A 144,179-nucleotide genomic window follows, 5' to 3' on the forward strand; every position below is an offset into this window, starting at 1 on the left:
TGAGGACTCCAGCATCTCCTCCCAGTCCTCCTCCTGAGGCCGGCTTCACACTTGCGAGTTTTACGGACGTAAGAGCGCAGAAACTACGTCCGTAAAACTCGCAAAAAATACGGCACAATTATTCTCTATGCCCCTGCTCCTATCTGCCGTATTTTACTGATCAGTATTATACGGCTTTCTACGGCCGTACAAAATCGCAGCATGCTGCGTTTGTCACCGTACTGCGCAAGAAATACGCCAATGAAAGTCTATGGAAGCGTGAAAAATACGGATTTCACACGGACAAGCAGTGTGACTTGCGAGAAATACGCAGCGGTGTTAGAGAGAAAAGCCGGTAATTCAGTGCGGTGTACAGTAAAATCACACTGACAGCTTACAGTCCAATAGGTAGAATAAATGTGTACACATAGAATAGGTATATATATATATATATATGTCAGTGAGACACATATATGTATATATATTACTATTTATTCCAGCGCTATACAGCTTGAAAGCCGGTAATTCAATTACCGGCTTTTTCTTTCTCCTTCCTAAAACCCGACATGATTTGAGACATGGTTTACATACAGTAAACCATGTCTTCTCTCCATTTTTTTTGCAGATTCCACACTACTAATGTCAGTAGTGTGTATCTGCAAAATTTGGCCGTTCTAGCTCTTAAAATAAAGGTTTAAATGGCGTAAAAAATTGGCGTGGGCTCCCGTGCAATTTTCTCCGCCAGAGTAGTAAAGCCAGTGACTGAGGGCAGATATTAATAGCCTGGAGAGGGTCCATGGTTATTGGCCCCCCCCTGGCTAAAAATATCTGCCCCCAGCCACCCCAGAACAGGCACATCTGGAAGATGCGCCTATTCTGGCACTTGGCCACTCTCTTCCCATTCCCGTGTAGCGGTGGGATATGGGGTAATGAAGGGTTAATGCCACCTTGCTATTGTAAGGTGACATTAAGCCTAATTAATAATGGAGAGGCGTCAATTATGACACCTATCCATTATTAATCCAATTGAATGAAAGGGTTAAATAAAACACAAACACATTATTTAAAATTATTTTAATGATATAAAAACAATGGTTGTTGGAGTATTTTATTCTACGCCCAATCCAATCACTGAAGACCCTCGTTCTGTGAAAGAAAAAACATAATAAACCAACAATATACTTACCCTCCGCAGATCTGTAACGTCCAACGATGTAAATCCTTCTGAAGGGGTTAAAACATTTTGCAGCAAGGAGCTTTGCTAATGCAGGCTGCTCCTCGCTGCAAAACCCCGGGGAATGAGTCTAAATATAGATCAATGAGCTATATTTAGCTTCATTTGCGGTGAGGCGCCCTCTGCTGGATGTTCATAGATCGTGGGAAATTTCCTAGAAAGCTCCCAGGCTTTCTAGGCAAGTTCCCACGATCTATAAACAGCCAGCAGAGGGCGCCTCACCGCAAATGAAGCTAAATATAGCTCATTGATCTATATTTAGACTCATTCCCCGGGGTTTTGCAGCGAGGAGCAGCCTGCATTAGCAAAGCTCCTTGCTGCAAAATGTTTTAACCCCTTCAGAAGGATTTACATCGTTGGACGTTACAGATCTGCGGAGGGTAAGTATATTGTTGGTTTATTATGTTTTTTCTTTCACAGAACGAGGGTCTTCAGTGACTGGATTGGGCGTAGAATAAAATACTCCAACAACCATTGTTTTTATTTCATTAAAATAATTTTAAATAATGTGTTTGTGTTTTATTTAACCCTTTCATTCAATTGGATTAATAATGGATAGGTGTCATAATTGACGCCTCTCCATTATTAATTAGGCTTAATGTCACCTTACAATAGCAAGGTGGCATTAACCCTTCATTACCCCATATCCCACCGCTACACGGGAATGGGAAGAGAGTGGCCAAGTGCCAGAATAGGTGCATCTTCCAGATGTGCCTTTTCTGGGGTGGCTGGGGGCAGATATTTTTAGCCAGGGGGGGGGCCAATAACCGTGGACCCTCTCCAGGCTATTAATATCTGCCCTCAGTCACTGGCTTTACTACTCTGGCGGAGAAAATTGCGCGGGAGCCCACGCCAATTTTTTCCGCCATTTAACCCTTTATTTTAAGAGCTAGAACGGCCAAATTTTGCAGATACACACTACTGACATTAGTAGTGTGGAATCTGCAAAAAAATGGAGAGAAGACATGGTTTACTGTATGTAAACCATGTCTCAAATCATGTCGGGTTTTAAGAAGGAGAAAGAAAAAGCCGGTAATTGAATTACCGGCTTTCAAGCTGTATAGCACTGGAATAAATATTAAAATATATACATATATGTCTCTAATGACATATATATATATATATATATATATATATATATATATATATATAGACAGTATATATATATATTTTTTTCTTTTTGGGACACATGGATCATTTCTATAGCGGTATGTTGGTTTTGCAAGCCTGCGAGAAAACCACGCAGTACGGATGCCATACGGATTACATACGGAGGATGCCATGCGCAAAAAACGCTGACACACCCTGCCTACGGAGGAGCTACGGACCACTATTTTCGGGACATTTCAGCGTATTACGGCCGTAATATACGGACCGTATTTTCATACGCTGAGTGTGAAGCCGGCCTGAATGTTAGGAATCAAAAGCTGCCATTTTCCCTTAACTTCCAAAGGCATAGAGTCCATGATTGCTGATAGTAGATAGGTGTATAGAGTGGAGATAAAGCCTTGTGGTCCCTGTGATTTAAGTATGTCACTCAGCAGGAGAGAAGATATCTGCATGCCTGTACCTATATAGCAAAAACAGAAAACCCGCAGTAATTAGTCCAAAGGGAAAAAAATGTGCTAAAACATTTATTTTTATTGTATCACAAAAAGGCACATAGATTTACAAAAATATTATAACAATAATAGTTAAATGCAGAGAGGGATTGAAAAACAAAATTGGTGCCATATACATATAAACATATATATACATTATGGTATATAATGGTGCCATATATATAAATAAAACACCACAGCCTATCCCATATGCTCTTACCCATAGTCCCTCGCTAAGACACCACAGCCGTAGCCCCTGTGACGTCTTAGCGAGGGACTATGGGTAAGAGCATTTTGATACCTATGGGATAGGCTGTGGTGTTTTCTTTATATTAGTATATGGCACCTTATGGATTCTGTTTACCAGTGATTGTTCACAATTAACATGGTACCATAAAAAATCTTTAAATATGCACCTTTCTATCCCAGCACTAGCACTTTATATACCTTGATGAATGTTCTACCCACCTCATGATAGAACTTTTGAGAGCCATATCTTTTTGTTTTCCAATCCCTCTCTGCATTTAACTATTGTTGTTATAATATTTTTGTAAATCTATGTGCCTTTTTGTGATACAATAAAAATAAATGTTTTAGTACATTTTTTTCCTTTTGGACTAATTACTCCGGGTTTTCTGTTTTTGCTATATACATGAGGAGTGTCAATGTGGGTACTACCCAGGTCCCAATTTTTTAGGCAAGGGACTATATTTAGGATGGTATGATTCTGTTCTGAATCCCCTGGTGCCTGTACCTATGTGGGATTGGATCGCTGACCTAAGTTGTAGGTACCTAAAGAATTGAGCTCTTGGGACTGCGTACTGAGTTTGTGTTGTGAATTCTGTTGTCGAACTCCCTCCTGTGGTCGTGAATGGTACTTCGGCGAGTTCTGTCTATGGGCTCCCTCTGGTGGCTATGAGTGAAGCTGCTGCTTCTGAGGTTCCTTACACAGGTGACGTGGTTTATCCTTTGGTTGGCTGCTCTATTTAAATCCTCTCAGATCGTTACTCCATGCCAGCTGTCAATGTTTTTGCATTGGTTCAGTTCGCTCCTGGATCTCTCTGGTGACCTGCCTTCTCCTGCAGAAGCTAAGTTCCTGATAGTCATTATTTGTTCACTGTTTTCTTGTCCAGCTGGTTATCATGATTTTGTCTTGCTAGCTGGAAGCTCTGGGATGCAGAGTGGCCCCTCCGCACCGTGAGTCGGTGCGGAGGAATTTTTTGCACACTCATAGTAACATAGTAACATAGTTAGTAAGGCCGAAAAAAGACATTTGTCCATCCAGTTCAGCCTATATTCCATCATAATAAATCCCCAGAGTTACGTCCTTCTACAGAACCTAATAATTGTATGATACAATATTGTTCTGCTCCAGGAAGACATCCAGGCCTCTCTTGAACCCCTCGACTGAGTTCGCCATCACCACCTCCTCAGGCAAGCAATTCCAGATTCTCACTGCCCTAACAGTAAAGAATCCTCTTCTATGTTGGTGGAAAAACCTTTTCTCCTCCAGACGCAAAGAATGCCCCCTTGTGCCTGTCACCTTCCTTGGTATAAACAGATCCTCAGCGAGATATTTGTATTGTCCCCTTATATACTTATACATGGTTATTAGATCGCCCCTCAGTCGTCTTTTTTCTAGACTAAATAATCCTAATTTCGCTAATCTATCTCGGTATTGTAGTTCTCCCATCCCCTTTATTAATTTTGTTGCCCTCCTTTGTACTCTCTCTAGTTCCATGATATCCTTCCTGAGCACCGGTGCCCAAAACTGGACACAGTACTCCATGTGCGGTCTAACTAGCGATTTGTACAGAGGCAGTATAATGCTCTCATCATGTGTATCCAGACCTCTTTTAATGCACCCCATGATCCTGTTTGCCTTGGCAGCTGCTGCGTTGTCTTTTGTAGGTTTTTGTGCTGATCGCAAAGTTACCTTTCCTATCCTCTGTCTATTTAGTAAGTCTGGCCTCCCTTTGCTGAAACCTGTTTCATTTCTGCGTTTGTGACTTTCATCTTTACTCACAGTCAATATATGTGGGGGGCTTCCTTTACCTTTGGGGAATTTCTCTGAGGCAAGGTAAGCTTTATTTTCTATCTCTAGGGCTAGATAGCTCTTAGGCTGTGACGAGGCGCCTAGGTCTGGTCAGGAGCGCTCCACGGCTATTTCTAGTGTGTGTGATAGGATTAGGGCTTGCGGTCAGCAGAGCTCCCACATCCCAGAGCTCGTCCTGTATGAGGTTTAACTATCAGGTCATTCCGGGTGCTCCTAACCACCAGGTCATAACAGTACAGCTGGCCCAAAGTATTAATGCATCTCAATAGAGGGATAAGAGAACTTCTGAGACCATTATTTTTTCTTTGCACTGTGTTTTGTCTTTCTTTTCCCCTAGACCTTTGGGTGGTTCAGGACACAGGTGTAGATATGGACATTCAAGGTCTGTCCTCTTGTGTGGATCATCTCACTGCAAGGGTACAAAACATTCAAGATTTTGTGGTTCAGAATCCTATGTTAGAGCCTAAAATTCCTATTCCTGACTTATTTTCTGGGGATAGATCTAGGTTCTTGAATTTCAAAAATAATTGTAAACTGTTTCTAGCTTTGAAACCCCGCTCCTCTGGTGACCCCGTTCAACAGGTAAAAATCATTATTTCTTTGTTGCGTGGTCACCCTCAAGACTGGGCATTTTCCCTTGCGCCAGGAGATCCGGCATTGCGTGATGTTGATGCGTTTTTTCTGGCGCTTGGATTGCTTTATGATGAACCAAATTCAGTGGATCAGGCAGAGAAAATCTTGCTGGCTTTGTGTCAGGGTCAGGATGAAGCGGAGGTGTACTGTCAGAAGTTTAGAAAGTGGTCTGTGCTTACTCAGTGGAATGAATGTGCCCTGGCGGCAATTTTCAGAAAGGGCCTTTCTGAAGCCCTTAAGGATGTCATGGTGGGATTTCCCACGCCTGCTGGTCTGAATGAGTCTATGTCTCTGGCCATTCAGATCGATCGGCGCATGCGTGAGCGGAAAGCTGTGCACCATCTGGCGGTATTCTCTGAGCATAGGCCTAAGCCTATGCAGTGTAATAGGACTTTGACCAGAGCTGAACGGCAAGAAGACAGACGTCGGAATGGGCTGTGTTTTTACTGTGGTGAATCCACTCATGCTATCTCCGATTGTCCTAAGCGCACTAAGCGGTTCGCTAGGTCTGCTACCATTGGTACGGTACAGTCTAAATTTCTTTTGTCCGTTACTCTGATTTGCTCTCTGTCGTCCTATTTTGTAATGGCATTTGTGGATTCAGGCGCTGCCCTGAATTTGATGGACTTGGAGTTTGCCAGGCGCTGTGGCTTTTTCTTGGAGCCCTTGCAGTATCCTATTCCATTGAGAGGAATTGATGCTACGCCTTTGGCCAAGAATAAGCCTCAGTACTGGACTCAATTGACCATGTGCATGGCTCCTGCACATCAGGAGGATATTCGCTTTTTGGTGTTGCATAATCTGCATGATGTGGTCGTTTTGGGGTTGCCATGGTTTCAGGTCCATAATCCAGTGTTGGATTGGAAATCTATGTCTGTGTCCAGTTGGGGTTGTCAGGGGGTACATGGTGATGTTCCATTGTTGTCTATTTCGCCTTCCACTCCTTCTGAAGTCCCTGAGTTTTTATCAGATTACCGGGATGTATTTGAAGAGCCCAAATCTGGTGCCCTACCTCCTCATAGGGATTGCGACTGTGCTATTAATTTGATTCCTGGTAGTAAGTTTCCTAAGGACCGTCTGTTTAATTTATCTGTGCCAGAGCACGCCGCTATGCGGAGTTATATAAAGGAATCCTTGGAGAAGGGTCATATTCGTCCGTCGTCGTCACCATTGGGAGCAGGGTTCTTTTTTGTGGCCACGAAGGATGGTTCTTTGAGACCTTGTATTGATTACCGCCTTCTTAATAAGATCACAGTCAAATTTCAGTATCCTTTGCCGCTGCTGTCTGATTTATTTGCTCGGATTAAGGGGGCTAGTTGGTTCACCAAGATAGATCTTCGTGGAAAACGGCATTTAATACGCCCGAGGGCCATTTTGAGTACCTGGTTATGCCATTCGGGCTTTCTAATGCTCCATCTGTGTTTCAGTCCTTTATCCATGACATCTTCCGAGAGTACCTGGATAGATTCATGATTGTATATTTGGATGATTGGTCTTTTCGGATGATTGGAAGTCTCATGTGAAGCAGGTCAGAATGGTGTTCCAGGTCCTTTGTGCAAATTCCTTGTTTGTGAAGGGGTCAAAGTGTCTCTTTGGAGTTCAGAAGGTTTCATTTTTGGGTTTCATTTTTTCCCCTTCTACTATCAAGATGGACCCTGTTAAAGTTCAGGCCATTTACGATTGGACTCAGCCGACATCTGTGAAGAGCTTGCAGAAGTTCCTGGGCTTTGCTAATTTTTATCGTCGCTTCATTGCTAACTTTTCCAGTATTGCTAAACCGTTGACTGATTTGACCAAGAAAGGTGCTGATGTTGTCAATTGGTCCTCTGCGGCTGTAGAGGCTTTTCAGGAGTTGAAGCGTCATTTTGTTTCTGCCCCTGTGTTGTGCCAGCCAGATGTTTCGCTCCCTTTTCAGGTGGAGGTTGATGCTTCTGAAATTGGAGCAGAGCCTGTTTTGTCGCAAAGAAGTTCTGATGGCTAGGTGATGAAACCATGTGCCTTCTTTTCTAGAAAATTCTCGCCTGCTGAGCGCAATTATGATGTGGGCAATCGGGAGTTGTTGGCCATGAAGTGGGCATTCGAGGAGTGGCGATATTGGCTTGAAGGAGCTAAACATCGCGTGGTGGTCTTGACGGATCACAAGAATTTGACTTATCTCGAGTCTGCCAAACGGTTGAATCCTAGACAGGCTTGATGGTTGCTCTTTTTCTCCCGTTTTGATTTTGTGGTTTCATACCTTCCGGGATCTAAGAATGTGAAGGCTGACGCCCTGTCAAGGAGTTTTGTGCCTGACTCTCTGGGTGTTCCGGAGCCGGCGGGTATTCTTAAAGAAGGGGTAATTTTGTCTGCCATTTCCCCTGATTTGCGGCGTGTGCTGCAAAAGTTTCAGGCTGATAGACCTGATCGTTGTCCTACGGAGAAACTGTTTGTCCCTGATAGATGGACTAGTAGAGTTATCTCGGAGATTCATTGTTCAGTGTTGGCTGGTCATCCTGGAATCTTTGGTACCAGAGATTTGGTGGCTAGATCCTTTTGGTGGCCTTCTTTGTCACGGGATGTGCGTTCTTTTGTGCAGTCCTGTGGGATTTGTGCTCGGGCTAAGCCCTGCTGTTCTCGTGCCAGTGGGTTGCTTTTGCCCTTGCCGATCCCGAAGAGGCCCTGGATGCATATTTCCATGGATTTTATTTCTGATCTCCCTGTTTCTCAAAAGATGTCGGTCATTTGGGTGGTTTGTGATCGCTTCTCTATGATGGTCCATTTGGTACCCTTATCTAAACTGCCTTCCTCCTCTGATTTGGTGCCATTGTTTTTCCAGCATGTGGTTCTTTTGCATGGCATTCCAGAGAACATCATCTCGGACAGAGGTTCCCAGTTTGTTTCGAGGTTTTGGCGGTCCTTTTGCGCTAAGATGGGCATTGATTTGTCTTTTTCTTCGGCTTTCCATCCTCAGACAAATGGCCAAACCGAACGAACTAATCAGACTTTGGAGACATATCTGAGATGCTTTGTTTCTGCTGATCAGGATGATTGGGTGTCCTTCTTGCCTTTGGCTGAGTTCGCCCTTAATAATCGGGCCAGCTCGGCTACTTTAGTTTCTCCTTTTTTCTGTAATTCTGGTTTCCATCCTCGTTTCTCTTCAGGGCAGGTTGAGCCTTCGGATTGTCATGGTGTGGATGCGGTGGTGGACAGGTTGCAGCAGATTTGGACTCATGTGGTGGACAATTTGACATTGTCCCAGGAGAAGGCTCAACGTTTCGCTAACCGCCGGCGTTGTGTTGGTCCCCGACTTCGTGTTGGGGATTTGGTTTGGTTGTCATCTCGTCACGTTCCTATGAAGGTTTCCTCTCCTAAGTTTAAGCCTCGTTTCATTGGACCATTTAAGATTTCTGAAGTTCTTAATCCTGTGTCATTTCGTTTGGACCTTCCACCTTCTTTTGCCATCCATAATGTGTTCCATAGGTCGTTGTTGCGGAGATATGTGGCGCCTATGGTTCCCTCCGTTGATCCTCCTGCCCCGGTGTTGGTCGAGGGGGAGTTGGAGTATGTGGTGGAGAAGATTTTGGATTCTCGTGTTTCGAGACGGAAACTCCAGTACCTGGTCAAGTGGAAGGGTTATGGTCAGGAAGATAATTCCTGGGTTTTTGCCTCTGATGTTCATGCTGCCGATCTTGTTCGTCCCTTTCATTTGGCTCATCCTGATCGGCCTGGGGGCTCTGGTGAGGGTTCGGTGACCCCTCCTCAAGGGGGGGGTACTGTTGTGAATTCTGTTGTCGAACTCCCTCCTGTGGTCGTGAATGGTACTTCGGCGAGTTCTGTCCATGGACTCCCTCTGGTGGCTGTGAGTGAAGCTGCTGCTTCTGAGGTTCTTTACACAGGTGACGTGGTTTATCCTTTGGTTGGCTGCTCTATTTAAATCCTCTCAGATCATTACTCCATGCCAGCTGTCAATGTTTTTGCATTGGTACAGTTCGCTCCTGGATCTCTCTGGTGACCTGCCTTCTCCTGCAGAAGCTAAGTTCCTGATAGTCATTATTTGTTCACTGTTTTCTTGTCCAGCTGGTTATCATGATTTTGTCTTGCTAGCTGGAAGCTCTGGGATGCAGAGTGGCCCCTCCGCACCGTGAGTCGGTGCGGAGGTCTTTTTTGCACACTCTGCGTGGTCTTTTGTAGGTTTTTGTGCTGATCGCAAAGTTACCTTTCCTATCCTCTGTCTATTTAGTAAGTCTGGCCTCCCTTTGCTGAAACCTGTTTCATTTCTGCGTTTGTGACTTTCATCTTTACTTACAGTCAATACAGTATATGTGGGGGGCTTCCTTTACCTTTGGGGAATTTCTCTGAGGCAAGGTAGGCTTTATTTTCTATCTCTAGGGCTAGATAGCTCTTAGGCTGTGACGAGGCGCCTAGGTCTGGTCAGGAGTGCTCCACGGCTATTTCTAGTGTGTGTGATAGGATTAGGGATTGCGGTCAGCAGAGCTCCCACATCCCAGAGCTCGTCCTGTATGAGGTTTAACTATCAGGTCATTCCAGGTGCTCCTAACCACCAGGTCATAACAGTTTGTATCTGTTCAAAAGACATTAGAATATTTTTATTATATAAGTCTTTTACTGTCACTACATTTCTGGAGCTTCAGAAAGCAGAGGACGGATGTTCTTGTAGAGAAGGGAAGTATGTGTTGGGCCAAAGTTTCATTTCTGCCACAACCTCAGTGAAATCAACTACTCTTTTAACTTGTCTCCAGATTGTGTGGGCAAGCTTAAGGTACCGTCACATTAAGCAACTTACCAACAAGAACGACAGCGATCTGTGACGTTGCAGCGTCCTGGATAGCAGTCTTGTTGTGTTTGACATGCAGCAGCGATCAGGATCCCGCTGTGACTTCGCTGGTCGTCGCTGAAAGTCCGGAACTTTATTTGGTTGTCAGGTCGGCGTGTTTTTCGTCATGTTTTACAGCAAATGCAACGATGCCTGCAATGTTTCTTCATGGAGCGAACAACCAGCGTTCTGCTGTTGCCGGTGTCTGACGTCTCCTAGCGACCTAAACAGCGACACTGCAGCGATCGGCTCGTTGTCTATATCGCTGCAGCGTCGCTTAATGTGACGGTACCTTTAAAGAGAGGTAACATCCTAGGAATGTTTGGTTTATCTGTCTCCAGAAATTATTATTATTATTATTATTTATTGTTATAATAATCCCAATAAACAGTTCATCCCCATCACTTGTGGCAAGTGATTCTCCGAGTTAGGCAGAGGAGTACCTGGCATCCACGAGTCAGTTACCCAAAGCTGTCCCGCTAGGTAGTATAAAAAGAAGTCCTGGTAGCGCAACCCTGCCTTGCTTTTTGGGCCTTTGTAGGGTAGACAGTTTAAGTTTAGGTGTAGAGTCTCCCTAGATAAATCCTGTGATAAATTAGATAAGAGTTGAAAAAAAGGACTTAGGTATGGGTACCCCACTATGTTGAAATATATAGCTAAGTTTAGGGAGTAAAACCATTTAACTAATCCAGTAACTGAAAGTTGTAATTTGCTCCATTGTGTGAATTTAAGTTTAGCGTGGTCAAGCAGGGTTAGATGGGAACTCATTTTGCTATCTTTCTGTATGATAATGCCCAGGTATTTAAATTGAGACACAGTTGGGAGCCTCTGGAGATAGCCGCTTCAAATGGACCCCTGATGAATGTTGGCGAGACATTGGTGCTGACTTATCCCAATTTATGTAGAGTCCAGAATATTTGCTAAATATGTCTATAGTGGATATGACCTGTGGTAAGGTTTCTTCAACCTTGTCCATAAATATTACCATATCGTTCGCATATAGACCAATAGTATCAGTTTGATCTGCTATGGTAAAGCCCATAATTGTTGTTGTGGAACGTATTCTTACTGCTAAAGCTTCTATGGCTAAAGCAAATAAGGCAGGGGATAAAAGGCAGCTCTACCTCATCTCCCTTCCAAGGGGGAAGGGATCAGATGAAATTTATTAATTATTAATTGAGATGTAAGGGTTGCATACATGTGGACCCATTTGATGAATTTACAAACAAATGTGAATTTCTGGAAGCATGCAGGCAAGAAAGGGCCACTCTACAGAGTCAAAAGCCTTAGCTGCATCAAGTGAAGTCAGAGACCTGTGTGTCGTAACCAGTGCCTTCCCCCCTCCCATCAATCCCGTAATGAAACACACACAGTCCTAGGTGGCTTGAACAGGTCGGTCACAGTTTATTAATTAAATAAGCAGAGAAAGGCAATTACATATCGTAACGGGCGGCTCACACCGAGCTCCTGTCTGTGATCGACAGGGGAATTGGCCCAACGAGCGGTTGCGACCTTTGCCCTCCTCTGCTTCTTCCGCCACAGAGGATCCCGTGTATTACCTATGCAGGACTCCGACCCCACCCATCAATGTTCAACCCCATCCTGTAAACCCGACAAAAAAAAATCGAGGCCAATGTCCGTTAGGTGAACTCCGTCCGGTCTTAATTGTGGCGTGTTATCCCCTTGTAGCTGGTGGTGACGAATCACGATACCGCCTCTTCCTCTCATATTTTCCAATCCGAGCATTGAATTTACCCGATGTCTGCTCTATGGTTTTTTTATCTCTTGCTCCTTGCCAAACGGCCCTTGTTTTTATATCCGACCACACCAGTATTATGTTCCTGAAAAGACAGCTGATCCATATCCGTTGTCACCCATTTGTACAATTCGGCCACCTTTTGTTTGCCTAGGTCATTGCCACCCGCGTGTAACACCACTATCACCGGGTGTTCCGCCATCCTTGCTATGCCAACCATCTCCTTGAACACCTGTTTCCACTGGAGGCCTCTGATACCCCTCCAGTTAACTTTTATGCCCGGGAGGTAAAGATTTCTTCCTCCTGGCCGCAGTTTGGCCCTCTCTTCAGCCCAGTATATGTAGGAATCTCCTACAACCCAAACTTCAACCCCTGTAAGAGACAACACATGTTAATTAACAAAAACTGTAGAAAAAAGTGGGCACTCACCATCTGCTAATATTCAGTCTTTATTGTGCCACATGCCAAATGCAGAAATAGCAGGGAGAAATGTGAAATAAAAAGACGACGATCGTTTCGCGCTGCAGCGCTTTCTCGGGTCTGATCGAACAATTCCCATAGGGCTGGGTCTTTCCCCCACTTTGCTGACATCCATTGCTCCGGCCAATCAGATTTGCACCATTGGTTTTTATAAATTGCTGCGAAACCCTCTTTTTTGTTCCACCCTATTGTCAGCCCTAATTCCTTGATTGCGATCTCTCTAGCCATGACTCACGTGTGACCATTGTACGATTGTAAGAATGTCTGCCATACTAGCATGTCTGCTTTTAGCGAACGAGTGAGCCTAATTCTATGGCCGGGCTGAGAAGCGCCTTTTGTTGCCAGAGATAGTCTGCGCGAGAATTCTCTGCCGACCGGCATTACGCGGCAGGCGAACGTCAGTAGGCCCATTAATGCCTGCATTTGCTGTAGGGTTACCTTGTTAACTTCGCGAAAGCCTTTCAACATTTGCTGGGTTTTTAGTAATTTATCCTTTAGTAAGCGGAAAACCATCGAGTTGGTATCTATTTCAATGCCCAAAAAGGGCAATACGTTGCATGGTCCCTCCGTTTTCTCCAGTGACAATGGCACGCCGAATTTGTGTGAGATAGATTTGAATTTTTCTAGTAGATTGGAGCAGAGTTTAGAATTTCTGGGCCCAACGAACAGGAAATCATCGAGGTAGTGGATTAGGGATTTGCTGCCCGTCTCGTATCGAACTACACAATCTAGGAAGGTGCTGAATAGCTCAAAATAGTGACATGAGATGGAACATCCCATCAGAAGGCACATATCAAAGTAGTAATACTGGTCCACTTTGCAGCCCAGAAGGTGGAAACATTCGGGGTGCATGGGTAGTAAAAGGAATGCCGATTCAATGTCGGATTTGGCTAGCAGGGCGCCGTGTCCGGCTGCCCGGACTAATTCTACAGCCTTATCGAAAGACGCGTATGTGACGGAAGCTTCTTCTGGGGAAATTGCGTCGTTAACCGAATCACCCTTTGGGTGAGATAAATGATGGATTAGACAGTATTTACCGGGTTCCTTTTTTGGAATAATGCCTAACGGTGATATTTTAATGTTTTTGAAGGGGAGCGACTGAAAGGGGCCTGCTATTCTACCCAATTCTACCTCCTTTTCTATTTTTTGTCTAAGTATTTCAGGGAATTCGCGAGCAGATTTTAGGTTATCCTATAGGGTTGGCGTTCTAGTAAACCTGAAGGGGATAAAAATCCCGTCGGAGAATCCCGCCTGCAGCTGCTGAGCCGCTTTCTTATTGGAGTAGAGATTTAGCCAGGGAGCCATCGCTGTTACGCTCACTGGGGTTCTGCCTTGTAGGCGCTTTGGATGGCTGACGAGTGCACCTTGACGCTGGGTGTCCTCCCCCACAAGCGGAGCAATCGTGTCTGAATTTGCATAACGCGTGGAAACAGCAGTTTCCCTCGTTGAATAACCAGCAGGTCCCCGGGTTTTCGCACGACCACTGAGTTATGCCCTGCAGCTGCGGAGTAATTAGTGGTCGTGGCTGAAAAGGGGGGCTGCTTTTGGGACAGCATCAGTCGCAACCACACGTCCGTTGCTTTTACTCCCCAGCCTAGATCGGGCTGTAGGGCCGGGCGCCTGTGGAACTCCTCGTCGTACCGTCGCCAGGCTGAACCGCCATGCGACTTGTACGAACTATATATCATGTCCTGATATATAAACAATTCGGAGCAGCATTCCGGATGTTTCTGGCCCATAATACAGCCCAATACTGTGAAGGCCTGGAGCCAATTATTCATGGTTAAAGCGATTCTTGATCTACCCCTACCCCTAGCTTTATCCACTGTTTGTTGGTGCGGCGATAACAGCGACCATATGTCAATATAATCGTTGCTCCAGATTTGTCGTTTCCTGATCTATATGAGCGCCTAGCGGGCTGATCCCGCAGAAGAAGGCATCTTTGTGTAGATTAGCGGACTGTGGTGTTGTCTTGTTCACCACTTTTACGCTCGGATGTGATAGTTGTAGGATTAACTCCTTTATCGCTGAGGTTAGCTCCATTTCCTTTAAGTTAACCCCGTAGCTTAACATTTCCTCGCTACCCTTGGAACACTCACCGCTGTATGACTCTGAACGAGTGTACTCAGATCCTGGAGGAACCCCTGCAGATGTTGATGGGGTGATGGCACAGGACGGGGGAAACTCTGGCTCCCGCTACAGCGAGGGACTGGCCGATGTGCAGGCTGATGCACTGAGCATCGTGCGTTGGAGCCTGATTACAACCATGTAGTGGCGGATTAATGGCTCTGTCTTCAGCGACTGCATGGCAGTTGTTGTGGCTAGAAGCCGCGGGGGATTGTTCACCCCGGCCGATAGCCCTAGCCTGTGCACGTGATTTAGAGGGTTTGTCACGTACCCGATAACTCAGCGATACTTTGGATCCCCGGATGTTGCTGATGACAGCCATCCTGAGGCCCTAGATCTGCGGCGGCTTCTAAGGGAGCTGCGTGTGCGTCGGTGACGGGAGGGCCGTTTAGAGGGGTAGCGTGAATGGCGATGGGAGTTGTCCGAGGAGGATTGGGAAGACGTTTGGCGTCTACGCCTTCGCCCGCTGTTACTAAGCGGTGTAATGGGGGGATTCTAACATTATTCTGAGGGGGATTATTGGCAGTATACGGTCCCGTAGTGCTACTTAGAAGGGGGGGCGTTAGGAGGTAACTAATCAATCCCATTGCTAGGATTTGACGGGACAGCGGTTAACGGATAATTTTTATTAGGAATTTGGGCAGTGGGGGAGGTGTAAATGTATCAGTGTTTGGTGCGTTTACTGATATTTCACAGTGATTCACGCTGTGCAGCTGTTGAGCGCCTTGCTCGGTCCTATGGGACCGAACAATGCGCTCTACAGCTGCACTGTAATCTCTACGGCCTAACCCCTGATACCCCCATGTAGGCATTAGTGCTTCGTCTGCCGGGGGTAGGCTGGAAATCAGGCTGGGTGAGAACTCAGCGCGCTGCTCGATCGGGCTTGACCGATCAGTGCGCTCTGGGGACCGTGTGGCGTTAGTGCCAGCCTCCAGGTTACCCCCTGCGGGCGGCATATAAGTGCCCGCAGGGAAGGTAATGGAGGACTGGCTAGCGTTGTTTTCAGCGCTGGAATGCGGTGACCGGAAGTGGGTGGGCGGAGCTTTACCAGAGCGCCGGACCGAGCCCGAGGGAGCCGGAAGTCGCCGGCAGCTACGAGGCGGCGAGGCCGCCCCCTCCCCGACGTAGAGCCGCTCCGGGGCGCAGGGTAAGCTGGCAGACCACCTTCCCCCCGCGCAGATGGGAGATTCGCCGAAGCTGCCAGGGAAGGGGGCGATGCCTCGCGCCGCCAGCTGGCTCACCGCAAGCAACTGGAGCTGCGGGGGGAGGAGGCGACGCTGCCCGCTGCTCGGCACGGCCCGATCCCTCATCGACATTATTGTATTATTATGTTTCTCCGGTGTGTGCGGCGCCTGGCCCTCCCCCGCCGCCTCCGGGAGGCCATCTTAGCGTCCACGGCTGGGAGACCCTCGGCCCGCTGCATGGCAGAGAGGGGCAGCACCGATCCAACCTCCGGACTGCAAGGACGCTGCACGGAACGCCCTCCAGCTGGCGAGCAGGTCAGCATCAGAGGTGAGCTGGCCACAAGGGGCCCCAGGGGCGCGGGCGTGAGGGAGGACAAGGCTGACCCGACCAGATAAGGGGGGTGTTAGCAGGGGTTGGGAGAGGGCACAGAAAGCTGAGCCCTGATGCCGGTGAAAAGGGCCTGAAACCAATGCTCACCTTTCTGTGTTCTCCTCTCTAGGGCCTCAACCAGGGGGTCCGACATCACTACTGCAGGGACAAAAGCTTCCAGGTGTCCGCCGGAAGGAAAAGAGGAAGTTCCTGGCCGGACACCTGGATTTAAACCCTGTAGGAGTGGCCGTAGGACCCCTCCCCTCAAGTGACTACTGGCCTGCTGAGGGTCTCCTAATTAGTGCCTCACTAAGGGAGGAGTGATGCTAGGGGGGGCTACAGTATTTTCGTATTTGCTGTATAACTCAATGGGAAAACCATCTGGGCCCGATGCCTTTCCTTTAGCCAGTTCTTTAATAGCTGTAATTATCTCATCTAAAATCTGCCTCCAGGATGGATTGCTGAGAATGGGTCACTTCTGGGAATTGCAAGTCTGCCAGGTATGAGAGGCAGTGTGGTGTTATAGTTGCTTTTGGACTGATATATTGATTTATAGTCATCATGAAATTGATGTCTTCAGAAGAGGTGGCGATAGTGCAATCTGGCCTCCTAATTTGAAGTATGGTGTTAGATGCATTATGTTGATGAGCCATGTAAGCCTCCACCTCTCGTGTCTCCCCTTTTCCCCATAGTTTGTAAGCTTGCGAGCAGGGCCCTCATTCCTCCTGGTATCTGTTTTGAACTGTATTTCTGTTATGCTGTAATGTCTATTGTCTGTACAAGTCCCCTCTATAATTTGTAAAGCGCTGCGGAATATGTTGGCGCTATATAAATAAAAATTATTATATAAAAATTATTATTATAAGCCAATAACTTGCTAGATTGGTTACACGATTCAAAGTAGGATTGCCTTGTGAAGAATAATTTCCGTTTGTACACACAACACCTAGAAGCTAAATCCAATCTGAGAGCAGAGCCATTCTGACATGTTGCCACTCGAGGGCTCTACAACATATTTCATTTCAGATTCTTTTAATTTAACCTCTATTTCTGCATCTTCCCTAGATGTGACTCTCTTAATGAATGAGATTGTAGATGAGAGACAGCCCCTTACATAAGCTTTCAATGAGTCCCAGAATAAGTTGACACTACAGGGTTCAGTATGTGTTGATAGAACAATTGCACAACTAGACTGTTTTATGTCATATGGGCCAATTAGTTTAAGCCAGAATGAATTTAATTTCCATAATGGTCTGCGAGTGATACAGCCAAACTTAACAAGAGTTAAAGGGACTCTGTCACCTGAATTTGGCGGGACTGGTTTTGGGTCATATGGGTGGAGTTTTCAGGTGTTTGATTCACCCTTTCCTTACCCGCTGGCTGCATGCTGGCTGCAATATTGGATTGAAGTTAATTCTCTGTCCTCCATAGTACACGCCTGCGCAAAGCAATCTTGCCTTGCTCAGGCGTGTACTATGGAGGACAGAGAATGAACTTCAATCCAATATTGCAGCCAGCATGCAGCCAGCGGGTAAGGAAAGGGTGAATCAAACAACCGAAAACTCATATGACCCAAAACCAGTCCTGCCAAATTCAGGTGACAGGTTCCCTTTAACACCAACAGGCTGTGGTCTGACACTCCTCTGCCTCTATGTTCTACTTTATCTACCCATAACGCCAAATTACTAGAGCCAAATACATAATCCAGATGCGACAAGGTGCGTCTAGTAGAGAAGTGAGAGGTGTTTCGGTTTCACATCCAGAAATTGGGCGTTGTTTCTGTAGGTCCACTGAGAAGTCATGAAATATTGAGATTGTGGCGTTATCATGTTTGATAGGGCCTTTTTGTCTGGCCAAACGTAGGGCGATATCTCTGTCCTTACAATTCAGAATACGTGCAAGCAATGGACGTGGAGGGGCACCGGGTGGGAGAGGTCTGGTCGGGACTATGCGCTCTTTCTACCACACTGTTGAAAACTCGTCCCCGAGTGTTCTTGAGCCACTCCTTCAGAAAACTCTCAGGTTGCTGCCCCTGCCCTTCTGAGCGCTCTGGTAGTCCGATGATACGCAAATTATTGCAGTGCAGATGATTTTCCAAGTCATCCACTTTTTTACGCCAGGTGTTTATTGATTCCCGCCACTTTTGTTAGTTTCATGGCCATCGTTTCCACCCTGTCCTCCAAGATCGACACCCTATTTTCGGCCTCTGTTATACGGCCTCTCAGGGCCTGTTCATCTTGCCGGAGAAGCCCCACTTCAGAATGTACCTCCTCAATCTTCCCCGATAGCTTATGGAGTAAAACGTCCCTAGTTTGAAAATAAACTGAACCCAAACAGAGGGGCTAAAGCACTAGATCATTAACATGTTTCTTGACAAATAGCAAGCTTTAATTTTGCAATACCTTTACATAAAGACGAGTTATTTATTTAATTTGCTTCATCATGTTCACAATAATAAACATTTAACATCATTCATACATTATATAAAATAACTTAAGTGTTTCCATAATTACAAAATATTATGCCAACAGGGTAAATATAGTGTTACAAACACATTATTAATGGGAATCAGTCTCCGAGTTGGGAGTGTCAATTTTTTACCTTTGTGGGTCATTTTTATTGAAGTTCCTAGAGGTAGGACCAACACAAGTATTTAAAGACAGGGATACCAAGTGGCAAAGGGTGTTTCAATTGTCTTCAAAAGCAGTCTGCAAAAAGTGGTTAAACTTTATTTTCAGGGATGGACTGTGAATATTTTAAAAGCATATATTCAATATAATGAAATGGAAGTATTGCGGTCTTGATGCTTTTCCAAACATGGCTAAAAAGGACAAGACTTACTGCATGTTTTTTATATAAAACAGAAACAATAATATGCAACTGGTCAAAAATGCCTGCCCAAGTTATAAGGCACTTGTAAATGTACCATCTTGCAAGCCATAATCAAGAAAAATTAAGATAGAAATTAAAGAAACCATAAAATGGGAGCAAATTCATTGTAAAAAAAAAAAAGAAAAGTTAGCAGGAGTTCTATTATCAAGTCAAAATGTGGGAACTGGAGCTTTGGGAAATAGTATACATTTATAATAGTATTTCATCAGTGCATATTTACCCGTAAAGTAAAACTTATATTTTGGCATTAAACATGTCCTATTAGATACACTTTGGGCCCAAACTATGAAGGTGTTTTAGGACAGAATTCAACACCTATAAATGATGTTATTCAAATATTTTGCAACCTTCAGCATTTTGACTCACAGTTTTGACCAATTCCTCCATAGTGGACCAGCTGTGACAAAGTCTGCCCAATGAAGGAAAAACAAACAAACATTTACATATACTGTCAATACACCTATGTGAGTAAAGCTTGAATTGGATCTGTTGCCAAATTTCACAATACAGACCACATACATTTGTATGTGTTTCCATCCAAGCACAGCTAGAGACAGCCAGAGCTTCAGTTTTTCCATGAACTTTGCTCAATCACCTACCATTTTTCCTAACTGACAAAGTTCTTTTAGCGTTCCTCCTCAGCTGTTCAAGTCTCACATCGAAAAGTAAGTGGGTTGGGTTAGTAGAAAACAAACCAGTTAATCATTACAAAACCTTCTTGCAACTCTCACTTCTCATCAGTGGGTGTGGGTGAGAAATACTGTAATAGGAATGGGATAGTGGGTTTTCTCAGCACTTCAGTAAAAGGATCCACAAACCAGAATTCAAAGTGGTACAATGTCTTCTTCCTCAGGACAACCTGCTATATTCTTCAACTCCACTTGTAATCACAGTTAATTCCAGCAGTGAGCTCAAAGAGGATAGCAGGGCTGTGTGTTACTACAGGTCTTATCCTCAGACAAGGTCAGACCCAGCTTTCTTTGGGTATTTTTTTTCTCCACTTCTTGCACGACCCTTCCTTCTTATAACTGGTCAAGGTCATGCAGGGGGAAAAAGCACACACCATTATTTAGGCTACGTTCACATTTGCGTTGCGTCGGGCGCAACCGCGGCAACGCATGCGTCATGCGCCCCTATATTTAACATGGGGGCGCATGGACATGCGTTGTGCTGCGTTTTGCGACGCAAGCGTTTTTTTGCCGCAAGCGTGGGGCGCAGAGAACGCAGCAAGTTGCATTTTTTTTTGCGTCCAAAAATCGGCAAAAAAGGACGCTTGCGTCGCAAAACGCTGCGTTTTGTTTTGCGTTGTGCGTTGCGTCTCGGACGCAACATCGCACAACGCAAATGTGAACGTAGCCTTAATGAGGTGGCCAATCAAACATGCTAAACCTCGTGAAACATCCTCTTTAAACTTAATCTCTGACCACACAGCCAGACAGTAAAATGCAGTTTCTTCTCCCTCTAGCACAGTAAGCTTCTTAGAGCTTGAGTTTACAGGTGCTTCTCACAAATTTAAATATCAAAAAGTTACTTTATTTTAGTTTTTCAATACAAAAAGTGAAACTCATTATATGGAGTTATTGGCAACAGAGTGATCTATTTCACTTGATTATTTCGGTTGATGTTGATGATTATGGCTTACAGCAAATGAAAACCCAAAAGTCATTCTCTCAGTAAATTAGAATTAAAAAACAAGTGCAAAGGCTTCCTAAGCGTTTAAAAAGGTCCCTTAGTCTGTTTCAGTAGGCTCCACAATCATGGGGAAGACTACTGACTTGACAGATGTCCAGAAGGCAGTTATTGTCACACTTCACAAAAGGTCATTGCTAAAGAAGCTGGCTGTTCAGAGTACTGTATCCAATCATATTAATGAAAAGTTGAGTGGAAGGGAAAAAAAAGTGTGGTAAAAAAAGTGCACAAGCAACTGGGATAATCGCAGCCTTGAAAGGATTGTTAAGAAAAGGCCATTCAAAAATTTGGGAGAGATTCACAAGGAGTGGACTGCTGCTGGAGTCATTGCTTCAAAGAGCCACCACACAGACGTATCCAGTACATGGGCTCCAAGTGTCACATTCCTTGTGTCAAGCCACTCATGACCAATAGACAACACCAGAAACGTCTTACCTGGGCCAAGGATAAAAAGAATTGGACTGTTGCTCAGTGGTCCAAGGTGTTTTCAGATGAAAGCAAATTTTGTATTTCATTTGGAAATCAAGGTCCCAGAGTCTGGAGGAAGAGTGGAAAGGCACACAAACTAAGCTGCTTGAGGTCTAGTGTGGTTTTCACAATCCGTGATGGTTTGGGGAGCCATGTCATCTGCTGATGTAGGTCCACTGTGTTTTATCAAGACCAAAGTCAGCGCAACCATCTACCAGAAAATTTTAGAGCACTTGATGTTTCCCTCTGCTGACAAGCTCTTTGGAGATGGAAATTTCATTTTCCAGCAGGACTTGGCAACTGTCCACACTGCCAAAAGTACCAATACCTGGTTTAAAAACAACAGCATCAGGGTGCTTTGATTGGCCAGCAAACTCGCCTGACCTTAACCCCATGGAGAATCTATTGGGTATTGTCAAGAGGAAGATGAGAGACACCAGATCCAACAACGCAGACGTGCTAAAGGCTGCCAACAAAGCAACCTGGGCTTCCATAACACCTCAGCAGTGCCACAGGCTGATCGCCTCCATGCCACGCCACATTGATGCAGTAATTGATGAAAAAGGAGCCCCGACCAAGCATTGACCGCATTTAATGAACATACATTATTTAGGATTTTAAAATCATTTTTCAAGCTGGTGTTTTAAAGTATTCTAATTTACTGAGGTAATGACTTTTGGGTTTTCAATGGCTATAAGCCATAGTCATCAACATTAACAGAAATAAACACTTGAAATAGATCACTGTTTGTAATGACGCTATGAAGTATACGAGCTTCACTATTTGTATTCAAGAACTGAAATAAAGTAACTCAATGATGATATTCTAATTTTGTGAGAAGCACCTGTAGTTTATGAATGCACTAAGACTCATGAGCTCTGGCAAAGTTTAGCTGGGCTTGAGTAGGAAAATGTTTTAAAATACAGGTCAGAATGAATGTATGACTTTTAAAAAGTAAAAAAAAGCCTCATCAGGACCAATATTTATTCAATAAATAAAAAATCTAACGTAAAAAAAATAAAACTTATTGAAAAGGTGGCAATAAATACTGTAGGCTGCGCATGCATGGCTTTAGCCATTTAGCCATTAGGTACCATACAATCAGATTCTGTTAAATTGAAGCAGGAAAAGTTTCTATTTCCTTTAAAATAACATCCACTTCTATTACTTAGCAATGCAGCTGGAACTCAGACAGCAACTATAGCAATGTAAATGTAGCTCACGTTTCATTGCACAGTTAGCAATTTAGATTTGTTTGTTACGATTAAAAGTAAACAAGGATTTCCTTTGTGGAGAAGAAAAAGTGCATTCTTCCTTTGGCTGTGATCTGTCCATGTTTTAAAAAGAACAAACATAACCCTATACATGTTTCTGCAGATTTATCTTAGAGGATATTAAATAGGAACTCCATATTTTGCCCCATATAAAATTGTGTATGCAGATAAGCCTACTATACAGTATATATTTTCACATACAAACTTCCACACTGCATTATCATATAAGTAAATACATGAAGACAACAGATTTTTTTTTAAATAAAACATTATTAAATTGGCTGCAGATAAAGAAATGCTGAAGATCTTTGACAGGTGGAGGATTCTGTGCTCTTCCCATCCATGTTCAGACTGCTTTCAAAGCAAATAAGGTTTATGCAGTCACATCCCTTAATGATGCCCTTTTGTACTGATTATATCCACTTGTCCAGCCATGCACAACCTGTAACAAAAGGGAATTTAAGCAAAGATTAATTTCCATTTATAACAATTGTTTTCTGCTTATTTACAACTTTTCAAATATCTCATTTAGGCATATTATATATGATATCAGTCAAGGCAGTAGACCCCATAATCCCACATTGAACCCCATATTCAATGCTGCCACGTCCCATCACAAAAATATGACACACACACAGTGGACAGTTTTTTAGTTCTGTCAGGTTTCCTGATATGTCCGAGTAAAGGGAAATGCTAATCTAAATGCCCCATAGACATTACACGAGGTACCCACACCCGGCAAAGTTAATGGGATCAGCTGTTTATCTAATGTGTATTGGGAGGTGGGGGACAGGACGGGACACATGTTGATCAGACTTCATATTGCTTACTTTGTTCAGTGCATAGGATGTCTTAACCATGACCAGCTTATTTATATCTGTGTCATAAAGGTATGCTTGATCCCAATCCCATTTTAAGAAAAGGTGTTCTTTTTGATAGCAGCTACGTCACCAGACAAGGCCAGTGGAGTGGTGGCTGTGCTTATTTTTTATATTTGTGCTGCCATAGAAGTGAATGGAGAGCTGCATTAGACCACAACACCACCAAATAAATAACAGTGCAGAACTTAAAAATAAATAAATAAATGCTGGAGCTTTTAATTGCAGAGCTGGAACGGTACTGATAAAGCAAGGCCCCTGCCCTTAGTCTTATACTTACCATCTGCCACCTTTTGCTGTTATCGGAGCCTCTACAGTCAGTTTTCAACAGTTTGTGACCTGCTGGATCACAGGTGTTTGTTGGTATGATCCACAGGTCACAACTCAATGCAAGTCAGAGCCTTGTTCTGGCTCTCAGACTTGCACAGAGAGCTTGTGACGATTACCTCCGACTTCTAGTCTGTAATAAATTGAGGCCACGATATGACAGCGTGGGACCAGAGTGGCATTGGGAACAGTTGAAAAGGGCTGGTGGCAGGTTTATTAGGTGCAGGTATTTTACGTTCATAGCATAACTGCAGCACATTTTAAAAAAAAAGCCACTGGGGTGGAGCTTTAAGGAAGTGTTTAACTTGTTACACTGTTCTCTTTATCCAAGAAGTATTGTTTCTCCTTGTGGAGATTGATATGCTAAGCATGCTGAGATGAGGAGACTTAAAGCCGCAATGCTCCTCTGGGAAATATGCTAATTATGCAAATTGTCTCTTCAGAGAGGAAGAGAACTAGAACTCTAGTGCCATCTATTGGAAGTAGCAGTCCTACAAGAATCTACAGAGCTGTGTTTTTCCCCCACAGACCCCCCTCTTCACACTGCCTAGAAAGCTCTCTTTCTCACTTGCCTGCATGTAATTCTAAACCACGCATCCCCCTCTCCCACCTGATACCAGCTATAACTGGTACAGCAACTTTCAAACCGTATGGGCTTTCCCTTTGTTCTCTTAAACTGGAATATAATCGTGCAGCTTAGGTCTGGAAGCAGGACAGATACATTTCTGGCCTCTGCATTGGCCGGGCCATCACCCAGTGCGTTTTCCAATTTCCTGTACCCTTGGTATCCGAGAAACAAATTACTGTTTACTCGCAGTGCATAGCCAGGTCATGTTTGGTCTTAAAAGAATGCTAATTGCAAAACAAGGTCAATGGTAATACCATCATCGCTATATGAGGTTGCATCCTGGAGCTACAGTGGATATAAATGTTCCATAAGTCTGAGTCCCTCTGAGAAAGGAGGAGTGCATTCCATAGCTCCGCCCACTCTGATGTCATGACCAGAGGGCATATCATAACCCTGCTGAGCAATGAGGGAGTCTTTGCCCAGGAAAAGCGCAAACAGCAGTTCTGCAAGCTGCTTCAGTGCATTCTGATGTCTGCCCCTGCCATATGGTTTGTCATGATCTGAAATGATAGAAGACTAAGTGGTTTTTTTTTTCAACTTTAGTCCCTTTTTATTTGTAATTGTTTGTACATGCAATACTTGTCTTTTATAATATCCTTTTACCCTTCTGTAAACACTGCCTACCTTTTTGGAGTAAAATATAAAAAATTACAAGCTTCGTTTCTCCTTGCTCTATAATGTAATGTCACATCCTCTGAAGTGAATTACGCTACTAATTTGGGTTGGCTCCGGCCCAGTTAAATAAGAAATCAGAGCTGGTGACAGTGGATTTGTCCTGTGCGTTTGGAAAACCTGGTAGCGACGGACAGCGTTAATTATTGTTCCCGCCTGAGTGGGAGTAGTTATATCACATATACCTCGCAGAAGTGTGCCCATTAGCCAGTACAAAGTACGGCAGCCTTTCTGGCGACTAATTATCCTGGGTGCAGTACCCGGTCTGACCTGAGGGTAAGGGGGGCACCAGAGAGCTGGAAGTGCCAAACCGGAAGTGGGATATAGGTTACATAGTTATTAAGGTTGAAGGAAGACTAAGTCCATCTAGTTCAACCCATATATAAATCGGAGAACAAAAGGAGCATGAAGTAAGAATATTTTGTAATAAACAAATGTCTTTATTGGTACAAAAAATAGCTAAAAAACAGTAATACAGTCCAATAGGAGGTGTGCCCAAACAAGCACAGGAAAGGGGACCACCCCCCCGTAACCCCCATACAGATACTCAATGAATACCAGAGGGAAAACAAGAGAAAAACCCCCACATCTCATCACATGATGAGTAAACCCAAATATCCCTCAGCTAATATAACAGGGTGACCAAGTAACAAGCTATGTAGGTAATAATGGCAAGACAGAGCTGAAGGGTAGGCTTACCAATGGAGGGCACAGGAGGGGGTCCCACCGGACAAGAGAAAACGCCCCGACGCGCGTTTCGCGGCTAGAAAGCGCCCCCCCCTCCTGTGCCCTCCATTGGTAAGCCTACCCTTCAGCTCTGTCTTGCCATTATTACCTACATAGCTTGTTACTTGGTCACCCTGTTATATTAGCTGAGGGATATTTGGGTTTACTCATCATGTGATGAGATGTGGGGGTTTTTCTCTTGTTTTCCCTCTGGTATTCATTGAGTATCTGTATGGGGGTTACGGGGGGGTGGTCCCCTTTCCTGTGCTTGTTTGGGCACACCTCCTATTGGACTGTATTACTGTTTTTTAGCTATTTTTTGTACCAATAAAGACATTTGTTTATTACAAAATATTCTTACTTCATGCTCCTTTTGTTCTCCGATTTATACATGTATTCTATGGAGTTTCTTTGATCTGTCTGGGGGCACAGAAAAATTTCTTTTGTGTGCCGGTTCAGACTAGCGCTATGAGATTGGGATTTTTGTTAATATAGTTCAACCCATAGCCTAACCTAACACGCCCTAAAATGTTGATCCAGAGGAAGGCAGAAATAAAAACCATGTGGCAAAGTGTAAGCTCTACATTGGGGAGAAAAATTCCTTCCAGACTCCACATACGGCAATCAGACTAGTTCCCTGGATCAACGCCCTATCAAGGAATCTAGTATATATACCCTGTAACATTATACTTTTCCAGAAAGGTATCCAGTCCCCTCTTATATTTAAGTAACGAATCACTCATTACATCATACGGTAGAGAGTTCCATAGTCTCACTGCTCTTACAGTAAAGTATCCGCGTCTTGTTGTTATGCTTAAACCTTCTTTCCTCCAGACGTAGAGGATGTCCCCTTATCCCTGTCTCAGGTCTATGATTAAAAAGATAATCAGAAAGGTCTTTGTACTGTCCCCTCATATATTTATACATTAAAATAAGATCACCCCTTAGTCTTCGTTTTTCCAAACTAAATAGCCCCAAGTGTAATAACCTATCTTGGTATTGCAGACCCCCCAGTCCTCTAATAACCTTGGTCGCTCTTCTCTGCACCCGCTCTAGTTCAGCTATGTTTTTCTTATACACCGGAGACCAGAACTGTGCACAGTATTCTAAGTGTGGTCGAACAAGTGACTTATATAGAGGTAAAATTATGTTCTCATGAGCATCTACGCCTCTTTTAATGCATCCCATTATTTTATTTGCCTTAGTAGCAGCTGCCTGACACTGGCCACTGAATATGAGTTTGTCATCCACCCATACACCCAGGTCTTTTTCATTGACGGTTTTGCCCAGAGTTCTAGAATTAAGCACATAGTTATACATCTTATTACTTCTACCCAAGTGCATGACCTTACATTTATCCCCATTAAAGCTCATTTGCCATTTATCAGCCCAAGCTTCTAGTTTACATAAATCATCCTGTAATATAAACTTGTCCTCCCCTGTATTGATTACCCTGCAGAGTTTAGTGTCATCTGCAAATATTGAAATTCTACTCTGAATGCCCCCTACAAGGCCATTAATAAATATTAAAAAGAAGAGGGCCCAATACTGCCCCCTGTGATACCCCACTGCTAACCGCGACCCAGTCCGAGTGTGTTCCATTAATAACCACCCTTTGTTTCCTATCCCTGAGCCAGCTCTCAACCCACTTACACATATTTTCCCCTATCCCCATTATTCTCATTTTATGTATCAATCTTTTGTGTGGCACCGTATCAAAAGCTTTTGAAAAGTCCGTACACACTACATCCACTGGGTTCCCTTGGTCCAGCCCGGAACTTACCTCTTCATAGAAGCTGATCAAATTAGTCTGATATGAACGGTCCCTAGTAAACCCGTGCTGCTACTGGGTCATGAGGTTATTCCTCTTCAGATACTCCAGCATAGCATCCCTTAGAATGCCCTCCAGGATTTTACCCACAGTAGAGGTTAAGCTTACTGGCCTATAATTACCGAGTTCAGTTTTTGTCCCCTTTTTGAATATTGGCACATTTGCTATATGCCAGTCCTGTGGCACAGACCCTGTTATTATGGACTCTTTGAAGATTAAAAATAATGGTCTATCAATGACTGTACTTAATTCCTGCAGTACTCGGGGGTGTATCCCATCCGGGCCCGGAGATTTGTCAATTTTAGTGATTTTTAGACGCCGATGTACTTCCTGCTGGGTTAAGCAGGTGACACTTAATGTGGAATTTTTGTTATCACTGATCATATTGTCTGCCATGGGATTTTCTTTTGTAAATACTGATGAAAAAAAAAAAATCATTTAGCATATTGGCTTTTTCCTCATCCACCATTTCACCCAGACTATTTTTAAGTAAATCTCCTTAAGAAAGAACTGGGGCAACCAAACAACCCCGGTTCATTATATTAGTGTGAGCGGTGTGGATAAAGATATCCTTCCTGTGATTCGTGACACGTAGATTCATGTTCTCTTTTATACCCACAGACTAGAGTCAGCCAAGAAACATAATATCCAAACAGCATGGAGCTGTTTGGTGACAAATCACCAAACAAATTTAAAAATATTAGACAAAACATAACACAAAATTGAGTTTTTAAATAAAGTTCTTTATTATTAAAAGAAATCCAAACCTACAGGGATTGACCCCTAAACCTTTTAAGGTCATGCCACGGCATCTGAACCAGATTAAGGTCAGGTCTTTGACAAAGGCCACTCCATAGTCTTAAATTTAATTTTCTTAAGACATTCAAAGGTGGACTTGGTGTGTCTTGGATTATTGTCCTGATGCTTAATCCAAGTGTGCTTCAGCTTGAGGTCACAAACAAATGGCTGGACATTCTCCTTCAGGGTTTTTTTTCTTTTCTTTTGGTAGACAGCAGAATTCATGGTTCCATTTACTACAGCAGGTCTTCCAGTTACTGAAGAAACACAGTCCCAGACATCACACCACCACCACCACATTTTATTGTTGGTATGATGTTCCTTTTCTGAAATGCTGCGTTACTTCTATGCCAGATGTAATGGAACATGCAAGACAAAAGTTTAAACTTTTTAGATGTTGTCAGTCCACAGAATATTCTCCCAAAAGTCTTGGGGATCATCAAGATGTTTTTGGCCTTTAGGTTTTTATTGCTCAGAAGTGGTTTTCATCTTGGAACTCGGTCATGTAGGCCATTTGTTGCCCAGTCTTTCCTATGGGAGTCATGAATACTGACCTTAACTGAAGCAAGTGAGGCCTGTAGTTCTTTCTATGTCATTGTGGGGTCTTTTGTGACCTCTTGGATCAGTCTTTGCTGTGCTCTTTGGTTAATTTTGGTTGGCCAGTCACTCCTGTTAAGGTCCACCATGGTTCATCTTTTCGCCATTTGTTGATAATGGCTCTTACTGAGGTTCACTGGTATCCCAAAGCTGGACAAATGGCTTTATAACCCTTTCCAGACTGATAGATCGCAATTACTTTGTTTCTCATTTGTTCCAGAATTTCTTTGGATCACAGCACGATGTCTAGCTTGTGGTCCGCTTCACTTTGTCAGGCAGATACTACAACCCTGGCAAAAATTATGTAGTCACTGGCCTCGGAGGATATTCGTTCCGTTGTTTAATTTTGTATAAATAAAAAAAAAAAAAAAAAAATCACCACAGACATGGCACAAACTAAAGTAATTTCAAATGGCAACTTTCTGGCTTTAAAAAAAAAAAAACACTAAAAAATCAAGTACAAAAATGTGGTAGTCAGTAATGGTTACTTTTTTTTTTTTTTTTTAACCAAGCATAGGCTTAGAAATTATGGAGTCACTCAATTATGAGGGAAAAAAATTCTGGAATCATGAAAAAAAACAAAAAGCCCCCCCTTCCCCCCCCCCCCCCCCAAAAAAAAAAAATACTCCACACGTCACTAGTATTTTTTTGCACCACCTCTGGCTTTTATAACAACTCACAGTCTCTGAGGAATTGACTTAATGAGTGTCAAACAGTACTCTGTATCAATCTGGCTCCAACTTTCTCTGATTACTGTTGCCAGATCAGCTTTGCAGGTTGGAGCCTTATCATGTACCATTTTCTTCAACTTCCACCAAAGATTTTCAATTGGATTGAGATCCGGACTATTTGCTGGCTATGACATTGACCTTATGTGTCTTTTTTCAAGGAATGTTTTCATAGTTTTTGCTCTATGGCAGGATGCGTTATCATCTTGAAAAATGATTTCATCATCCCCAAACATCATTTCAATTGATGGGAAAAGAAAAGTGTCCAAAATATCAACATAAACTTGTGCATTTATTGAAGATGTAATGACAGCCATCTCCCCAGTGCCTTTACCTGACTTGCAGCTCCATATCATCAATGACTGTGGAAATTTGCATGTTCTCTCCATGCAGTCATCTTTATAAATCTTATTGGAACGGCACCAAACAAAGTTCCAGCATCATCACCTTGCCCAATGCAGATTCGTGATTCATCACTGAATATGACTCCTCCAGTCATCCACAGTCCACGATTGCTTTTACTTAACCATTGTAACCTTGTTTTTTTCTGTTTAGGTGTTAATGATGGCTTTAGTTTAGCTTTTCTGTATGTAAATCTCATTTCCTTTAGGCGGTTTCCTACAGTTCAATCACAGATGTTAACAAATGAGGAATGAATGGGTGGAAACTGGAGTTTTGTTGTGCATTTCCTGTTTTGGAGACATATTGCTTTAAGTTTCCGGTCTTGACACTTTGATGTCTTCCTTGGTCTACCAGTATGTTTGGCTTTAACAACCTTCCCAGGTTGTTTGTATTTGGTCCAGATTTTAGACACAGCTGACTGAACAACTAACATCTTTTGCAACATTACATGATGATTTACCCTCTTTTAAGAGTTTGATAATCCTCTCCTTTGTTTTAATTGACATCTCTCGTGTTGGAGCCAGGATTCATGTCAGTCCACTTGGTGCAACAGCTCTCCAAGGTGTGATCACTCTTTTTCAGATGCAGACTAATGATCAGATCTAAAATTTGATGCAGGTGTTAGTTTTGGGAATATAAATTTACAGGGCGATTCCATAATTTTTTTTCCCTCAATTGAGTGGCTCCCTAATTTTTACCCTATGCTTGGTTGAAAAAAACGGTAATTAATCTTACCAATAATTGTATTTCCAGGAATCCATCCTGACAGCACCATGGAGGACGCCCTTCTTATCCACAGTGGGACAGGAAACCACGAGAGTTTAAAAGGACGCTCCCCCTTCCACCCTTCAGTGATTTTCCAAAGTAACACATCTGGATGGATGCAAACAGAGAATTTATTTTGAACATAAGATTAATACAAATGTTACTTCACATAAGTATAACACATATTTGCCTTAGGGGGGGAACTATCCGTGCTGTCAGGATGGATTCCTGGAAATACAATTATCGGTAAGATTAATTACCGTTTTCCAGGTCACCACCTGACAGCACCATGGAGAAGTATCAAAGGAGACTTCCTGGTTTAGGGTGGGACTACCGCTTGAAGCACCTTCCTGCCAAAAGCTAATTGGGAAGAGACTACATCTAATTTGTAGTGTTTTGAAAAGGTGCTACTGTTAGACCAAGATGCTGCCTTGCAAATTTGATGTATAGAGGCCCCCCTTTTTCTGCCCAAGACGCGGCCATAGCCCTAGATGAGTGAGCTTTAAGGCTATCTGGAGGATCTTTTCCCTGTGCCTGGTAAGCTAGGCTAATAGTGGATCTAATCCATCTGGCAATCGTGGATTTTGATGCTTTCATCCCCTTATTAGGACCCCCGTACAAGACAAAGAGATTATTATCCTGTCTCCAGGCCCTAGTCATGTCCAAGTATTTAAGTTCCGTCTCCCTGCCATCTAAGTTATGGAAGAAAGATTCTTTTTGATTTCTAGGGAACTGGCAAAAAGACGGAAGAACAACTTCTTGGTTAATATTTGAAACTGAAGCTACCTTGGGAAGAAACCCTGGGTCAAGCCTTAAAACCAACCTATCATCAAATATCTGTAGATAAGGGTTCTGGATGGATAGGGCCTGAAGTTCCCCCAATCTCTTGGCTGATGTAATGGCCACTAAAAAAAAATTGCTTTTAGGGAAAGATTAGCAATATTTATCTCCTTCTCTATATCAAAGGGCTCTTTACACAATTCATTAAGGACTAAATTAAGGTCCCAAGGAGGGACAGTCTTCCTGATTAGAGGTCTCAGCCTCATAACTGCTCTAGAAAACCGAGTGATCCAAGGGTGAGCAGCAAGGGAAGAGTCGTAAAATACGCTGAGGGCTGCTATCTGAACCCTCAAAGTACTCGGTCTGAGCCCCTTCTTAAACCCCTGTTGTAGGAAAATCAAGAATCCTAGGTATGTTAGGGTGATCAACATTGATTGTTGTGTCTCCACAAAAACTGCAGAATTTCTTCCAGATTTTGAGGTATATTGTCGAAGTCACCGGCTTTCTACTTGCTTGTAGAATGGAAATCACTCCTTCTGAAAGGCCTCTTGCCCTTAGGATCTGCCGTTCAGGATCCACGCTGCTAATCGCAGCTTCTCTGGGTTCTGATGAAGGATCGGACCCTGAGAAAGTAAGTCCCTTCTGACTGGAAGATGGTAAGGACTGTCCACTGCCAGCTTCCTTAGAAGGGGAAACCAGCTCCTTCCGGCCCAGAAAGGGACCACCAAGATCACCCAAGCTCTGTCCTCGCAAATCTTCCTGAGTTCCCTTGTTACTAATGCCAGAGGGGGAAAAGCATATAGCAGACCCGTGCTCCATGACAGAGAAGGCATCTACCCCTGCCGGATTCTCCTGAGGATTTAGTGAGAAAAAGGTTCTTATTTTTGCATTTCTTCTGGTTGCGAATAGGTCCACAGTCGGGGTTCCCCAGCGCTGACACAGGGTATCGAAAATTTTGCTGTTCAGTTCCCACTCTATGGGTGATAGTTTTTCTCTGCTCAGAAAATCCGCAACCTGGTTTCTTGAGCCTTCTAAGTGAACCGCTGAAATCGAAAGTACCAATCTTTCTGCCCATGCGAAAATCTGATCCACCAGATGTTGTAGCTTCGGATGCCTTGGGCACCCCTGATGGCGAAGGAAAGCTACCGCCGTCGTGTTGTCCGATAAGATCTTTAGATGTTTGTTCTTTAATAGGGTCCGGGCTGAACACAAAACCTTCCAATCCGCCTGTAGCTCTCTGTGGTTTGAGGAATTGTTGCTCTCTTCCGAATTCCATTGTCCCTGGTAGTATCTTCCGAGTACCTGGCCGCCCCAACCTTGTTGACTTGCGTCCGTGGTTACCGTGACTGCTGGGGTCTGGATCTATGGGACCCCCACCTGAAGGTTCTCTGACACCGTCCACCATCGCAAGGATTTCCTGACTCGATAGGATAGGACAAACTGTCTGTCCAACGAAGACTGTCTTCTGTCCCATGTTGTTAGAACCGCTCTCTGTAATTGACGGGAATGGAATTGGCTCCAGCTGACGCATGGGATACAGGCTGTCATTAGGCCTAAGATCTTCATTACATCTCTTATTGTTACCCGAGTTCTTGCAAACTGTCGAACCCTCTTTATCAGGTCTGACCGTCTTTTTTCCGGAAGAAAAGATTTCCTGATCTTCGAGTCTAGTATTACACCTAGAAACTGTCTCTTTGATCTTGGAGTTAGGTGTGATTTTTCCCAGTTCAACACCCATCCTAGTTTCTGCAGTGAGGAGATCACCAACTGAGAATGGATCTTGAGTTGCCCCACCGAGTCTGCCACTAACAGGAAATAGTCCAGATAGGGTATTATAATGATATCGCGCTTCCTTAGATAAGATACGATCTCTGTGATGAGTTTTGTAAAAACTCTTGGAGCCGACGCCAGTCCGAATGGAAGGCAACGAAATTGATAATGGAAGATTGAACCCTCCTTTTCTATTGCAAATCTTAGGTATTTTTGATGGTGTGAAAAAATTGGCACGTGATAATATGCACTTTTTAAGTCCAAAGTGCGCATTACCACGTCCTTTCCTAATAGGGGAATTGTGGAACGAATGGACTCCATCTTGAACTTTTTGTACAACAGCCATCTGTTTAGCGGCTTGAGATTTATAATGGTTCGGGATTCTCCTGACGGTTTTATTATAGAAAAGAGACCCGAAAAGTGACCTGTACCTATTTGTTGAGGAGGTACGGGAGATATTGCCTCCATCCGGAGGAGATCCTGAATGTTTGACCACATAGGTGAGATCGAAGAGAGAGACGGGCGTTGGAAATGACATATCTTTCTGGGGGAAGGGAGTCTAACTCTATCCTGTACCCCTGAGATATAACCTGAAGGACCCATGGACTTGAAGTAATTTTCCTCCACTCCCCCAGGTAATTCAACAACCGGCCCCCTATCCTGGTGGCGTCATTTCCTCCGGAACTCAGAACTCAGACCTGGATCTCTATTTCGGTTCCTATTTTCTCCCCCTTTCTGATAACTCCATCTCCCTTGTTTACCCTTACCCCTATAGTCTGATCTCTGACTGTAATAGGGTCTACGAAAGGGCTGGAATTTTTTCTTTTTCTCTTCTGGAAACCCCTTTTCATCAGAAGCTTTTTCTGCCCCCTGAAAAGGGAATGGAACATAATTTTGTTCTTAGAAGGAACATCTCCCGACCAGCTCTTTAACCATATGGCCCTACGGGCTGCATTTGATAGTGATTGACCTCTAGCTGTGAAACTGACAGATTCAGCAGTAGCATCTGAAAGAAAACCCGTAGCTAGTTTTAGTAAAGGGATAGCATTGATAATAGTCTCCCTAGAAGTTTTGGCTAACAATTGATCTTTTAAGTCGTCAACCCATAAATGCATTGCTCTCGCCACAGATGTCGCCGCTATATTTGTGCGGATCACTGCGGCCGAACTTTCCCAAGCTTTCTTTAGGAGACCATCTGCCTTTCTGTCCATAGGCTCCTTTAAATTCGAGGAGTCCTCAAATGGTATGGCAGTTCTTTTAGACACCTTCGCTAGTGGGATGTCAATTTTCGGTATATCTTCCCAGTCTTTAACCTCCTCATGGTTAAAGGGAAAACGGAGCCTAAAGTCTCTCGGAATCGATATCCTCTTCTCTGCCTCCTCCCACTCTTCCAAAATCATTGAGCTGCGGGAAGAGGTGAAGAAGGGGTTAACGGCTGCAAACTATGAGCAAAGCCGAGACTGAACTCGGACTCACCGAATGTGGGCATTAACCGGAAAGACCTTTGAAGTCTGCGAACGCAGCCCCCCAAACATCTCATCTTGGATAGACTGAAAGGTCGAAGGTTCTTCAATTTGCATAGTTTTTCTGACCGCACCCAGCAGCTCATCGATATCGCTGGAAGAAAACAAATACTTTTTCCCCTTATGAGGAGGGTCTCTACACACTTCCTCCTCTTCCTCCATATCAGATTCGGACAGACTGTCTTCAGATCTGACTCCCTCTGTCTTTTCCTAGACCTGGGAGGATCACGGAACTCAGACTGGATCGGCTGGGAGGCAGATAAGTTAGATATTGAAGCCTGCACTTCTTCTCAAACCATAGCTATCATGCTTGTTATTAGGGAGGCCTGTTCCTCTCCTACAATACGAGCGGTGCAGGACTCGCAAAGAGGCTTTTGCCATGAGACATTAAGCTTTGTGGCACAGATAGGACACCTCTTAGTCCTGCCCGTCTTCTTATCCCCAGATGAAGGACGCCCCTGGAATAGACAAAAAGACAGCTGAAGGTACCTTTAATAGGGCTATAGAGAATCGCACCACTTAGTGGGGACTCACATGAGCCAGGGAATACTGCTTCCCCGGGACCTCCGTGCTGACTGCAGGTATAGAGCTTTGTTCCTCCATCCTAACTCTGCTGCTGCGGTGCCTAGTGCATACTACATAGCCCCCACATACCTTTTATCCTTTGCTCTGTGTCCCAGAACTCCCACAGGAGCGAAGAAGATGACCGCCCCTTGCTGCCGACCGCGACCCGGAAGTGACGCGGCAGCGGTGAATCGGAAGTTCATTGCACCCATGCTTGCCGCCGAAATACCTGATGTCCAGCGTTCTCTCTAGCGCTCTGCTAAACCGGCTTCCTCCTGGCACCGGAACACCTGCGAAGGGTGCACCCTTGCAGGGACAATAGGCAGGTACGTCTGGGCCGTCATCCAAGGTCGAGAGCCCCCCCAGGGTGAAGCGACCTTACTCACCAGGAGCAGCGCTGCACTGGTGCTGCTGAGGGACCCGATTACTAGGGTGTCAGCAACACAGAGGACATCCAGTGGGAAGGAAGAGGCCGAGCCCCCCCGATCCACACACTCTGCAGGGACAGCGAATCTCTCATCGTTCCCATCCACAGTGGGACAGGAAAAACACTGAAGGGTGAAAGGGGGAGGGTCGTTTTAAACTCTCGTGGTTTCCTGTCCCACTGTGGATAAGAAGGACGTTCTCCATGGTGCTGTCAGATGGTGACCTGGAAAAAAAGTAACCATTACCGACTACCACATTTTTTATTCTGGATTTCTTTTAGTGTTTCTTAAAGACAGAAAGTTGCCATTTGAAAAGACTTTAGTTTTGTGCCATATCTGTGATCTGCTTTTTATTTATTATTTTATTTATACAAAATTAAACTGAATGAACATCCTCCAAGGCCGGTGATTACATAATTTTTGCCAGGTGTTTTATACAAGTGATTTCTTGATCGAGAACGGATGTAGTAGTAATCAGGCCTGTGGGTGGCTAGTGAATTTGAACTCCACTTCCAAAAGATGTCAAACAATGTTTTAACCCCTTTCTGACATCAGGCGTAATAATACGCTGATGTCGGACATCCTCCCTTTGATGTGGGACATGTGCCCGCAACAGCTGTGGTTAGAATCGCGAGCCACCCGCCGCTGTTAACCCGTTAAATGCAGCTGTCAACCCGATAAATGCAGCTGTCAAACTCTTGACAGCAGCATCTAACATGTGCTTCTGGCAAGCATGCCAGAAATCCAGCCCATCAGCTCCTGTGGGACATGACCGCGGTTGTCACTGCCGGATTGCTATGAGTGCCACCTGGTGGTCGGCACTCATAGCAAGTCAGCAATTCTGCTACACACAGGCAATCTGACAATCTCTATAAGTTCAAATCACCGCCTTTTGCCCCATACAAAAAACAAAACGCAAACGTGTTCAGCATTGCCACGTTCAGAATCGCCTGGTCGATCAATAAAAAAAAAAAAAAAAAAAAAAAAAAGAATTGACACCCGCTCGTAAACGCTGCCACCACTCACCGAACACACGGGCGAGCAGTCCCGGAAATAATAATACTAATAAAAATATGTCTATCACTCATAAGGCTCACACACCTTAGGCTATGGATACTTTTAGAACATTCAAGGTTCAACTTGTTACAGTCTTATACTTTAATAACAAAAGGTTCAATGCTTACAATAAGAAAAAGGTATAAAAATATGATAAAAAGACATACAACTTATGCAAACAGTATCAAAATAAACAGGAGAAACTTACAGAAATTATCTAACTGGTAGTTGCTTTCTGCTCCCTGAGGGTAGGACGATGTAGATTGGATCACACAAGCTTCTCAGGCTGCCCCCACCATGTGAACACAATTATCTGTCTGCAGCCTAAATTTATAACTTTGGTCTGGAGGTCAGGTTTCTGGACCGGCCCCTCAGGTCAATATCATAACTGCTGCCTGTTTGATTGGGCCACGGCCCCAATGAATATATTTTCTCTTGTGAAAAGGTTCTCAGGAATAGATTCCCTCAGGCCACAATTAGCATCTCCCCTCCAAGACCTAGGAGGTTCCAAATGTTACTTTTCTTCTTGGCCCTAGCTAGACCTCCTGGTGAGATATGGAGACAATATCTACTAGTCCCAAGGAAGTACCTATTAACACCTAGGTGCGACTTGCCTTCAGGACAGATATTACATTATCACTAGTCACACATATAACCCGACATATGTCACCACACACATATTTCACACACACACACACACACATACATATTTCACCACACTCACCTTCTGGCACCATTCCCGCTCCTCGCTACGCTCCGGGCCATGCATTGCGGTCTCGCGAAATGATGACATAGCGGTCTCGCGACCGCAATGCATTCTTGGGACCGGAGTGTCGCGAGGAGCATCGCTAAACGCCTCACCTGGATCCAGGAGCCGCCGGAAGGTGAGTATATAACTTTTTTTTTTTTTTTTTAACAGGGATATGGTGCCCACATTGCTATATAACACGTGGGCTGTGTTATATACTGCATCTTTGTGCTATATACTACGTGGGCTGTGCAATATATTATGTGGCTGGGCAATATACTACGTGGCCTGTGCTTTATGCTACGTGGTCTGTGCTATATTTCTCTGCTGTATCTGTGCACCATGAATCGTGGTATGTGTTAAAGAGGGGGCCCACAGACTTTCGCCCAGGGCGCTCAAAAACCTGGAGCCGGCCCTGGCTTCACTGATTATTCGTAGCCGGCCACGAATAATCGGCCGCGAATTGGCGCAGAATTTGAACCACACTTCGCTAAATGGTCGCGCCCAGCCAGCCGAATCCTGTGTATAAATTGCATTATTCTGAAAGCTTTATAAATAAAACTACATACATATTTTAGAATACCCGATGCGTTAGAATCGGGCCACTATCTATACACACACACACACATTAGGGAACATGAAAGGCCGCTCTGAACAAATGTGTTTTGAGGGAGCACCTAAACTGTGCAAGTTGTGGCTGGTCCCAATTTCTTGGGGTAGAACATTCCAGAGGATTGGCACAACGTGGGAGAAGTCTTGGAGTCAGGAGGTACGGATTAGTGCAGAAGTTCGTCAAAAGTCGTTTGCAGAGCACAGCGATTGGCTAGGCAGATAGACAAATGAGGGAAGAGATTTGAGCCTCCAGCTCAAAAATATCTCCAGGATCCGTCCTTTCCTCAACCCCCAATCTACTAAAATGCTTGTGCATGCCCTCATCATTTCCCGCCTTGACTACTGCAACATCCTTTTCTGTGGCCTCCCTGCTAACACCCTTGCACCTCTCCAGTCCATCCTTAACTCTGCTGCCCGACTAATCCATCTCTCTCCTCGCTACTCCTCCGCTTCCCCCCTCTGCAAATCTCTTCACTGGCTCCCATTCCCTCAGCGTATCCAGTTCAAATTGCTAATACTGACCTACAAAGCCATCCACAACCTGTCTCCTCCATATATCTCTGAACTAATCTTTCGATATCTTCCCTCACGTGATCTCCGGTCCTCCCAAGACCTCCTTCTCTCCTCCACACTTATTTGCTCCTCATCCAATCGCCTCCAAGACTTCTCCCGAATATCCTCCATCCTCTGGAACTCTCTGCCCCAACACGTCCGACTATCAACCACAGTTGGATCCTTCAGACGGAACCTGAAAACTCATCTCTTCAGGAAAGCCTACAGCCTGCACTGACACCGCTGCTGCCTCATCACTATCGAAGCTACCGCCTCACCAACACCGGAGCTCCTGCAACCCTCAACCTACTGTCTCCTTCCCCATAATCCTGTAGAATGTAAGCCCGCAAGGGCAGGGTCCTCGCCCCTCTGTATCAGTCCATCATTGTTAGTTTGTTTACTGTATGTGATATTTGTAAGTTGTATGTAACCCCTTCTCATGTACAGCACCATGGAATCAATGGTGCTATATAAATAAATAATAATAATAATAATAATAATAATAATAATAAAGGGGTGTTGCACGGTGGAGAGCTTTGTAGGTGAGAACAAGTAGTTTGAATTGGATCCTATAATGAATGGGCAGCCAGTGTAACGACTGGCAAAGAGCAGACGTATCCGAGTACAGATTAGCCAGATGGACGATCCTGGCTGCTGCATTAAGAATAGACTGGAGAGGGGAAAGTCGGGTAAGGGGGAGGCCAATTAATAGAGCGTTACAGTAGTCCAGGTGAGAGCAGATCAGGGCAACAGTGAGGGTTTTTGTCGTTTCCATGGTGAGAAAAGGGCGGATGTTCTTTAGGTGTAAGCGGCAAGAGTGGGCAACATAACACTCAGAAAGCGCACCTGCTACAGGGATGTTATTATGGTGCTACCCACAGAGAGGGAAATGTCAGATTTAGGGACGTTAATAGACAGCAGGAGCAGAAGTTTAGTTTTGGAAAGGTTGAGTTTCAGATAGAGAACGGACATGGTGTTGGAGACTGCGGACAGAGTCACAGGCATTCTGTAGTAGACCAGGGGTAAGTTCAGGGGATGACATGTGTAACATAGTAACATTTATTAAGGTTGGAGGAAGACTAAGTCCATCTAGTTCAGCCCATAGACTAACATAACATACCCTAACATGCTGATCCAGAGGAAAGCAAAAAAAAAAAAAAAACCTCATGTGGCAAAGAGTAAGCTCCACATTGGTGAAAAAAAAAATTCCTTTCCGACTCCACATACGGCAATCAGACTAGTTCCCTGGATCAACGCCCCATCAAAGAATCTTGTATATATAACCTGTAACATTATACTTTTCAAGAAAGGCATCCATTCCCCTCTTAAATTTTAGTAGGGCATCACTTATTATAACATCATACAGCAGAGAGTTCCATAGTCTCGCTGCTTTTACAGAAAAGAATCCACGTCCGATTATGCTTAAACCTTCTACGTCTGGAGGAAAGAAGATGTCCCCTTGTTCCTGTCTCAGGTCTAGGAGTAAAAAGATCATTAGAAAGTTCTTTGTACTGTAATGGAAACACCTAACCTTTTGGCATCATAATCTTCGAACATGTGATAAACATGCAAACTGACATACGGTAATGTTTTGTAGTTGATTATTTGTGTTATGTGATATGTGTATGTAAATTAACTTAGTTTTGCATAATTGTAAGAACATTGATGAAAACCTGATACCAATGGCAGACCTCTCGGATTTTCAGAGGTCAAATTGTTGGTGCTCGTATGGCAGGCGCTAGCGTAACAGAAAGTGCCTGAATGCTTGGCGCATCAAGAGGTACTGTCTCCAAAGTAATGACTGCAGTTGAAAGAGAAGAAAAAACGTCTGCAGCAAAGCACAGGTCTGGCCGCAAGTAAAAGTTGACAGAGACCGTCGGACTCTAAAGCGAATTGTAAGAGAGGATCGCAAGACCACGGCCCAGAAAATCACTGCTGAGCTCAATGAACACCTACAGAACCCAGTTTCCACAAAAACTGTTCGTCAGGAGCTGCATAAATCTGGATTCCACGGAAGAGCTGCAATTAGAAAACCGCTGCTCTCAATGAGAAATGTTTCCAAGCGTTTAGAGTGGTGTAGAAACCTCCAGAATTGGTCCCTCGAGCAGTGGAAACATGTGATATTCTCAGACGAATCATCGTTTACCCTATTTTCGACCTCCGGCCGAGTGTAGGTTTGGAGACAGCCGAAAGAAGCATTCCATCCAGACGGCCTTCTCCCAACCGTAAAACATGGTGGACGTTCTGTGATGATCTGGGGTGCTATTTCGTGGAGACCTGCCGGGCCAATGATATCCCTTCATGGAAGAATTAACAGCAGAGATTATTTAGGCATTTTGGGCGACCAAGTGCATCCAATGGTTCAAGCACTGTTCCCGGAGGGGAACGCCATCTTTCAGGAGGATAATGCACCAATTCATACAGCCAAAAATCGTTAAAGGATGGCACGAGGAACATTCTAATGAAGTTGAGCAGCTCATCTGGCCCCACAATCCCCAGACCTCAACATTATTGAGCATTTAAAGTCAATTTTAGAGATTCAAGTTAGACGTCGATTTCCGCCGCCATCGTCGCTCAAAGAACTGGAGGGTGTTATTTGCAGAATGGGCTAAAATTCCTTTGGAAACAATTCACACCTTGTATGAATCCATACCTTGGAGATTTGAGGCTGTAATCATCGCAAAAGGTGGACATACACCATATTAAACTAACTTTTGTTGATGTTTCCAGGTGTTTCCATTATTTTGTCCAACCCCTGTATTTATACATTAAAATAAGATCACCCCTTAGGCCTTCGTTTTTCCAAACTAAAAAGCCCCAAGTGTAATAACCTGTCTTGGTATTGCAGTCCCCCCAATCCTCTAATAACCTTGGTAGCTCTTCTCTGCACCCGCTCTAGTTCAGCTATGTCTTTCTTATACACTGTACACCGTATTCTAAGTGTGGACGAACTAGTGACTTGTATAGAGGCCACTAAATGTGAGTTTGTCGTCACCCATACACCCAGGTCTTTCATTGACGGTTTTGCCCAGTGTTACAATTGTGCAATTAAGCACATAATGACTGTACATACACTCGAGTATAAGCCGACCCGAGTATAAGCCGAGACCCCTAATTTTAACACAAAAAACTGAAAACTCAATGACTTGAGTATAAGCCTAGGGTGGATAATGCAGCAGCTACCGGTAAATTTCAAAAATAAAAATAGGTACCAATAAAAGTAAAATTACTTGAGGTATCAGTAGGTTAAGTGTTTTTGAATATCCATATTGAATCAGGAGCCCCATATAATGCTCCATATAGTTCATGATGGGTCCCATAAGATGCTTCATACAATATACGCCCCATATAGTTCATGATGGGCCCCATTGATGCTCCATATTAAAATATGCCCCATAAACGTTGATTATTGCCCCATAAGATGCTCCATGGAAAATTTTCCCCATATAATGCTGCACAAAAGTATATTATGGCCCCATAAAATGCAGTTTATGCTGATATTATTAACTGTACAGTATATCTACTGCTGCAAGAAAAAAAAAAAATTACATATATATATATATATATATATATATATATATATATATATATATACACACACACATTATTTATATATATATATATATATATATATATATATATATATATGTGTGTGTGTGTGTGTGTGTGTGTGTATATATATACATTATATACACACACACACATATATATATATATATATATATATATATATATATATATATATATATATATATATATATATATATATATATATATACACACACACATACATATGTATATACATACACACACATACCTACCTCTCGTTGCTGCTCCTCAGCGTCCTCCGCAGTGACTATTCAGGCAGAGGGCAGCGCGCACACTAACACGTCATCGCTCCCTCTGACCTGAACGTCACAGACCGAGGACGCAGAAGGCGGAACGAGGACAGGTGAATCTTGCGCAATGCCCCCGTTATACTCACCTGCTCCTGGTGCGGTCAGCTTCTTCCTGTTTTCAGCGGTCACCGATACCGCTCATTACAGTAATGAATATGCGGCTCCACCACTATGGGAGTGGAGTCGCGTCCATATTCATTACTGTAATGAGCGGTACCTCGTGACCGCTCAACACAGGAAGAAGCTGTCAGCGCCTGGAGAACCAGGGACCGTGCCAGGAGCAGGTGCCGCTCCCCCTCCTCTGCAGACCCCTGGGAATGACTAGAGTATAAGCCGAGAGGAGCAATTTCAGCCTAAAAAAAAAGCCTGAAATTCTCGGCTTATACTCGAGTATATAAGGTATACATCTTATTTGCTCTACCGAAGTGCGTGACCTTACATTTATCCCCATTAAAGCTCATATGCCCCCTACAAGGTCATTAATATGTTAAAAAGAAGCAGGCCTAATACTGACCCCTGTGGTACCCCACTGCTAACCGTGACCCAGTCCGAGTGTGCTCCATTAATATCCACCCTTTGTTTCCTATCCCTGAGCCAGCTCTTATCCCACTTACATAAAATGAGAACAATGGGGATAGGGGAAAATATGTGTATCAACCTTTTATGTGGCACCGTATCAAAAGCGTTTGAAAAGTCCATATACGCCAAGTCCACTGCGTTCCCTTGGTCCAGTCCAGAACTTACCTCTTCATAGAAACTGATCAGATTAGTCTGACAGGAAGGGCCCCTAGTAAACCCATGTTGATATTGGGTCATGAGGTTATTCCTCTTCAGATACTCCAGCATAGCATCTCTTAGAATACCCTCCACGATTTTACCCACAGTAGAGGTTAAGATTACTGACCTATAATTTCCAGGTTCAGTTTTTGTCCCCTTTTCGAATATTGGCAACACATTTGCTATACACCATTCCTGTGGTACAGACCATGTTACTATGGAGTCTTCAGCATAAAGATGGTACTGAAAGTCAAATCTGCTGATGGTCTGACCAATTGGGGCCGTGTAGAGAGAGAAGAGTAGGGGGCCCAAGGACTGAGCCCTGAAGTACCCCAGCAGTGAGAGTAAGAGGAGATTAAGTGGAACCAGTGAACAAAACACTGAAGGAGCGGTCTGAAAGATAGGAAGAGAACCAGGAGAGAGCACTGTCCTTAATGCCTAGTGACTGGAGCCTAGAGAGTAGTAGATGGTGCTCAAGTGTTTAATGCTGCAGAAAGATCGAGAAGAATGAGCAGAGAGTGGTCACCGTTATATTTTAATTTCAGAAGGTCATTGGTCACTTTGATGAGTGCAGTTTCTGTCGAATGTAAGCGACAGAAGCCAGACTGTGAAGGGTCTAGGAGGGAATGAGTGGAGAGGTAATGGGGTAAGGCGGAAATAGACCAGGCACTCCAAGAGTTTAAACATAAAGGGGAGATTGGAGACTGGTCTGTAGTTTGTGCAGGATGGGTCGAGTGCGGTTTTCTTTAATAATGGAGTAATTATAGAGTATTTGAAGGCGGAAGGGGAAAATGCCCAAGGAAAGGGAGATATTAAAGATTGTGGTTAGGTGAGTTGTGGCGACTGGAGGAGATGTGAGGGAATGGGGTCAGTAGTGAATGCAAACTAGTAGTGTGTACAACTCGTCCCACAAAAAAATAAAACCCTCACATGGCCATATTGACCTACAAAACAAAACAAAAGAAAATGGGGGGAGTCTTTGTTACTTACCTGTAGCTGTATTTTTTGGAGCCCATGTCAGCACCACGAGAAATGATCCGCCCTTCAAGGACAGGAAACCTACAGATACAAAAGGGTGGCACCTCTCCCACACATCAGTTGGATTTCAGAGCCCTAGAGGACCAATTATGGTTAATGGAAAACAAAAAAAAAAAAAAAAACACAAAACTTCACAATACTCTAACCCGAACAATTTCACACACTTATAAAGGGGGAGAAGTGTACACCCACACGTGAAGGGAGGAATATAAGGGTGCTGTCATGGGCTCTGAAAAATACAGCTACCAGTAAGTAACAGACTTTATTCGGTCCCCCATGACAGCACCACTAGAGAATTACAGAGAGGTAATAACTGCCTTAGGGAGGAATCACAGCCTACAGCACCCTTATACTGAAGGTGAGATCTGAGGAAGCACCTATATCCAAACTATAATGATTATAAAAGGTGGAAGGAGAAGACCATCTCTCTGCCCATGAGGTTGCCATGGCTCGAGTGGAATGCGCCCTTAGCCCCTCCGGTGTCGGCCTGCCACTATGTATATGCTAAAAAAAAATAAAAATGGCCTCCCTAATCCACCTAAAGTACTCTGACACACTCAACCCTTCCTGGAACCCTGGAAGGATATAAACAAGGCATTGTTCTTCTTCCAAGGATTAGTGACCGATATGAACTCTAGCAGGCATCTCCTAACGTCTAAAGTATGGAGATTCCTTTCTTTCTGGTTAGCAGGATTGGGGAGGAATCATTTATCCCTCAGTAATGACCTTTCAAATTCCATGCAGTCAGGGGAACCCCAACCACTTGTGGATGGTAAACTGGACCTTGGGAGAGGAGATCCGGATTTTCCGGTAGCACCCATGGATAGCAGAAAGACATGGTCCTTAGCCATGAGAACCAAGCCCTCCTGGGCCAAAAGGGGGCAATTATTATAATCCTTGCCCTGTCTTCCCTGATCTTCCTCACCACTAGAGGCAAAAGGGCTAAGGGGGAAAAGGCATAACTCAGGTTGAAGTCCCACTTTATCAAGAACGCTTTCACCACCAGAGGACTCTCAGGGGGTCGAGAGAACAGAACCGTTTCACTTTTCTGTTTTTATCCTGGTGGCAAAGAGGTCTACACCCGGCTGACCCCACATCCGCACAATCTGGTCGAAGATGGCACTTTCCACCGTCCATTCTCCCTGCGTTAGTAAGTTGCGGCTCAAAAAGTTTGCCCTGATATTGTCCTTTCCTTTTATGTGCAGTGCTGTCAAAGATAGAAAATGCTCCTTTGCTATTTAAAACAGCCGCTCTGTAACTTCAATCTGGATCGAGTTCCACCTTGGTGGTTGATGTAGGCCACTGCCACCCGATTGTTGGAGAGGATCCTTACGTGATGAACCTGCAGGTATATAAGGAGTCCTTTAACTGACAGTTCTACTGCTGTTAGCTCCTTCAGGATAGATGAACTCTCTACCTGTTGATTCCATAGGCCCTGGACTTCGACCTCCCCATGCCCCCAACCAGTAGGGCTAGTGTCCGTGGTGATCACTCGGGTTATGCGATTTTTCCAGGGAACCCCCCTGGACAGGTTACCATGGCCTAGGCACCACCTAAGCGAACGTATAGAAGCCGGAGACAAGGTCAGGAGTCCCTGCAGGTACCCCCCAAGGGCCCGATCACCAACACGTCCCTTCGTAAGATTCTTGTATAAAATTGCACCCATCGGACCACCAGGATGCAGGAGGTTAGATAACCCAATAGGGACAGAGCGAGATTGTTTAATGCTCTCAAAACTTGGTGTCGAAGGTTAATCAAATTGTCAGGAGGTTGAGGACGCCCCTGCCTCTCAGTCCAGAATGAGCCCCAGAAACTGCTGCACATTTAATGGTTGTAGCCAAGATTTTTTTAATGTTCAGTAGCCACCCCAAGCACTCCAGACTGGACATTGTCCTCTATACCTTAACTAAACAATGATCTGCCAACAATAAGAAAGTCGCCCAAGTAGGGAACAATCAGGACATCGGTCTCACGATGGTGGGCCATGACCAACTACCTTTGTAGAAACGAGGAGCAACTGCAAGGTCACAGGGCAGAGCTCTAAACTGGAAATGTCTAATTGCACCCCCCATGACTACCACCACCCCGAGGAACTGCTGATGCTCTGCCTGAATAGGCACATGGCAGTATGCTTCCATTAGATCCAACACTGCCATAAATATGGGGGGGGAGGGGAGGGTTTGAGGTGAATACTAGAATCATCTACCCCTCGCCGACCCCAGAACCTCCTTATGACATAGTGTTCCAGGACCTCCACCTCTAGGGCGGCCTGCTCTGAGGGGAATGACCGGGAAGGGGTTTGTTGTGAATTCTGTGGCTGAATTCACTCCTGTGGTCACAAGTGGTACTGCAGCTTCTGAGCTTCCTCCCTCAGGTGTTCTGGTGAGCTCGTTAACTGCTTCATTACTTAACTCCGCCTGATGCTGCTATCCTTGCTCCTTGTCAATGTTTCAGTGTTGGATCTGAGCTTCTCCTGATTGTTCCTGTGACCTGCTGCTCTGTATAGCTAAGTGCTTTTTGCTTTTTTGTTGCTTTTTTTCTGTGCAGCTTGTCTTTTGTTTTGCTGGAAGCTCTGAGACGCAAAGGGTGTACCGCCGTGCCGTTAGTTCGGCACGGTGGGGTTTTTTTGCCCCCTTTGCGTGGTTTTGCTTTAGGGTTTTTTGTAGACTGCAAAGTTCGCTTTACTGTCCTCGCTCTGTCCTAGAATATCGGGCCCCACTTTGCTGAATCTATTTCATCCCTACGTTTTGTCTTTTCATCTTACTCACAGTCATTATATGTGGGGGGCTGCCTTTTCCTTTGGGGAATATCTCTGGGGCAAGTCAGGCCTATTTTTCTATCTTCAGGCTAGCTAGTTTCTTAGGCTGTGCCGAGTTGCCTAGGTAGTTGTTAGGCGCAATCCACAGCCGCTTTTAGTTGTGTTTAGGATAGGATCAGGTGTGCAGTCTACAGAGTTTCCACGTCTCAGAGCTCGTTCTTGTATTTTTGGGTATTTGTCAGATCACTGTGTGCGCTCTGATCGCTAAGCACACTGTGTTTCTGGATTGCCTTCATAACACCTGTCATTAGCAAACATAACAGGGGTTACCAAGAACTTATCCCGTGGAACAGAAGGAAATTCTAATCTCAGTCCTGATGATATTAGACTATGCACCCAGTCACTGTTGGTAATCTGTGACCAGGCAGGGTAGAAAGAAGACAAGTCTACCCCCACAGGGACTTCCAGTCATTGGGAAGGTTTCTTACGCTCTCATGATGAGCCTCCAATCAGGAACCCCATACCTCTTTTCTTCCTCATCCCAATTGGCTCGGTCCCTGGAAGGCTTCCCATGACTCAACTTTCTGCTGAAGGAACAACTGTAGGAAGGGGTCGAGAAGCTGGGTAATTTTTTTTTTGTTATCCCCTGCCTTCTCTAGAAGTTCATCCAGGACCAGACCAAAGAGGTACTCCCCCTCACATGGGATGGAACAAAGTCTGGACCTGCCCTGAACATCCCCTGGCCAGCACTTCAGCCATAACACTCTCTGAGCTGCGTTAGAAAGGCCCGCTGCTCTAGCCGCCATCCTGACTGAATCTGCCAATCACCGGTTAGGTGCTTGGGATAGTCTCACGAGAGCCCCCCCCTTCAACTGAGTCTCTAGTTGGTCCAGCCAGACCATCATTGACCTGGCCATACAAGTGGATGACACTGCTTGGATCACCCATTCCCCCTTAAGGAATGTGTCAACCTTCCTATCCAGAGGGTCCTTCAGGGTCTTCAAAAGGCAATGAGGACTTTGAGGTCTTAGCCTCTTCCATTCCCGCTGTACCAGACTCTGAATTTTCTAATTTAAGGGAAAAGACCCTTCCTCTGATCTGTGCAGGAAGTCATCTTTGGGGGACTAGAACGGTCCGGCTTGGACTACCACCCCCATAGTGCCTCTGACCACCTTCACTAATTTGTCCACGCGGTCTAAAGGGAAGCCGAAGAAGCCGGAGTCCTCTTCTGAAGAGGAGGACGATGAAGGAGATGAGCTGGAGGATGAAGGAGGAGATGAGCCGGAGGAGTCCGCATTCCTCATATAGTCAATAGAGGAGTCCGAATCTTTCCCCTTCCCTTTGGAACCCTCTCCCTGGGATAGGAACTTCATGGACTCCCTCACTTCCGCTATAAAATAATCTCCTTCAGGCTTTCGGCAAAGTTGGGCGCCTCATCCGCTACCTGTGGAGGGGGGCGGGGTGGGTTGTAAGCATGAGGTAATGTAACTTACCCTAGCAGCTGATGGCTCTTCTCTTGTCTTGACTTCCCTGTACATTTCTTTCCCTGACAGGACAGGAAAAATAAGGGGAAGACTGCCTCCCCGAGTGAACATTCACGAAGATCACTTACCAGTGTTGCAGGAAGTAGGTACCGGAGGGGGGGCATATCTCAGCCAATGCTGCTGACTAGGGTTGAGCGACCTTGACCTTTTTAGAGTCGATCCGTGTTTCGCGAAACCCGACTATCTTAGAAGTCGAGTCGAGTGGAATCGGCCGATTATCGCGAAAAGTCAGGTATCGACCGAAACACGAAACCCAATGCAAGTCAACGGGGGAGCATAGTCGGCAGTGAGTGGAGGCCAGGAAAACACCTACACTGCCCATTTTAATGGCAAAAACATCCATTCTTGTTACAGAAGCTTGTCAATTGTAATTTAGCTTATAATAATTGGAAGGCATTTGAAATTGGGGGTCATTTGGCTAAAGTTGTGGGGGGTAGGGCTGGTTCAAGTAATTAGTGGGCCCAGTAAATCTGGACCACGTCACGGCAGTGGAGCAGGGAGAGGTAAGTATTTCAACTTTGCAAGTGCTGTGATCCTGAGCAAGCAGGGGGGGCCCACTCGTTGGCATTGGCACTGGCACAGGGCCCCTCAAAGTACAGCGGTGTGTTTGCACGGCGGGGGCGCCTCCCACTGGCAGCAACACTTTTGCGTACTATGAGAGGCCCTGTGCCAGTGACGTCGCCAACTAGTATTCCTCCCCCCACCTGATGAAGGAACCTGCACTTTCATCTGCACCTTCCTCTTTGTCCCCGTGTAAGGTGGTATGGTATGCGGGAAGAGGAACCTGACTTTCAGCAGGGTCACAATCTTGCTGTGTAGCGTGCACGGGGAATGTTGCGTTATGGGTCAATGTACCAGCAGACTCATCTATCACTGGCTGGGCAATGGGCAGGATGAGGAGGAAACACAGATATAGGCCCAAAGAATAAAGTGGGCTAAATGCAGTTCAAAATTGGTAACAGGACTAACCAGGGGGCATTGCAGTGGAGGACAACTGGAATGAGAGGCTGAGACAGAGAGTAGGCCCAAATCAGTAAGTAGTCGAAATGCAGTTCAAAATTGGCAACAGTAGTAAACAGGCGGCACAGCTTTGTTCAGTGGAGGAGAACAGCAAGGAGTGGCAGACACCGATAGTAGGCCCCAACCCAACTAGTAGGCCAAATGCAGTCTAACATTAACAACTACTTAACGAGAGCCTGAAAATGGAATTTCAGGACAGGAAACCAGGAGAACAGCAAGGAGCGGCAGACACTGTTAGTAGGCCCCAAACCAACTAGTACGCCAAATGCAGTTGTTCCATTTAACCACTATTTAACAAGAGCCTGAAGATAGAAGCTCAGGAAAGGCAACCTGGAGAACACCTTGGAGCGGAAGACACCGTCTCTACACCCCATACCCAATTTGTAGGCCTAATGCAGTGTAGTTTCCAACAACTACTAAACGAGAGTCGGAAGACCGAAGCAATGGCGAGGAAACCTGGGGAACACCTTGGAGTGTAACACAGTCTCTCCACCCCATACCAAATTTGTAGGCCTAATGCAGTGTAGTTTGCAACAACTACTAAACGAGAGTAGGAACATCGAAGCAATGTGGACAAAACCTGGGGCACACCTTGGGGCGGCAGACACCGTTAGTAGGCCCTACCAAAGTTGTAGCCCCAATGCAGTTTTAAAATTCCTACAGGCTGAAAACAAAACTATTGACGCTCAGCATTTTTCAAAAGAACACAGCTGTATTGAGTGGCGCAGACAGGTACAGGTAGTAGGCCTTAAACCAAAAATGTGGCTCACTGCAGTTTAAAAAAAGGTTACAGGGGTACACAGGCAGCATTGCTCTGGGCAGTGGAGGACAATTTCAATAGTGGACCGCAGACAGACTTTGTACACCTACTATTAAAAAAAGGATGCTCTATGCAATTAAAAATAGGTTCCAGGGGTCCACGGGTAGCAGTAGACTGGTCAGTGTAGGAGTAGTAGAAAGAACGGGCCGCAGACAGGCTTCGAAGGCCTAACATAATAAAATATTGGGCTGTAGGCACTTTTAAATAGGTTCCAGGGGTACACGGGCAGCAGTGGTCTGGTCAGTGTAGGAGTAGTAGAAAGAACGGGCCGCAGACAGGCTTCGAAGGCCTAACATTAAAAAAATATTGGGCTGTAGGCACTTTAACATTGGTTCCAGGGGTACACGGGCAGCAGTGGTCTGGTCAGTGTAGGAGTAGTAGAAAGAACGGGCCGCAGACAGGCTTCGAAGGCCTAACATAATAACATATGGCTGTAGGCACTTTATAATTGGTTCCAGGGGTACACGGGCAGCAGTGGTCTGGTCAGTGGAGGCCTAGTGGAAGGAGGGACCACAGACAGGCTTCGAAGGCCTAACATAATAAAATTGGACTGGCTGTAGGCACTTTATAATTGGTTCCAGGGGTACACGGGCAGCAGTAGACAGGTCAGTGGAGGCCTAGTGGAAGGAGGGACCGCAGACAGGCTTCGAAGGCCTAACATAATAAAATTGGGCTGGCTGTAGGCAATTTAAAATTGGTTCCAAGGGGTACACGGGCAGCAGTGGTCTGGTCAGCGGAGGCCGATTGTAATGAGTGTCTGCCAGTTAGTAGTCCAAAACAATAAATAAATGTGAATGTCTCGCATTAAAACAAAACGAAAACACTAAAGGGTGCAATCATTCGGTACAGGGGTGGAATCCTCTGCGTAGTTTCAGACCTACTAATTTAGTGCAAAGTATTTACTTTGGTAAATAGAGGACACTGCCCCTATGTTAAGTACCATTATACATGTCAACACAATGGTATTGTCAGTGGCAGGAATGGAAGGATGTCAGCGCATAGACTAAACATTGGTGGAAGTGTGAGAGATAATTGTGGAAGTGGTAGAGCAATGTTTGACCTGGGGGTGGGTGAACTCTCTTGTGGCCGGCGGTACAGGCCCAGGGCCCCTCATTTAACAACAGTGTGTCTGACGTTGGGTGCGCAGCACCACCGCCAGAGACACTTTATTGTACTATGAGGGACCCAGTGGCAGTGCTGTCGACCAAAAGCGGGCACACCCACCTCTTCAGACAAACAGCACTCTCATGGGTGCTTGCGCCAAGTCGCGATACCACGGCCCCGTGTGGGGAGTTTGGCCATTTAGGGAGGTGTAAACATGTCGTATGCTGGACAATCAGCTGCTGCAAATTAAGACATTAGAAAAGTAATTCACAGTAGTCCACAGGCAAGAGCTTTTCATAGGAAAGCTAGGTGTCGGCCGGGCAAGGTGGGGCAAAAGAATTCGAAATCCAGTTGTGGTTCATTTTAATGAATGTTAGATCATCAACATTTTGGGTAGCCAGACGAGTCCTTTTTTCGGTTAATATTGAACCTGCAGCACTGAATACTCTTTTTGATAGGACACTAGCTGCCGGGCAAGCAAGCTCCTGCAATGCATATTCTGCCAATTCTGGCCAGGTGTCTAATTTGGATGCCCAGTAATCAAATGGGAATGACGGTTGAGGGAGAACATCGATAATGGATGAAAAATAGTTTGTAACCATACTGGACAAAGGTCTCCTGTCACTTTCAATTGATGCAGCAGTACCTGTCCTGTCTGCGGTCATAGCAAAATCACTCCACAACCTGGTCAGAAAACCCCTCTGTCCAACACCACTTCTGATGTGTGCACCCCTAACACTCCTGGTCTGCTGCCCCCTGGAGCTCGTGTGAGAACGATCACAGGCGCTGTGTGCTGGGAATGCCTGAAGCAAACGGTCAACAAGAGTTGATTGTTTGGTTGCTAATATTAGTTTCAAGTTCTCATGTGGCATAATATTTTGCAATTTGCCTTTATAGCGAGGATCAAGGAGGCAGGCCAACCAGTAATCGTCATTGTTCATCATTTTTGTAATGCGTGTGTCCCTTTTGAGGATACGTAAGGCATAATCCGCCATGTGGGCCAAAGTTCCAGTTGTCAAATCTGCGTTTGTGATTGGTTGAGGGGCAGTTTCAGGCAAATCTACGTCACTTGTGTCCCTCAAAAAACCAGAACCCGGCCTTGCCACGCCACCAATTTCCAGTGCCCCCGGGAAAGCTTCCTCATTAAAAATATACTCATCCCCATCATCCTCCTCGTCCTCCACCTCCTCTTCGCCCGCTACCTCGTCCTGTACACTGCCCTGACCAGACAATGGCTGTCATCAAGGCTTTCCTCTTCCTCTGGTGCAGACGCCTGATCCTTTATGTGCGTCAAACTTTGCATCAGCAGACGCATTAGGGGGATGCTCATGCTTATTATGGCGTTGTCTGCACTAACCAGCCGTGTGCATTCCTCAAAACACTGAAGGACTTGGCACATGTCTTGTATCTTCGACCACTGCACACCTGACAACTCCATGTCTGCCATCCTACTGCCTGCCCGTGTATGTGTATCCTCCCACAAAAACATAACAGCCCGCCTCTGTTCACACAGTCTCTGAAGCATGTGCAGTGTTGAGTTCCACCTTGTTGCAACGTCTATGATTAGGCGATGCTGGGGATGGTTCAAAGACCGCTGATAGGTCTGCATACGGCTGGAGTGTACAGGCGAACGGCGGATATGTGAGAAAAGTCCACGCACTTTGAGGAGCAGGTCGGAGAACCCAGGATAAGTTTTCAATAAGCACTGCACCACCAGGTTTAAGGTGTGAGCCAGGCAAGGAATGTGTTTCAGTTGGGAAAGGGAGATGGCAGCCATGAAATTCCTTCCGTTATCACTCACTACCTTGCCTGCCTCAAGATCTACTGTGCCCAGCCACGACTGCGTTTCTTGCTGCAAGAACTCGGACAGAACTTCCGCGGTGTGTCTGTTGTCGCCCAAACACTTCATAGCCAATACAGCCTGCTGACGCTTGCCAGTAGCTGGCCCAAAATAGGACAACTGGTGTGCAACAGTGACAGCTGCCGATGGAGTGGTTGGGCGACTGCGGTCTGTGGAAGAGCTCTCGCTTCTGCAGGAGGAGGAGGAGGAGGGGGTGCGAACGCCTACAGCCAACTGTTTCCTAGACCGTGGGCTAGGCACAACTGTCCCGAAATTGATGTCCCCTGTGGACCCTGCATCCACCACATTCACCCAGTGTGCCGTGATGGACACGTAACGTCCCTGGCCATGCCTACTGGTCCATGCATCTGTAGTCAGGTGCACCTTTGTACTCACAGACTGCCTGAGTGCATGGACGATGTGCTGTTTAACATGCTGGTGCAGGGCTGGGATGGCTTTTCTGGAAAAAAAGTGTCGACTGGGTAGCTCGTAGCGTGGTTCAGCGTACTCCATCAGGGCTTTGAAAGCTTCGCTTTCAACTAACCGGTAGAGCATAATCTCTAACATAGTCTAGCTATGTGGGCGTTCAAACCCTGTGTACGCGGATGCGAGGATAAGTACTTCCTTTTTCTAACCAGAGTCTCATGTAGGGTGAGCTGGACTGGAGAGCTGGAGATCGTGGAACTAGCGGGTGTGCCGGTGGACATGGCAGACTGAGAGACGGTTGGAGACGGTATTGTTTCCGCCGGTGCCCTAGATGCAGTATTTCCTCCTACAAAACTGGTGATTCCCTGACCCTGACTGCTTTTGGCTGGCAAAGAAACCTGCACAGATACTGCCGGTGGTGAGGAAAATGGTGGCCTTACAGTGACGGAAGGGATGTTGCGTTGCCGACTAGCTTCATTGGCCGAGGGTGCTACAACCTTAAGGGACGTTTGGTAGTTAGTCCAGGCTTGCAAATGCATGGTGGTTAAATGTCTATGCATGCAACTTGTATTGAGACCTTTCAGATTCTGACCTCTGCTTAAGCTAGTTGAACATTTTTGACAGATGACTTTGCGCTGATCAATTGGATGTTGTTTTAAAAAAATGCCAGACTGCCCTCTTCCTAGCATCGGATCCCTTTTCAGGAATTGCAGACTGAGCTTTAACCGGATGGCCACGCTGTCCTTCAACAGGTTTTGGCTTTGCCACGCGTTTTGGGCCAGATACGGGCCCGGCAGATGGAACCTGTTGCTATGTTGATGCCTGCTGCGGCCCCTCCTCCACCTCCGCTTCAGAACTGCTGCCTGCACCCTGTTCCCCCAATGGCTGCCAATCGGGGTCGACAACTGGGTCATCTATAACCTCTTCTAGCTCGTGTGCAACTTCGTCTGTGTCACCGTGTCGGTCAGTGGTATAGCGTTTGTGACGGGGCAACATAGTCTCATCAGGGTCTGATTGTGGATCAGTACCCTGAGAGGGCAATGTTGTGGTCTGAGTCAAAGGACCAGCATAGTAGTCTGGCTGTGGCTGTGCATCAGTGCACTCCATGTCAGAATCCACTTGTAATGGGCATGGCCTGTTAACTGTTTCACTTTCTAAGCCAGGGACGGTATGTGTAAAGAGCTCCATGGAGTAACCCGTTGTGTCGCCTGCTGCATCCTTCTCTCTTGTTGTTGTTTTTGCTGAAGAGGACAAGGAAGCGACTTGTCCCTGACCGTGAACATCCACAAACGACGCGCTGCTTTTACATTTACCAGTTTCAGAAGAGGAGGCAAAAGAGCTAGAGGCTGAGTCAGCAAGGTAAGCCAAAACTTGCTGTTGCTGCTCCGGCTTTAAAAGCGGTTTTCCTACTCCCAGAAAAGAGAGCGTTCGAGGCCTTGTGTAGCCAGATGACGAACCTGGCTCCACAGCTCCAGACTTAGGTGGAATAATTTTTTTTCCCACGATCACCTGATGCTCCACTACCACTACCATCATTACCAGCTGACAATGAACGCCCACAGCCATGACCTCTTGCACCAGACTTCCTCATTGTTTTAAAAACTTAACCAAAGTAACTTTATTTGTTGCTGTCAAACAACTTACACGGTGAGCTATAACTTCAGTATGATTTCGATATCCCTTTACAGGTTGGTGAGACCGCAAGGAAAATCAGGCACAATGTTACACACTCTGTTTTCTGTGGCACCAAATCACAGAGATGCCACGCACGCAGGACTGTCACTCAAGCACAAATGTCAATATTAATCTCCCATTTTTTTTTTTTTTTTCAGGGAGAATTTAGAAACAAAATAAAATAAAATGATTTTTTCAGGGAGAATTTAGAAACCAAACAAAAAAAAAAAAGGCTTTCTATGGCCCACTGAGTGAGAGATGGCACACACATGAGTCAGGAGTGGCACACAAGCCCAGAGGCCAATATTTATCTCCCACTAATTGATTTAGTGATTTTTTCAGGTAGAATTTAGAACCCAAATCAACCAAAAAAAATTAATAGGCTTTCTATGGCCCACTGAGTGACAGATGGCACACACAGGGATGGCACTCTAGCAGAAATGCCAATCTTAATCTCCCACAAAAAAAAAAAAACAGGGACTGTCCTACAATTACTATCTCCCTGCAGCAATCTCAGCCAGGTATGGCAGGCAGCAATAAGGAGTGGACTGATGCACAAATTAAATAAAAAGTGTGGACAAACAAAAAAGATAGCTGTGCAGAAAGGAAGGAACAAGAGGATTTGTGCTTTGAAAAAAGCAGTTGGTTTGCACAGCGGCGTACACACAGCAATGCAGCTATCAGGGAGCCTTCTAGGGCAGCCCAATGAGCTACAGCGCTGAGAAAAAAAAAAAAATGTAGCTTCCACTATCCCTGCACACCGAAGGTGGTGTTGGACAGTGGAAATCGCTACAGCACAAGCGGTTTGGGGGTTAATGGACCCTGCCTAACGCTATCCCTGCTTCTGATGAAGCGGCAGCAACCTCTCCCTAAGCTCAGATCAGCAGCAGTAAGATGGCGGTCGGCGGGAACGCCTCTTTATAGCCCTTGTGACGCCGCAGACAGCAAGCCAATCACTGCAATGCCCTTCTCTAAGATGATGGGGACCAGGACCTATGTCATCACGCTGCCCACACTTTGCGTTCACCTTCATTGGCTGAGAAATGGCGCTTTTCGCGTCATTGAAACGCGACTTTGGCGAGAAAGTCGCGTACCGCATGGCCGACCCCGCACAGGGGTCGGGTCGGGTTTCATGAAACCCGACTTTGCCAAAAGTCGGCGACTTTTGAAAATGAATGACCCGTTTCGCTCAACCCTACTGCTGACTCATCCACTCTGGAGGAACTCCTGTGGCTGGATCGACCACTCGCCTGGCCACTACCCGTATCGTCATGGACTTTCGTCGGGCAGTACGGGGCTTCTGAACAGTAGCTCCGTGCGGCTGTGCAGGATTCTCCTGCTGCTCACTTACTTCTATTATGATATATGAGTTCAGAAGCAAAAGGGCATGTGCAGTGTCCATCTGTATACACGCCTCCCCCTGGATATCTGGGTAAGTAGGTCCTGGCTCGGGCGCCTTTTCCTCCACTAGAACGGTCACTCCCCCAGCGTCACGTGCTGTCCCGTCCCTCACAGGTTACCGGGACACCACCTACCGTCCCACACCCGGGTGCCCCGCACCCAGTCCCAAGGCCCTGCAACGTGCGACCGCGGTGCCATTATCCGGCAGCCGGGAAGCATCCACAGGCCCCACCACCCGACGCGTCACTAGGGTGACCTCAGCCGAGGATGCCAACCGCATCAGAGGAGTCTCCCAAAGCGCGTCACCAGTCGAGCCCCCAGAACACCCACAGACCCAGCAGCACGCCAGGAACCGCACAGATCCAAAAGGGACATGCTGAACTCTTCCGGCGCTGGCCCTCTGAAGACTAATCCACCAGACTGCCTTTTTTATTGATATCATTTTGGTGTATATGCGATCTTTTGATCGCCTTTTATTGCAACGTTGCAGTGACCAAAAAAAAAAACAAAAAACGTAATTCTGGAGTTTTTGCTTCCGCTATGCAGTTTACCAATTGGATTATTTTTATATATTGATAGATTGGGCGAATCTGAACACGGCGATACCAAATATGTGTATATTTGATTTTTTTATTGTTTTATTTCAAATGGAGTAATTTTAACTTTTTTTTTATATTTTAACTTTTTTTTTTTTACTTTATTTACTTGCTTCAATAGTCTCCATGGGAGACGAGAAGCTGCGATCATCTGATCGCTTATGCTCTATGTAGCAGATATGCTCATTTGCTCTGATAACTACAGGGGTCTCCTGCTGACCCCGGGTTGTCATGCCAACCCATTGGCGACCTGTGGTCATGCGACACTGGCGCCGATGGGAGGAGGTAATGACACGCTTCCTGCGCATGCATGTTAAGTGCCGCTGTCAGAGTTTGACAGTGGCATTTACCATGTTAGCACCGGGCAGATCGCGATTCCACCCGCGGCTGTTGGGGGCACATGTCAGCTGTCATGTGCCGGAAAAGGTGCGGGCTCATGGCCGGAGCCAGGACCAAACGGGGGGGGGGGGGGGGCTTGGAGGGACGGAGTCGTCCAATGACGGACACTGAAGCTGTATGGGAGAGTGATGCGAAAGAAGCAGTTTCTGCAAGCACGCCACAAACAGAATCGGCTGAGGTATGCAAAAGTCCAGTCCTATGGACTGATGAAACCAAGATTGAGTTGTTTGGTCATACAAAAAGGCGTTGTGCATGGCGGCCAAAAAACACAGCATTCCAAGAAAAACACTTGCTACCCACAAGTGGAGCTCCGTTCCATCATACTTTGGGGCTGAGTGGCCAAAGCCAGCACCGGGAATCTTGTTAAAGTTGAGGGACGCATGGATTCCTCTCAGTATCAGCAGATTCTTGACAATAATATTCATGAATCAGTGACAAAGTTGAAGTTATGCAGGGGATGGATCTTTCAGCAAGACAATGATCCAAAACACCGCTCCAAATCTCCTCAGGCATTCATGCAGAGGAACACTTACACTGTTCTGGAATGGCCATCCCAGTCCCCAGCCCTGAATATCATTGAACATCTGTGGGATCATTTGAAGAGGGCTGTCCATGCTTGGCGACCATCAAACTTAACTGAACTGGAATTGTTTTGTAAAGAGGAATGGTCAAAAATACCTTCATCCAGGAACTCATTAAAAGCTACAGGAAGCGACTAGAGGCTATTATTTTTGCAAAAGGAGGATCTACTAAATATTAATGTCACTTTTCTGGTGGGGTGCCCATACTTATGCACCTGTCAAATTTTGTTTGAATGCAGATTGCACATTTTCTGTTAGTACAATAAACCTCATTTCAAGGCAGAAACATTACTGTGTCCAACAGTTATTAGATATATGAAACTGAAATAGCTGTTGCAAAAAAAAAAAAAAATTATAAAACATTAAGCTTAAGATTAAGAGGGGTGCCCAAACTTTTTCATATAACTGTACTATATACAGGAGGAGATGACGGTATATACTATATACAGGAGGAGATGACATACAGGTACATACTATATACAGGGGAGTTGACATATATACAGGAGGAGATGACACATATATACTATATACAGAGCAGATGACACAGGTAAATACTATATACAGGAGGAGATGACATACAGCAGGTATATACTATTTACAGGGGAGATGACATACAGGTATACAGGTGTATACTATATATAAGGGAGATGACAAACATGTATATACTGAGGGGAAAATGAAAGGTGTGAGGTGAAAATGAAAAGGTGTGAGTGCAAAATGAGAGGAGTGAGGGGGAAAATGAGAGGTGTAAGGGAGAAAATGAGAGATGTGAGGGGGAAAATGAGAAGCGTGATGGGAAAATAAGAGAAGTGGGGTGCTATAACTAACCACAGATATTTACTATGCCCAGGCAACGCCGGACTCTTCAGCTAGTATGTAATATAACAAGGTCTGTACAATAGTAAACAGTATAATACATGACTGGAATAATGTAAAATGTGACTGCACATATGAGATGGTCTATACAGCATAATATCTGACTGGTATAGCATTGTCTGTGTGCACAGTGTACCTACCAGTCAGCTTATCCTTTACAGAGTCTGGTATGTGTAGTCACAGAATACAATATTCCAGTCATGTATTATACTGTACAATTATGTGCTATGTTTACAGACAATTGCATTTTATTCTGTATATAATATAAAAGACTTCAGTCAGAAATTATATAAAAAGTCAAACTAGATGGTTGTGGCACAGCTTTCAGCACATGTGCAGTGTACAGAAGTCCAGTTTCAGCATCAAAAATGACAATTCTGATGAAACCACCCACACAAGCACATGGTTAAAGATTACTATTCAAAATGTTATGACCACTTAACTATCCCATTTCTTGGGCTCTTGGATACCCAACTCAATGGAGGTCAGTAGCTAGTTATTTATTTAGTCCCCAAATCTTCAATGAGCCATAATTTGCCTTTATTCGTAAGGCCATTTACATCATGAAACTAGTCAATGGAAAACTATGTAAATTAACTTATACACTAGTTATTTAATATACCTTAGTCTCTTGTCCCAGTAGTTCCTGCTCCGCTTCATGTATCTCTTCAGCAGGATCGTAGCTGTACAGGGGCAGTAGATGATGTCTAAGCCTGTCAACTCTAAACATATGGAATTGTATTAATATAAGGAGTTGAAAATACTCTAGCATTTAGAAAAATATGAAGTGGCATGTTGGAAGATTCTATCTGCAACACAGTTGAAAGGAGAACAAGAAAAGATTTGTAATAAAAAGACACATCAAATTTTACATGATGTAATAGCCGAATCCAAATAGAAGTACTGGTAAGTTTTGAACATGTCATGACCTTGTTGATCTGCTTTTGAAGTATTACTATTATTAATTAATTAATTAATTAATAGGCCACCACTTTCAATGTGTTATTAAATAATTCATGTATTTAGTAAGCTTAAAGCGACTCTCCACCAAGAATCTAAGTGTAACTATGCATTTCCCCATGTGCAGTTGCTATACCTGGTGCCCTTCATTCTTCATTTTGGAGAGGAAGAGAAGAGGGTATCTGACGATCCAATATGACACTGCAGAGACATGCGAAACACTGGAAAGTCTGAACCATGCCTTTTATCTGCAGTTGGTTGGACACAGCACCATCTTTTAGGTCTACCTATACAAATGGAAAAGCAGGAAAGAAGTGGTTCAGACTTTCAAAAAGTTCCACATTCTTCTGTGGTTATTTTGGAAAAGAGAATAAACTCCAGATTTGAAAGAGGAAGACAGTAGCCCGAAAACAGATTACCCAGTGTGGTGACTATACATGTGAAATGTATGATCCCGATCGCTGCAGCGTCGCTGTGTGGTCGCTGCAGAGCTGTCACACAGACAGCTCTCCAGCGACCAACTATGCAAAGTCCCCTGGTAACCAGGGTAAACATCGGGTTACAAAGCGCAGGGCCGCGCTTAGTAACCCGATGTTTATCCTGGTTACCAGCGTAAACGTAAAAAAACAAACAAACAGTACATACTTAAATTCCGGTGTCTGTCCCCCGGCGCTGTGCTTTCCTGCACTGACTGTGAGCGCCGGCCGGAAAGCAGAGCACAGCGGTGACGTCACCGCTGTGCTTTCCGGCCGGCTCTTACACAGTGCAGAGAAGCACAGCGCCGGGGGACTGACACCGGAATGTAAGTATGTAGTGTTTTTTTTTTTTTTACGTTTACGCTGGTAACCAGGATAAACATCGGGTTACTAAGCGCGGCCCTGCGCTTAGTATCCCGATGTTTACCCTGGTTACCAGTGAAGACATCGCTGAATCGGCGTCACACACGCCAATTTAGCGATGTCTGCGGGAGTCCAGTGACGAAATAAAGTTCTGGATTTTCTGCGCCGACCAACGATGGCACAGCAGGATCCTGATCGCTGCTGAGCGTCAAACTCAACGATATCGCTAGCCAGGACGCTGCAACGTCACGGATCGCTAGCGATATCGTTCAGTGTGACGGTACCTTAAGTCTTGTATCAGATACCATCTAACTACTAGAAGAAGCTGTGCTGTGGCTATAGTACAACAAATACCACACGCCAAAAAGGTGCAACAAGTTCCAAATCTCACATCAAGGCATTTGTTTCCTGTACCTTTTACACCAAGGCATTTGTTAAAATATATCTTGGTGCACGTTTTGAAGTTGTTTTAGGACAGAAGAAGTTGATGGCAAGACTTATTGGCCGTCTACCATTAGGCACTAAATGGTTAGCACATGAAATCAACAATTTCAGAATAGAAACAGTGATAACTACCAATTTGATTTTTACATGTTTGTCACACTTAAATGTTTCAAAGCACCAAACAAATGTAAATATTAAACAAAGATAACAAATTGCATTTTTTTACAAAACAGAGGTCTTTAGGGTTAAAAGTAAAAAAGAAATCCAAACCTACAGGTTCCTGTGTGAATTGTCCCACTCCGCCCCCCCATTAAAACATGTGATAAGATTAATTGTGGTTTATCTATGGGAAGTGGAGTTCAAATTCCCCAACCCAGGCCTGCCACAACTGTTCTCAATCAGTAAATCACTTAAATAAGCCGGATTACTTACCAATAATGCTCTTATCGAGTACACGACAGAACCCACGAGAGAGGGATCCGCCCATAAGAACAGAAATAAAGGGGCGGTAGGTCTCTCCTCCTCAGTTGGATTTCAGAGTACCAGAGGAACTGTCCGAGTATTAGGTCAAAATATAACAGGTAATTTTATATTTTTGCATATAGTGTAAAAGAAAAAACAAAAGCTATCTCCAACCACCAATACGTGATCTGCTTATACCTAACTTAGGGAGGGTAGTGAGTGGGTGCTGTTGTGGACTCAATAAAAGAGCATTACCGGTAAGTAATCCGGCTTTTAACTCTTCGCCACGACAGCACCCACATGAGATTTTCAGAGAACCATTACCTGGAAGAGACCACCGTGCTGAGGACAGCTCTACCAAAGGCCAACTCCAAAGAAGATGAAAGATCCAGCCTGTAGTGGTTATAAAAGGTGGATTGAAATGACCACGTAGCAGCCTTACATACAAGTTCAATTGGAATGTCCACTCTTTCAGCCCAAGAGGATGCCACTGCTCTTGCTGAATGTGCCTTTATACCCTACGGAGAATTTTCGCCTTTCGGAGTATGCCAGGTAGATTACATCCCTGATCCAAAAGGGATAAGGTGACCTTCGTAACCCCGTACCCCTTTCTGTGGACCTGAAAGGATACAAACAGAGCCTTACTCTGTCTCCAGGCCCTAGACCTGTCTAAATATTTTAGGACAGTCCTCCTCACATCCAGGGTATGAAACTTCTTTCTCTGGAGGAGTGGATGGATTACTAAAGAAGGAGGGAAGAATAATCTCCCGTGACCTGTGAAACTTTGCTGCCACCTTAGGAAAATAACAGATCTGGTTTCAGTTTAGGGGTAAGTTTACACAGGACGTTTTTTTCTGCGTATTTTTGCTGATTTTTATGCTAATTTTCAGCTGCTTTTTACAATACCAGCAAAGCCTATGAGATTTCAGAATACATTTCAAAAACCTGACCGGCACATCCAAACAGACTCAGTGTGAGCAGGTGCTGAACCTAGAGTCGCCAACTCGTATATAGTTAAGTAAATAAGGCAGCACACTGCAGCGCTAGAACATACAAACTTGAAAAACGAAATTTGAACTGCATTACTGCACTTGAAATATGAAAAATGAGAGCTTTTAGCGCATAAAAATGGCCAATTTTATGTGTACCTGGTAGCCCCGTTACGGCATCTCTCTTATACCACTCTAGGTTCAGCACCTGCTCACACTGAGTCTATGTTTGGATGTGCCGGTCAGGTTTTTGAAATGTATTCTTTAGCCTTCTGATCGTGCACTCCGCCTCCTAGCTTCAGGTGTTTTAATTACAGCAGGTCCAATACCCCTCCACAGAGAGAGAGAATTTTAGTCTAGTAAGAGGTTTTCACATGTACCCATTCAGATGGAGACGTTTATTCTCAGCGAGGTAAGGCAAGTTTAGGACCTGGTATAAGAGAGATGCCGTAACGGGGCTACCAGGTACACATAAAATTGGCCATTTTTATGTGCTAAAAGCTCTCATTTTTCATATTTCTAGTGCAGTAATGCAGTTCAAATTTAGTTTTTCAAGTTTGTATGTTCTAGCGCTGCAGTGTGCTGCCTTATTTACTTATGAGATTTCAGAAATCTCATGCACACATTGTTTTTTTTTTGTTTGATCAGCATTTTATGCTTTGCTGCGTATTTTTTGACAGAGCAGGTCACTTTTCAGCATTTTTTTTCACCCATTGACTTGAATGGGTGTTGAATAAAATGCAGCAAAAAAGCAGGTATCATTATTTGCTGCGTTTTTGCTGCTAAAAATTCAAGGACATTAGCCTGGACAAAGAAAAAAAAACAACAAAAAAGGCACCTTAACCTGCGTTTTTGACGCAGCTTTTTTCCTGCCAAGATAATCAAGTTTTGCTGCAAAAGAAAAAAAAAAAAGCAGCAAAAACGCACTGTGTGAACTTACCCTAATTTTGTCATGAGATACTAACAAGAAGGGACGATCTATGGAAAGGGCTTGGATATCGCAAATTCTTCTGGCAGAGTTAATGCTACCAAAAGGGCTGTTTTAAGAGATATGAATTTCAAGGGGACAGAGTCTAATGGCTCAAACGGGGATCCTGTTAGGGCCTCCAGAACTAAATTTAGATCCCAGGGCGGCCTCACCCAGACCCTGGCCTCATGTAACCACGCACCTGGAGATGGCGGTCTTACCGCATGGTGCTCCGTAAGGCCGGCGACTCCTGATAGACAGGGCTCCCCAGCGTGGCTTCGAGAACCGCAGCCCCTACCGTTCTCCATGGATACTGCACAGGCGGCAGCCATTGGCCCAGATATGACTTCTTAGGTTCTCTCCTTAGGTTCATGCTCCTTCGGTTCCTATAGGAACAGGAAACCGACTGAGGAGGAGAGGCGGACCGCCCCTTTTATTTCTGTAGGTTTCCTGTTCCTATGGGTGGATCCCTCTCATGTGGGTGCTAGACATCAATTCGCGACCCAAAGAAATTCTGGAACAAAAAGAAAAATAAGGATTTTTGTGTTACTTACCGTAAAATCCTTTTCTCCGAGACACTCATTCGGGGACACAGGACTGTGGAGGTATGCTACTCCCGCTAGGAGGCCGACACCAAGTAAACATAAAAAAAGTTAGCTCCTCCTCTGCATACACCCTGACACTGGCCGCAGGCTAATCCAGTTTGGTGCAGAAAAGCAGGAGGAAAAAAAAAATCAGCTTTAAACACAGGTGAAACAAGTCTAGAAACAAAAACACTGAATAATAAAAAAGAAGCCATCTGGCTAATAGGGTGGGTGCTGTGTCCCCCAATGAGCGTCATGGAGAAAAGGATTTTATGGTGAGTAACACAAAAATCCATATTTCTCCTTCGGGGACACAGGACTGTGGGACATCCTAAAGAAGTCCTTGGGTGGGAAACCGACTCCACAATATAAGCCCTAAGCACTTAAGGCCTATAGATGTGCTACCGCTGCCTGGAGAATCCTCCTACCCAGACTTGCATTCACTGAAGCCTGAGTATGGATATTATAGTGTTTACAGAAAGTGTGTAGATTGGACCAGGTCGCCGCCTTGCAAACCTGTTCCGCTGATGCCTGGTGCCGAAGGGCTCAGGAAGCGCCCACTGCCCGAGTGGAGTGTGCCCCGACCCCAGCCAGAACGACTGTGCCTATAATGCGGTAGGACTCCTGGATAATCAAACGTAGACACCTGGCTATGGTCGATTTTGAGGCCGCAAGTCCCTTCCTGCGACCCTCGGAGAAGACGAACAGTGTGAAAGGATGCCTTCAGAGACGCATATCTCCTGAGAGCTCTCACTAGATCAAGCGTATGGAGAGCCCTTTCCACACGGTGGGTTGGCACCAGGCAAAATGAAGGCAAGGCAATGTCCTCGTTCATGTGGACGAGGAAACAACGTTTGGCAAAAGTGGGGGTGCTGGCCTAAGCACCACTTTATTCTCATGAAAAAGCAAAAACGGAGCTTGGCAGGATAGAGCTGCCAGCTCCGAGACCCGCCTGATGGATGTTATAGCCACTAGAAACACTACATTCCTGGAAAGGCATGTCAAGGAAATGTCCTGAAGAGGGTCGAATGGAGATTCCTGCAGGACCCTAGGACCAGGTTAAAGTCCCAAGCGTCCAGGGGGGCCTTGTAAGGCAGTACCATGTGAGCAACGCCTTGTATGAAGGTCTTCACCTGTAAATTGGTAGACCCATGGGAGCAGTGGTAGAAGAGGAAACTGGTATGGGAGGTGAAACTGGTTCCAAGGTAGGACTAACGCATCTACGGCGATTGCCTGTGGATCCCGGTATCGGGCGACAAACCTGTGCACTTTGGCGTTTACCCTGGAGTCCATCATGTCCACGTCCAGGGTCCCTCAGCGATAGCAAACCTGTTGCAAAACATTGGGGTGAAGTGACCACTCCCCGGATGCCAGACACTGTCGGCTGAGGAAATCCGCCGCCCAGTTCTCCTCGCCCGGAATGTGGACTGCCGAGACCACAGAGTGGTACCTCTCAGCCCAGCAGAGGATCTGTTTTACCTTGTGCATGGCCGCCTTGCTGCGGGTACCCCCTTGATGATTTATGTACGCCACGACTGACATTGTCCGATTGGATCCGGATGGGGCATCCTGCCAGAAGATAATGAAAGAGCTGTAGAGCCAGCCAAATAGCTTGAATCTCCAGAAGGTTGATCGGGAGGGCTGACTCCCGCGAAGACCAGCGTCCTTGGGCTGTATGCTGGTGAAACACCGCTCGCCATCCGAGGAGACTGGTATCGGTTGTTAGCACCAGCCAATGGACTGGGGGAAAAAGTTTTGAAGGGAGGAACTCCTTGTCCACCATGTAAGCGACTGACCTGGGTGGACAGCAGGCACCGGAGATTGAGAGAGAATAGGTTCCTGTCCCAAGCTGCCAAGAGGGCATGCTGTAGGGGACAAAGATAGAGTTGCGCAAATGGATCTGCCTCAGTTGCTACCATTCTTGCTAAGACTTATGCAAAACCAGACGGTATGAGGGACCAGCTGGTGAAGGACCCGCACTTCCTGCCAGAGTATTGTGAGCACTCGGGAGGTGTTGAAAATCACCCCAGAAAGGTGATTTTCTGAGATGGCACAGGAGACTCTCTTAAATTCGCCAACCATCCCAGGCGAGCAAGGGTATCTAGCGTGATACTGACACTTTCCTCGCAGGCCCGAGAAGATAGACCCTTGACCAGGAGGTCGTCTAAATATGGCAAGATGACTATACCCCGGGAATGCAGGATGGACCCCACGGCTGCCATGACCATTGTGAACACCCTGGGGGCGGAGTCCAGCCCGAAAGGCAAGGCTGTGAACTGGAAATGCAGATTGCTGATGGCAAAACGAAGAAACCTCTGAAGCGGGGGGAATATGGGGATGTGAAGATAGGAGTCTTGGATATGTATAGATGCCAAATATTCTCCCTTTTCCATGGCAGCAATGACCAAGTGGAGAGATTCCATTAGGAAATGACGAATGCTGACAAACCTGTTCAGAAGCTTCAGTTCCAGAATGGGCCGTACAGCTCCATTCTTTTTGGGGATTATGGACAGGTTGAAATAGAAGTCTTGAAACCTCTCGTCCTCCGGAATGGGGACGATAACTCTGCTGAGCCGAAGAGACTCAAAAGCTTGAATAAAGCCTGTGCCCGGAATTCTGAACTGGGAAGACGAGGCAAAAAATAAAAATAAATAAATCATAATCGACTCGGGAGAGGGGGGGGGGGGGCACGGCGGCAGCTGACAATTCTATCTTGTGTCCTGAGAACGCCAGCTCTCTTACCCATCTGTCGTTTATGAAGGCGAGCCAGACTTGACAAAACCAGAGTAGGTAGCCGCCCACTTTGCCGGCGATGACCGGAGACTGCCTCCAGTCATTTGGATGAAAATCTGGAGGGCCTAGATCCTCTAGATCTTGGCTGGTGGGACCGCATCCTGCCCAACAGGTTGGTTCGGAATAACATCTGATGATCCCTGTTCTGATTAGGCTGACCTGAACTAAGGGGATTGGCCACCGCAGTCCACCCCGGGTTTCGACAGGACCTAAACCGTGCCTGAAATGGGTGACGAAATGGCTGCTGAATCCTTTGCTGCAGGAGGAAGTTGCTTTTCCCCCCTGTGGCGTCAGAAATTAGTTGATCTAATTTTGTCGCCGAATAATTGGCCACTCTGATAGGGCAAAAATGTAAGAGACAAAAGTAAGGGACTTATTTAAGGTTGAGTCTGCCCGCCATGTCCTCAACCATAGAGCCCTCCTAATGGAAATTGTGTTTGCGGCAGCCAGTGCTGCGCAGTTCGCCGCATCCAAAGATGCATTAATCAAATAGTCTCCCGCTAGAGCAATCTGATTTAAGATTTTGGCCACCTTGGATGGCAGGTCCCTATCCTGCAGGGCTCTATTCAACGACTGACCAGGATATCATGGCCTTCGCTACCCAAGTTGCTGCAAAAGAGGGCGAAAGGGCTGAACCTGAAGCTTCAAAACACTGACGAGCCAGGCTCTCAATGAGTCGATCAGTTGGATCCTTAATAGAAGAACCATTATGGAGGGATAACAAAGCTTTACAAGCCAGTCGGGACATGGGAGGATCCACTGAAGGGGATTCTGCCCACTTCTTATGGAGTTCAGGAGCAAAAGGATATCTTGTGTTCAGGGCCCTCTGACCAGAGAACCGCTTGTCTGACCGCTTCCTGTGACATTGCACTATATCCTCAAACTCTGGGTGAGTGTAAAATACTCTGAGACTGTTTTGTCCGTTTGAATGACACTTTATGACCCGAGGCCAAGGTGGATTCATCGTCTATACTCAGGGTCTGGTTGACGGCCTCAATGAGGCCGTCGATTGTCTCCTGGTAATTAGGTGCTTCCAAATTGAGGGACCCTTAGGAATCATAATCTGAGTTTTGTTCACTAACCTCTCCTGGAGAGAGAGAGAGAGCGAGACACGGAACTCATGGATGCCGAGGCACCAGAGGATGCTGTGTGAGTTCGTTTCCCCAGCGTCTGCTGTGAGAGCGGCCCCTGCAGGCTGGAAGTTCCTGTGAGATGGAGGATTCATCCAAAACAGGCAAACCACTGTCCCTGCCCCTATCTGGGGCCTGAAGGGACTCTGTCGCAATCTACAGTGTTACTAACTAGAGCAATAGAGACAGGGCCCATTCCAGGGGGACCCGACACACTGGGCTCAGTCGCAGGGGAGGGCTCCTGAGCGCATTCGGAATCGCTGGCCTCACAGAACTGATTGCTCTGGACATGCGAAAAAGCAGACCGACAGGTAAGACATGAGATATAATACCGTATCGGTCTTGGTCCTTCTAGACATGGTGGACCTGCCGCCGAAATAATCCCCAATCTAGATTAGATGCAGCAGTAGAGAGGGATAGAGGTGCTGACAGACTGGGTGAGTAACACTTAAAGGAAACCTGTCACCCCGTTTTTTCAGATTGAGATAAAAATACTGTTAAATAGGGCCTGCGCTGTGCGTTACAATAGTGTAAGTAGTGTACCCTGATTCCCCACCTATGCTGCGAAATACATTACCAAAGTCACCGTTTTCGCCTGTCAATCAAGCTAATCAGGTCAGGTGGGCGTGGTGACATCGCTCTTTTCTTCCCAAGCTTTCCGTTGGTGGCGTAGTGGTGTGCGCGTGTCCGTGCCGAATCCACTGCGCGCACATGAAGAAACAGCGCGCGATCTGCGCTATTACCCCTGTCATCGGTGGGGTCGGCCATCTTCCTGGGGCCGCGCGTGTGCAGATGGAGTGCTCTGCTGCACGGGGCTTCAGGAAAATGGCTGCGCGTGCGCAGATGGAGATCGCGGCGGCCATTTTACCAAAGCCGAGTTTGCATCTCGGCTTCAGGAAAATGGCCGCTGCGATATCCATCTGCGCGCGGCATCCCGTGGCCATTTTCCTTAAGCCCCGTGCAGCAGAGCACTCCATCTGCACACGCGCGGCCCCAGGAAGATGGCCGCCCCCACCGATGACAGGGGTAATAGCACAGATCGCGCGCTGCTCCTTCACGTGCACGCAGTGGATTCGGCACGGACATGCGCACACCACTACGCCACCAACGGAAAGCTGGGGAAGAAAAGAGCGATGTCACCACGCCCACCTGACCTGACCAGCCTGATTGACAGGCGAAAACGGCGACTTTGGTAATGTATTTCGCAGCATAGGTGAGGAATCAGGGTACACTACATACACTATTGTAACGCACAGCGCAGGCCCTATTTAACAGTATTTTTATCTCAATCTGAAAAAACGGGGTGACAGGTTCCCTTTAACCCAGTCCTGTGTCCTTGGATCCTGTGGAACCACGTAGAGAAACAGATCCCGACGCTCATTATCTTCAAAAAAGCGTGCTCAGCCAGTGGGCGTGTTCCTAGGGGCGGAGCCGGTAGCAGACGCGCTCCGGAGGCGGGACTTTCCCCCCGCAGCCCAGTACCAGCAAAAGCCGGGGACTAAATTTCCGGCGCCTGCCCAAGAGTACGGGTGACGGGGCCGACAAGAGACCGCCAGAAGACCTACAGAAAGCCAGATTTCCGGCGCCCGCCGATACAGGGGGAGAGGTGAGCGCATAGGAGCGACAGGAAGAGCGCTGTAGCAGGAGCCCTCCCAGCCTCCTACTCCTGCAATAGATCCATCATCAGGTTAGAGAGGGGGCTGCTTAAAGGATGGTGCAGGCACCCTATCTCCATCTTCCCTTCAGGGGATGAGAAGAAGGACTGTCCACCTCCTTCCATCACCGCAGTCTTAGCATTGGTGATGCAGTGGGGGCCGCACGAACTGCAGATATGCACCTGTACAGCGTAGGGTTTCAATACCTTAGGGTGGTCAGGGCTATGTCCGGCATTTTGTCCCACGTTGCAGGAGAGGATACGTAGAAGGAGGCACTCCCAGTTGTTGGATTGGGGAAATCGGACCCCTTCAAAAGGGTCCGTCGCCCCTGTCATCTTCATGGTAAAAAAGAGAAAAGACGTCTAGGAAAAAAACAGACATGTGCCTCCTAAAGACACCAAGCATGAACTGGATTAGCCTGCGGCCAGTGTCAGTGTGTATACGGCGGGGGAGGAGCTAACTTTTTTTTATGCTTACTTAGTGTCAGCCTTCTGGCGGCAGTAGCAAACACCCACAGAGACGAAGGAGAAAGTAGTTGATCTCTATCAGACTGGAAAAGGTTCTCAAGTCATTTCTAAAGCTTTGAAACTCCAGCAAATCAGAGTGAGAGCCATTATCTGCAAATGAAGACATGGAACATTCCCAGGAGTGGTTGACCGACCAAAACTACCCCAAGAGCGCGGCAACAACTCAGCTAGCAGGTCACAAAAGTACCCATAACAACAAACAAAGAACTACAGCCCTCACTTGTCTCAGTTAAGGTCAGTGTTCATGACCCCACCACAATAGAGACTAGGCAAAAATGGCCTGCATGGCAGAGTTCCAAGTCAAAAACTACTACTGTGAAATAACAAAATACTTGTCTCAGCTTTGCCAGAGGAAAAAAAAAAATCTTGATGATCCAAGACTTGGGAGGATATTCTGTGCACTGACGAGACAATAGGTGAATTATTTGGAAGGAGCATGTTCCATTACATCTGGTGTGGAAGTAACAGCATTTCAGAAATGGAGCATCATACCAACAGTACAAAGAAGTCCTGACCTTAATCCGATGGAGATGCTGTGGCAGGACCTTAAAAAGGCATTTCATGCTCGAAAATCCACCAATGTGGCTGAATTACAATAATTCTCCACAGACGAGTGGGCCAAAATTCCTCCAGAACGTTGTAAAGGACTTGTCAGTTATTGCAAATGCTTGATTGCAGTTGCTGCTGCAAAGGGTGACTCAGAGTTATTAGGGTTAGGGGGCAATCACACAGGGCCCTATAGGTATCGATTTCTTTTCCCCATAATAACAAAGGCTTTCATTTATAAACTACATTTTGTGTTTAAATATCAGACAAAGATAATACAAAGTTTGTTTAGTGATCTGAAAACTGTAAGAGTGACAAACATGTAAGGAAATAGGAAATCAAGAAGGGAGCAAAAACTCACACCACTGTATATTTATTCTTGGTTAACTTCCTGGATTTAGTAAGATATTCTGTACTTGTTTAACAACTGAAGTGTTCAGGAACCGGTACCAAAACTTATTTTTTTAATGGAGGCAGAAGTTAAGTGATCCAAGGAATCGGGATAACAGAAAATCAGTAATCGGGGGGGGGGGGGGGGTCGGGGGAAAAGACTCACCAAATATAGGGAGGAATAAACTAAAAATAGTAGTAGGGACCAGGAGATAAACTCACGCAAAATCATCAAACCATAGATCACTACTATTACAACTCAACGCCAACTACTTCGCTTTTAGGACAGGAAGACAAATCTTTCACTGGCAAGTACTTAATACCAAAAGTCAGTATACATGGAGGGAATAAATGATAAGCAGTTGCAGCTGAACTGATAAGCAGTTGCAGCTGTATGATATCAGCCTACATGAGAATAATCCATAACCCTCAGCACTGAAAGAAAGTAAATATATTTCAATCTCTAAAGAGGACGTTCGCTACCCAACGTGACATTCTAACTTCAGGTCTTCCATTCGAACATGGCACAATCTCAAGGGAACAAGTCCATCTCCAAAAATCTTGATGTTCCTTTGTCCACAGTGTGCAACACAGTTATGTGTACAACCCATGGCACTGAATCTAAATCTCCCTGGATATGGATGTCAGAGAAAAGTGATGAAATGTTGCAACGCAGTATAGTCCAGATGATGGATAAGTAGCACCAATCAAGTTCCAAAGAAATTCAAGCTGTCCTGCTGGCTCAGGGTGCATCAGTGTCAGCGCAAACTATCCGTCGACATTTAAATGGAGCCCACTGCTGACAAATATAAATAAGTTAGACTGCAGTTTGCCAAAATGTATGCAAGTAAGCCAAAAGCCTTCTGAGAAAGTCTTGTGGGCAGATGAGACCAAGATAGTAGAATGGTGTGTTTTACCAAAAAAAAAAAAAAAACACACTGTTTACCGAAAATAGAATGAGGCCTACAAAGAAAAGAACACCGTTCCTACAGTCAAATATGAAGGAGGTTCAAACAGGTTTTGGGGTTGTTTTGCTGCCCATGACAATGGGTGCCTTGACTGTGCAAGGCATCATGAAATCTGAAGATAACTAAAGGATTTTGGGTAGCAATGTAGTATCCAATATCAAAACTAGGGTTTAGTCCTATGTCATGAGTCTTGCAGCAAGACAGTGACCCCAAACAAGACACTGTATAGTTCTAAATTGGCCAGCAATGAGCCTGGATTTCAATCCCAGTGAACACCTGTGGAGATCTTAAAATTTCTGGGAGAAATACTTCATTTTCTGGGACAATTTCAAGGGTGCCAACACTTTTGGCAATGATTGTAGATGTTTATTTACTTAAATGCCGAGCAGCCCATTTTATAACTCCAATTACTGGGATCAACGGACTACTCTGGTTTCATTCAGCTTAGTGTGACCATGATCATTTTACAATGTCAACTAGATGGATTAAATAGGTCATTGAGGTTTATCAACTTAAAATGAGCTGGTCAACATTTATGACTACAGACTAGGATGATTAACTGAACTTAAGAAGTTTATTTGGCTTACCCCCATCATGTCCACCTTATAACTCCAACTAGTAGGATAAACTGAAAGATGTTTACCTACCTACACTGCCGACAAATCTATTTTATGACTCCAACTAGGAGGTTCTACTGGCAATCTTGCCTTTCGCAGGCGTGTACTATGGAGGACAGAGAATGAACGTCAATCCAATATTGCGGTCAGCATGCAGCCAGCGGGTAAGGAAAGGGTGAATCAAACACCTGAAAACTCCACCCATATGACCGAAAACCGGTCCCGCCAAATTCAGGTGACATTTTCCCTTTAAAAAACTTCATAAAGGGCTTTTCATTTTTTAATTTTTTTTTTGAAAAGTTGACTCCAAACCTTCACATAAAAAAACAAAAAAACAAACACATACTCTCCCCTCTCTGGGTGTAGTGATAGCACTCCACTGTAGACTGCACGAGCTATTTTGTTATTGTACATTATAGAATGTTTGCGTGTCCAGATTTCTAAAATTGGAAAAAAAAAAAAAAAAGAAAGAAGTGGTAAACCCCTTTAGGAGAAGTGCAAACAGCATTTCTAAAACGCCAGTAGACCCACCAAGGTTTTCTTAAGCAAGGCTGCATTTTCCCTGAAGGAGCTCCTATTGCAGTTTTCACTTTTCTTCTGCTGAGGCTAGGCAGTCAATGTCCCCTTTCTGCAATTTCAAACTATAGCCAGGGGGCAGCTTCAGATTAAGCCACCTAAAGATGGAACATGCTACTTTTAGTTGCCACACAGTTTGCCAACTCTAAAGCTGTTAAAAAGTAGTAAGAAAATCTAAACGTACGCACAGCAATGTGAAAATGATATTGCGGTGTACAAGCTTTTTTTTTTTGCAGCGCTTCCTCAGGTAAATTCTGCCTGAAAAACACGTTGTGCACAGAACCTTACTCCCTCTTTTTCTTCCTGAGGGTGGGCAGGCAATTTGCTGTTGCTTCATTAACAATTACTGTATTTTTCTGACTATAAAGATGCACCGGAACACAAGACACACACCAAATTTTTAGAAGGAAAATTGGGGGGGGGTGGGGGAATTAATGTGTCAAATAGGGGTCCATCTTACAGTCCTGAATTCAGCTTACCCTGGGGGGGAATCTGCAGTGCTAGTCATAGGGGGTGTTTGGTGGTCCGGCGATATGACCCACACTGGTGCGGCAGGTTCAGAGGTGCAGGGGCTCCGCCGACATTTTGTGAAAGCCCTCGCACATCCATTGCTGCGATACGGTGGTCTCCTGGAAATCTCATACCAAGGCTGGTGCTGCAGGTTTGGCATTGTGGGGACTCCAGCGACATTTTGTGAAAGCTCAGAGCCCCGCACTTCTATTGCCTCAATGCTGTGGCCTCCATGAAACTGGCTGCTGGACGGAGGCATGCGCAGATTGAGATCTCTGCAACAAGATCTCCTCTCCCGAGATCTCAATCTGCGCAAGCGCTGCCTCTGTCCAGCAGCCATTTTCATGGAGGTCACAGCAGCGAGGCAATGGAAGAGTGGAGGCTCCAGGCTTTCACAAAATGTCGCTGAGCCCCCGCACCACAGAACCTGCCACACCCGGATGAGCGCGAGATCATCGCCCTGCAGTGTTGTACCATCAGAAGTATCTTGCGACTTCTGCTGCCATGTACAGTACATTCCGACTAAGACGTACCCCCATTTCCGCCCCAAAAAAAAAATTTGGGAAAAAAGTGCGTCTTATAGTCCGAAAGATATGGTATGTATTTTCTTTAACTGATTAATAAAGCATTAAAATATGGCAAATAAATATTTTTAGTTTGTCCCTGCTCTAAAGATTTCAAAATGTTGAGTATCTTGGTGGCCAACTACCGTATATACTCGAGTATAAGCCGAGATTTTCAGCCCACATTTTTGGGCTGAAAGTGCCCCTCTCGGCTTATACTCGAGTCAAGGTGGGTGGCAGGGTCGGCGGGTGAGGGGGTGAGGGCGCTGAGGCATACTTACCTGCTTCCAGCGATCCTGGCGCTCCCCCTGCCGTCCCACGGTCTTTGTTGCTGCCGTTCTTCCTCTATCAGCGGTCACGTGTGACCTCTCATTAGAGAAATGAATAGGCGGCTCCACCTCCCATAGGGGTGGAGCCGCCTATTCATTTCTCTAATCAGCGGTAACGGTGACCGCTGAAAGAGGAAGAAGCTGCGGCACCGAAGACAGCTGTCCGGGAGAAGGAGCCGGACGCTAGGACCAGGTAAGAATCGAATATTCACCTGTCCGTGTTCCAGCCGCCGGGCGCCGCTCCATCTTCCCGGCGTCTCTGCGCTCTGACTGTTCAGGTCAGAGGGCGCGATGACGCATATAGTGTGCGCGGCGCCCTCTGCCTGATCAGTCAGAGCAGAGAGACGCCGGGACCGGACGCCGGAACGAGACGCCGGGAGCTGCAAGCAAGAGAGGTGAGTATGTGTTTTTTTTTGTTTTTTTTACTGCAGCAGCAGCAACAATGGCAGAGCTTTCTATGGGGCAATATGAACGGTGCAAGAGCACTATATGGGGCACAGCTATAGGGCAATAATGAACGGTGCAGAGCACTATATGGGGCACAGCTATAGGGCAATAATGAACGGTGCAGAGCACTATATGGGGCACAGCTATAGGGCAATAATGAACGGTGCAGAGCACTATATGGGGCACAGCTATAGGGCAATAATGAACGGTGCAGAGCACTATATGGGGCACAGCTATAGGGCAATAATGAACGGTGCAGAGCACTATATGGGGCAGAGCTATAGGGCAATAATGAACGGTGCAGAGCACTATATGGGGCAGAGCTATAGGGCAATAATGAACGGCGCAGAGCACTATATGGCACAGCTATGGGGAAATAACGATCTATTTTTATTATTGAAATTCACCGGTAGCTGCTGCATTTCCACCCTAGGCTTATACTCGAGTCAATAAGTTTTCCCAGTTTTTTGTGGCAAAATTAGGGGGGTTGGCTTATACTCGGGTCGGCTTATACTCGAGTATATACGGTATCTTTTAAAGCAAACAGGATCACAAGAAAACAAGAATACTATAACTTTGTGTGTTTACCTTTTTCTCTTCTTTACATACATGATCTATTAAGTGAGAAAGAAGAAATAGTTCAAGCATATTAGCATTAAAGCAGATTCACATTCTAAGACATGTTCATACAGAATTAAGATGTATAAACAATATAACAAACAAGGCTAGATAAATCTCAACCACCCATGGCACCTACAAAAAAAAAGGCGGCAGCCATTCAACCAGCTTTTGCTTACTGCCATTTATCCATTCAGCAGCTCTATAATTCTGCACAGTACATGGAACTGACAGCATCCAACAAATGTCTAATTGCAAAATTTGCTCCTCCTAAGCAGGTAAACATGCAATAGCAGCAGCAATACACATTATTGACAACATGTTGATGACGTTATGTGGGGTAGACTAAGGGTTTGTTTATACAAGAAAATTCTTTGTCGTTAAGTCACGACTAAATTTGTCTTATTAAAATCAGAAAGGTTTGATTGAAACTTCAGCATTTTATATGAACATTAGCATTTCCAATAACACTGAACAAAAGGACATGATTATGTACTCGTTTCAATGCTCCAACTGCTACTAAACTATTATCTTGGAACACAGTCAACCTTTCGATGAAAGACATATCCATATTAGGTCACTAGCAAAAATATGGTGTCCCAACAAGATTGAAAGTGTGATATATCAATCAAAAAAACGAAAAAAAAAAAAAACACTTAGTCCCAATTCTTTAATATTAATTTACTAAACAGGCGGCACAGTATTACATATACATACAATATATAGCATTGTGATTACTCGCTAATCCCACCCCCTGCACAGCAGCTCTGCCCCCCTCCGCCACACACAATCCCGCCTTCCCACCACACGATCCCGCCCCCCACCACATCACCACCCATACCGCCCCCCCACCACACGATCCCACCCCCCACCACAATACCACTCATAATCCCGCCCCCACCACACATAATCTTGACCCCCCCACCACATCACCACAGATTATCCCGCCCCCCACCACATTACCAAACGAAGCTCTGTTCCAACACATTACCACACGTTAATTTACCACCTGCATAAGCGCTATTGCATGTTGTCACCATTTACTTTAGTTTAAATCACCAGCAGCATTAATTAGATAGTGTGATGCCCAGGAGACCGGGATACCCAGCACCGGACCAATGGGGTCTGTCTCTTGAGGGGGATGTCACGGGTGGCTTGACCCGGTGCTGTGGCCTCAGGCAATGCACAGTGTAAGGGGTATCGTGAGGGGACAGGCACTTACTTGATCAGCAGCAGGTTCTCCCAGCGGCGATGATCCCGATCCTGGATAGATGGCTATTGTCCAAATGAAAGACTGAGGCACTGAAACGTTTAACCAGTTTACTTTAACATAAAAGGATTTACAACCAGTCCTGTCACCGGAGTCTGTATGGGAACTCTGAGTTACTTTGACCCTGCCGGGGTCTTCGCCTCTTATTGTGCGCAATTTCTGTGTGGCCCTGCTGCTGTATGTGAACTGGCTGCCGGCCCAATCTGTCCCCTCCGGGTCCTGGTTCGACGGGCAACCCGAGTCCTTTTATCAGCTTACCCCCTCCGGGAGTACCGCTGAACTCTGTGTCTGTTGCTGCGTCCGGCCCTAGTGAAGCTGATATCACCTCACATTTTTCCGGTTGCTGTATTATATATAATGAATATAGCCACGGATCCGGTATCCGTCTTTGCGCCTGTTCTGGGTAGTGATTAATGCTACCCGGTTCTCACAATGTCCTTTTTCTCTGTCCCTCTTCTCCTCAGGCCGGTGATTTTGGCCTGGAAACTGTCACAGGGCTGTTAGAGATTCAACTGTATGACCTCTCACTTTCAGCTCCTTAGCCCAACTGCCAGGTCTTCTCTCAGACCAGAATGGATCAAGGGGAGTCTCTGGAGCTCCCCCTTCTGGCCGGAAGTGGTAGTGCAGTTTTGCTATCTTAATATTTGTATTTAGTGTCAGTAACTATTTTTGTGGCAAATACCCCTAGGGGTGCCACAATAGTAATGAGCGTGCCAAGCGTTAGCTGGCTGGAAACACCTAGTTATACCCATATAGGGTTTGAATTTCCACTCAGCCCTTTTGCAGGACAAATGATCTCCGATGAATCATTAATGTTCAATAATCCTTCAGATTCTGTCAGTGTAAATACACCTAGAGGGGTTGTTCCCGTTCATCAAGTTTCTCCCCTGGCACACTTCCCATAGAGCTCACCAATTGGCTGATGCACTGTCAAAGTGAGATCAGCAGCCAACGCCAGACACTGAGAAGACTGGCGGAGACTGAGTACAGCAATGTGTGTAAATAAACATAGGTACACCATCTCCGCGGGAGAAATACAGTTAAAAAGAGAACAATTCATTTAACCCTGCTGTACTGTTCGAGTCAATAGGACGCAAAATGATTTTTGAGACCCTGTAGATTTTTTTATATGAGGATTTGAAACTAGTGGTATCTTGACTTCTCATTTGTGGAGCTCTATATATTTTTTTTGTTTTTGTTTACTTTTTGCTACACGCCGATTGTTACACTTGCACTGTTCAGGTCAATATGACCCGATAGCATTTTATACTGTTCTACAGGTCTCTGATTATTTCTGACTGCAAAAGTTATGTTTTTTTATGTGTACTTCATCTCAAAATGGTGGTGGTTTCACTGTTATCAGTACTCTCAAAAATTATATAGGCACGAGGTACATACGGCTTAAATCATAAAGTAGACCTCAGAAAAATTATAAAACCACTATTTATTATTAAAATCAAGGCGACGAACCCAACCCATAGTGACCAATAAACAAAAACAAACCAAAAACAACATGTGCTATAAAAACACCATTGAACTAATGGGGATGGCTATATCACCCTAGTCAGGTAAGCTAGATGCTTTCCTACCTGGCTGCGGAGGTAGACACCCTAGGGGGAACGTACTGGTGCCCCCGCTCCACAATGACTGTCCCTAGGGGCCCTAGTGTACCCTATACCAACTAATGACCACCTCTACCCAGCATCTAAAGGATCCTCTAGTACTATACAGAGATCTACTATGCTAGGGAAAGCCTATACCCCCAAAACGAACAAGGAAGATAATAGACACCTATGGCGGTAGGTGAAAATGCATATATCAGAACAACAGATAGTACTCCGATACTGAGTGGACAATAGCGGGTAGCTAAAAGAGATAGGATATATTGCTACCAGACCGAACTACCCGATTCACATTGACTGGAGCAACCTCACTAAGCACCCCTGATACGCCACCAGTTTCTATATCATTCTCAGAACATTACTATATATATAGGCTATCAGTACTCATCTGTCGGCATATCCGCACCACCGCCATCTATAATGAACGCCTCTACGCGTTTCGCCTGCCACGGCTCATCAGGCGGCCAGATACAGTGATAGGTAGTGTCACTTATGATGATGGATAGCTGAAGCGCCCAGTCTCACCTGAGCTACTTATATAGCTGCCACCAGCCATGCTCACTCGCGGTGCCATCTGACCACTTCCTGTGGCGTGCCCCCAGTTGGACTGCGCATGTCCAAACCGATCTGCGCACAGAGGACACAAACTACCGCCTGCTGCGCAGGTGTCCCTGCATGTATCTTAGGCGGGGGAACGAGACCTACCACTGCGCATGTCAATGCCAAGTCGCGTAGTACCGCTGATCAACTGCATACACATAGCGGAAGCCCCGCCTATCGGATTAGTCAGCCCGCATCAGCCGCACTAAAAACGGTATATGTCTGAAGCAAGAGGTTTAGAAAACAGTACTGCGCATGTCAGAATCACATCGCACAGCATATTGCCCCTGACCCTCTGAATGAATACAGCGGAGACACCGCCTCCCAGATTTATAAAGCAGCATAAACCGCACAGGGACATATCTTTTTTAATAAAAGCATGCTCCTCTACTCCTATGCAAATATAGTTGCACTATTAGAAGTACGCGGTCAAAGATTCCACTTTGATTGCATAATAACCTCCGCTATACTTAAAAATTAATAGAATATATCACCGGGCACACCATCCCAAAATGTATAACAGAATAAGTATCACACCCGCAATATGTCACCGCCACATGATGCCCACCTATTACAGAGCATAATCCTGATGTACATCTTGGGCATAGGGTATAATACACATCTTGCGGGTTGTCTATTTTTTAGGATGAGAGATTACACAAAAATTGTCACTCTTACTTTCATCCCTATTTAGACATACATAGTATGATTTACACCATGGTTGTATAGATCCATCGGCTGTCATTATCTCTCGAGATTTATAAATCACAGAGCACAGCATAATTGCAGGTGTATTCAAAAAGGGCCGACATCAAGTATGTAATAGGTCAAAAGCCACAGAGAGCCCACCCATTGAATCCTGAGCCTAGTACTCAAGAATATATTGGGCACCCGGCATGATATACATATTTCAAAATGTCTATTTTCCAGGATAAAAGGTTACACATAATGGGCCAACAAGCTCAGGGCACCTAGAGAGGATATATAAGCATACTGCGGCAATAGCGGATAGTAGACGGTGAGACGTAGATAAAATAAAGGATAAACCCCTAAGAATGCAAATGCATATTAGATACGTCATGGAAATCCATGTGAATCCTCAAAGATGAGGATCCCATCGAAAACAATGGTTAGGCCATAGATCTCATAAAGCCGAACCTAACAGGCAGTATAGGAATACATACCCTGAGAGTATAACATTATAAGTGAATAATTACAAAAAGCATGTGTATGATATTTGTTCATTAATTCCCTTTGGTTCAAGGGACTCCATCCTAAAAATCCATTCACATTCACGTCTCAAAATCAATCTATCCAGATTAGCTCCTCTCGGGTTCAATTTCACCACCTCCAGGATGGTGAATCTCACCCCTGTTGGATCTTCACTATGGTGAGTGTGCATGTGTTTCGCCAGTGGGGTATCCCTCTTATGGCGAATATCGCCCATATGTTCCCCCACTCTTCTCCTGAACTCTCTCTTAGTTTTTCCAACATAATCCTTTGGGCAGGAGCAGGATGCCACATACACCACACCATTGGTTTTACAGTTTGAAAAATCGCGTTGGTAGAAAGTTCTACCTGTAGTGGAGCTCTGAACCTGTTTACACGGTCTCATCCACTGACACAGACTGCAATTTCCGCACCTAAAGAAGCCACAAGGCCTCCTATCCAGCCAAGTCCCAGTGGATTTTGGTCGCTGGTACTGGCTATGTAACAGCAGATCTTTAATGGAGCGGCCCTTTCTGAATGTGATATTAGGGCGTTCACCCACCACATCAGTCAAATCTGGATCTAGTTTAAGGATATCCCAGTGTCTAGTAAAGGCCCTTCTGACCTCATGATGCTGTGTGTCAAAAGTGCCGATGACCCTTACAGTATCCTCGACCTCCGTCCTCCTGTGTTTCTGCAATAGCCCTTGTCTATCGGTCCTCCTTGCAAGGTCATAGGCCCTGCTCACGACAGGTCTCGGGTACCCTTTCTCTCTAAACCTATTGAACATATCACCAGATTGACTCCTAAATGTATCCTCCCTGGAACAATTCCTCCTGAGTCTGAGGAATTGCCCCTTAGGTATCCTCCTCTTAAGGGAGACCTGATGGTGGCTATCCCAATGTAGCAGACTGTTGGTGCTTGTCGGCTTTCTATAGATGCTAGTGGCTACTTGCCCACACTCATCTTTTACAATTGTCAGATCCAGAAACGCCAACTCTATCTCACTGATCTCTGATGTAAATTTCAGGCCCACCTTATTGATGTTCAAACATCCCATAAACATTGTGAACTCCTCCTTTGTGCCAGTCCATACCATAAAAACATCGTCGATATATTTGTACCAGATGGAAATAAATTTATGCCACCACCTCTCTTCATCCCCAAAAACGATGGGGATACTTATTCTGTTATACATTTTGGGATGGTGTGCCCGGTGATGTATTCTATTAATTTTTAAGTATAGCGGAGGCTATTATGCAATCAAAGTGGAATCTTTGACCGCGTACTTCTAATAGTGCAACTATATTTGCATAGGAGTAGAGGAGCATGCTTTTATTAAAAAAGATATGTCCCTGTGCGGTTTATGCTGCTTTATAAATCTGGGAGGCGGTGTCTCCGCTGTATTCATTCAGAGGGTCAGCGGCAATATACTGTGCGATGTGATTCTGACATGCGCAGTACTGTTTTCTAAACCTCTTGCTTCAGACATATACCGTTTTTAGTGCGGCTGATGCGGGCTGACTAATCCGATAGGCGGGGCTTCCGCTATGTGTATGCAGTTGATCAGCGGTACTACGCGACTTGGCATTGACATGCGCAGTGGTAGGTCTCGTTCCCCCGCCTAAGATACATGCAGGGACACCTGCGCAACAGGCGGTAGTTTGTGTCCTCTGTGCGCAGATCGGTTTGGACATGCGCAGTCCAACTGGGGGCACGCCACAGGAAGTGGTCAGATGGCACCGCGAGTGAGCATGGCTGGCGGCAGCCATATAAGTAGCTCAGGTGAGACTGGGCGCTTCAGCTATCCATCATCATAAGTGACACTACCTATCACTGTATCTGGCCTCCTGAAGAGCCGTGGCAGGCGAAACGCGTAGAGGCATTCATTATAGATGGCGGTGGTGCGGATATGCCGACAGATGAGTACTGATAGCCTATATATATAGTAATGTTCTGAGAATGATATAGAAACTGGTGGCGTATCAGGGGTGCTTAGTGAGGTTGCTCCAGTCGATGTGAATCAGGTAGTTCGGTCTGGTAGCAATATATCCTATCTCTTTTAGCTACCCGCTATTGTCCACTCAGTACCGGAGTACTATCTGTTGTTCTGATATATGCATTTTCACCTACCACCATAGGTGTCTATTATCTTCCTTGTTCGTTTTGGGGGTATAGGCTTTCCCTAGCATAGTAGATCTCTGTATAGTACTAGAGGATCCTTTAGATGCTGGGTAGAGGTGGTCATTAGTTGGTATAGGGTACACTAGGGCCCCTAGGGACAGTCATTGTGGAGCGGGGGCGCCAGTACGTTCCCCCTAGGGTGTCTACCTCCGCAGCCAGGTAGGAAAGCATCTAGCTTACCTGACTAGGGTGATATAGCCATCCCCATTAGTTCAATGGTGTTTTTATAGCACATGTTTTTGGTTTGTTTTTGTTTATTGGTCACTATGGGTTGGGTTCGTCGCCTTGACTTTAATAATAAATAGTGGTTTTATAATTTTTCTGAGGTCTACTTTATGATTTAAGTGGTTTCACTGTTATCAGTAAACAAGTAATTATCTAGTATTATCCATTTGCTGTTTTTGAGAGGAGACTGGTTGTCTATCATTCAAAGGCTGAGGTTTCACTGTTATCAGTAATCAAGTATTTATGATTTTATTTTATAACATACTGGACATTTCTGCATACAATGCATTTGTCTTATGGAGAGAAATCGGCCCCGATTGGAACCGGAATAAGCTGCATAAAAGAAGATTATTTCTTGAGGAATTGGGCAAATCCCTGGTTAGGCCATACATGGAGAGCAGAAAATTGACCCCCAGAAGTGAAGGAGCAACAGCCATTGCAAAAAGTGTCCAGCATGCTCAAGAAAGAGACTTCACATCCACGGCCTCCACCAGCACAGCTACCAGGAAAAAATGGAAGAGATGTAGCTTCTGTCCATCTTCCTGTGACAATAAGACTAATCTGACATGTGCTGGATGTTCAAAATATTTGTGTAAAAGACATGTGTCTTATTATTGTGTTCAGTGTAAAAACGCATGAACATGTTCGTTTTTTCTTTTTTATTTCTAAAAAGGTTGAAGTTTTTATGATTTTTCATTTGTTGATTTATAAATATTGTTGTTTTCAAAAAGTTAAATTTCATGTTTTAGGAATAGTAATGTAACGCTTCTTTGTTATTTGTGTGCAGAATGCCAACAATCAAAGATTGTAAAAAGCCTGTGTAACCTTTTTATAAAAAAAAATAAATTAAGTTTACATTTTTCATTTGTTTATGATCAACCATGTTCACATACAGTATAATAATGAAAAAAGTATTTAAATAAAACACTTAGAGTAGCTAAAAATCAAGAATTAATAGGTCGGGTCATATTGACCCGGGAAAAGTACAAGCGTATAGCAAATGCGAACAAAACAGCAGGGTTAATAACACCTGTCATCAGGATTTTGCTCAGTAAACTACATACATAGTAGGTTGGCACTGTTCTAGTGAATAAAATGATACTTTGGGGTGATGTCTAAGGGGTAAGGTTACCGCTTATGGAGAGTGACATACCAGCTCTAAGTCACAATCAACTCTATCTAGTCTTGCAATATGACTTACGATACAAGCCAAATCAATATCAATTCGCAGACACGGTGTTTCGGGCTGTTGGCCCTCGTCAGTGCGAAACACTGTGGACAAGGGAACTCCCGCTACATCAATTCCTACCCCCGAGGCCTAGGGAAAACAGTTATGTGAAGGCTGCACCACTAAGATTGTTAGGGATGAACTGCCAACATTCCTATCAGAGATGAAGTCCACGAATTGAGATGTGGTTCAGGCCTCTCTAGTCTCGCTCCTGCACAGACTCCCCAACCAGGTCCATGGGCTAAAAGACTAAAATAGGAAGTGGAGTTGAGCTCAGAGTAAGAGCTACAATCCCTAGGATCATATCAGGAAGAAGAGGGCACGATAGAACAATATCTCTCTGAATCAAAGGATACTGACGAGCGCATTCGTGCTGTCAGGAATACTAGGCAGGTGGAGGAAGCTCAGAAGTCGCAGTCAATCCAGAATGATATATAGTGCATAGCTTCTGGGTTTTATTGTTTTTTTAAATTGCTTTTTATTCAGATTCAAACAAAACTGCTTTTTCAGTATCACTAATAACATATCTTTTAATCATATGATTTAAAAAAAAAAAAAAAAGCTATGCTCACACCAACACAAACAAAATACGAACAGTATTTTGTCCATGGTCCAGAATTATAAGTGCCCAAATACAACCAGTGCAGGAAAGAAATGGAAAGGATGCATCGCGCAGGAAGCAGAAGCTTGAGGTCAGGGGATAACTGGAGTTCAAATATAGTCCCTTGTTGTGCCCCATGTAATGAATACTGCCATGCTAAAGTATAGACCTAAACTAAAGTGTACCACTTTGTTCCTCCCCACACATTTCAGCCTCAGTAGCAAGGCTCCATCAGGGGAGTGAATGCATAAAAGGCGGGCAAGTTGTAAAAGAAAAAAAAAAAAATTTAGACCTGGTAGGTCAAACCTTTCCTGTAGTTCTTGATCAAGTTTGCACACACTGCAGACATTTCCTCCATCATGCTTCATGGTTGGAACGGTGTTCTTGGGGTTGTCCTGATCCCTCTTCCTCCAATCACGGCAAGTAGAGGTGATGTTAAAAGTTTTGCTTTCACCTGACCACATGACCTCCTATGCATCCTCTGGATCACCCAGATGGTCATTGGCGAACGTCAAACGGGCCTGGGCATGTGCTGGCATAAGCAGGGGGACCTTGCGTGCCCTGCAGGATTTTAATCCACGACAGTGTAGCGTGTTACTAACAGTAATGTTTGAGACTGTGGTCCCACCTCTCGAGGGTCATTGACCAGATCCTCCAGTGCAGTCCGGGGCAGATTATAATAATAATAATAATAATTTTTATTTATATAGCGCCAACATATTCCGCAGCGCTTTACAAATTATAGAGGGAACTTGCACAGACAATAGACATTACAGCATAACAGAAATCACAGTTCAAAATAGATACCAAGAGGAGTGAGGGCCCTGCTCACAAGCTTACAAACTATGGGGAAAAGGGGAGACACGAGAGGTGGATGGTAACAATTGCTTTAGTTATTCGGACCAGCTATAGTGTAAGGCTCAGGTGTTCATGTAAAGCTGCATGAACCAGTTACCTGCCTAAGTATGTAGCAGTACAGACACAGAGGGCTAATACTGCATAAAGTGTATGAGAACATGATGCGATATTATAAATAGGCCACACAGGGATCGTTAGGTTAATGCATTGAGGCGGTAGGCCAGTCTGAACAAATGAGTTTTTAGGGCACACTTAAAACTGTGGGGATTGGGGATTAATCGTATTAACCTAGGTAGTGCATTCCAAAGAATCGGCGCAGCACGTGTAAAGTCTTGGAGACGGGAGTGGGAGGTTCTGATTATTGAGGATGCTAACCTGAGGTCATTAGCGGAGCGGAGGGCACGGGTAGGGTGGTAGACTGATACCAGGGAAGAGATGTAGGGTGGTGCTGAGCCATGGAGTGCTTTGTGGATGAGGGTAGTAGTTTTGTACTGGATTCTGGAGTGGATGGGTAGCCAGTGTAATGACTGGCACAGGGTAGAGGCATCGGTGTAACGGTTGGTGAGGAATATGATCCTGGCTGCAGCATTCAGGACAGATTGGAGCGGGGAGAGTTTTGCAAGAGGGAGGCCGATTAGTAGAGTTACAATAGTCAAAACAATAGATTGCTGACCTTTCTCAGAATCATCCTTACCCCATGAGGCGAGATCTTGCATGGAGCCACAGACCAATGAAGATTGACAGTCACCTTGTGTTTTTTTCCATTTCCTAATAATTGTGCTAACAGTTGTTGCCTTCTCACCAAACTGATTGCTTATTGTCCTATAGGTCCATCCCAGCCTTGTGCAGGTCTACAATTTTGTCCCTGATGTCCTTAGACAGCTAAATAGCTATCACCAAATGGTCTTGGCCATGGTGTAGAGGTTGGAGCGTAAATGTGTGGACAGGTGTCCTCTATACAGTTAAGGACTTCAAACAGGTGCAATTAATACAGGTAATGAATGCATGGACATTGCGGACCTGAGGGCCTCCTCTACTGCCTATAGCTCCCTGAAGTTGGAGGACCGGCAGCTGATTTGTGTCCAGATCCCCTGGAAAGAAGAAGTTTGGGAGAACATAACTCCCCATCCTCTTTTGCTGACATGCATTGTTATAGTGATCAGAATTCTGAATCCAGGAGGCTCCTTTCTCCGCATTCCTTGACTGAGCCATCAGGTGACAGAGGACGTTACTCGATCAGGCACAGGGCTCTTATTGCTCAGGCACGTCGAGGATCCTTTCCAGCTTGAAAGCATGTAGGCTTGCAACACACTGGTATGGGCCTAAATGCATGACATAGAACCCAGGACAGACATTGCAAAGCTTAATGTCCTTAGGCTCCGCAGGAAAGCTATTTTGGACTTCCTCCGATTTTGTTTCTCTCTTGGTTAACAAGGATTTCCGCTTGCGAAAATTCAACAGGATACCAAGGAAGGTTTTCTTGGTGGAAGGAATCAAGTCCAATTTAGGAGTTCACCATCCACCCTAGGGATGTCAGAATCTGACTAGTTCTCTGAATGTATTTCCTGAGGATTGGATCGGCACAGAAAGGGCCACAGGAAGAAAATGGCCGAGATAAGGAACAATGCAGATGTTCCACCTCCTGATGAATGCTACTACCTCTGCCATGATCTTTGTAAACAATCAAGATGCTGACGCTATCCCAAACAGCAGAATATTGAACTGGAAGAATAATATGTGCCTTCTTTGGGTAAGCACAAATCTTTAGAACCTCAGGTAGTTTGGATGGGATTAGGATACTAGATGCTTATTAAAGTCGATGGTTGCCATGACGAAGTTCTCCCCCATAAGTGGGACAGTAGTTTTTATGGACCGCATCTTGAACCTTCTGTAGGTGATTTATTGGTTCAGAGACCACTAGGTTTAGGATTATTCTGAAAACTTCGCTTGGTTTTCTTACCAGGAATAGCTGAAAATTACTTCTACCTCTTTCTAAATGTGGAACTTGAGAAATTACTCCAGAAAATAACAAATCCTGGAGCCTGGACATCAAGGTGTTTTGTAGATCCTGGGAAGAAAGGAGTTACCCAAGAGTTACTTTCACGCTCTGTGGTGGATAGGAGAAGAACTCTATTCTAACTCCTTCTCAGGATCTAATGTCAACAAATAATCTGCCACTGGGGAAAGAATCCCGAGATCTGGCCCCCTACCATTCTGCAAGAACTGATCCCCAAGTAGTACTTGTATATAAAAGATCGCTTTTATTAATAAATCTTAAAAACAAGAAATTTGCATAAAAAGGATATAAGTCCTGTGACGAGGGACTACATAACCATACCATTGATGGCATACCAATGGGACAGTAGCTACGAAATAGGCGAATATGCTCTGAGGAAGATCAATTTGAAGAACAATCTAGACTCCTGAGAAAATGATTTCAGGACCAAGGCTACAATCCAAGGGCTATACAGAGGGGATATATGAAAGCCAATACAGAGGGGATATATGAGAGCCAAGAACACACCTAGAGAACAGTTATTGCATTAAAAAAAAAAAAGGAAAAAAAAAAAAAAAAAAAAGGAACCCCTGCTGTTAAAGAGGGAGACAACCAGGTAAGATTTATAACAATAGGTGGTATGATTTAAAAAAACATCATACAAAAACATTGGATGATCTTTCGAACAGATCCTATTCTTTAAAAAAAAAAATCCTACCCAAATACCCGTCATTTGTAGCAAAAAGAGCACCAAACCTAAGTGATATCCTCACACACAGTTCATATGATCCAAAGAGGACAGTGAGGAGCACAGTGAGGAATAAAAAAAAAAAAAAAAACCCACACAAACAAGCCAAGGATTCTTTCCCTGTGGTAGGTGTAAGGGGTGTGCCAATATGAAGAGGGGGCACACCTTCAGTAATTCTAACACTAGGAATTTCGATATTAGGGCCCACATTACATGCTCCACTAAGGGGGTAATTTACTATGCGGAGTGCCCATACAAAAAGATCTACCGTATTTTCTAGTGTATAAGACGACTGGGCGTATAAGATGATCCCCAACTTTTCCATATAAAATATGGAGTTTGGTTATATACTCGCCATATAAGATGGTGGTCATCTTATACGCCCAGTCGTCTTATACGGCGTGTGTGGTCCAGATGGTTCCCAGGGTCTGGAGGAGAGGAGACTCTCCTTCTGGCCCTGGGATCCATATTCATGTAAAAAAAAAAAAAAAAAAATATGGATATACTTACCCTCCGACTGCCCCCGGCTCTCAGCGGTGGCCTCCGTTCCTAATGATGCATTGTGCGGTGGGCCGGAGATTACGTCGCGGTCACGTCATTTCCAGCCTTCACGCAATGCATCCTTGGGAACGGAGGCCGCCGCTTGCACCGCTGAGAGCCGGGGGCCATCGGAGGGCAAGTATATCCATATATATATTTTTTTTTTTACATGAATATGGATCCCAGGGCCTGAAGGAGAGTCTCCTCTCCTCCAGACCCTGGGAGCCATCCAGGACCGCTCCCTGCACATGCCATACCCAGCGTAAAAGACGACCTCCGACTTTTGAGATGATTTCAAGGGGTTAAGAAGTCGTCTTATACGCTGTCAAATACGGTACATCGGGATGACAAGTAGGGAACTCAAAATCAGGGTACGTGAACATGGTCTTGATATAGATAAAGCCAAAGCAGTCACTGATTACACCACCTTCAAAACCCTACCAAGACATTTTAAGAAGTTCCATCAGTGCAACTCTAGATTGCTTTCCATAAAAGATTGACATGCTAGATTTGGGTCCAGGGGAGGTGACATTGGGAAAAGACTGGCCAAAAAAAAAAAAAAAGGGTCAGTGGATATTTAAATTCGGAACCATGGCCCCACAAGGATTAAATGAAAGCTTTGGGTTTGGTGCCTTCTTATAATAAATACATTTCATATTTTCATGGAAGTAGCATGGTAGGGGATTATATGTCCATTTTTTTTTCTTTTAAATTTTCGTTGTTTTTATGTCAATATGTTTTATTGTCAGTTTCAACTATTTTTTTCTTCTGCTTTAGTCCACATATCGGGGCCCTATTCTTACGCATGATGTCTGTTCTTAAGCGTGTTCGAGGAGAAACCAGCTTTCAATATATTCATTTGGGATGAGTCATCTTATAAGAATTGGCAACATCACACAAAATACGCGAATCTCTGCAGATGGATATTCTGTTGGTGAATGAAAACTAGACTAATTTGGACTCATCTTAAAAACTATGATTGCTATATACAAAGTATGTATGTATGTATGTAAGTATTTGGTTACCTGTAGTAATGGCACCTGTTTAAACTTGTTATACTTTTTTGCCCCACTGTATATATATATATATATATTTTTTTTTTTTTGACAGGTGGATAAGTATGGGCACCCTTATTTTCTTGTTTTAAATACTCCTACCTACTTTTTACTGACTTACTAAAGCACTTTTTTTGGTTTTCTAACCTCATTGAGCTTTGAACTTCATAGCCAGGTGTATGCAATCATGAGAAAAGCTACTTAAAGTGGCCACTTGCAAGTTGTTCTCCTGTTTGAATCTCCTCTGAAGAGTGGCATCATGGGCTCCTCAAAAAAACTGTCTAATGATCTGAAAACAAAGATTATTCAACATAGTTGTTCAGGGGAAGGATACAAAAAGCTGTCTTAGAGATTTAACCTGTCAATTTCCACTGTGAGGAACATAGTAAGGAAATGGAAGAACACAGGTACAGTTCTTTGTTAAGGCCATTAGTGGCAGGCCAAGAAAAACACCAGAAAGGCAGGGAAGAAGAATGGTGAGATCAGTCAAGGACAATCCTCAGACCACCTCCGGAGAGCTGCAGCATCAACTTGCTGCAGATGGTGTCACTGTGCATCGGTCAACTATACAAACGCACTTTGCACAAGGAGAAGCTGCATGGAAGAGTGATGCGAAAGAAGCAGTTTCTGCAAGCACGCCACAAACAGAGTCGGATAACGTATGCAAAAGCACATTTGGAGAAGCCAAATTCTTTTTGGAAGAAGGTCCTGTGGACTGATGAAACCAATATTGAGTTGTTTGGTCATACAAAAAGGCGTTATGCATGGCGGCCAAAAAACACAGCATTCCAAGAAAACACTTGCTACCCACAGTAAAATTTGGTGGAGGTTCCATCATGCTTTGTGGCTGTATGGCCAATGCCGGCACCGGGAATCTTGTTAAAGTTGAGGGACACATGGATTCCTCTCAGTATCAGCAGATTCTTGACAATAAAGTTCATGAATCAGTGACAAAGTTGAAGTTATGCAGGGGATGGATCTTTCAGCAAGACAATGATCCAAAACATCGCTCCAAATCTACTCAGGCATTCATGCAGAGGAACACTTACACTGTTCTGGAATGGCCATCCCAGTCCCCAGACCTGAATATCATTGAACATCTGTTGGATCATTTGAAGAGGGCTGTCCATGCTCGGCGACCATCAAACTTAACTGATCTGGAATTGTTTTGTAAAGAGGAATGGTCAAAAATACCTTCATCCAGGAACTCATTAAAAGCTACAGGAAGAGTGACTAGAGGCTGTTATTTTTGCAAAAGGAGGATCTACTAAATATTAATGTCACTTTTCTGGTGGGGTGCCCATACTTATGCACCTGTCAAATGTTGTTTGAATGCAGAATTTGTTAGTACAATAAACCTCATTTCAAGGCAAAAACATTACTGTGTCCACCAGTTATTAGATATATGAAACTGAAATAGCTGTTGCAAAAAAAAAACAAAAAACAATTTTTATAAAACTTTAAGCTTAAGATTAATAGGGGTGCCAAACTTTTTCATATAACTATGTATACCCTACATTAATGGATGTTTTTGCTTGAGTATAAAGAGATTTGCCTTCCACTGTTTGTAGCCAATGTTTAGGCAATACTCTGGTTTTTTAAGATTAATGAAAGCGATATTTTATATACAAGTACTACCGTACTTGGGGGATCAGTTTTTATTGTTTGGTCACCATGAATTAATAAATCATTATATTCAGCTGTACATTGCCCGTGAGGTGATGGGTTTTATTACTTTGGACATCTCAATGTGATTACACCCCTACCATTCTAGAATCATTGTTTATCCTGGTCGCTGGTTCTTTGAGAGAAAGGTTTCTGTCTCAACCCCCTTTGGGGTAAATCCATCATGATGATTTTCTCTTCCATCTGTATTGAAGAGGCTGGTTCTTTGATTAACCAAAAGATTTCCTTCTGGAGTTTTTGGTTCAGGCAAATATTTATTTCCCCCCCCCCCCCCAAACAAAAATGGCACCAGCGGCCACGCCTGAACAGTTCTACCTTTGTTAACCATTTAGATGCCACTGTGCCATCTAAGGACTTAAACAACCGTGACTGTCTGCAAGACTTATCATAGCCGCTGCAGGTGGGTGACAGCTGACACCAGCTACATTTACAACGCCCCACCCCTGTTTGGGGGTGGATGAGGCTCTATATACTTTTCCTTAAAAATCGGCACAAGAGGTGGTGCGAAGAAAAAAAGTCCCTCAATGAAATGTCAGACATTTAAAAGACATATAGGAGATTAGATCACCACAAACACGTATCATTCAATATGACAGTTTGTATCACAGCCATATAGGACAGGTAATGAAAGGTCAATGCACGATAATGTAGAACACTAGTCTGACATTGTGTATGGTTAAAACTCATAGTAAACATGCTAGTTCAGGCTCACACATCACGTGTTCCTTACTGCTCAACCAGCAATGCTTTAAAGGAAACTTGTCAGGATTGTGCTCAGTAACCTACAGACAGTGTCAGGTCAGCGCCGTTATACTGAATACAATGACACCTTGGTTGATGAAATCCGTCTTGTGGTTGTTTCTTAATCTTTATTTTCAGTTTTGTGTTAGGGTACCGTCACACACTGCCATTTCGATCGCTACGACGGTACGATTCGTGACGTTCCAGCGATATCGTTACGATATCGCTGTGTCTGACACGCAGCAGCGATCAGGGATCCTGCTGAGAATCGTACGTCGTAGCAGATCGTATGGAACTTTCTTTCATCGCTGGATCTCCCGCTGTCATCGCTAGATCGGTGTGTGTGACACCGATCTAGCGATGCGATCCAGCGATGCGTTCGCTTGTAACCAGGGTAAACATCGGGTAACTAAGCGCAGGACCGCGCTTAGTAACCCGATGTTTACCCTGGTTACAAGCGTAAAACTAAAAAAAAAACAAACAGCACATACTTACATTCTGGTGTCCGTCAGGTCCCTTGCAGTCTGCTTCCCGCACTGTGACTGCCGGCCGTAAAGTGAAAGCAGAGCACAGCGGTGACGTGCTTTCACTTTCACTTTACGGCCGGAAGTCACAGTGCGGGAAGCAGACTGCAAGGGACCTGACGGACACCAGAATGTAAGTATGTGCTGTTTGTTTTTTTTTAGTTTTACGCTTGTAACCAGGGTAAACATCGGGTTACTAAGCGCGGTCCTGCGCTTAGTTACCCGATGTTTACCCTGGTTACCCAGGGACCTCGGCATCGTTGGTCGCTGGAGAGCTGTCTATGTGACAGCTCCCCAGCGACCACACTACGATTTACCTACGATCACGGCCAGGTCATATCGCTGGTCGTGATCGTAGGTAAATCGTATAGTGTGACGGTACCCTTAGATTCTTGTGCCCCAAGGCGGGGTTGGGGTATGTGGTGCTCCGATTAGGTATTCATAATGCAGACTTCGGACTGATTCCTAACTGACCTGCCCCCTAGTTTGCATAATCAATACCAGCACATACTATATAAAAAAATAAAAAAAATAAAAAAAAAAGCTACTGTAGGCAGGTGCAAGCCTTAGCACCTGCACTGCAGCATAATCACATGGTTACTGTGCACTTAATCCCTTTTGTCTGCGCAATAGCAGCCATCGGATCTCTATACACACACACCGATAGCTGCTACTGCATAGGCAGGGCCGCCATCAGGGCATTATTACCCTTACTGGTGTAGGGGGCCCATGAGCTGGAGGGGCCCAGCATCAGTTTTCATAATCTGGAATGGTGTGTGGAAGGAGCAGGAGGAGCCTCAGTGTGACAGACAGCTGAGAGAGGCAGCCAGTACTGAGCCACAGGACAGCAGAACTTTCCATCATCCAATCACTGCTGAGCCCACGCTCCTGCAGTATTCTCCCCAGCCAGTCATCACCGAGCAGCAGCGCAGCCCCCGCCGAGTGAGTGCATGAGCCTGTGCTGGTGGCTGGCGTCCTGGAGTGATGTGTGCTTAGTCACCGAGGACGCCGTTATGTCCTGACCCCATCTGAATCAGCTCTAGATCCTGATAAGACCACACCGCGGACTGTGCAAGTGACACCCTCACCTCTTGCAGAGAAGCATAAGGCTGCTGAGCCTAATGTGCCTCCCTGACAGGACATAGCAGCCCCCTCAAGATTCCCACTGGTGGCATTTACTCTCCAAACAGCTCTGAAAAGTTCAGTCTTCTGAACAGAGCTGCTGTGTCCTGTCAGGGGGCGGATGGGTAACAGCAGCCTTATGTGTCTCTGCAGGAGGGAGGGTAATCATCAATACACTGCTCCTCAGGCCCGCATGGCAATAGTTAAAAGCCACCAGCCAATCGGAGGCTGGCAGGTGACATCAGCGCGCACGTCGCAATTCGCCGGCGAGTGCGCGCTGGAACTGCGAGGATGGAACTTCGCCGCAGGAGTGCAGCAAGGTAAAAAGAAAGGTTTTCTTATATTTTTAATGGAAGCGGCAAGGGGGGCAGGATGGGAGACACGGGGCAAGAATAGACACGTGGTGCGGGATCATGGGGCAGGATGGAGACACGTGGTGCGGGATCATGGGGCAGGATGGAGACACGTGGTGCGGGATCATGGGGCAGGATGGAGACACGTGGTGCGGGATCATGGGGCAGGATGGAGACACGTGGTGCGGGATCATGGGGCAGGATGGAGACACGTGGTGCGGGATCATGGGGCAGGATGGAGACACGTGGTGCGGGATCATGGGGCAGGATGGAGACACGTGGTGCGGGATCATGGGGCAGGATGGAGACACGTGGTGCGGGATCATGGGGCAGGATGGAGACACGTGGTGCGGGATCATGGGGCAGGATGGAGACACGTGGTGCGGGATCATGGGGCAGGATGGAGACACGTGGTGCGGGATCATGGGGCAGGATGGAGACACGTGGTGCGGGATCATGGGGCAGGATGGAGACACGTGGTGCGGGATCATGGGGCAGGATGGAGACACGTGGTGCGGGATCATGGGGCAAGATGGAGACACGTGGTGCGGGATCATGGGGCAGGATGGAGACACGTGGTGCGGGATCATGGGGCAGGATGGAGACACGTGGTGCGGGATCATGGGGCAGGATGGAGACACGTGGTGCGGGATCATGGGGCAGGATGGAGACACGTGGTGCGGGATCATGGGGCAGGATGGAGACACGTGGTGCGGGATCATGGGGCAGGATGGAGACACGTGGTGCGGGATCATGGGGCAGGATGGAGACACGTGGTGCGGGATCATGGGGCAGGATGGAGACACGTGGTGCGGGATCATGGGGCAGGATGGAGACACGCGGTGCGGGATCATGGGGCAGGATGGAGACACGCGGTGCGGGATCATGGGGCAGGATGGAGACACGCGGTGCGGGATCATGGGGCAGGATGGAGACACGCGGTGCGGGATCATGGGGCAGGATGGAGACACGCGGTGCGGGATCATGGGGCAGGATGGAGACCTGCGGTGCGGGATCATGGGGCAGGATGGAGACCTGCGGTGCGGGATCATGGGGCAGGATGGAGACCTGCGGTGCGGGATCATGGGGCAGGATGGAGACCTGCCCAGGAGGTAGCCACGGCTCTGGTGGAGTGAGCCGGATAAACTAATGGCCTCCCTGATCCATCTAGCAATAGTACTTTTAGCTACCCCACACCCTCTTTTGCTACCCTGAAAGGCTACGAGTAGGGTTTGATCTTTTCTCCACTGACCAGTAATAGATCTGTATTGTAACATAGATCTTCTTACATATAGCATGTGGAACTTTTGTTCCCCTGGATTTCTAGGATTACTACAGAATGATGGTAAAGTAATCTCTTGACTCCTATGGAACTTTTGAACCACCTTAGGGAGATATGCTGGGTCTGGTCTTAGAACGATCCGGTCATCAAAAACCTGAGTATAAGGAGGGCATATTGACATGGCCTGTAAATCACTGAACTCCTGTAAGGGCTCAAAAGGGTCTTTAGTTAGGGCTTCTAAGACTAAATTTAGATCCCAAGGAGGGATTTTTGGGATAACAACCGGACGAGATCTACTACAAGATTTTTATGAATCGTGAAACCCTTCTGTTTGAGGCAAGATTACAGTTATATAGGGCCCCTGTCACGATATGGTATGAAATATCATATAAGTAGTTTCTCTTGTTAGCAGGCTGAAGGCTAAAAAAGCCCCCCCTTCCCTTGCACTCAGCCAAGAGCTTTCCTTTCCAAGGGATGGGGGAAGAAGAGTTTATTACCTCTAGCTCAGAGAGCAAAGGTATTTACGACCGACATTCCTGCAGTGGAAAGTGACCGGCTAGAACTGGATTCTAAGTCTCTAGAATCCAAGGAAGTTCTTGGTTTTGTTTTTGTAAGATATTACGCAAACCGTTTACGTTAAGAACACGAAAATATATATTCTTAATCTCCCTCGGTGGATCTACCCATCCCTCTAAACACGGGCTTCTAACTCCATCTGGTAAAGAAGTAGGGATTTCTCTGTAAATATGTATCCTAGATAGGACATATTTGATCTCATTAGAATGCCCACGTTAATCCGAGATGAATGCTGGGTTTGTTATGACTATGACATGTTTTGTAGCGAAGTTATAGAAAGTAGACAAAAATAAGGTTGAAGTACTCAGAATGTAGAGAGAGGAGGGTCTGGATAAGTCAGTATTTCTGTGATGTCACAGGCTGCAGGTTTTTAAATCTCTGGCAGGCTCTCAGCAGGTCTTCTTGTCTTTTTTCCTGGAGAGCCCTGAGCACGTTCAATGAACTGGGACGTATGGAAACTTTTTTTTTTTTTTTTTTTATAATTACCCTGTACATATTTGCAATTATCTCATTTGTAACATTATTTGTAAAATATTTTGATAAAACACTGCCTGAAACTTTTGATGGGGTATATTATTTAATACTAGTTCGTTCTCCTGTTCTAAACCGCACCCAAAGTCTCCTGAAGGGAATTACGCTACTGTTGTGTTGGGTTAGCTTCGGACCCGTTTCATCGAAGCTGGTGGCAGCGATACCGTGTGCAGACTTTTGGGTGATGTAGCGACTGCGGCGTTGATAATTATTGTTCCTGCCTGAGTGGGATTAGTTTATCGCGTCGCTGCAGCGTGCCCAATTGCCAGTACATAGCAGGCAGCCTGTCTGGCGACTAATTACCCAGGGTGCAGTACCTAACCTAACAGTAAGGGCGGCGCCAGAGAGCTGCAAGTGTTAAGTGGAACTGTAAGCGGGATATACATAAATCCCTGCAGCTCGTGGTATATTGCAGAGCAGTGGGATACCTAGAATAAGCCCCTGCTGTAAACTAAGAGGTCAATAGCCTTGTGTGTGTTTTTTCATCACATTGTGAAGTGGAGGGATAACTAAGATAAGCCCCCCTGCACATGTGATAGCCGTCTGTTGGCCTAAAGTCACCCCGACCCGTGACGTAGGGGGTGACGGTCACAGTGTGAATCGTGACAGCCCCCAAGGCTGAAACCTGAACTTTAAGGGTGCTGGTTGCTAACCCAAGATGTAATCCTGCTTGCAGAAATTCTAGGATAGGACCCACTGGAGCCACCTCCCACAATGGTTCGCCCAGGAAGTTAAGACATTTTTCCCATGTCCTACCATAGATCCTAGAGGTTATGGGTTTTCTGCTTTTCAATAAGGTAGAGATTAAACCTGGCGAGAATCGTTGGGGACTTAGTTAACGCCCTCTCAAATTCCAGGCTGACAGATGGAAGCCCTTCACCTGAGAGTGGGTCACTGGGCCCTGGGTTAACAGGTCCAGAACCTCTGGCAGAATCCATGGGTCCGTTACAGACATCTGCCTTAGAAGGGAGAACCATGGTCTCTTTGGCCAGAATGGAGCTATGAGGATTATTTTTGCTTGATCCTCTCTGATCTTGCGAATCACAGCTGGAATCATCACTATCGGGGGGAGGGTTACGCGTAGGCCGGAGAGAACTTCCTTTTGCAGTAGATGACCCACTGATACCCTGGATGTTCTCTTGGATTTAAGGAGCAGAACCTTTTGACTTTTTTTGTTGTGCGAGTTGGCAAGCAAGTCTATTTCTGGTGTTTGCCCATTCCCAGCGTGCCTTACTCGTGACGTCAGACCTGGAAGCGGCCGCCGCATGGCAGAGAGAGGAGGGCAGCGTGGCAGCCACGGAAGGAACCCGGCCATCCAACCGTGCTGCACCAACGCCCGCTCGGACGCAGAGCCCGGAGGATCCGCGGAAGGCGCCTCCAGACCCCGAGCTCCGACGCACAGGCGCTGCCTGTTCTTCCACGCCGGGATGGGAGCTGGGTAAGAGGAATCACCGCCGTGTTCAGCACAAGGGTCCCTGTAAGGACAGGAAACCCAACTGAAGCGACAGAGAGGTACCGCCCTTTTATTTTCAGTAGGGTTTCCTGTCCTGACTGGGCGGATCCCCTCTCTCAGGTGTGCCGTCATGGGGGAAGGGAAAAAGACTGAAATAGTGGCCCTGGAATTCTGACAGGGGTACCGGAACTATGGCTCCTATTTTTATGAGTTCTTGTATGTCTTCTAAAAGTCTTCGATGGACCTCTGGAGATTGGCTGCGGGTCAGACAATATCTTCTGGGGGGTTTTGAGTAAATTTTATTTTGTATCCCTGAGAGAATGTTTGAAGTATCCAACGGTTTTGGGTAATACCCTGCCATCCTTCCCTGAACCATTGAAGTCTTCCTCCAATGCACTTGATGTCATTGTTTTCCTGACCCGGTCCCTTGTTCACGAGCCTCTACCCCTGCCTCCTTTAGGGTAGCTCCATCTTCCATTTTTACCCCTGCCACTATAATCCTGCCTGGGATTGAATCGGGGCTTGCGAAACACTGGCATTTTCTTTTGTTTCTGTTCTGGGAAGTCCTTCTTAAAAGCATCCGCTTTGTCCAGTAAAACATCAAATACGTGGAGACCAGAAAATGGGATTGAACACAGTTTATTTTTGGATTGAGTGTCTCCAGACCATGATCTTAACCATACCGCACGCCTTGCAGCATTAGACAATGCATTGCCCCTGGCCGCAAAGCAGACTGACTCCGCCGAGGCATCTGCCATAAAATCAGTTGCCATCTTAAGCAGTGGTAAGGATTTTAATATTTCTTCATTGACCTTGCTACTGGAGGTCGCAGCTACATTGGCCTTTATAATTCCTGCTGAGGCTTCCCGTGATTTTTTAAAGGAGATCCTCCGCTCTCCTGTCCATGGGATCCTTAAGGCCCGAGGAATCCTCGAATGGGATGGCCGTTTTCTTCGACACTCTAGCTACTGGTATGTCAATTTTTGGAACGGTTTCCCACGTTTTAGTATCCTCCGGATTAAAGGGAAGTTGGAATTTAAAGTCTTTTGGGACTATAAGTTTCTTCCCCACATCTTCCAATTCCTCTAATATCATTGCTGATGTGATTATTCATGGGGAAGACCCCATCTCTTTGAGCTCTAAGTCCTCCGAACATTTCATCCTGGACTGTCATTGGCTCTGTGGTTTCTTCCACTTTCATGGTGTTTCGGACTGCATGCAATAGAGTGTCTGTCTTCAGAAGAAAATAGATATCTCTTCCGGTCGCCAGAGAGTACAGAGGAAGATTCACCTTCTACTGAATCTAGATCAGAGTAGCCCGATACCTCTCCTTCCTCAGAGCTCGGATCCATGTTCCATCTGGGTCTCTTGGGGAGGGGACCTGGGCCGGTTCAGTAGTGGCTATAGTGGCGTGCACCTCCTCTCTGATCATAGTGCGTATATTATCCAATAAGGATGATTGCTCCTGTTTGAGCAGCTTGGCGATGCATGACTCGCACTGCTTTTTTTCGTATGTGTCTGGAAGTTTCGTGGCACATAATGGGCACTTATTAGATCTTCTTTTGACCGATGTTGTGGAGCGTAGACGTTTCCTTATCCTTAAAGATACGGAAAAATGATAATTACGTACGGGTAATTTGATTTTCCAGAACCATGACAGCACCGCACGTGAGAGATGGCATCCGCCCCCAGGAACAGGAAACCTGTAGCAGAGATAAAAGAATGTGGTGGCCCCTCTCTCCTCAGTTTGTTTCAGAGTATGGAAGATGACCGCTTTGTTAGTACACACTCATATTATATTTACATTGTGTAGCTTTTTATTAATTTTAATCCATACATATATTTCTTTTGTATGTATATATATATATATATATATATATATACATATTAACTTTTTTTTTTTTTTTGTGAATCACACAACCATCACCAAGATAGAGCGGGAATTAATGCGGTGCTGTCATGGTTCTGGAAAAATCAAATTACCCGTAAGTAATTATCATTTTTTCCCTTCACCATGACAGCACCGCACGTGAGAGGAAGAAATAGAAGACTCCTAGGGTGGGACAACAGCAGATAATACCTTTCTCCCAAAAGACAAGTTTGATAGACCTAAGTCTAGCCTATAATGTTGGAAGAAGGTAGATGGTGAAGACCATACTGCCGCTCTACAAATCTGTTCTACCGAGGCGTTTGCCCTTTCCACCCAGGATGTGGCAATAGCACGCGTGGAGTGGGCCGTAACACCTTGTGGGGGAACTTGACCAGAAGAGGAATATGAAAGTGAGATAACCGTACGCAACCACCGTGTAATAGTTGCCTTTGAGGCCTTTTTTCCCCCTGTTTGTCCCCTGGAAGGCGACAAAAAGGGCTGATGACTGACGCCAAGGTTTTGTGGCTTCTATGTATTGAAGCAGGCAGCATCTGACATCGAGAGAATGGAAGGTTTGTTCTCCCTGGGATTTTGGTTGAGGACAGAATGAGGGCAGAATAATTTCCTGGTCCCTATGAAATTTTGAGTTGACCTTTGGAAGGAAGGCCGGGTCGGTTTTGATGACCATTTTGTCATCCTGGAAGGTAGTCTAAGGGGGGGGGGGGGTTCACCGACATAGCTTGCAGCTCGCAGGTACGACGTGCTGAAGTTAAGGCAACCAGGAGGACCGTTTTTAGGGTTAAGGATTTTATTGAAATAGAATCAAGAGGCTCAAAGGGGGGAAATGGTTAGAGCATTTAAAACTAAATTTAGATCCCAGGGAGCCACCTTAGGTAACAATTTTGAGGGTCTAGATGCAAAGGAGGCTCGGATGAATCTATAGACCCAAGGGTGGTCAGCAAGTTTCTGATCAAACAATACACCCAGGGCAGAGACTTGCACCTTTAAGGTGCTAGTAGATAGCCCCCTCTCTAACCCTTTTTGGAGAAATTCTAGAATCTCTTTTACCAGAACTTCTTGGCTTGTCTTGGACAACTGTCGCCCTGAGAATTCCAGGAATTGTTGCCAAATTTGTTGGTATTTCTCTGAGGTGACTTTTTTCCTGCTAGAGAGCAACGTGGTCACCAAAGGGTTTGAGAATCCTTTTGCTAATAGAAGCCCCCTCTCAAGTTCCAGGCGGTGAGATGTAGCCCGTGTACTTGGGGATGTTGAACTGGTCCCTGGTGTAGGAGATCTGAGGCATCTGGGAGGATCCACGGGTTCGAGATAGACATGCGTCAGCCACGTGAACCATGCCCTTTTCGGCCAAAAAAGGAGCTATGAGGATAACTCGTGCCTTGTCTTTCCGAATCTTCTTGAGGACTGTCGGGACTAATGGTATCGGGGGAAATGCGTACGCCAGGTGAAAGTTCCATCGGTATAGAAACGCATCTACTCCCTCCGGGTGTTCTCTTGGGTTCAGAGAATAGAACCTCCTCACCATCCGATTTTCTCTTGTGGCAAATATGTCTATTTCTGGCACACCCCAGCTGGCACAGATTTTCCCAAATATTCCCTGGTTTAGGGACCATTCTCCCTGATGTAATATATGCTGACTTAAGAAGTCGGCTACCTGATTTTCTGACCCCCTTAAGTATGTTCCGGTTAAGGACAGAAGGTTGTTCTCGGCCCATATGAAAAGCTGTTTTGCTTCTGCCATAAGGGATGGGGATCTTGTGCCCCCTTGATGATTTATATAGGCTATCGTTGTGTTGTTGTCGGACAACACCACCACATGTCTTCCTCGTATCCTTCCTCCTATGTAAAAAAGTGCTTGCCTTACTGCCGACAACTCTTTTAGATTGGAGGACGCTCCTGACATTGAGGCCTCCCATTGTCCCTGTAGGAACTGATCCTCCAAATGTGCTCCCCATCCCCATGGACTTGCATCGGTAGTGAGGACTACTGGATTCTGCACTGACCACGGCACTGCGCTGCTTAAATTTTCCACTCTTAGCCACCATTCTAGTGAGTCCTGAACCTTTGGTCATAGACAAATTTTCCGGTTCAGATTGTATGGAGTTCTCATTTGTTCGGTCAGTATCTGCCATTGTAACTCATGTATGGCTTTGTGCCCACCGTGTTGCTGGAATTGTTGCCGTTAGAACTCCTAAAAGCGACATTGCATTCCGTAGTGAGATGGTCTGTTGTAGCTGGAACAGTTGTACTTTGTTGGATAGTTTGAATTTTCCTTTGTGGGAGGACACACTCTTGTTTGACCGAATCCAATAGGATCCCGAGGAATTCTTGAGTCTGTGTTGGGACAAGTCTTGATTTTTTCAGGTTTATAACCCATCCTAGCCTGGTTAGCACCTCCAGCACTCTTGCGACTGTTTTCTCGCAATTTTTTTTGTTTGCTATCACCAAAAAATCGTCCAAATAAGGTACCAGCATTATGTCTTCGTTCCTGACGAAGGACGCCACTTCGGAAATGATTTTTGTAAATACGCGGGGCGCTATAGCCACCCTGAAGGGAAGACATTGATATTGTAGATGGGGGGGTGTTTGCAAGATTCACCACTAACCTCAGGTACTGTTGGTGTTGGACCGCGATTGGTACATGGTAGTAAGCATCTGTAAGATCGATCACTGCCATGCAACAGTTTGGATCGAGTACCTTTATTGCCGTTCTCAGGGTCTCCATTTTGAATTTTTCTATCTGAATATATGGGTTTAGAGCCTTCAGGTTGAATATTACTCTTAGCGAGCCGTCTGGTTTTGGTGTTAGAAACAAGGTGCTGTAGAACCCTTTCCCTATCTCTTGATAAGACACTCTTATTAACACTTCTTTTTGTATGAGGAGATGAATTTCTCTTTCTAGTGTGGCCTGATTTTTCCCCACCACCTGGGTCATTTTTACACGATTTGGTGGGAGGCTGGAGAACTTGAAGGGAACCTGTCACCTGAATTTGGCAGGACCAGTTTTGGGTCATACGGGCGGGGTTTTCGGGTGTTTGATTCACCCTTTCCTTAACCGCTGGCTGCATGCTGGCCGCAATATTGGATTGAAGTTCATTCTCTGTCCTCCGGAGTACACGCATGCGCAAGGCAATATTGCCTTGCGCTGGCGTACACTTCGGAGGACAGAGAATGAACTTCAATCCAATATTGCGGCCAGCATGCAGCCAGCGGGTAAGGAAAGGGTGAATCAAACACCCGAAAACCACGCCCATATGACCCAAAACTGGTCCCACCAAATTCAGGTGACAGGTTCCCTTTGAGTCTTAACCCTTCTGACAAGTTGATTATCCATTGAGACGCCGACAGTGCTGCCCAGTGGTGGACAAACCATCGGAGTCTTCCGCCCACTGGGATTTTGGCGTAATTGATTATTGGGATCAGACTTGGGGGGGAGGCTTATTGAAAAGGAATCCCCTACGATCTTTCCAGGGTCTGCCCCGACTAGACCTGTCATCTGATCGGCCGCGGGTCCCTCTATATCCGGATCCACGAAAGGACGGACGAGAGGTTTCCCATCGGCGCCTAGGAAAGGAAGGAGGTGGAAACCGCTTCTTCTTGTCCGATGCCTTTTCAAGGATCTCGTCTAGAGCCTTTCCAAAAAGATAGTCCTTCACAGGGCACCCCACAAAGTTTGACGTTTGATTGGAAGTCAGCCGTCCAATTTTTTAGCCATAATGCTCTACGACCCGAGTTGGATAGAGCATATGCACGTGCGGCACCTCTGACAGAATCAACTGAAGCATCTGCCAGGAATCTTGCGGCGCCCTATAGAGAGGGTAATGCTTCTAGTAGTCTCTCTCTCGAGCATTTGTTTTTGATCTGGTCACTTAGCTCCTCTAACCACTTGACCATAGCACGTGCTGTGCAAGTGGCAGCAACCCCGGTTTTAAATTACCATGTCGCCGCTTCCCAAGCCGATTTTAGAAAGGCATCTGCTTTCTTGTCTAAGGGATCTTTTAAGGCTCCCATGTCCTCAAATGGTAATGCTACCCTTTTAGAGGTGCTGGCGATGGCTGCATCTAGCTTGGGAGCCTTTTCCCACTCTCACAGATTTCATCATCAAAGGGGTACTTGCGTTTTAAGGCTTGAGGGATGGATATTTTCTTGTTGGGCCTTTTCCACTCCTTTTTAATTAAATTTACTATATTTTCATGGAAGGGAAAAAAAATTACGCTTCTTCCCTTCCAAATTACTAAACATTGCGTCCTGAACTGACCACGGCTCTTTTGGAGTCTCTAGCCCCATAGATGCTCTAACGAGTTTGAGCAATTTTCCAATCTCTTCTGACTGGAAATAAGGGTGGCCACACTCCTCATCCGAGGAGTCTAGGTCTGAAGCATCAGAGGGGATTAATATTCCCGGTTCATCCCCTGAATCTACGGACGACCCTTGTTCACTTGTTGGGGGAGGGGGGGGGTTCTCTTCACTGTATGATGTTTCAACTGTTCTTTAACTGTCGATTTGACTTCCTCCCGTATTATTGTTTTAATATTCTGTAATAGGGAAGAAGATTCTTCCGCAACTGTCTTGTCAATACAAGGCTGGCAGATTTTCTTGCTGTATAGGCTAGAGAGTATGTCTTTGCATAGGGCACAGACTATTTTTCTGCTTGGATGTGGTTTTTCTCCCCTAAAAAACATGTAGTGTACAGTGTATCAGTACAGGTCATTCTCAAAAAATTAGCATATAGTGTTAAATTTCATTATTTACCATAATGTAATGATTACAATTAAACTTTCATATATTATAGATTCATTATCCACCAACTGAAATTTGTCAGGTCTTTTATTGTTTTAATACTGATGATTTTGGCATACAACTCCTGATAACCCAAAAAACCTGTCTCAATAAATTAGCATATTTCACCCATCCAATCAAATAAAAGTGTTTTTTAATAACAAACAAAAAAACCATCAAATAATAATGTTCAGTTATGCACTCAATACTTGGTCGGGAATCCTTTGGCAGAAATGACTGCTTCAATGCAGCGTGGCATGGAGGCAATCAGCCTATGACACTGCTGAGATGTTATGGAGGCCCAGGATGCTTCAATAGCGGCCTTAAGCTCATCCAGAGTGTTGGGTCTTGCGTCTCTCAACTTTCTCTTCACAATATCCCACAGATTCTCTATGGGGTTCAGGTCAGGAGAGTTGGCAGGCCAATTGAGCACAGTAATACCATGGTCAGTAAACCATTTACCAGTGGTTTTGGCACTGTGAGCAGGTGCCAGGTCGTGCTGAAAAATGAAATCTTCATCTCCATAAAGCATTTCAGCCGATGGAAGCATGAAGTGCTCCAAAATCTCCTGATAGCTAGCTGCATTGACCCTGCCCTTGATGAAACACAGTGGACCAACACCAGCAGCTGACATGGCACCCCACACCATCACTGACTGTGGGTACTTGACACTGGACTTCAGGCATTTTGGCATTTCCTTCTCCCCAGTCTTCCTCCAGACTCTGGCACCTTGATTTCCGAATGACATGCAAAATTTGCTTTCATCAGAAAAAAGTACTTGGGACCACTTAGCAACAGTCCAGTGCTGCTTCTCTGTAGCCCAGGTCAGGCGCCTCTGCCGCTGTTTATGGTTCTAAAGTGGCTTTACCTGGGGAATGCGGCACCTGTAGCCCATTTCCTGCACACGCCTGTGCACGGTGGCTCTGGATGTTTCCACACCAGACTCAGTCCACTGCATCCTCAGGTTCCCCAAGGTCTGGAATCGTTCCTTCTCCACAATCTTCCTCAGGGTCCGGTCTCCTCTTCTCGTTGTACAGCGTTTTCTGCCACATTGTTTCCTTCCAACAGACTTACCATTGAGGTGCCTTGATACAGCACTCTGGGAACAGCCTATTTGTTGAGAAATTTCTTTCTGGGTCTTACCCTCTTGCTTGAGGGTGTCAATGATGGCCTTCTTGACATCTGTCAGGTCGCTAGTCTTACCCATGATGGGGGTTTTGAGTAATGAACCAGGCAGGGAGTTTATAAAAGCCTCAGGTATCTTTTGCATGTGTTTAGAGTTAATTAGTTGATTCAGAAGATTAGGGTAATAGGTCGTTTAGAGAACCTTTTCTTGATATGCTAATTTATTGAGACAGGTTTTTTGGGTTATCAGGAGTTGTATGCCAAAATCATCAGTATTAAAACAATAAAAGACCTGACAAATTTCAGTTGGTGGATAATGAATCTATAATATATGAAAGTTTAATTGTAATCATTACATTATGGTAAATAATGAAATTTAACACTATATGCTAATTTTTTGAGAAGGACCTGTATGTGTGGTTTTGCCTTACAAAGGCACTCCCTCCAGGACCCCGGATACCGCAGTAGCTTGTGCCTCCTCAGATATCTTTGTATCTGGATCCATCGCTGGTTCGGTCATCTTAGCAGGCAGATTGCTTGCTGTGAAGGACCAGCCATTTCCTTGGTTGCTGCTTTTTATATCAGGAGCGGTGTGCGTGCCTCTGTATCAACTTCCGCCCGGAAGTGTCCAGCACACCAGCTCCCTCGGCGTGTGACGTCGCTTCCGCGTGACCGGAAGTCGTCATCCTTCACTTCGGCGTCAGTGAAGGACACGCCCCTAAACGCCGGACCAGCCTCCTGCACAGAGCGGTCGCCGAGGAGTCCGGCAAGGGGGAAGGAAGGCGCGGACACAGCAGCCTCTTCACCCGGACAGCACCGCACGTGATGCCGCCGAGTATGGCTGGCCCCCCCGCGGACCTCGGCCTCTGGACCGGAATCATCAGAGGGGGATCCCTCCAGAAGTAGGAGCTGTGCGACAGGCATCCACCTGCAGGAACAGGAAACCAAAACTGAGGAGAGAGGGGCCGTCCCATTCTTTTATCTCTGCTACAGGTTTCCTGTTCCTGGGGCCGGATGCCATCTCTCACGTGCGGTGCTGTCATGGTGAAGGGAAAAGGAAAGTCCTATAGCTACTGTATTTAGACTGCTTTGGAAGATGCTATTGTAGCTCACTCACGTGGTCCAAGGGAGATTCGGACTGGACGTCAGGACGGCTAGCACTCTCCATGTTACTGGGTCAGTGTGTGCTATCAGCTGTGTCTTAAATAGTCAGTCTTACCCGCCCTCAAGACATCTGAATCGTCCTCCTTCCGATCACAGCTGCTGCTCGTCAGGATCCTGCTGTCGCTTCTGACAGCACATGCGCTGCGTGGAACGCACCCTGGTCTTGGATCTCTGCTCATACGCCGCGCCCCCTCCAGGAGCGCCTGCCGGCCCATTCAGCTCCGCCCTCAGAAGTTGTCACCACACGACTTCCGGTGTCATGGCGCCGCACTGGAGGGAGACGCCGACTCAGCGAGCGGAAACTTCTCAGCCACCTGTAGTGGCGCCGTATCGCCGGAATGAGCATCGCGGACGCCCGCCGAGAGGGCGCCGCGCAGCAGCTGCAGCCCAGGCTCCACGGAGGGAATGTGGCTGCACACGGGAGCTCTGCTCTACCGAACGCTGTGGGACCTCTCACGGTATCAGCGCTATTGCGGGCATACCTCACCTGCTGCCCCAACCCCGCTGGAGGAGCTGGAGCCAGGTAAACCGGATCTTCGCACGTCTGTGCTCCTTTTCCTGCGTCTGTCCCTGATAGGGACAGGAAAAACACTGAAGGGTGGAGGGGCTATTTAACCTCTTCTGTGTTTCCTGTCCCTTATCAAAGATATGAAGGCTAACCTCCTGGTGGTGCTGTCAGGAGGGATGTCCTGGGAAAATAAAGATTAAGAAACAACCACAAGACGGATTTTATCAACCAAGGTATCATTTAATTCAGTATAACGGTGCCAACCTGACACTGTGTGTAGGTTACTATGCACAATCCTACTGACAGGTTCCATTTTAGGCTTTGTTGTGGGCCCCTAAGGCTATGTGCACACGTTGCGGATTGTATGAGTTTTACATACACAACACACCCCATTGAATTCAATGGGATTCCGCAATGCTGTGCTAATGCTGCGTATTTTTCCGCGGCGGAATCGCATAGCGTAAAAATACGCAGCATGTTCATTCTTTGTGCAGAATCAAGGCGATTCCGCACACATAAGAATGCATTGATCTGCTTACATCCCGCATAGGGCTATGCCCACCATGCGCAAAGTAAGCAGATCATGTGCGGATGGTACCCAGGTGTGGAGGAGAGGAGACTCTCCTCCAGGCCCTGGGTACCATATCCCTGTTAAAAAAAAAAAAAAAAAAAAAAAAAGGGAATTTAACAAAAAAAAAAAAAAAAAATAGTTATATACAGGTCCTTCTCAAAAAATTAGCATATAGTGTTAAATTTCATTATTTACCATAATGTAATGATTACAATTAAACTTTCATATATTATAGATTCATTATCCACCAACTGAAATTTGTCAGGTCTTTTATTGTTTTAATACTGATGATTTTGGCATACAACTCCTGATAACCCAAAAAACCTGTCTCAATAAATTAGCATATCAAGAAAAGGTTCTCTAAACGACCTATTACCCTAATCTTCTGAATCAACTAATTAACTCTAAACACATGCAAAAGATACCTGAGGCTTTTATAAACTCCCTGCCTGGTTCATTACTCAAAACCCCCATCATGGGTAAGACTAGCGACCTGACAGATGTCAAGAAGGCCATCATTGACACCCTCAAGCAAGAGGGTAAGACCCAGAAAGAAATTTCTCAACAAATAGGCTGTTCCCAGAGTGCTGTATCAAGGCACCTCAATGGTAAGTCTGTTGGAAGGAAACAATGTGGCAGAAAACGCTGTACAACGAGAAGAGGAGACCGGACCCTGAGGAAGATTGTGGAGAAGGAACGATTCCAGACCTTGGGGAACCTGAGGAAGCAGTGGACTGAGTCTGGTGTGGAAACATCCAGAGCCACCGTGCACAGGCGTGTGCAGGAAATGGGCTACAGGTGCCGCATTCCCCAGGTAAAGCCACTTTTGAACCATAAACAGCGGCAGAGGCGCCTGACCTGGGCTACAGAGAAGCAGCACTGGACTGTTGCTAAGTGGTCCCAAGTACTTTTTTCTGATGAAAGCAAATTTTGCATGTCATTCGGAAATCAAGGTGCCAGAGTCTGGAGGAAGACTGGGGAGAAGGAAATGCCAAAATGCCTGAAGTCCAGTGTCAAGTACCCACAGTCAGTGATGGTGTGGGGTGCCATGTCAGCTGCTGGTGTTGGTCCACTGTGTTTCATCAAGGGCAGGGTCAATGCAGCTAGCTATCAGGAGATTTTGGAGCACTTCATGCTTCCATCGGCTGAAATGCTTTATGGAGATGAAGATTTCATTTTTCAGCACGACCTGGCACCTGCTCACAGTGCCAAAACCACTGGTAAATGGTTTACTGACCATGGTATTACTGTGCTCAATTGGCCTGCCAACTCTCCTGACCTGAACCCCATAGAGAATCTGTGGGATATTGTGAAGAGAAAGTTGAGAGACGCAAGACCCAACACTCTGGATGAGCTTAAGGCCGCTATTGAAGCATCCTGGGCCTCCATAACATCTCAGCAGTGTCATAGGCTGATTGCCTCCATGCCACGCCGCATTGAAGCAGTCATTTCTGCCAAAGGATTCCCGACCAAGTATTGAGTGCATAACTGAACATTATTATTTGATGGTTTTTTTGTTTGTTATTAAAAAACACTTTTATTTGATTGGATGGGTGAAATATGCTAATTTATTGAGACAGGTTTTTTGGGTTATCAGGAGTTGTATGCCAAAATCATCAGTATTAAAACAATAAAAGACCTGACAAATTTCAGTTGGTGGATAATGAATCTATAATATATGAAAGTTTAATTGTAATCATTACATTATGGTAAATAATGAAATTTAACACTATATGCTAATTTTTTGAGAAGGACCTGTACTCACCTTCTGGCAGCCACCGGATCCAGCCCAGGCCTTAGCGATGCTCCCAGCAGCTCACGTTCCCCGTTATGCTTTGCGACAATGACCTGTAATGACGTAGCGGTCTCGCGTGATGCTACGTCATCTGGGGTCATTGTCGTTAGGTATCACTGGGAAAGGGGGTTGCCAGGAGCATCGCGAGGGTGGGAAGGCTGTGGGGGCCGCCAGAAGGCGAGAATATCATGATTTTTTTTTTTTTATTTCTTTTATTATTTTTTACATTCTATCTTTTACTATTGATGCTGCATGGGCAGCATCAATAGTAAAAAGTTGGTCACATTTGTCAAACACTGTTTGATAAGTATGACCAACCTGTCTATCACTTTTCCAAGCGATGATACAGATCGCTTGGAAAACGCTAGCATTCTGCAAGCTAATTATGCTTGCAAAACGCTAGTGTTTAGCAGGAAAACACATGCCAATGCGTTTTACCCGCGGCAGGGAGTTCCAGAATTGAGGTGGAAATTTCCGCAGCAATTCAGCAACGTGTGCACATAGCCGAAATCTAGCCAAGCTTCATTCATTTCTGTAATGAAAAGAGAAGTAATGGAATACTCACCACAGCTACAATGACACCAATCACAGTGATAAGGAAGAAAGGTACCAAAACAATTCCTCCCATTGAATCAGCATCCACATTACTTGATCCAGGATCTGTAGAGTTACTCATGGCAGCAGTGAAGGGAGCATGAGGATGGTAAGAAGAAAGTGCTACAGAGAAGACTAGGAAACAGATGAGGGAGCAAAACAGTGAATAATTGTGGTCAGTAATACAGTAGTAATAGGGCAGAAAATGTAATTTTCTACTAACTTTAACAGCCTGAGTTTAGAAAACAAAACTAAATTGAACAGTTTTCCACAACACATGGAGAGACCTGGGCATCACCTGAGTCCTGTCTGGTGAGTCCCTACTAGAAGAGTTTGTGAAGACCTGGGTTCAAAAGAACAAGGTTATCCAATTTATGTCATTATGACATATACGAAAGATTTTTTTTTCTGACAGATATACCTCTCTGCATGAGCCCCTCATCCTCAGCATGTGCATGGCCTTAGTATATAGCTGCCTGCTGCTGTGTGAGCACGTCACGCTGCCTAGGCAGCATACTGCCACAAAGCTAGGTGTGCAAAGTGCAGGGGCATGATCCAGAAGAAAACCAGTCTATGTACACAGAACTAAGGCAAGTACAGGAACGTCTGAGAGCGACCGCAGAGCAGTATTTGTGTTGTATATACTGGTGCCTCAGTGTAAAAAGGGGTGGGGAATCTTTCTGCCAAGGGCCATCTGGATATTTATACCATCCTGAGGGCCGTACAAATTGTGCGCCATCTTCACCCACAAAGTACATCCTGATGCTGGCACAGGTGTCAGGATGTAATCTCTCATTGCATGCGCCTCAGTGCTCAGTAGTGAACATTGTGTGCATGTACTAACAGAGCAAGAAGAAATTAATGGGCTTATGGCCGTCAAAATACAGCTGCCAGACCAAGCAAGGTTGAGTACCGTAAATGGCTGCGGCCTGGGGTTCCCCACCCCTGGTGTAAACGCTACCACCATTCCACAGGGTACTGTAAATGCTGCTGTCAGTCTGAAGTCTTGTGTCACTGCTGCAATCAGTTCAATTTAAAAGCCCAGCATATCCTGACAGCACAAAACTGTGAACTGGGAGTTACAGTTCCCCGATTTCTAGCACGTCCTGTGGCTTCATGGCTCTCTGGATACACTAGTAGTTGTAGTTTCCCAATAAACAAACAGACAACCCCTTTAATAACTGTGCACTGACAGGATTTCAGGTTTTGAAATTTAACTAAAAATATTGTAAGCTGAGGATAGTTCTTTGTGGTATACCATCTGAGCCACCAGCTTGTCTTACTGCATACAGTGCAGGTCCTTATTGAAGGGATTGCCCTCACAGCCATTTGGAAACTACAATTAAGGCCTCACATTGTTTTTACAAGTCTGCAGTTTGTGTTTTGACTAGAAGCTCTTTGTAAAAAGAGTCTTGTGATTTATTTTCAGGGTGAACCCAGGATTGAGTTGGTTTGGCCTCCTGGTTAGGCGGTTTTCATTGCCATGTAAATGTAGTTGGAGCTCGCGAGTCATTGGGAGGACGTAGACATCCAGTCCGACATTTTGGGAAAATTCGATAGCGTCACCTAGATAAAAAAGTGTTGTGAACCTAGCCAATAACATTTACGCTATACATTTAGCGTGCATGAAGGAAAAGCATCCGACGTACATGGTAGACATATGTATGGGGGCAATTGTTTTGGGCGGCACGGTGGCGCAGTGGTTAGCACAGCAGACTTGCAGTGCTGGAGTCCTGGGTTCAAACCCCACTCAGGACAACATCTGCAAGGAGTTTGTATGTTCTCCCCGTGTTTGCGTGGGTTTCCTCCGGGCACTCCGGTTTCCTCCCACATTCCAAAGACCATACTGATAGGGAATTTAGATTGTGAGCCCCATCGGGGACAGCAATGATAATGTGTGCAAAATGTAAAGCGCTGCAGAATATGTTAGCGCTATATAAAGATTATTAAAATAAAGATTATTGTTATGTTTTTCTTTTCGTATGAGAGAAACTGATGCCACACAGATGGCTACAGAGTAACAATTGAAGGGGTGGTCCGCTACACTGAGTAATGCCCTCATTCATTTACACCTGTTTTAGCAAAGTATTTTTGTGAATGCCTTCTGCTGCCACAAGTGCCTGTTAGGCTACGTTCACATTTGCGTTGTTGGGCGCAGCGTCGGCGATGAGACGCAATGCAACCAACAACGCAAATACACAACGCAGCGTTTTGCGACGCATGCGTTGTCATAAGACCCTACAGATCAAGAATTTCGGCGCAGGGAAAACGATACAAGTAGCGTCCTCTGCGCCCTGTCTGGTGCATCTAAATGACGCATGCGTCGTAAAACGCAGTACAACGTATACCGGCGCATGTCCATGCGCCCATGTTAAAGATAGGGGCGCATGACGCATGCTTTCGGTATGCGCTGACGACGCTGCGCCCAGCAACGCAAATGTGAACGTAGCCTAAGTGGCGCTGCTTGCTCAGTCTGCATCACGTGGCGCCGGCAGCAGGCACCACTGAACTTCTGGATTTCCTGGGTTCACCCGGGCATGACCCAGTCACATCTCCCCCCTGACCGGATTGTGGGCAGCGTTTCACCGCACATCACAGCCCAGTATCCAGCGTGCACTATCCCCTTCTCCCGCCTTAAATGGCCACACGCGTGTGCAGGATACCGGGCTGTGACGTGTGGTGAAATGCTGCCCACAGTCCAGTTAGGGGGTGATGCGACTGGGTCATGCAGCTGGCGCCCCGTGACGCAGACTGAGCGAGCAGCGACAGCGCCACTTACGGCAGCAGAAGCCATTTACATTACTTTGCTAAAACAGGTGTAAATGGATGGGGGCATAACTCAGTGTAGTGGACCACCTTCTAGTACTTCCTCAGAGGGGGTTCCATACATCACACAGCAGAGTATGGCTGCCCCCACTGCCACTTGCTGGTTAGGGCGGGACTGGAGTCTGCTTTATGACACTGGTCAAGGTGCAGGCGGCGCTCACAGGTCTTGGCTACTCCATGGCCGACGTCAGGATACTTTCTAGAAGCACCAAGCAGCTTACAAAGCTCCAGTGTAGTAGAGACAGGACATAGCAAACAATGGCACTCATAGCCGGCGCCGGCCCGGAGAGCGCAGTGCCCACCATTATCGGGCAGGCAGCACACACTGCCGCACACAGACATCACGGAGAACACGAGACAGCCCGGGAAATAACACAAAGCCTCAGCCACCCGCTGCGCTCACCTCTGCTCCCCTCAGCCACTCTGCTCCTACCCGGAAGTCAGACTTGCAAGCCGCAGCCAATGAGCTGCCGAGGGCGGGGCTGGCTGGTGGGCGTGACCTGTGTGTCAGAGTGTGAATGTACTACTGTATCTAGTGACGCAGTACAGACGCTGTTCAGCATTGCGGTTTACTCATATTGTTCACTCTTGTGCACAGGGCCCCTGCTACTCGGCTGTAGTCTTAGGCTATGTACACACGATGCGGATTTAGTGCTGATCCGCAGTGGATTTTTCCACGCAGAAACGCTGCAGATCCGCACTGTGATTTACAGTACAATGTAAATCAATGGGAAAAAAAAATCAGTGCGGAAAAATCCACGAGCATGCGGATTTAATAGAAGTGCATGTCACTTCTACAATACAAGAGAAGATAGTATTCTGCTACAGATGGATCTGGATAAGTTGGAAACTTGGGCTGAAAGGTGGCAGATGAGGTTTAACAATGATAAATGTAAGGTTATACACATGGGAAGAGGGAATCAATATCACCATTACACACTGAACGGGAAACCACTGGGTAAATCTGACAGGGAGAAGGACTTGGGGATCCTAGTTAATGATAAACTTACCTGGAGCAGCCAGTGCCAGGCAGCAGCTGCCAAGGCAAACAGGATCATGGGGTGCATTAAAAGAGGTCTGGATACACATGATGAGAGCATTATACTGCCTCTGTACAAATCCCTAGTTAGACCGCACATGGAGTACTGTGTCCAGTTTTGGGCACCGGTGCTCAGGAAGGATATAATGGAACTAGAGAGAGTACAAAGGAGGGCAACAAAATTAATAAAGGGGATGGGAGAACTACAATACCCAGATAGATTAGCGAAATTAGGATTATTTAGTCTAGAAAAAAGACGACTGAGGGGCGATCTAATAACCATGTATAAGTATATAAGGGGACAATAGAAATATCTCGCTGAGGATCTGTTTATACCAAGGAAGGTGACGGGCACAAGGGGGCATTCTTTGCGTCTGGAGGAGAGAAGGTTTTTCCACCAACATAGAAGAGGATTCTTTACTGTTAGGGCAGTGAGAATCTGGAATTGCTTGCCTGAGGAGGTGGTGATGGCGAACTCAGTCGAGGGGTTCAAGAGGCCTGGATGTCTTCCTGGAGCAGAACAATATTGTATCATACAATTATTAGGTTCTGTAGAAGGACGTAGATCTGGGTATTTATTATAATGGAATATAAGCTGAACTGGATGGACAAATGTCTTTTTTCGGCCTTACTAACTATGTTACTATGTTACTTCTTTTGTGCGGATCTGCAGCGTTTCTGCACCCTTCCATTATAGAAATCCGCAGTGGTAAAAACTGCAGAAAACCCGCATCAATTCCGCATAAAAAAACTCACAAAATCCGCAGCAAATCTGCACCTGCTGTTTCTGCCAGGAGATGCGGATTTTGTGCAGAAAATTCTGCATGCCATTCCGCAACGTGTGCACATAGCCTTAGCCTGTATTACTTTCTAATATGTGGCATTTTTTGTACATGTCCTTTCTGAATTAGTAAGTGCTGTGATATGTTTTTACGCTGCATAAGATTATAATTCGTAAAAATGAAGGCATGTTGCAAGCACTGTGCTAAAATACACACACGCACACTCACACACACACACACACTCTACGCTGCGAAAACGCATACACAACACAACCCATTGAATTCAATGGGATTCCGCAATGCTGTGCTAATGCTGCGTATTTTTCACAGCGATTCTGCACACATATGAATGCATTGATCCAATACTTCCCGCATGGGGCTATGCCCACCATGCGGGAAGTAAGTGGATCATGTGCGGATGGTACCCAGGGTGGGGGAGAGGAGACCTGGGAATAAAAAATAGTTAGGCTGCCGTCACACTATTAGGCCAGCCTCATACTAGCGAGTTTTACGGACGTATGAGCGCATAAAATACGTCCGTAAAACACGCATTACACACGGCCCAATTATTCTCTATGCCCCTGCTCCTATCTGCCGTATTTTACTGATCTGTATTATACAGCTTTCTACGGCCGTAGAAAATCGCAGCATGCTGCGTTTGTCACCGTATTGCGCAAAAAAAATCGCCAATGAAAGTCTATGGAAGCCAGAAAAATACGGATCACACACGGACCAGCAGTGTGACTTGCGAGGAATACGCAGCGGTGTTAGCGAGAAAAGCCGGCAATTCAGTGCGGTGTACAGTAAAATCACACTGACAGCTTACAGAAGAATAGGTAGAATAAATGTGTACACATAGAATAGGTATATATATATATATATATATATATATATGTCATTGAGACACATACATGTATATATATATATATTAATATTTCATACAGCGCTAGATAGCTTTAAAGCCGGTAATTCAATTGCCGGCTTTTGCTATCTCCTTCCTAAACCCGACATGATATGGGAACGGGAGTTGCCAGGAGCATCGCAAGGATTTTTATTTTTTTTAAATTATTTTTAACATTATTATTAATTATTATAGCGCCGTTTATTCCATGGCGCTTTACATGTGAGGAGGGGAATACATAATAAAAACAGGTACAATAATCTTGAACAATACAAGTCACAACATTCTATCTTTGCATAGGCAGCATCAATAGTAAAAAGTTGGTTAAACTTGTCAAATACTATGTTTGACAAGTGTGACCAACCTGTCAATCAGTTTTCCATGCGATGCTACAGATCGCTTGGAAAACACTTGCATTCTGCAAGCTAACTACGCTTGTAAAACGCCAGTGTTTAGCGGGAATACACATGCCAATTTCGAATACGTTTTACCCGCGGCAGGGAGTTGCGGAATTGCCACGGAAATTTCCACGGCAATCCGAACGTGCATACACAGCCTAATGCTTGCAGTCTGGGTGCACTTAAAGGGAACCTGTCACCCCCCACCCCCTGGCGTTTTTAAGGGGAACCTGTCACCCCGTTCGAGATTCGAACTCGGCTTCAAGAAAATGGCCGTAGCGATGTCTATCTGCGCACGCGCGGCATCCCGCGGCCATTTTCCTGAAGCCCTGGGAAGCAGGAGACTCCATCTGCGCACGCGCGGCCTCAGGAAGATGGCCGCGCCCACCGAGAAACCGCTGAATAGCGGCGAGCGCGCTCTTTTTCTACAGCTGCGCAGTGCATTCGGCACTTGCGCATGCGAGAAGCACTACGCCACCAACGGGAACATAAGCAAGATGTGGGGGAGAAACAGCGCTGTGACCACGCCCATCTGACCTGACCAGCCTGATTCACAGGCGAAAAAGGACACTTTTGTAAGGTATTTCGGCAGCATAGGTAGGGAATCAGGGGACAAAAAATACCCTATTGTAAAGCACAGCTCAGGCCCTATTTAACGGTATTTTTATCTCCTACTGAAAAAACGGGGTGACAGGTTCCCTTTAACTAAAATAGCCACCTTGTGCAGCACTAATGCTGCATTCTGTCAAGGTGGCTCTTTTATTTGGGGTCCCTTCCACTGCTGCAATATTTGTTTTTTTTTGTCGCCAGGGGGGTGACAGGTTCCCTTTAAGGGTTAACAAGAGGAAGCCCATTTTTTCCTTTTCCCATCCACCCTGTCCTGTGCTTGTCTGCACCATTTCTCCAGTACTCATGTGGTGCCCCAGGGTCCTAGTCGTCACAGTAATGTCATTTTCCCCACGGGGAGAGTGGTGCTACGCTTGGAGGCAAGAAAGGATAACTGAAACCAGGTTATCAAAAACAGGCATTCACACTCCAGGCCGCCAGGGGGAGCTTTTGATCCTATTTACTAGGTGACTCCCCATATATATATAACTGGTAGTCTGTAGGGAAAGTTAGTGAGTTACAGACATTAGTCTGAGGAAGACAGAGGGTTTACGGAGCTGTGCATGCCACAGAGGTACAGCTCCTGGAAAGAGACATTTAGAACGCAGAACTGATTGCAATGAGCGTGCAGGAGAGGAAGCACAGGAGAGGATACCAGAAGGGGACCAGCCCCGAGCAGGCTGCCTCCTTCTGAGGTGCAGAAATCCGGTAGCCGGAACACAGAGGTTGTAAGGACCTCTACGCCTTACATCAGAGACCGGCAGGACAGCTGAACTTCAAGTTCCCTGTCCGACCCAACACCCAGGAGGCACGGTGGCACCCTTCAGAGCCGGATCATCTAAGAGATCCTATAAACAGGCTCAAGTCACCAGTCATACGGGTTTTGTCCTATCCTATCCGGGGGACAGAGAGAAAGAGATAACATCTGTGAGGACCTTATGTCAAGCTTCTAGCAGTAAGGCTACGTTCACATTAGCGTTACGCTAATGTGCGTCGCTGTTGCGTCGGCGACGCAGCGGCGACGCGCCCCTATGTTTAACATAGGAGACGCGTGCGTTTTTTTGTTAGCGTTTTTCGACATGTGCGTCGTTTTCGACGCTAGCGTCGGACGCACGAAAATGCAACAAGTTGCATTTTTCGTGCGTCCGATTTTCGTCAAAAAACGACGCACGTGTCGCAAAACGCAGCGTTTTTGCGCGCGTTTTTGGTGCGTCGCGCGTTGCGTCGCCGTTGCGTCGCCGACACACCGGCGCGCAACGCTAATGTGAACATAGCCTAAGGGACTACACCACTACAGCACAAAGGAAGGCTTCTATTTTCCACCTGGATAAGGGGACTCTGGACTTGCCTACAAACCGGCCGGATCCTACCTGCCCTGTGATCCAGTGCCCTGAACTGTGGCTGCTGAAGTCTTCAGTAAACGAGGTAAAGAGACTGCAAACCTGTGTCCTTGTTCCTTACTGCACCCCTCACCATCCTACCATCTTCACACTGGGAAGCCCTGGGGATATACTTCACCTGTGGGAAGGTATACTATCTAGCTGCCATAACATCACCCCAGGGAACCCCTTAAAGCAGCGTCGGTCACCCTGACCGAATACCACAGGTGGCGTCATGAACATAAACTTTATTCCCTTAAAAGACCTTTCCCTTTTACATGGGCACCCAGGGCCACGGACCGGGTCGCTGCCACTGTGACATCCCCCTGTGAACACCGGACCCGGTACCGAGTAGCCCACGGACCAGGCAGGGCGATCCACTCACATGCATTCACTAACATTCCACATCTACTTCTCTCCTCACTGCTCCTCCCACGAGTCACAGTCACACTTCCGTAACCTAAATCTGATAAGCTCCAGGCACCAGCCAAGAAAAAAAAAACAAAAAAACAGTCACACTGCAGAGCTGACTCCTTTCCAGAGAGAAACTCTATTCATTCACAGCAGGGAGCCTGCTCTTTGTATGGGAAGGACACATCACTATTAAAGGTGGCGCTGTGATGCCTTCCGCTAGTTATACAGTGGCCTGTGCGCTGCCCCTGACGGGCATGACATGTGCGGCGGTGTGTACAGTGCCCTGCCCTTCTGCTGCCTGCCAGCCGGTATCACCTGTGTGCCAACCTGGCATGGGCTGTGTGGCTCGTTATTTACACACTATTGATTTGCAGGAAAGACTTATAACGCCAGGCAATTCCATCACACGGTGGGCCAGCATTCGATATTTGCAGCTGTTTTCCTATTCATTTCAATGGAAGGGTGCTGGAAAGTAGTGAACAGCTACTAGCGGAAAGTGCTCGCCAGTTTGCAGGGCCGGCCTTAGTGTGAACAGCGCCCTGTGCACAGACTCTCGTCAATCTGCAGGGCTGGCCTTAGTGTGAACGGCGCCCTGTGAACAGACTCTCGCTAGTCCGCAGAGCCGGCCTTAGTGTGAACGGCGCCCTGTGCACAGACTCTCTCGCCAGTCTGCAGAGTCGGCCTTAGTGTGAACGGCGCCCTGTGCACAGACTCGCGCCAGTCCGCAGGGCCGGCCTTAGTGTGAACGGCGCCCCGTGCATAGTCTCTCGCCAGTCCACAGGGCCGGCCTTATTGTGAACGGTGCCCTGTGCACAGACTCTCGCCAGTCCGCAGGGTCGGCCTTAGTGTGAATGGCGCCCTGTGCACAGACTCTCGCCAGTCCGCAGGGCCGGCCATAGTGTGAACAGCACCCTGTGCACAGATTCTTGTCAATCTGCAGGGCTGGCCTTAGTGTGAACGGCGCCCTGTGCACAGGCTCTCGCCAGTCCGCAGAGCCGGCCTTAATGTGAACGGCACCCTGTGCACAGACTCTCGCCAGTCCGCACAGCCAGCCTTAGTGTGAACGGCGCCCTGTCCACAGACTCTCGCCAGTCCGCAGGGCCGGCCTTAGTGGAGCGCCCCCAGACACAGGGCCACAAGTCACTCGGTACCGGTCCTTTCTTCTCAGTTCTGCGGTTGTCACGGTGGCTGGACCCGGTCGTGACCCTGCTAAGGGGTGTCCAATGAAGGTGGTAGTAAAGTCTGTCAGGGGTTCGTGACGCCACCTGTGGTGTTCGGTCAGGGTGACCGACGCTGCTGTGGGGTCCGCTGGGGTGATGGAATGGCAGCCAGATAGTATACCTTCCCACAGGTGAAGTATGTCCCCAGGGCTTCCCAGTAAGGTGGATAGTGATGGTGTGAGGTGCAGGCAATAACGAGGACACAAGGTTGCAGTCTCTTTACCTTTTTACTGAAGGCTTCAATATACTCAGTCCAGAGCACATTCAACCGGGCTATCAGAGACCGGCCGGTCCGATGGGCACATCCAGAGTTTCCTGTTGTGAATTCTGTGGCAGAGCTCCCTCCTGTGGTCACAAGTGGTACTTCGGCTGATTCTCTCTGGGAGCTTCCGTTTGTGGAGGAAACTGGTACTGCGGCTTCTGAGTTTCCTCCCTCAGGTGATCTGGTGAGGTCGTTAGGTGCTTCTCTACTTAACCCCACCTAATGCTTTGATTCATGCTTCCTGTCAATGTTCCAGTGTTGGACTTGTTTTTTTCTCTGGATCATTCCTGTGGCCTGCTGCTCTGCATAGCTAAGTGCTTCTTTGCTATTTGTTTGCTATTTTTTCTGTCCAGCTTGTCTATTTGTTTTGCTGGAAGCTCTGGGACGCAAAGGGTGTACCTCCGTGCCGTTAGTTCGGTACGGAGGGTCTTTTTGCCCCCTTTGCGTGGTTTTCTTTAGGGTTTTGTGTAGACCGCAAAGTTATCTTTCCTATCCTCGTTCTGTCTAGAATATCGGGCCTCACTTTGCTGAATCTATTTCGTCCCTATGTTTGTCTTTTCATCTTACTCACAGTCATTATATGTGGGGGGCTGCCTTTTCCTTTGGGGTATTTCTCTGAGGCAAGGTAGGCTTATTTTTCTATCTTCAGGCTAGTTAGTTTCTCAGGCTGTGCCGAGTTGCATTGCGTTAGGCGCAATCCACGGCTGCCTCTAGTTGTGTTTGGAGAGGATTAGGGATTGCGGTCTGCAGAGTTCCCACGTCTCAGAGCTCGTTCTATTATTTTGGGTTATTGCCAGGTCACTGTATGTGCTCTGACCTCCATGTCCATTGTGATACTGAATTGCCTTTCATAACAGTACAGGAAGCCAAAAGTACTAATGATTCTCAATAGAGGGAAAAAAGAAGTTCTGAGACCATTTTTTTTTCTTGGCATTGTGTTTTGTCTTTTTTTTCCCCTAGACATTTGGGTGGTTCAGTACACAGGTGTGGACATGGACATTAGAAGTCTGTCTTCATTTGTGGATCAGCTCTCGGCAAGAGTACAAAAGATTCAAGACACTATTGATCAGAAATCTATGTTAGAACCAAGAATTCCTATTCCTGATTTGTTTTTTGGAGATAGAACTAAGTTTCTGAGTTTCAAAAATAATTGTAAGTTATTTCTGGCCTTGAAACCTCGTTCCTCTGGTGATCCAGATCAACAGGTTTTGATTATTATTTCTTTTTTGCACGGCGCCCTCAGGACTGGGCATTTTCTCTTGCGCCAGGAGATCCTGCATTAAGTAATATCAATGCATTTTACCTGGTGCTCGGATTGCTGTACGATGAGCCTAATTCTGTGGATCAGGCAGAAAAGAATTTGCTGGCTCTTTGTCAGGGTCAGGATGAGATAGAGGTATATTGCCAGAAATTTAGAAAATGGTCAGTGCTCACTCAATGGAATGAATCTGCGCTGGCAGCTATGTTCAGAAAGGGTCTCTCTGAAGCCCTTAAGGATGTCATGGTGGGATTTCCTATGCCTGCTGGTTTGAATGAGTCTATGTCTTTGGCTATTCAGATTGGTCGATGCTTGCGTGAGCGTAAATCTGTGCACCATTTGGCGGTATTACCTGAGCTTAAACCTGAGCCTATGCAGTGCAATAGGACTATGACCAGAGTTGAACGGCAAGAACACAGACGTCTGAATGGGCTGTGTTTCTACTGTGGTGATTCCACTCATGCTATCTCTGATTGTCCTAAGCGCACTAAGCGGTTCGCTAGGTCTGCCACCATTGGTACGGTACAGTCAAAATTTCTTCTGTCCGTTACCTTGATCTGCTCTTTGTCATCGTATTCTGTCATGGCGTTTGTGGATTCAGGCGCTGCTCTGAATTTGATGGACTTGGAATATGCTAAGCGTTGTGGGTTTTTCTTGGAGCCCTTGCAGTGTCCTATTCCATTGAGAGGAATTGATGCTACGCCTTTGGCCAAGAATAAGCCTCAATACTGGACCCAGCTGACCATGTGCATGGCTCCTGCACATCAGGAGGTTATTCGCTTTCTGGTGTTGCATAATCTGCATGATGTGGTCGTGTTGGGGTTGCCATGGCTACAAGCCCATAATCCAGTATTGGATTGGAAATACATGTCGGTGTCCAGCTGGGGTTGTCAGGGGGTACATGGTGATGTTCCATTTTTGTCAATTTCGTCATCCACCCCTTCTGAGGCTCCAGAGTTCTTGTCTGATTACCGGGATGTATTTGATGAGCCCAAGTCCGATGCCCTACCTCCGCATAGGGATTGTGATTGTGCTATCAATTTGATTCCTGGTAGTAAATTCCCAAAAGGTCGACTGTTTAATTTATCCGTGCCTGAGCACACCGCTATGCGCAGTTATGTGAAGGAATCCCTGGAGAAGGGGCATATTCGCCCGTCATCGTCGCCATTAGGAGCAGGGTTCTTTTTTGTAGCCAAGAAGGATGGTTCGCTGAGACCTTGTATAGATTATCGCCTTCTTAATAAGATCACTGTTAAATTTCAGTACCCCTTGCCTTTGTTATCTTATTTGTTTGCTCGGATTAAGGGGGCTAGTTGGTTCACCAAGATTGATCTTCGTGGTGCGTATAATCTGGTGCGTATTAAGCGAGGCGATGAATGGAAAACTGCATTTAATACGCCCGAGGGTCATTTTGAGTATCTAGTGATGCCATTCGGACTTGCCAATGCTCCATCAGTGTTTCGGTCCTTTATGCATGACATCTTCCGAGAGTACCTGGATAAATTCCTGATTGTGTACTTAGATGACATTTTGATCTTCTCGGATGATTGGGAGTCTCATGTGAAACAGGTCAGAACGGTTTTTCAGGTCCTGCGTGCTAATTCTTTGTTTGTGAAGGGATCAAAGTGTCTCTTTGGTGTGCAGAAGGTTTCATTTTTGGGGTTCATCTTTTCCCCTTCTACTATCGAGATGGATCCTGTTAAGGTCCAAGCCATCCATGATTGGACTCAGCCGACATCTCTGAAAAGTCTGCAAAAGTTCCTGGGCTTTGCTAATTTTTATCGTCGCTTCATCTGCAATTTTTCTAGTATTGCCAAACCATTGACCGATTTGACCAAGAAGGGTGCTGATTTGGTCAATTGGTCTTCTGCTGCTGTGGAAGCTTTTCAAGAGTTGAAGCGTCGTTTTTCTTCTGCCCCTGTGTTGTGTCAACCAGATGTTTCTCTTCTGTTCCAGGTCGAGGTTGATGCTTCTGAGATTGGAGCAGGGGCTGTTTTGTCGCAGAGAGGTTCTGATTGCTCGGTGATGAAACCATGCGCCTTCTTTTCCAGGAAGTTTTCGCCTGCTGAGCGAAATTATGATGTGGGCAACCGAGAGTTGCTGGCCATGAAGTGGGCATTCGAGGAGTGGCGTCATTGGCTTGAAGGAGCTAAGCATCGCGTGATGGTATTGACTGATCATAAGAACTTGACTTATCTCGAGTCTGCTAAGCGTTTGAATCCTAGACAGGCTCGTTGGTCGCTGTTTTTCGCCCATTTTGACTTTGTGATTTCGTACCTTCCGGGCTCTAAAAATGTGAAGGCGGATGCTCTGTCTAGGAGTTTTGTGCCCGACTCTCCGGGTTTATCTGAGCCGGCGGGTATCCTCAAGGAAGGAGTAATTGTGTCTGCCATCTCTCCTGATTTGCGGCGGGTGCTGCAAAAATTTCAGGCTAATAAACCTGATCGTTGTCCAGTGGAGAAACTGTTTGTCCCGGATAGGTGGACAAATAAAGTGATCTCTGAGGTTCATTGTTCGGTGTTGACTGGTCATCCTGGAATCTTTGGTACCAGAGAGTTAGTGGCTAGATCCTTTTGGTGGCCATCTCTGTCGCAGGATGTGCGTACTTTTGTGCAGTCCTGTGGGATTTGTGCTCGGGCTAAGCCCTGCTGTTCTCGTGCCAGTGGGTTGCTTTTGCCCTTGCCGGTCCCGAAGAGACCTTGGACACATATCTCTATGGATTTTATTTCAGATCTTCCCGTCTCTCAAAAGATGTCAGTCATTTGGGTGGTCTGTGATCGCTTTTCTAAGATGGTTCATCTGGTACCCTTGTCCAAATTGCCTTCCTCCTCTGATTTGGTGCCATTGTTCTTCCAGCATGTGGTTCGTTTGCATGGCATTCCAGAGAATATCGTTTCTGACAGAGGTTCCCAGTTTGTTTCGAGGTTTTGGCGAGCCTTTTGTGGTAGGATGGGCATTGACTTGTCTTTTTCCTCGGCTTTTCATCCTCAGACTAATGGCCAGACCGAACGAACCAATCAGACCTTGGAAACATATCTGAGATGCTTTGTTTCTGCTGATCAGGATGACTGGGTGTCCTTTTTGCCTTTGGCTGAGTTCGCCCTTAATAATCGGGCCAGCTCGGCTACCTTGGTTTCGCCGTTTTTCTGCAACGCTGGGTTCCATCCTCGTTTCTCTTCAGGGCAGGTTGAGTCTTCGGACTGTCCTGGTGTGGATACTGTGGTGGACAGGTTGCAGCAGATTTGGACTCATGTAGTGGACAATTTGACCTTGTCCCAGGAGAAGGCTCAACGTTTCGCTAATCGCAGACGCCATGTGGGTCCCCGACTTCGTGTTGGGGATCTGGTTTGGTTATCTTCTCGTCATATTCCTATGAAGGTTTCCTCTCCTAAGTTTAAACCTCGTTTCATTGGTCCTTATAGGATTTCTGAGGTTAATAATCCTGTGTCTTTTCGTCTGACCCTCCCAGATTCTTTTTCCATACATAACGTCTTTCATAGGTCATTGTTGCGGAGATACGTGGCACCTATGGTTCCATCTGTTGACCCTCCTGCCCCGATTTTGGTGGAGGGGGAATTGGAGTATATTGTGGAGAAGATTTTGGATTCTCGTGTTTCAAGATGGAAACTCCAGTATCTGGTTAAATGGAAGGGTTATGCTCAGGAGGATAATTCCTGGGTTTTTGCCTCTGATGTCCATGCGCCCGATCTTGTTCGTGCCTTTCATGTGGCTCATCCTGGTCGGCCTGGGGGCTCTGGTGAGGGTTCGGTGACCCCTCCTCAAGGGGGGGGTACTGTTGTGAATTCTGTGGCAGAGCTCCCTCCTGTGGTCACAAGTGGTACTTCGGCTGATTCTCTCTGGGAGCTTCCGTTTGTGGAGGAAACTAGTACTGCGGCTTCTGAGTTTCCTCCCTCAGGTGATCTGGTGAGGTCGTTAGGTGCTTCTCTACTTAACCCCACCTAATGCTTTGATTCATGCTTCCTGTCAATGTTCCAGTGTTGGACTTGTTTTTTTCTCTGGATCATTCCTGTGGCCTGCTGCTCTGCATAGCTAAGTGCTTCTTTGCTATTTGTTTGCTACTTTTTCTGTCCAGCTTGTCTATTTGTTTTGCTGGAAGCTCTGGGACGCAAAGGGTGTACCTCCGTGCCATTAGTTCGATACGGAGGGTCTTATCTTTGCTATCCTCGTTCTGTCTAGAATATCGGGCCTCACTTTGCTGAATCTTTTTCATCCCTACGTTTGTCTTTTCATCTTACTCACAGTCATTATATGTGGGGGGCTGCCTTTTCCTTTGGGGTATTTCTCTGAGGCAAGGTAGGCTTATTTTTCTATCTTCAGGCTAGTTAGTTTCTCAGGCTGTGCCGAGTTGCATAGGGAGCGTTAGGCACAATCCACGGCTGCCTCTAGTTGTGTTTGGAGAGGATTAGGGATTGCGGTCTGCAGAGTTCCCACGTCTCAGAGCTCGTTCTATTATTTTGGGTTATTGTCAGGTCACTGTATGTGCTCTGACCTCCATGTCCATTGTGATACTGAATTGCCTTTCATAACAGTTTCCCTCGCAGATGGAAATCGTTGCCTACCAATAGCGCCTGTGTGTTGTAGTCCTACCCTGCTGAGCATTCGGAATAGTCCTCACAACTGCTGTTCTCGTTCGTTCGTTCTCTACAGCTTTCTCTCTCTCGTTCTTTGGTTCCAGATGTTGCTAGTTTCTAACGTCCCCCAGGTATATTTTGGCTAGGACACCACCCGTTTGACGGGAAGGCTTGGAGGTCTTCCGGGACCCTAGAGACGCCCCTCTCCCAATGTTGTCCCCTATGTCTTCGTAGGTGTAGAAGGTAGACAGCCAACCTATAATCAACTGTCCAGCGGAATTTGAAGTAAGGCCTGAAGTCAGTTACTCCTACGGTGATCCGGCCACCGACTACGCGCCTCAGTAAGATGTTGCCTTCCTCTCTCGGCACGACTCTTACTGGCTCTCCTTTGTGCTGATCTCGTTTACACTGTTCCACAATATTCTTCCCTTCGTGTCTCTCTCTTAGGATACCGCCGCAAGGTGTGCAGGCGCGGTTCCGTTACGTTCTCTTCTGTTCGCTAGGCACCTGCCAGGTTCCTGCCAGGTTCCCACGCCTGACAGGGACCCCCCTGTGCCTTCTCCCTGCAACACCCCCTGCCACGGGATGTTGCCTGGTTCCAACCCAGTCAGCTTCTAACTAACTTCCTCCCCAGCCCCTAGTTTTACCAGTGTGAGGAGTGGCCCAATAAATAAAGCCTTTTTCTCCCCCTAGTGGCCGGAGTGTGAAGTGTAATGTGTTCTGGTGATACCTGGTCAGGAGAACTCTTTAGTGCCATCGAACGTACCGCTACTCTCCTTGGGGCCATACTGCAACGACCAGGTCTCTGGGGCGCTGCACTCCCCCCGGTTAAATCCAGTACTCCTGGACTGGAAAGAAGAACAACAATATAATACAGTGCAAGACATACAAAAAATTTTGAATGCTAAGAACAAGTAATTGGAAAAAGTGCTTCCTTTTATGGGAGGTAAGGACGCTTAAACGTTGCAAACAGTAACAAGATTAAATAATTTTAAATAACATTTATATTATAAACAACCTTTAGTACCCATCCGGGTATCCTACTAAGTGCAAATTTCTGAACAGTTAACTAACTCTTCCTTTAAGGGCGTGTTCACTGAACCTACTAAAGGCCTACCAATAAACGCTACATAACTTGTTTCTTTCCATTCTAACTTCCCCAACGCAGGACCGCCTAGCTCCTTGGCTAGGCCTACTGTCATTGTACCCACCATCTTTCTACGTTACTCAGGAGGACTCTCTCTCAACCCCTACGGGCTCACTTCCAGGCTTTCCTGTCCTCAATCTTTACCAACATTATTAACTATCTAAGTTCTTCAACATTATTAACATTTCAATCCTTTATGAAAACAATCATCACACTTTCCCTTTAAGAGGGACCCAAGTCTCTGGTGCAGACTCTCTTTCAGCAGCAAGTTCACCATCAGCAAGTCCTTCTGCATCATGTCTTCGCAAAGTCTTCTTGACTTATAAAAAAAGTATGGAGCACCTTTAAGAAGGTGCAAACTATTTACAAGCAGTTCTGAATCATTCACCGTCCATGATTGTTTTAAAGACTGTCGGATCATACGATACGATACGATACGATACGATACACTATACCATAATTTCCCACGGGATCAATAAAGTGTATCGTATCGTATCGTATCGTATCGTATGATCCGACAGTCTTTAAAACAATGATGAACAGTAGAAAAAACAAAAAATAGAAAACAATAGGGATCCCGGGTAAACGAAGGGATTCCTAGGAGTTAACCCTGGACGGGTTGGAGGTAGCAACAGGAAATAATGAACTATTTACAAGTCGGGTCTTCGAGGTTTATTTTCTCGGCATCAGCGACTGCGACATCTTCACCGGCAGCACTGGGCGGGGACACCCAGCCGGGTACTGGTGGACACTCGGCGTGGTCACAGGAAATTCTGAGCCCCAATTCGGGGTCTGGGTGGCGACGGTTCTGAATCCCGCAACACCCGGGGAACTGGCCACTCCAGAGGCGGAGCTTTCGGCCACCACCGCAGTGACAGTGTCCACAGTGCAGGTAGTGGTTTCCACCACGGTACATGTGGGGAGCACCACTGTGGTCTCGGTGACAGTCGTGGTCCGATCACAAGGGGGCACCCTCGCTATGGGGGACGGCTTCTCTGCCGCTTTGATGGATGATGACCCGGAGATTGACCGCTTACGCACGTTCAGGGCGAACCAGCCCCTCTCCCCGAAGTGCCGGGTGTAAGTGACCTCATCCCCCTTGTACAAATCCCGCTCCGGGTGGCCTTCTCTCCGGTTCACAAAGACCTCGGAATACACGTCCGGCTCCTTAATAAAGCCCCATCCTCCGCGGAGCCGGAACTCGACAACGGTGCCCTGCCTGCGCGGGGCCTGGTGGGCGGTATTGTCTTTGCGGGCCCGGTTCTTCACCGCAAGGTCCCGCCGGTAGTGGGCCTCCCGCTGGGCCTGACGATGCTCCTCCGACTCCTTCCACTGCTGATCCAGCTGGGACTGATACTGCTCCCAGCTAAGGGCCTCGACCAGCTCTCCCTCCTGCGTCTGCACTTCGGGAAACCCCATAATGTTCGTCCCCGGGTTCACCCAGCGGCACATCGTACACTCTGCGTAGACCTCACCTGGCATGGTAAGCGGCGAGATCGGGGCCTTCAGGAAGTGCTCCATGCCCGTGGGTTGGTCCCATTGTGGGAGACGTTGGAGTCTATGGGTCCCGGGGAGAGGGGGCGCTGCGACGGGGCCCATTAACAGGTCCTTCGCCTGCGGGACGGGGTCGGTAGACTCACCGGTCAGGGCGACTTCCTCCCCTGCGGTCGGTTCCGGTGATAGTAGAGGATCCAGGATCAGGGACTCCTCCGCCAGCGTCTCTTGGCACGGGGCCTTAGCCTCCAGCCGCCACTGGAGCAGCTGCTCCATGAGATCCTCCATCTCACTCCGCAGGAGACCGGTCCCACTGGTGGAGATTTGGCTACTGGGCTCGTCCGGGTAGCTGGGGGAGCCCTCCGCTTCAACACCGCAGTCTGGGTCTGAGCTGCTGGCCATGGCGTCCTCAACGTGGGTCGCCTCCTGGTCTCTTTCCCGCTCTCTTCTTCGTGGGCGGTTTCGTTTCTTGTTCCACCGCCCCCCATTGAGGATCAGGAGGCGGATCTCGGCTGCTGATGGACACGTCCTCACGGTGCAGAAATATTTAGACTGGGCGGCCATTATCGTTCGCGCTCTCCAGTTCTTCTACGCCCACTTCCACGCCCTTCTTCTCTTCCTGCGCTCCTCGTGGCACGGCAATGGCGGCAGTTTTGGCGGGAATCTCGCATCAATAGCACTGCACAGTCTTTGCAGTAAATCACAATTCCAACACGTCTCAATCACAGTTCCAAGGCACACATGACCCAATTCTTCAGGCTTAAGTACGATCCTGTTCATGACGCCAAGTTGGAGCGCCCCCAGACACAGGGCCACAAGTCACTCGGTACCGGTCTTTTCTTCTCAGTTCTGCGGTTGTCACGGTGGCTGGACCCAGTCATGATCCTGCTAAGGGGCATCCAATGAAGGTGGTAGTACAGTCTGTCAGGGGTTCGTGACGCCACCTGTGGTGTTCGGTCAGGGTGACCGACGCTGCTTTGGGGTCCGCTGGGGTGATGGAATGGCAGCTAGATGGTATACCTTCCCACAGGTGAAGTATGTCCCCAGGGCTTCCCAGTAAGGTGGATAGTGATGGTGTGAGGTGCAGGCAATAACGAGGACACAAGGTTGCAGTCTCTTTACTTTTTTACTGAAGGCTTCAATATACTCAGTCCAGAGCTCGTTCAACCGGGCTATCAGAGACCGGCCGGTCCGATGGGCACATCCAGAGTTTCCCTCGCAGATGGAAATCGTTGCCTACCAATAGCGCCTGTGTGTTGTAGTCCTACCCTGCTGAGCATTCGGAATAGTCCTCACAACTGCTGTTCTCGTTCGTTCGTTCTCTACAGCTCTCTCTCTCTCTTTCTTTGGTTCCAGATGTTGCTAGTTTCTAAAGTCCCCCAGGTATATTTTGGCTAGGACACCACCCGTTTGACGGGAAGGCTTGGAGGTCTTCCGGGACCCTAGAGACACCCCTCTCCCAATGTTGCCCCCTGTGTCTTCGTAGGTGTAGAAGGTAGACAGCCAACCTATAATCAACTGTCCAGCGGAATTTGAAGTAAGGCCTGAAGTCAGTTACTCCTACGGTGATCCGGCCACCGACTACGCGCCTCAGTAAGATGTTGCCTTCCTCTCTCGGCACGACTCTTACTGGCTCTCCTTTGTGCTGATCTCATTTACACTGTTCCACAATATTCTTCTCTTCGTGTCTCTCTCTTAGGATACCACCGCAAGGTGTGCAGGCGCGGTTCTGTTACGTTCTCTTCTGTTCGCTAGGCACCTGCCAGGTTCCCACGCCTGACAGGGACCCCCCTGTGCCTTCTCCCTGCAACATCCCCTGCGACGGGATGTTGCCTGGTTCCAACCCAGTCAGCTTCTAACTAACTTCCTCCCCAGCCCCTAGTTTTACCAGTGTGAGGAGTGGCCCAATAAATAAAGCCTTTTTCTCCCCATAGTGGCCGGAGTATGAAGTGTAATGTGTTCTGGTGATACCTGGTCAGGAGAACTCTTTAGTGCCATCGGACGTACCGCTACTCTCCTTGGGGCCATACTGCAACGACCAGGTCTCTGGGGCGCTGCATTAGTGTTAAAGGCGTCCTGTGCACAGATTCTCGCCAGTCCGCAGGGAAGGCCTTAGTGTGAACGGCGCCCTGTGCACAGACTCGCGCCAGTCTGCAGGACCGGCCTTAGTGTGAACGGCGCTCCGTGCATAGTCTCTCGCCAGTCCACAGGGCCGGCCTTAGTGTGAACGGCGACCTGTGCACAGATTCTTGTCAATCTGCAGGGCTGGCCTTAGTGTGAACGGCGCCCTGTGCACAGACTCTCGCCAGTCCGCACAGCCAGCCTTAGTCTGAACGGTGCCCTGTGCACAGACTCTCCAGTCCGCAGGGCCGGACTTAGTGTTAAAGGCGTCCTGTGCACAGACTCTCGCCCGTCCGCAGGGAAGGCCTTAGTATGAACGGCGCCCTGTGCACAGACTCTCGACAGTCCGCAGGGCCGGCCTTAGTGTGAACGGCGCCCTGTGCACAGACTCTCGCCAGTCTGCAGGGCCGGCCTTAGTGTGAACGGCGCCCTGTGCACAGTCTCTCTTTGGTGCCAGTACTTAGCGTACATGAGCGGCATGTTTGTATATGGCAGGATCCCTGCACAGTGTATGGCGCTGTGATCTCAGGGCTGCCACTAAGAATTTCAGGGCCCCTACTGGCAAAGTTTTCGGGCCCCCTTGAGTCTCCGCCCAGGCTCTACCCCTCAAGCCTTCCACAGTCCCACCGCTCACTCATGCAAAAACTCCACTTCTGCAGCACATCCATTACAAATCAGATATTAACCCCTTCATGACCAGGGGATTTTTCGTTTTTCCGTGTTCCTTTTTCGCTCCCCTCCTTCCCAGAGCCATAACTTTTTTATTTTTCCGTCAATTTGGCCATGTGAGGGCTTATTTTTTGCGGGACGAGTTGTACTTTTGAACGACATCATTGGTTGTAGCATGTCGTGTACTAGAAAACGGGAAAAAAATTCCAAGTGCGGTGAAATTGCAAAAAAAGTGCAATCCCACACTGGTTTTTTGTTTGGCTTTTTTGCTAGGTTCACTAAATGCTAAAAATGACCTGCCATTATGATTCTCCAGGTCAGTACGAGTTCATAGACACCTAACATGACTAGGTTATTTTTTATCTAAGTGGTGAAAAAAAATTCCAAACTTTGCTAAAAAAAAAAAAAAAAAAGTGCGCCATTTTCCGATACTCGTAGCGTCTCCATTTTTCATGATCTGGGGTCGGTTGAGGGCTTATTTTTTGCGTGCCGAGATGACGTTTTTAATGATAGCATTTCGGTGCAGATACGTTCTTTTGATCGCCCGTTATTGCATTTTAATGCAATGTCGCGGCGACAAAAAAAACGTAATTCTGGCGTTTCGAATTTTTTTCCCGCTACGCTGTTTAGCGATCAGGTTAATACTTTTTTTTAATTGATAGATCGGGCGATTCGGAGCGCGGCGATACCAAATATGCGTAGATTTGATATTTTTTTGATATTTTTTTTATTGATTTATTTTGATTGGGGCGAAAGGGGGGTGATTTAAACTTTTATGTTTTTTTTATTTTTTTCACATTTTTTTAAACTTTTTTTTTTTTACTTTTGCCATGCTTCAATAGCCTCCATGGGAGGCTAGAAGCAGGCACAGCACGATCGGATCTGCTGATCGCTGCTATGTAGCAGAATTGCAGGTGTGCTGTGAGCGCCGACCACAGGGTGGCGCTCACAGCCACCGGTCATCAGTAACCATAGAGGTCTCTAGGACCTCTATGGTTACAATATACAAGCATCGCCGACCCCCGATCATGTGACGGGGGTCGGCGATGACGTCATTTCCGGCCGCCCTGCCGGAAGCGGTAGTTAAATGCCGCTGTCTGCGTTTGACAGCGGCATTTAACTAGTTAATAGGTGCGGGCAGATCGCGATTCTGCCCGCGCCTATTACGGGCACATGTCAGCTGTTCAAAACAGCTGACATGTCCCGGCTTTGATGCGGGCTCACCGCGGAGCCCTGCATCAAAGCAGGGGAGCCGGCATCGGACGGTATAGTACGTCCGATGCCGGTAAGGGGTTAAGGCTATGAGCACACAAGGCGTTTGGCTGTGTTTTCACACCGTTTGTTGCCGCACGGAAATGGTCCAAAAACACAATGGAGTCCTTGTGCAAGATAATTAAATGACAATCCTGAAGTGCTCTGCACACGATCAGTAAATTTCCATGAGTATTTGCAGTGCGTTTTTTTCTGTATGTCAATTCTTTGTGTGTTTCTGCAGTGTTTTTCACTCATTGACTTCAATTGAGTCAGTCAAATACGTAGCAATAACACAGGTGTAAAAACATATGCGGATTTGCTGAGTTTTTGTTTTGCATTTTACCATCTTTCCATGATGTTTCCCACATTGTCATTTGTGTGACAGCGTGGGAAGCACCGGCACGGAGGTTCTTATCTGTGTTAACGGCGGCACTGTAGGTCAGAGCGCTGCAAGGTCATGCTCACCCGCGGTAATGATACCACCGGTACTGTCGGTCAGAGTGCTGCGAGGTCATGCTGTCAGATGTCAACATGATCCTGGAGCTGACTGTGACCCGCAGCGGTGACTTGCAGTAAAAAGCTGACGTGAGCTGATGAGACTACTGCTCCCATTGGGCTACATCTGCAGTCACTGATAACAGTGACAGCATGAGCCGCTGATGGGAGACAAAGTATCATCTGCCGGTGCCTGTGCTCTCAGTTTAAAAAAAAAAGTAAAATTACATATTCACATAAAAATGAAAAAAAAATTATACTCACCTTAACGCCCAATCCATGACACACTCGTCTCCAAGAAATAATGTAAAATAATAAACCAACATACAGTTAGGGCCAGAAATATTTGGACAGTGACACAATTTTCGCGAGTTGGGCTCTGCATGCCACCACATTGGATTTGAAATGAAACCTCTACAACAGAATTCAAGTGCAGATTGTAACGTTTAATTTGAAGGGTTGAACAAAAATATCTGATAGAAAATGTAGGAATTGTACACATTTCTTTATAAACACTCTACATTTCAGGAGGTCAAAAGTAATTGGACAAATAAACATAACCCAAACAAAATATTTTTATTTTCATTATTTTGTTGCAAATCCTTTGGAGGCAATCACTGCCTTAAGTCTGGAACCCATGGACATCACCAAACGCTGGGTTTCCTCCTTCTTAATGCTTTGCCAGGCCTTTACAGCCGCAGCCTTCAGGTCTTGCTTGTTTGTGGGTCTTTCCGTCTTAAGTCTGGATTTGACCAAGTGAAATGCATGCTCAATTGGGTTTAGATCTGGAGATTGACTTGGCCATTGCAGAATGTTCCACTTTTTGGCACTCAGAACTCCTGGGTAGCTTTGGCTGTATGCTTGGGGTCATTGTCCATCTGTACTATGAAGCGCCGTCCAATCAACTTTGCAGCATTTGACTGAATCTGGGCTGAAAGTATATCCCGGTACACTTCAGAATTCATCCGGCTACTCTTGTCTGCTCTTATGTCATCAATAAACACAAGTGACCCAGTGCCAATGAAAGCCATGCATGCCCATGCCATCACGTTGCCTCCACCATGTTTTACAGAGGATGTGGTGTGCCTTGGATCATGTGCCGTTCCCTTTCTTCTCCAAACTTTTTTCTTCCCATCATTCTGGTACAGGTTGATCTTTGTCTCATCTGTCCATAGAATACTTTTCCAGAACTGAGCTGGCTTCTTGAGGTGTTTTTCTGCAAATTTATCTCTGGCCTATCTATTTTTGGTATTGATGAATGGTTTGCATCTAGATGTGAACCCTTTGTATTTACTGTCATGGAGTCTTCTCTTTACTGTTGACTTAGAGACAGATACACCTACTTCACTGAGAGTGTTCTGGACTTCAGTTGATGTTGTGAACGGGTTCTTCTTCACCAAATTAAGTATGCGGCGATCATCCACCACTGTTGTCATCCGTGGACGCCCAGGCCTTTTTGAGTTCCCAAGCTCACCAGTCAATTCCTTTTTTCTCAGAATGTACCCAACTGTTGATTTTGCTACTCCAAGCATGTCTGCTATCTCTCTGATGGATTTTTTCTTTTTTTTCAGCCTCAGGATGTTCTGCTTCACCTCAATTGAGAGTTCCTTTGACCGCATGTTGTCTGCTCACAGCAACAGCTTCCAAATGCATAACCACACACCTGGAATCCACCCCTGACCTTTTAACTACTTCATTGATTACAGGTTAACAAGTGAGACGCCTTCAGAGTTAATTGCAGCCCTTAGAGTCCATTGTCCAATTACTTTTGGTCCCTTGAAAAAGAGGACGCTATGCATTACAGAGCTATGATTCCTAAACCCTTTCTCCGATTTGGATGTGGAAACTATCATATTGCAGCTGGGAGTGTGCACTTTCAGCCCATATTATATATATAATTGTATTTCTGAACATGTTTTTGTAAACAGCTAAAATAACAAAACTTGTGTCACTGTCCAAATATTTCTGGCCCTAACTGTATACCCACCTGTCCGCCGTAGTCCACGTAATCCGAGTATCCCACAGCAATCTCACGTGTAGAACAATCACATCGGATATGACCGCTCTACCTGGCCACCCGCGACACACTGACAGGAGGTAATTGCTCCCACAGTGTATCACTGAGCTGCCATGAGAGTTCACCGGAGTTCATGAGCTCCAGTGCTCTAACGGCACCACTGCGTAAGAACTTTCTCACACCGCGGTGCTGCTGATGAACTCCGGTCAACTCTCTTATGGCAGCTCAGTGATAGGCCGGGTCACACTTGCGAGTGTAATGCAAGAAACTCGCACAAGTTTCTCGCATCAATACTTGGCAGTGCCGTGGCACTTGGGACCGGAGCGTTCAGCTGCATAGAAATACATGCATCCGCACACTTCGGTCCCGAATGCCGGTGGCTGTGCCGGGTAGTGATGTGAAAGACTCGTGCGAGTTTCTCGCATTGCACTCGCAAGTGTGACCCCGGCCATACACTGCGGGAGCGATTACCTACTGTCAGTGTATCGCCAGTTGTCTTTGAGAGCAGTCACATCATTGATGTGACTGCTCTCATAGTGATCAGGATTGTCATGGGACATTATGGATTATTTTCTCAGCGGACAGGTGAGGAATATTGTGGTTTATTATTTTATTTTTGTTGCAGGAGATGTTGCATCGATGGATTAGGCATTTGGTGAGTATGGTTTAATTAAGATTATTAAAGGAGTCTGTGTCATTATTTTAAATAAAGGATTTTATTTTGGGTGTCTGTGTTTTTATACAATACGAGGGGCGATCCAAAAATAATGATAATCAATGCTAAACACAATGAATATAGTCAAAAAATTTTTTATTTTTTTACATAGTCTCCTATCAAGTCTATACATTTAGTCCATCTCTTTTCTAAACTTAGAATTCCCTTAGAAAAAAATTCTTGATCTTGACCCTCAAAAAAATCCCCAACAGCGGTTATCACGTCGCTATTGTCATCAAATTTCTTGCCCCGGAGGTGTTCGTTGAGTCGAGGAAAGAGAAAGAAGTCACTGGGGGCTAGATCTGGCCAATAGGGGGGGTGTTCCACCAGTTCAAAGCCCGCTTCTTGAATGGTAGCCATGGCAACTGCAGCTTTGTGAGCCGGCGCGTTATCTTGGTGAAACAGCACTCCAGCCCGCAGTTTGCCGCACCTTTTCTCCTTGATAGCCTCCCACAATCTTATTTGTTCTGCGTAGTAGGAGCCCGTAATAGTGGCTCCCTTCTCCAAATAGTCCACCATAATAATTCCTTCATCGTCCCAAAAAACGGACGCCATAACCTTCCCTGCTGAGCTTGACACTTTGAATTTCTTTGGCGTTGGTTCGTTGGCTCGTTTCCACGTCATCGATTGTTGTTTAGTTTCGGGATCAAAGTGGTGGATCCAGGTCTTGTCCATGGTCAAAAAACGTGACAAAAAATTTTCCTTGTCTGCTTGGAACTTTTCGAGATTTGCTATTGAAATTTCAACTCGTTTCTTCTTTTGCTCGTCGGTTAACATTTTTGGCACCCAACGCGCGGAGACCTTTCTCATATGCAATTTTTTTGCAAGGATTCTTTGAATACTGCCATATGAGATCCCTGTGACCTCAGCTACATGCCTGATAGTCACTATTCGATCTGCCAATACAACTTCTTCAACTTTTTTCACGTTTTCTTCATTGAGGGACGTGGATGGGCGTCCTTGACGATGTTCATCTTCCGTCGATGTTCTTCCCAGCTTAAATTCCTTGGCCCAGCATGCAACTGTGGAATATGGAGGAGAGTCCCCCAATGCTTCCACCAAGTCGCTGTGTATGTCTTTGGTAGTCATTTTTTTCAAGCAGAGGTATTTGATGACAGCTCTGAGCTCGTTTTTTTCCATTTTGATGTTCACTCCTCGGCAGTTCATATTCAAATGAACGTAGCTCCCGGGAATCGTGGTCTATTTAAGTGATTTTTTTTCCTGGACTAGTGGGTACCTAAGAGAGAAGAAAACATTTTATTTTAATTTCTGTGTGCAATAGAAATAACCGATTATCATTACTTTTGGATCGCCCCTCGTATAACTATAGGATTAGTAATGGATAGGTGTCTTATCGACCCCTCTCCATTACTAACCTTTGGGCTTGATGTCACCAGACAATACAAAGGTGACATCAACGCCACAAATATGAACCCCACTTGCCACCGCTACAGGGCAAGTGGGAAGAGCCAGGCTAAGGGCTCATACCCAGATGCGAGAAAAAAAAACGTTCCATAATCTGGACCGAAAAAACAGAAGAGTGCCATGCGATTTTCTCACCTAGCATCCGATTTACATCCGATTGCAATGCGATTTTTACATGAGCTTTTACTTACAGCAATTCTCTGTCATTTACACATCGTTTTCAATGGAAATATTTGTCAAAACACACACACTTTCAGGCTGATGTTTTGGTCACTTTTGAATGGTGGTTGTGGTTTCACACTTGTGGTAGCATAAGATGTACTCTACAACCCACACAAGTAGCTCGGGTAGTGCAGCTCATCCAGGATGGCACATCAATGTGAGCTGTGGCAAGAAGGTTTCTGTGTCTGTCAGCGTAGTGTCCAGAGGCTGGAGACACTACCAGGAGACAGGCCAGTACACCAGGAGATGTGGAGGGGGCCGTAGGTGGGCAACAAGCCAGCAACAAGACCGCTACCTCAGCCTTTGTGCAAGGAGGAACAGGAGGAGCACAGATGGGGGTTGTGCTCACAGCCAAACACCGTAGAGGACGTATGGCATTTGCCACAGAGCACTGAGATCAGCAATTCGCCACTGGCGCCCTGTGCTCTTCATAGATGAAAGCAGGTTCACACTGAGCACATGTGACAGATGTGACAGAGTCTGGAGACGACGTGGAGAGCGATCTGCTGCCTGCAACATCCTTCAGCATGACCGGTTTGGCAGTGGGTCAGTAATGATGTGGGGTGGCATTTCTTTGGAGGGCCACACAGCCCTCCATGTGCTTGCCAGAGGTAGCCTGACTGCTAATAGGTACCGAGATGACATCCTCAGACCCCTTGTGAGACCATATGATGGTGCGGTTGGCCCTGGGTTCCTCCTAATGCAGGACAATGCCAGACCTCATGTGGCTGGAGTGTGTCAGTAGTTCCTGCAAGATGAAGGCATTGAAGCTATGGACTGGCCCGCCCATTCCCCAGACCTGAATCCAATTTAACACATTTGGGACAGCACTTCTCGCACCATCCACCAGCGTCACGTTGCACCACAGACTGTCCAGGAGCTGGCAGATGTTTTAGTCCAGGTCTGGGAGATCCTTCAGGAGACCATCCGCCACCTCATCAGGAGCATGCCCAGGCATTGTAGGGAGGTCACACAGGCATGTGACTGGTAATGAATTGGGGGAGAGAGTACAGGTGCTAATTAATTTATATATTAAATGGGGAAAGTGGCTATGCATAGATAGTGGGGGCACAGTGGCGGATTATAATTTATATTTGGAATGGTAAGTTGCATAATAACCAATTATATATTAACGGTGGGTGCACGACTGTATTCAGATGTGTAGTGTAGAAGAAAGGGAAAAAGTGGGGAATGTGCTCTGGAAGCAGTGCTCTAGTTAACTGCATTATTTTATGCAGAGACAAGACCTGGCTGAAAGAAGTAATAGCAGTCTGAACTGGATTAAAAAGAAACACAAAGATGAAGGACTTCAGATAGAGACGTCACTGGTGAGTCAGTGTGTTACCTGTACAATGACATTATACACTCTATACTGTATACAGAGCTCCTTTGTTTAATGTCACTGGTGATCACTGTATTACCAGTACACTATACACTATATGCAGAGCTCCTGTGTATAATGTCACTGGTGATCACTGTATTACCTGTACACTGACACTGTCACGGGGCTACCGCGACAGAGAGGTTCCAGAGAACCGCAGTGCTCTGGGCCTCGTTCACACACGATGAACAGAAGCTCTTCTCCTGAATTCTGACCTGGCTGTCTTGTGCCAGCAGGGTAGGAGTTAAACCTTGTTACTGAAGTTGCTGAGAGCTATGTCTTTCAGCTGATTTGGTTTTGGTGATCTCCGCTCCTATATATATTCAGCTTTGTCTACAACTGTTGTCAGTGATCATTTCTGCTGCCTGGCTTGAAGGTTGAAGGAGCGTGGTGTTGTGAATTCTGTGGTCAAGCTCCCTCCTGTGGTCATGAGTGGTACTTCGGCTGGTTCTGTCTATGAGCTTCCTCTAGTGGATGTGAGTGGGGCTGCGGCTTCTGAGTTCCCTTCCTCAGGTGACGAGGTTAAGTCGTTAGGTGCTGCTCTATTTAACTCCACCTAGTTCTTTGTTCCTGGCCTCCAGTCAATGTTCCAGTATTGGTCTTGCTCTCTCCTGGATCGTCTTGTGGCCTGTCTGCCCTGCATAAGCTAAGTTCTGCTTGTGTTACTTTTGTTTGCTATTTTTTCTGTCCAGCTTGCTATATTGGTTTTTCTTGCTTGCTGGAAGCTCTGGGACGCAGAGGGAGCACCTCCGTGCCGTTAGTCGGTACGGAGGGTCTTTTTGCCCCCTCTGCGTGGTTGTTTGTAGGTTTTTGTGCTGACCGCAAAGCTATCTTTACTATCCTCGGTCTATTCAGTAAGTCGGGCCTCACTTTGCTAAAACCTATTTCATCTCTGTGTTTGTATTTTCATCTTTACTCACAGTCATTATATGTGGGGGGCTGCCTTTTCCTTTGGGGAATTTCTCTGAGGCAAGGTAGGCTTATTTTTCTATCTTCAGGGCTAGCTAGTTCCTCAGGCTGTGCCCGAGGCGCCTAGGTCTGGTCAGGAGCGCTCCACGGCTACCTCTAGTGTGGTGTGATAGGATTAGGGATTGCGGTCAGCAGAGTTCCCACGTCTCAGAGCTTGTCCTATGTTATTAGTAACTATCAGGTCACTTTGTGTGCTCTTAACCACCAGGTCCATTGTGTTTCTGAATCACCAGTTCATAACAGTACTGGAGGCCCAAAGTACTAATGCTTCTCAATAGAGGGAAAAGAGAAGTTCTGAGACCATTTTTTTTTCTCTGCACTGTGTTTTGTCTTTCTTTTCCCCTAGACATTTGGGTGGTTCAGGACACAGGTGTAGTGATGGACATTAAAGGTCTGTCTTCTTGTGTGGATCATCTCACTGCAAGAGTACAAAATATTCAAGACTTTGTGGTTCAGAATTCTATGTTAGAACCAAGATTCCTATTAATGATTTGTTTTCTGGAGATAGAGCTAAGTTTCTGAGTTTTAAAAATAATTGTAAACTGTTTCTGGCTTTGAAACCCCGCTCCTCTGGTGACCCAGTTCAACAAGTTAAGATCATTATTTCTTTATTACGTGGCGACTAGTGTTGAGCATTCCGATACCGCAAGTATCGGGTATCGGCCGATATTTGCGGTATCGGAATTCCGATACCGAATTCCGATACTTCCCGCGTATCGGATACCGGAATCGGAAGTTCCCAGAATTCAAACTGAACGCAGCAGCCAATGAGGAATGATTGGAAGTGTGGGCACATCCTGTTTAGCATGGTGGGCATGTAAGTACTGGCAAGGCTTGGATTGGCTGCTGAAATGATGTCACTCTGCACTATAAAAAACGCTGCCGCCATTTTGCGCTCACTCTGCTGTGATTTCAGTTAGGGACAGGACGCTGTGTTCTAACTGAGGGCCAGTCGAGCTAGCTAATTGCTTTATTTTCCTTTCCAAAGGCTAATTTAGCAAAACGCTGTGTGTTCTTCACTGTTCACCTTGCTCTTGCCTTGCAGCGCTGTTTTAACAGCGTTCTGCAAGGTCTCTGTGTGTGTGTGTGTGTGCAGCTCACTCTGTAGTCTGTGTGCAGCCATATACCCGGTTGTATTCAGCTCAGGGGGGTTCACACTGCCTCACACAGTTGTCCTTTTTTGCTCTTAGTGCAGCCTGCTGCACATTTTTTCTCAAATTTCCTATTAGTGTTTTTCCACCAGTCTCCAGCTCTATTGTGGAAAAACACTACATAGGATAACCTAGAGGGGGGTTTTTGGGCCTTGCAGCGCCGTTTACGGCTGTCTGCACGGTCTCCGTGTGAGCCCAGCTCGCCCTGTAGTCTGTGTGCAGCCATAGCCGGTTGGATTCAGCTCAGGGTTCGTTACTGGCTCATACCTTGAGAAAAATTTTACTTTTTTTCAAATAGTGCAGCCTGTTTAAAATTTGAAAAAAAAAAAATTCCTATTAGTGTCTTTCCACTCGTATCCAGCTAAATAGTGGAAAAACACTATATAGGATAACCTAGAGGAGGGTTTTTTGGCCTTGCAGCGCCGTTTACGGCTGTCTGCACGGTCTCCGTGTGAGCCCAGCTCGCCCTGTAGTCTGTGTGCAGCCATAGCCGGTTGGATTCAGCTCAGGGTTCGTTAATGGCTCATACCTAGAGAAAAATTTTACTTTTTTTCAAATAGTGCAGCCTGTTTAAAATTTGAAAAACAAAAATTCCTATTAGTGTCTTTCCACTCGTATCCAGCTAAATAGTGGAAAAACACTATATAGGATAACCTAGAGGAGGGTTTTTCGGCCTTGCAGCGCCGTTTACGGCTGTCTGCACGGTCTCTGTGTGAGCGCAGCTCGCCCTGTAGTCTGTGTGCAGCCATAGCCGGTTGGATTCAGCTCAGGGTGCGTTACTGCCTCATACCTTGAAAAACAATTTCCTTTTTTTCAAATAGTGCAGCCAGTTTAAAATTTGAAAAAAAAAATTCCTATTAGTGTCTTTTCACTCGTATCCAGCTAAATAGTGGAAAAACACTATATAGGATAACCTAGAGGAGGTTTTTTTGGCCTTGCAGCGCCGTTTACGGCTGTCTGCACGGTCTCCGTGTGAGCCCAGCTCGCCCTGTAGTCTGTGTGCAGCCATAGCCGGTTGGATTCAGCTCAGGGTTCGTTACTGCCTCATACCTTGAGAAAAATTTTACTTTTTTTCAAATAGTGCAGCCTGTTTAAAATTTGAAAAAAAAAAATCCTATTAGTGTCTTTCCACTCGTATCCAGCTAAATAGTGGAAAAACACTATATAGGATAACCGAGAGGAGGGTTTTTTGGCCTTGCAGCGCCGTTTACGGCTGTCTACACGGTCTCCGTGTGATTTAAACTAGCTCTGTAGCCCGATCTGCACCAAAAAAAAAGTTAAGTTCACCAAACACAACTTAACACTTGTGTAGGCCACATTTGAAAAATAATAAAGTTTAGTCCACAATTTACAACATTAGTGTTTCTTACACCTGTTAGGAGGAGCATTTCAGGAATAAGCACACTAAGGCCTTAGTACTTTTCTGCTTATCTTTATCTGTCAACCAAGATGAAGAGGGCAGGGAGTAAGGCACGTGGGCGTGGGTGCGGAGCAGGGAGAGGAGCAGGGAGAGGATGTGGTGATTCTGTGCCTGCTGCGGGCGCCGGTGACTCGTCGTCACTCAGTTTCAGCAGGGAACAGTCCTTCATGCGCAGCTTTGTCGGAGAGCGCCGTGCACCGCTGCTACGTGAAGACCAAATTGAAGCCGTTGTCGGGTGGATGGCAGCTAACGCCTCGGCATCGACTTCAGTTAGTGCCACATCCTCTCAGGCACAGAGCACTGGAGAGCAGCCATCTGTCTCTTCACCACCTGCCAAATTGGCCAGGCAGTCAGAGAGCCCAGGACAGGAGCCGTCTCTACTTCTGTTCTCTGAATCTCTTGGCTTGGAAACAGGGGGCCAGCCAAGCAGCATTGAAGAAATGGAAGAAGAGGCAGTGTGCAGTGATGCCCAAAAGCTTTATCTCTCTGACTCTGAAGAGGCAGGTGGGCCAGTGCCTCCGGTGACCACAGCGCAGTACGCATCTGATGATGAAACTCAGGTGCCGCTTTCTGATGCGTACTGTGCTGC

At 46.0% G+C, this 144,179-nt stretch overlaps 1 protein-coding gene across 2 annotated transcripts; it reads right to left on the reverse strand.

The window, feature by feature from the left end:
- Positions 1 to 18,632: 18,632 nt before the first annotated feature.
- On the reverse strand, positions 18,633 to 114,710 carry SMIM29 (small integral membrane protein 29). Of its 2 annotated transcripts, none has more exons than XM_069756616.1 (5): positions 114,663 to 114,710; positions 111,405 to 111,568; positions 76,576 to 76,601; positions 60,314 to 60,413; positions 18,633 to 22,998 (listed from the first exon to the last, which is right to left on the reverse strand). In XM_069756616.1, the coding sequence occupies exons 2-5, from the start codon at positions 111,513 to 111,515 to the stop codon at positions 22,930 to 22,932; spliced, it is 306 nt and encodes a 101-aa protein (XP_069612717.1). In that variant the 5' UTR covers positions 111,516 to 111,568; positions 114,663 to 114,710; the 3' UTR covers positions 18,633 to 22,929. The 2 variants fall into 2 exon arrangements, with proteins under 2 accessions (XP_069612717.1, XP_069612716.1); XM_069756615.1 differs by lacking the exon at positions 114,663 to 114,710 and adding an exon at positions 114,562 to 114,581.
- Between the last annotated feature and the right edge of the window lie 29,469 nt (positions 114,711 to 144,179).

Source organism: Ranitomeya imitator, chromosome 3, assembly GCF_032444005.1.
Source record: "Ranitomeya imitator isolate aRanImi1 chromosome 3, aRanImi1.pri, whole genome shotgun sequence".
NCBI classification, from domain to species: domain Eukaryota; kingdom Metazoa; phylum Chordata; class Amphibia; order Anura; family Dendrobatidae; genus Ranitomeya; species Ranitomeya imitator.

Excerpts from the sequence above, each read along its gene's own strand:
- SMIM29 (XM_069756616.1), bottom strand. The coding sequence starts at position 111,515 with ATGAGTAACTCTACAGATCCTGGATCAAGTAATGTGGATGCTGATTCA. Across the intron at positions 60,414-76,575 it reads TATGTAAAGAAGAGAAAAAG|AGTTGACAGGCTTAGACATC; the intron begins GTAAACACACAA and ends CCATATGTTTAG. Across the intron at positions 22,999-60,313 it reads TACTGGGACAAGAGACTAAG|GTTGTGCATGGCTGGACAAG; the intron begins GTATATTAAATA and ends CTTTTGTTACAG.